Source organism: Panthera tigris, chromosome A3 (genome assembly GCF_018350195.1).
Source record: "Panthera tigris isolate Pti1 chromosome A3, P.tigris_Pti1_mat1.1, whole genome shotgun sequence".
NCBI classification, from domain to species: domain Eukaryota; kingdom Metazoa; phylum Chordata; class Mammalia; order Carnivora; family Felidae; genus Panthera; species Panthera tigris.
In genome coordinates, this window is record NC_056662.1 from 35,755,837 (window position 1) to 35,900,015 (window position 144,179).

The 144,179-nt window shown below is 40.2% G+C and overlaps 1 protein-coding gene and 2 long non-coding RNA genes across 7 annotated transcripts; 2 read left to right on the plus strand and 1 right to left on the minus strand.

Moving 5' to 3' along the window:
* The first annotated feature begins 1,151 nt into the window (after nt 1-1,151).
* On the plus strand, nt 1,152-7,060 carry LOC122236990. Its single transcript, XR_006215181.1, has 4 exons — nt 1,152-1,423; nt 3,112-3,252; nt 4,513-4,663; nt 7,022-7,060. It is a non-coding gene; the product is annotated as an uncharacterized LOC122236990 (long non-coding RNA).
* A 17,172-nt stretch (nt 7,061-24,232) lies between these two features.
* SNAP25 (synaptosome associated protein 25) lies at nt 24,233-109,012 on the plus strand. The gene is made up of 8 exons (XM_007086814.3): nt 24,233-24,360; nt 78,985-79,127; nt 81,019-81,060; nt 88,098-88,146; nt 94,868-94,985; nt 98,928-99,053; nt 101,571-101,715; nt 107,706-109,012. Exons 2-8 carry the CDS (start codon nt 79,056-79,058, stop codon nt 107,772-107,774), a joined length of 621 nt encoding a protein of 206 aa, XP_007086876.1. The 5' UTR covers nt 24,233-24,360; nt 78,985-79,055; the 3' UTR covers nt 107,775-109,012.
* LOC122237256 lies at nt 52,009-97,041 on the minus strand. Of its 5 annotated transcripts, XR_006215578.1 has the most exons (5): nt 96,839-97,041; nt 85,758-85,850; nt 74,208-74,409; nt 53,052-53,142; nt 52,009-52,265 (listed from the first exon to the last, which is right to left on the minus strand). It is a non-coding gene; the product is annotated as an uncharacterized LOC122237256 (long non-coding RNA). The 5 variants fall into 5 exon arrangements; XR_006215576.1 differs by lacking the exon at nt 53,052-53,142; XR_006215577.1 differs by lacking the exon at nt 53,052-53,142 and having other exon boundaries at nt 74,208-74,433.
* Nucleotides 109,013-144,179: the final 35,167 nt, after the last annotated feature.

Genomic DNA, 144,179 nt, shown 5'->3' on the forward strand with positions numbered 1-144,179 from the left:
TTATTCAGATGAAAGTTTTTAAAATCCATTGTGATTGAATTACATATAAGGAGAAAATATTTATTTTCTTTATCCTCAAGCCTCTTTTTCTAAACTTTGGTTCTGAAATATACATGAATGTATCACATATACGTAAATAAATGTAACAAAAGTGAGTTCCTATGAAAAGACATTTAGTATGTTTAGTCAAACTAAATAGCTATCAGGTTCAAGAGGGTTGAGGTAGCTTAAAAAAACTTTTTATTGCAGTATAACTTATACATGGAAGATTACACAAATAATAAGTGTATGATTTGAGGAACTTTTCACAAACTAAAAACATCCATGTAACCAGCCAAAGGATAGACTTTTACCTTGCTAAAGGATTCTCAGTGGTGGGTTCTTGAGAAACTCCTGTATAATTGTCCTACATTGTTATTAACTTTATGTAAGCATGAGGCTATTCCCTCCAACTAAATTATACATTCAACATGGTTTCTACAGTGGGACCATAGTTTATACCTCATTTTTTCTACCACAGAGCTAGCTAAATGCCCTGAACTGAGGACACCTTCAATAAATGAACATGAGCTATATTCAGACTCAGTTTATTAAACATTAATACAAACCAATTTCTTCTTTATATGCTTCTATTTCCTACTTCACCTTCTAGATCACTGACCTTCTGAGTCTTTTTGCTGGCCCCAACCTCATCGGCCAAATGGAATTTCTTGAGACTCTTCTTCATCTATTCTTTCACTCTGAACTCAACTGTTTCCACGTTTTTAACTAATATCTATGTGCTGAAGACTCTCAAATTATAACCTATAATATAGTCAATTAATGGCAGTGATGGCCCAGTTAATAGCCTCTTGGAAGCCCTACGCCTTTGCAATGTGACTTTGCAACTGCTCCCATCATGAGGTAGAGTCTTTTTTTCCACCCACTGAATTGGGCTGGCCTTGTATCTCTCCTTGGTAAATAGAATACTGGGGAAGTGATGGTATACCAATTGTGAGTTTAAGTCTCTTCTTTTTTTTTTTTTTATTCTTTATATATGTTTGAGAGAGAGACAGAGAAACAGAACGTGAGTGATGGAGGAACAGAGAGAGAGGGAGACACAGAATCCAAGTAGGCTCCAGCACAGAGCCCAATGCAGGGCTTGAACCCACGAATGGTGAGATCATGACCTGAACTGAAGTTGGATGCTTAACCGACTGAGCCAGCCAGGTGCCCCTAAGGCTTTTCTTACTCTTGGAACCTTCTCTCTATTATATGAGTAAGCCCAAGGCAGCCCATTAAAGAATGAAAAACCATGGAGATCATTACACCAACTGACAATCAACCAACCCCTAGAAGCAAACCACCTAGCCAACTTGCAGCTGACCACCAATCCATTAGGGAACCCAAGTGAGACCAAATAAGACTCCCAGCTTAACCCAGGGTAAGTTGCCAACCTGAAGAAATAGTTATTGTTTAAGTTGCTGACTTTTGGAGTGGTTTGTTACACAGCATTAGCTGATATACCAGTTTAGACTTATATATAGACATACATTCAACTACCAGCCTGGCATCTCCATATAAATGGTCCACAGCCATCTTAAAAAAAAAATCTACACTATACTGTTGATTTTTACCCCCACATACAAAACCTCCCTTTTTCAATCTTTTCCTCTTGGAAAGTAGCTCCACTATATATCCAGATATTCAAACACAAAATCTGAAAGCTATCTTTAATTCTTCCTTTCCCTTACCTCTCACACTCAATACATCAGCAAATCTTGTTGACTCTCCTTTCTAAATTTGTCTTGAATCTACACTTCTTTCCAGCACCTCTAACATCACTTCTCCCTGTCTAAGCCTCTTCTGTCTCTTGCTTATAGCGATACAGTAAGCTCCTATCTGATCTTCCCCACTCTACTGCTAAACTTCTCCAACCCCTTTTCACACAAAAGTTAATTTTGGCTTTAAAAATTCTACAAGATCATGTCACTAACCTGCTTAAAACTCTTCAAAGACTTCCCATCATGATTAAAATCAAATCCAAATTTCTTATCATGGCCTGTAAAATCCTACCTGACCAAGCCCCTGTCATTCTCTCCAATCTCACCTCCTGCCCCTCTCCCTTTAACTCACCATATCCCAGTCCATTGGCCTTCTTGCTTCTCCCTGAACAACCAAATCCCTCACATCTCAAGACTGCCATTCTTGCTGTTCTGTCTGCTACAAACCTCTTCCCTTGCTTTTTGTTCTTAATCTGGTAGGATCTATTACATCCTTCTCAGGTTAAATCTCACCACCTCTTGGAGGTCTTCTGTGGACACTCTCAAGTGGTATTCCTGCTCCACTCATTTTCCTCCATCAGCCCATCCTGTCCAACTCATTGAAATTGTTACAATTTCTTATTCTTTGTATATTTACTTAACAATTCCTTTCTTTTTTCTTTTTTCTCTTTTCTTTTCTTATTTTTTTGCCTGTCTTTTCTACCAGATCAGAAGTTGCATGAGGGCAGGAGACTGTGGTTACTTTGTTCATTTAATATCATCAATGCTTACCACAATTTCTCTCCCACACTAGGCACTCAGGAAATACTAGTTGAATAAATGAATTTAATACAATCCCTTCAATAACAATGTCAGATAGATTTTTATTACCCCGATTTTGTAAATGAGAAACTTGAGGATAAATATTATCTGTATAATTATTTTTCAGAGCAGATAAAGGGATGGAAACATGATAGCGAGGCTAATTTGTTTAAAAAAAAATACAGTAGGGGACTGGAACAAAATTAACCTACTGGGAACATTTACAAGGCCTAATCCTTAATCCCTCAATCCAGTGACTTGATTACCAAGCAAGTGTGCACTTGTTGGGAGGGAGTGTTGTAAAGAGATATGAAAAGCAACATGCCCCAACTCACAACTGGTTGTTTCCCACCCTTGGACTGTGGTTGCAGCTCCCAGAGTCATGTCCTCATGGAAATAAATCCAGATGTAGGAAGAAAGGGTCATAAAATAATGGTTTTTCCTTAGCACCTCCTTCTTAGCAAAGAGCAAAATATTTCCCAAAAGCCTGAAGCAAATTTTTAGTTATATTTCATTGGCCATAATTTGGTTCTACTCCTACTTCTAGACAAATCATTTGCTAAGGAGACCACAACTGCCACGTCTGGTCTGCATTCATCACCATTCATCACCTGGACTAGGCTTGTTGCCACACAAATGTATCAAGATTTGGTATCTGTGATAGAAGGGGAGAAAAGAAATTGATCATGTAAGCAACAGCATCTGTCACAGCAATTCAATTATCCTGTGTTATTTTGTCCCATTTTATCCTAGAAATTATAGGTGCTATAGATTTAGTCCATGGGCTAGGAAACTCAGAGTTCAATCTCATGACATTGAAGGTCAGCAAGGTTACAGCCTATTTTTCTCAGAAATTGATGAACCCATATGTTGTACTCAAAGAATTTCAACCTCTCACCTCTTGGCAATGGATAAATTCAAATACCAGGCATAGTGAAACAAACAAACAAACAAAAAATGAAATCATAAGGCACTTTTCTGATGATAAACCTAAAATTGTCCTGATAAATAAATCTAGCCATGTTTTTAAATTCAGCACTTTATGCAAATATCAAAATACATCCCTTTTGACAAATCTCTATGTTCCTTTCCTCATAGAGACAACTTTCATTTTCCATAAAATTCCATCTGTTTACGTTTCATGCAGTCATACAAAAATGCTGAACAGTACGTATAGACTAATAGAGGCAAGTTTGGCCTGGTGGAACCAGCTTTTGCCTGAGAATTGGATACTAGTCTTGCTATATCCCAAAACTGGCTGTATGAACTTGGGCAAGTTGCTTCATTTCTTCTTCTGTGAAATAAAGAGATTAAATAGACTGAGAGCTTTCTAGGTTCTAAAATTCTGTGATTATATCTGATATCCAAGTTAAAGCCAAATGGACAATGTATTGGTAAGGACAATTGATATTATAACAAAAAATCCCCGAAATTATAGTGGCTTAACACCATAAAAGCTTATTTCTTACATAATGCTCCAATTAGATTCATGAGGTGCTCCTGGTGTCTCCTCCTAGCAGTGTTTCAAGCACTCAGCTTCATTCATTTTATGGTGCTAGTGTCCCCTGCATTTGGCTTCCATGGTTTCTATAAGAGAGAACATGAATAATAAAACAGGAGGTTTTATAGCAGACATGTCAGTCTTGGAAGATGCATTGTCCAGAATCTTGTGGCCAGAATGCATGGCCCCAGACGAAATAAAAGTGAGGTTGGATAATGTAATCTGTGAGACTATAAAGAAGGAACAGGATTGAATAATACTGAGCCAGTGTCAGCCATAAACATTTTTGGATATATTTCTTTCTTTGAATTCCAAGTAACTAAGGGAAATAATAATCTTACTTTGAATATTCCTATTGTGTCACTGCTTATCCTGTGTTCCCTAGTACCTCATACTACCACTATGTTTTATCATGAATTAACTCTTTACATGTCTATGTCTTACTAGTTGCTGGGAGCTCCCTGAAAGAGGGACCTTGTGTAATTCCCCTCTATACCCTCAGCGCTCAGCACAGTGGATGGCATCTACTAAGGATTGGAGATCCTGAACAAATCAGAAAAGAGGATATATTCCCAACTGCTTTGTCTTGATGTTGGTGGTCAGTGCTCATTCCCAAATATCTATATTGAGGAGGCATGATCTATATGGTTTGATTTTTGTGTCTGTATGGGGGGAGGATAATGGTAAAATTATGTTTGTTTAATGCTTTAGAAAAGTTTTAAGAAACAGCATTTATCATTTCACAGAATGATGGGGAAGGTTTATTAAATGGAGGTGAAGGAGGTAAAACTATCAACTTTGAACCCCACTGGTGTGGCAGAAGGATGGTAGTGAGAGTAGGTAAAGAGATGATTGTGTGTTTGTGAAGCTCAGATCTTTTTCAGCACAAGTGGACTGAGCCCATGGCCTTAACAGGAGAAGATATTAAGGCCACCACAATGACTGGCATTATAGTTCTGCTCTAGAACAATCGCTGACATTCCCTCCACCCATCCCATGGTCCAACACTGACACCCAGGATGGCCTAACCCCGAGTCCACTCCCAAAGAAATGATTCTGCAGGTTGATAGAATCTCGAGATGCCCATATCCCAGAATTAGAAACTATCCCTGTGGCAGTCTCAGGTTTTCAGCATACAGACCAGAGATGCACACACAAGTTTCTTTTGTTTCAAGTTAAGGATGCATTTTCATGTTTTTTTAAAATTCAACAATAATAAACATTTGTTGAAAGCCCAACTTCTAGAAATGTACTACTCAATACAGCAGTCACTAGCCACATGTGGCTATTAACATTCAAATTTAAATTAATTAAAATTAAACAAAATTCAAAATGCAGTTCCTCAGTCACACTAACCACGTATCAAGTGTTAAATAGCTACATGTGGCTAGTGGCTACCCCAACTGAACAATGCAGCTATAGAATATTTTCTGGCATCACAGAAAATTCTACTGGACAGAACTGTTCTAGAAACTGCTTCCATATAGTGTGTCCAGTTTTCTGGATCAAGTTATCTCAAGCCTATATGGTAGAAGATACGATAAACTCTTTTTAGGATATCAAAAGAGGACCTGTGTTTTGCTAAAATTTAGATATATACATGCAGTTTCTTAAAATAAATTTACATATTTGAAGGGTCAGTCCACCTTGGAAAGCTAAATTTCTCATCTCTAATATGAATGAAGTTTTAACTGCCTGGAACTCAGCCATCATTATAGATTAGAGGTTAAATAAAACAACAGATCTAATATCTCCTGACATGTTCCAAAAAGAGAGACAGAGAGAGAGAGAGAACAAGCAATGTGAGACCCTTTTCAGATAACAGTAGAAGCAAGAATGAACTGAAAAGGAACCTTGCCTACCTTTTGGGTATTATCTCCAAACACGTATCATTTGAAAAATAAAATTCTATTTTAAAATATTCAAAGCACCGAAACATTTGTACTCCTCATACATGTTAACCTCTAAGCTGTATAATAAGATATGGCATCATTTTTTTTCCCCAAGAGAAGTTAATTTACCCAAAAGAAAAGTAAATTGGCCAGGAACCTATTTTGTCATTGGTCCAGGAGAGGCAAGAATCCTACCTAATCATCAGAGAGGCCATCTGGGCTAGTTATTAGAGATGTTCATAAAAATTTCAGCTCTATTTCTCCAGGAATATGGGAGATCCACTTCACCACTCCCTAAAGTAAGAGAGGCCAGATAACTTGTTTGCGTGGTTAAACATGAGCAGGAGTGATGTATGTCTCTTCCAGTGTTAGCATTTAAGTTCCTGTGCTTGGCCGATTCCTCCTTTCTCCTCATGATGACAATCATGGAAGCCCACACGGGAGTTTCCATTCATGGAAATCCATTACTGATTATGATGAAGAAAGGCCCTGCTAATTTGTATCAGACAAACAGCAAGTAAAAGAACCAACTTTTATTATATTAAGCCATTATGAATATGAAGGTGTTTGTTACTGAAGTACAATCTAGCCTGTTGTGACCAATATCATCCAAATTCAGGTCATATGGCTCAAAATGGAAACAATGAGTTCTGAGCCCTTTGTTTTTGTGAATAAAAATTAAAAAGCCATATATATGCAGATCAAGAGTTAGACAGAGGCAAGGGATCAAATTTGACAAAGTCAGTACTAGCCTGGATTTCCTATAGGCATTAAACATAGGAAGAAAAAATAGCTTGTTCATGTGAGCATAAATGGTATGTAGAGATTTATTTAAGCTCTGCTGTGAGTCGGGGCCTCTTTTTTTTTTGCATGGTTGAACTAAAAAATGCTATATAGGCTATGTATATCTATGATGCTTTTCCTACAAGAGGCTTAAAATTTTCATTCCCTTCTTTCTAGATATGCTGTTAAGATCTTTTTTTTCCCCTTTAAGAAAAAATAAACCATTAAGATTAACATCCAGCTTGCTGAGTCATTTGTTTTCTACTTGATGTTAACTACAGGGATCTGAAGGCAGCAAGGAGAGAGAAAGAGACACAGAGACAGAGATGAAGACATGGAGAGAGAGAGGAATTTAGGGAGAGAAGGAGAAAGATTGATTCTAGAAAGAAAGAAGAAAAATCTGTTAAGTCAAATGGAAAAGCAAAAATAAAATTTGAAAGATTTGGCTATGACATCAGTTTTCTTACTCTGTAGTGGAAGCCCTTTATACAATATTTTAATGAAAACTGTAATGTGATTAAGGTTTGAATTGGATTTTCAGAGTGGAAAAGGGCAAGGTCATTAGAATGGGAAAAACCTAATGTTTTTAGCACAGTGCCTCCACTATTAGCTGTCTGACTAACAAAAGTCAGCTAACTTTTCTGAGTCATCATTTCTTTGTCTATAAAAAGAGAATAAAAAAACTTAGCATATACGTTGGTCGGAAAGATAGAATGCTATAAAATACAGTAAAGGACATTGGAAAGTGGATGACACCAAGCAGAGATCACTGTTTCTTTCTCTCTTTGGACTCTCACATTATCTCTTCTTTATTCTACAAGAAAGTTTCTTTCTCTATGAGGCTTTTTGAATACCAGCTTTAGAAGGGCAAACGTAGTTCTAATTCTGCCGCTTACTGGAATACTGTGTTAAGTTTTTCACATTCCTGGGGCACCTGGGTAGCTCAGTTAAGCATTCAACTCTTGATTTCAGCTCAGGTAATGATCTCACAGTTCATGGGATGAAGCCCTGTGTGGGGTTCTGTGCTGGGTTCTCTCTCTCTCTCTTTCTCTCTCTCATAATAAATTAAAAAATTGTTTTAAAGTTTTTCACATTCCTTATTTAATATTCACATAATTCTCTGTAAGTTTTTCCCCCTTTTACAAAGGAAGAGGCTTATAGAGAGTTAGAAATTTGCCCAAGTTCACATAGATAGCCTTTTAGTAATCTAATGCCACAATAATGCAGTCTTGCAAAATTCCTCAAATTCAGGGGCTCATAAACAGCCGTTTGGTATGCTTGTCAACCTGTGGATCAACTGGGAAGTTCTGCTCATCTGAATTGCCTCAGCAGGGTCCACTCATGCAACTGCAGTCATTTGGGGTTTGGCAAGTCTCTCTAGTCTATGACCAAAGAACAATAAGTGAGCAGCAGGAAATGGAGTAATCTCTGACTTCTTCATTAAATGAAATGCTGACCATGAGCCAGCAAACTAACCTTCCTTGGACCCTAAGCCAGGGACCTCCTTTGGTCCAATGCCTTAAATCTGTACAGACCTGGAGTAGGGAAATGATGAAGACAATGATTCTGACAGAAAGGATGCCTCAATCTCCATTTAGTCCCTGAGAGAGATGACTGACAGCAGGACAGAGCCTAGTAAGGGCATATAAAAAGCTTCTAACCCCTAGAAGGGACTAGAAGGGAAGGATTTCAAGGGAAGGGCAATCAAGCTTGGGAATACACCACAGCTAGAGATGATTGGAGTTGATGCTTCAACACAGTGCCACACCAAAATGTGGTCCATGAACCAGCAGCATCAGCATCACTTGGGAGTTTGTTAGAAGTGTGGACTCTTGGGACTCCACCCTAGACCTCCTGAGTCAGAATCTCAGAAGCACTTTTTTAGGAAGAATCAAAATAGACTCATATCATTGAAATAGCATCTGTAGCCAGATTTTCACTAGTAGGTGAATTAACCCTTCAAGTCCCAGCACCTTGCTGAGCCTCTGATGTCCCAGCCAAGCTTTTAATACCTTCAGTTGCTCAACTGGCCCCACTCTCTAGAATGAACATCTATTATTTTTGCTTACTTAGCATCCATTCCCCTTCCTGTTGACCTCACTCAGAGACCATTCTCCTCCTCAACTCCCAGTCCATGTCTTTTGGATCGGATTTATCATGGGAATGGACATGTGACCCAGGGTACCGAATTAGAGCACAACACCCTTCCAGTCACAGTGACTGGTTCTGGAAGAAGCACATAACCCAGGACTAGCCAATGAAAAGAATAGTCAGGGATATTTGTTGGAACTATTAGAAAAGCAGCATGCTCTTTTCTGCTATTGAGCACAGCTAGTGGAGTCTATCTGAAAATGAAGTCAACACACAGATGTTAAGAGATTAATTTTTGATGACATTGTTTGAGCACCTGAATCTAGCTTTGCTTGAAGCCAGACCTAATGCTAGAGGTTTTAATTGTGTCAATACGTTGCCTTTTTTGCCTAAGTTATTGAAATTTGGATTTCTATAACTTGCGAGAAACATATTCCTGATATACAAAGCCACCCCATGTTCTAAGCTTGCTGACCCCACACAAGTCCTCACTCAGCTCTCAGCTTCCACTCTCTCTTCTGTTCCTCATCACTCATGACATGGTCATTTTCCAAACTCCAAATTTCAAAATTGTTTGTAATTGTACTTGTTTCCATGGTCACAAGCCAAATGGAGTTTCATAAGATAATATTGGTCATGATCCCCAGAGATTTGGGTGGACATTATTTTTCCCAAGTATAACATAGACCTGAAGTTTTGGGTTCTATCAAAACCTCATTATTCAAAATGTGGACCAGGAGCATCAGCATCATCTAGGAGCTTGTTAGAGATGCAGAATTTCAGGCACCACCATGGATCTGCTGAATCATAATTTTCATCTTAACAAATCCCCAGTAATTCATGTACTCAAGTGGCAAAAGTTACTGTCTGGGAGTTAGAAGACTGGTCCTATCTTCCTCTGTCTCAGTATTTTTTTACCTGTGAAATGAACAGACCGGGCTATTTCAGAGATTTACTCCAACCTGGACTTTCTATGATACTCATGTTTTTCAGTCCTTGACTCAGACTGTGACAGCTTAGCATGCAAATTAATAGAAACGGCAGGGGGTGGGAGTCAGAAAAATAAAAGAATGCTTCTATCAGTCAGAAAGCAACTGGTTGGACCATTTGTGTAAAATGATATCAACCTCCAAGTAGAAACATATTCTATTTTAAAAATGAGAAAACAAGCCCAGAGAGGTAAACCGGTTTTCAAAAACCACATAGCACAGATACAGCAGAGCAGAAATGGGAAGATATAGTATTGCTGAGAAGGTACAAAAGAACAGGGGTTAGTGTTTGCACGTGGTTGTTCTGGTGCTGGGCTGCTTAGGCACTTATTACAGGGTCCTTGGGAAGATACTTAACTGTTCCGTGTCTTGGTGTATTCATTTGTCCAATGGACATTATAGTAGTACAAACTTCATGATATTGTAGGGAATTAAATCTGTAAAGTGTTTAAACTATGCCAGCAATATATAACATTTGATATATGTTTGTTAAAGAAATAAAAATAAATCTTGATCCCAGTCTAGAATGATTTCCATAGTATACTGCAGCTCTCTCATGCCAGAAATATCCTCTCTTTCCCCACAAGATTTCTATAACCACCAGGCAATGTGTCTGAAACCCTACCTTAGTTCTTTTTAAAATTACTTTAGTATTTTTTAGCTTGGTGAACATGAATTAATTTAACACGAATTTAATATTAATCAGTTAATAAATGGTGATCCATTTTTAATAGAAACTACCAAGGCAGCAGGTTAGCTCTGCTAAGGTCTTAAAAGGAAAAAGGGATTTAATTAAAAGATTGAGTGACTAGAATGAAACAAAAAGAAAATAAACAAGGTAACTCCTATTCACCAATTTATCAATGGCTTACCCACAGCAATAGTTTGAAATACTGGATACATTTGGGAGGCTTTAAAAACATTATCAATGTCCAGGGCTACTTCAACCTAATTAAATTAGAATTTCTGGAAATGGTACACAAGCATGAGTGTTTTTAAAAAGCTCCCTCTAGGGGCGCCTGGGTGGCTCAGTCGGTTGGGCGTCTGACTTCGGCTCAGGTCACCATCTCACGGTTCGTGAGTTCAAGTCCTGCGTCAGGCTCTGGGCTGATGGCTCAGAGCCTGGAGCCTGCTTCCGATTCTGTGTCTCCTTCTCTCTCTGCCCCTCCCCCGTTCATGCTCTGTCTCTCTCTGTCTCAAAAATAAACATTAAAAGAAAATTTAAAAAAATAAAATAAAAAAATAAAAATAAAAAGCTCCCTCTAGTAGGCTGAATGATGTCTCCCAATGATACCAGGTTCTAATTTCTGGAACCTATAAACATTATTTCATTTAGAAAAAGTGTCTTGCAGATGTGATTAAGTTAGGGAGCTTGAGATGAGATTATCCTAGGTTTTCTGGGGTAAGGCTTAAATGAAATCAGGCTTCATATATCCTTATGAAAGGGAGAGATTTGGACATATGAGCACAGAAGAGAAGGCGATATGCATTTAAGAAAATTGTGTATTCTGTTGTTGGGTGGAATGTTATATAGATGTCTGTTAGGTCTAGTGTGTTTTAGTGTTGTTCAAGTCTTTGAATGTTATTGATCTTCTATTAAGGTCTTCTATATACATTGAAAACGGAGTGTTGAAGTCTCCAACTATTATTGTTGGAAGTATCTATTTTTCCCTTCAGTATATTTGTGGTTTTGCTGTGGTGTATATATTATTATGTCTTCTTGAGCAATTGACACTTTTATTATTATAAAATATGCTTCTTTGTCTCTAGTAATAATTTGTGTCTGAAGACCTATTTTATCTGTTATTAGTATGGTCAGTCCGGTTCTCTTATATTTGTTTGCATATCTTTTTATGTCTTTTTTACTTTCAATCTATTTGTATCTTTGACTATAAACTGGGTCTCTTATAGCCAGCATATAGTTGGATATTTGAACAATTTAACCAACTTCTGTCTTTTGATTCAAGTGTTTTATCCATTTACATTTAATACAATTGATGAGGTAGGCTTTATTTCTGCCCTATTGTTATTTGTTTTCTACATGCCTTATGTCTTTTTCCTCTACTCCAACTGCCTTCTTTTGTGTTAGATATTTTCTAGTGTACCATTTTAATTTCATTGTCATTTTGTTTCTTTTACTATGTTTTCTAGTTATTTTCTTAATGGTTGCCCAGTGCTTAGTACTTCATGTAAGGCAGTTGTGCTACAACAAATTTCTCAGGTGTTTTTGTTATCTAGGAATGTCTTAATTTCTTTTTTGAGTGATAGTTTTGCTAATACAAAATTCTTGCTTGGAAGTCTTTTTCTTTCAACACTTTGAATATATCATACCATTGTCTTCATGGTTTCTGATGAAAAATCAGCTGTTAATCTTATTCAGGATGGCTTATATGAGATGAATCACTTCTGTATCTGTTTTGAAGATTTTTTCTTTGTATCTCCTTGAGTTTTCCTACTTGAAGTTCAGTAAGTTTCTTAATTATTTAGATTAATGTAATTTTCCAAATTTGGGATGTTTTGGCCATAATTCCTTCAAATATTCTTCCTATCCCTTTCTCTTCTCACTTTCTTATACTCCCTTTATGCATATTTGGTACACTTGGTGGTGTCCCACTTGTCTCCAAGGTTCTATTAATTTTTAAAATTCTTTTTACTTTCTGTTTCTCAGACTGAATAATTTTAATTGACCTACATTTATTTATTTTTAAAAAAATTTTTAAGTTTATTTTTGAGAGAGAGAGACAGAGCTTGAGTGGGGGAGGAGCAGAGAGAGAGGGAGACACAGAACCTGAAGCAGGCTCAAGGCTCTGAGCTATCAGCACAGAGCCCAATGCAGGCTTGAACCCACAAACCATGAGATCATGACCTGAGCCAAAGTCAGATGCTTAATCGACTGAGCCACCCAGGTACCTCAATTGACCTATCTTTAAATTTGCTAGTTCTTTCTTCGGCCAACTCAAATCTACTACTGTCCTTCTCTAATGAATTTTTCATTTTAGTTATTATACTTTTAAGCTTTGGAATATCTATTTGGTTCTTTTTAAAAATAATATCTATCTCTTTATTGATATTCTCTATTTGGTTGAGTTATTTTTCTAATAGTTTCCTTTAGTTCTGTAGACATGAGTTAGTTCTTTTAGTTCTTGACATACTGATAATCACGAACTTAATTTTTTGCCCAGTTAGTCCAGTATCTAAGTGTCCTCATGGGAAGTCTCTATTGATCATTTTCCTCCTGCTTATGGGCCATATTTCTTTACATGCTTCAATACTTAGTTAAAAACTGTACATTTAAAATAGTATAATGTGACAACTCTGGAAATCAGATTGTCACCACCACTACTCCTAGCATTAATTACAGCCACTGTTTGTTAGTTTAGTGATTTTCCTAAACCACTTCAGTAAAATCTGTATTCTTTATTGTGTGTGGCCCAAAGTCTCTGTTCAGCTAACTTAGTGGTCAGCTAATGAATGGACAGATTTCCTTAAATGCCTTGAACCAATAGGTCTCACAGTCTTTGCAGAGAACCTCTGTGTGTTAGGGTAGTGTTTCAACATTCTCGCAGGCAGTTTACAAGACTACCTTAGTCTTTACTTCCTGCTTTTGCAGAATCTCAAGATCATGCAGAGCTTAAGGCCTTCTCAGATCTTTTCAGGGCATGTGCACAGCCCTATACATCTGTATGAATATCTAGATTCCCAGGAATATATTGGAGTTTTTCAAAGCCCCTATGTTCATCTCACTTTTAAACATTTCCTTTTAAGTTTCTTTGTCAGCATCTTGTTTGCCCCAACTATTATTACTGCCTCAGGCAGCTGCTATGTTAAACATTTGCTGCTGACTGTTTTTGACAAATGCCCTGGGGAAAACACTGTTCACACTGAGTTCTGAGTCATTTCAAAGACAAGCACTGAGAGTGGTAGTTTCCAGGAAACTTTCAAACAAGTAAAGTAATGACAATTCTCTTTGGATGGGGCTTCTGGGGAGCTCCGAATCAATTATGTCCCCCACCTTCATTGTCTTCTAGGCTTCTAGGCTTTCAGGGCTACCACAGAACTGAGGAGAGGGGGGTGGGAATAGAGAAAGTTAAATGATAAAAAATTTGCTGTTCTTACTTAGATCTAGCCTTTTTGTCTTTTTTTTGTTTTAATACATGCTCTTCAAATTGTTGCATACCTTTAGTTAATTTCCAGAGTTCTAAAAAGTCTGTTTGGTTTTGACAATTTTTGCCAGTGAGTTTATTGCTTTTATGGAGTAACATATTTTGGAGGTCCTACCTCCACCATTCAAAAGTGGCTCTCCCATAAACACAATTATATTATTGAGATGTTGACTCTCAACCAGACTTCTGCCCAGATATTACCTTTCACATCTCACTTTTCAATTTTAATCCTTTAGCTAAAGGGTTAAAAACACATTTCAATATTCATTTTTATTCTCCACTATAAAAGTGGATAGCATTTTAACAGACTGAGAAAATAAGACTTTAGAATTGCCAAGGCATTATAAGATAGTCATTTAAAGGAGAACACTGCAGCCCACACAAACCAAGTGTGCCTCTTTAAAAGCATTTTGAAATAATTTCATAATTTTGCTATCTCTATTATTTTTTACTTTTTTTTTATTTGAGAGAGCGAGAGAGCATGTGTGTGAGTGGGAAAGAGGAGCAGAGGGAGAGAGAGAATCTGAGGCAGGTTCTACATTGAGCATGTGGAACCCAATAGAGGGCTCACTACCCTGGGATCATGACCTGAGCTGAAATCAAGAGTTGAACGCTCAACCAGCTGAGACACTCAGGCACCTCTATCTCTATTCTTTTTAAGAGTTAATATATTCACATTAAAAAATGAGAAATTAAAAAAATATAAAATCATGAGTCTTTGTCTTTATTCTTTCCCAAAGAAACTATCTTTAAATATTTCAATTTTAAGTTCTTCTTGTTGTTTATAACTTTAATTTTAAATTACATACTTCTATTCTTGATTCATGAAATTTGAATAGTATGTATTAACTCTCCTTTTTAAAGATTAGAACATCATCTAATTGACTCTCTCTTTTAAAAAATTTTTTAAAAAATGTTTATTTATTTTTGAGAGAGACAGAGACAGAGCATGAGTGGGGGAGGGGCAGAGAGAGAGGGAGACACAGAATCCAAAGCAGGCTCCATGCTCTGAGCTGTCAGCACAAGCCTGATGTAGGACCCAAACCCACGAGCCCTGAGATCATGACATCAGCTGAAGTCAGATGCTTAACCAACTGAGCCACCCAGGTGCCATGGCTCTTTCTCTCTTATTCAAACACCCAAACTTTATTACTTTCATTGAATTTTTGTTTTCTGTTGATTGATTTTATATATAGCTTTGTATATAATCATGTAATATGATTAAACCTTATTTCTTTCTTCTATCAACTTTAGAGTAATTATCTTAAACCTTTACCATAGAAAATTAGTAAATTGGGGCTTGTATATTAAATGACACCCCTCCACCTTAACCCCTCCTCAGCTCCCTCCTTTAACTACCACATTCTGACAGTTCTATCACCACTTTTATAGTTTAGGACTCATACCATTTAGATTCTGTTAGGAAAACATAGTGAAGTTTCTTGTGCTTGATCTACCACTTGATTATAAACTTTAAAAATCAATAAATAGCATTTATAGCATTATGATCATATAAATACTATTCACTGCAGAACCAAGCAGTGACTCTTTAAATATTCCTATGACACCAAATCTTCACACAAAGAAAATAATCAAACAAAAAGGACAAACAGAAGCTCTTTCCTTAAGCTCCATCAAAAATTGCTCAAAACTGGGGGCCCCTGAGTGACTCAGTTAGTTAAGCATACGACTTCGGATCAGGTCATGGTCTCACAGTTCATGGGTTTGAGCCCCATGTCAGGCTCTGTGCTGACAGCCCAGAGCCTGGAGCCTACTTCAAATTCTGCGGTTCCCTCTCTCTCTGCCTCTCCCCTGCTCTCACTCCATCTGTCTCTCAAAAATGAATAAACATTTTTTAAAAAATTGCTCAAAATTGTGTCATATTTGGACCAAAAATGTATGGTAAGCTTTCATTTTTCCTGACATTTATAGGACACTTTTATTTTTATTATTGTTCAAAGAGACCTATGTCATTGTCAGACTAATACACCTTTTAAATTACACTATTTGTTAAGTTACCTAATTTTTACTGTTTTATTTCTGTACTTGCTTCCTAGTTTTGATCCTAGGAGAAATAAATCCTACATTAGTTCTAACATTTACTAAATCCCTAGCCTTCTGCATTTTGTGTATTTTTTTGTGTATTGTTGTTTTTCTGGGGTACAATCCTCAGAAAATGTTTTTATTTGCAGACTGAGTGCATAGGAAGTAAGCATCCTGAATCTGTGTATTTCTGGAAATGACTTTATTTTGACCTTAATTCCTTATCAACATTTTAGCTTAATAGAGATTTATAGACTGCAACTTATTTTTCTTCTAACACTTCAAGATTTATTCCATTGCCCTCCTATCATCCAGATTTGCTGATGAGAAGTCTGGTGTTGATGTAATTCGTGTTTCTTTGTAAGCAACCATCTTTATTTCCTCTATAGAAGCTCTTAAAACCTTCTTCAAGTAAAGTGGGATATTATGCAAAAGAAGAAGCATACTCATTGTGTGGGATTAACAATGTTAACCTATTCATATTAATAACTGAGTCATTTAACAAAAAGTCATGGCATTGAGAGGATGGGGAAAGGGTAAAGGGGTAATATAAGAGAGCTTGATTATCATTGGTCATAACAATAAACCCAATGATAGTCTATTTTATGAGTCAAGAATTAGCAATATCTGCACATTATTTAGAAACAAAAAATACTTTACCCAAAGGAAACACTGATGTCATTAAAAACTGTTACCTTTATATAGAGATAGATAGATAGATAGATAGATAGATAGAGATATAGACTTATATATATTATACATAATATATATAAACAAATATATAATGTCAAGAGGAGAAAAGTGTTATGAAGAAAAATAATTCAGGGTAAGAGAATAAAGAATGATAGTGAATTGGAGATTAGCATGATTAGCTAATTTGGGTTGTCAGAGAAGACTCCTTTGGAAAAGTAGCATTTGACGAGGTGAGACATGAGAAGATCTGGGGAAGAATGTTTCAGGTAAAGGTAATAGCAAATACAAAGGTCCTGAGGTGGAAGTTCATTTGATTGTACAATGAACAACAAGAAGGCCAGTGTGATTATAATGGAAATAAGTATAAGGAGAGTGTTGGGAAATGAGTTTCAAGAGGTGGCCAGAAGCCTGATCTTGTAGGTTAGGAGAAGGACTTCTAAAAGTCATAGGAGCCATTAAACGTTTTTTGAGAAAGATTTTTTATTTTTGCCAGTGTCATTGTGATAGCTATATGAAAAAATAAGGGCTAGGAGACAAACTAGGAGGCTACTGTAAGAGCCTAAGTGAAAGATGATGGTGGCTTCAACTGTAGAGGTTGAGAAGTGGGTGAATTTAGAAAAAGTATTGAAAATAGAGCAACATTTTCTCACACATGAGATGTTCACGGGAAAGAGATTAGCGAAATAAGACAAGATTTTATCCTAAAGAAATAGGTGAATGTAGATGCCATTTACTAAATGGGGAAGAGAGCCATATTGGAGTTAAAAATCTCAAATTCTACTTGGTACATGCTAGGTTTTATATCCATATTTGCTTTATATTTATGTTCAGGTATTGAGTAGGAAGTCAGATGGACAAGCTGAAGTTTAAAAGATAAATCAGGGTTGAATACGTAAATATGAGGACATTAACACATAAATGCCACTCAAGATTCTAGAACTGGATAAAATCACCAAGAAGTGAGTGCATAGATAGGAGAAAAGGTATATGACTGAGCCTGTAGAGCTGGGAAGATGAAGAAAAGGCATAAAAGGAGAACGAAACTAAGATCCTTCTGAGTGCTAATTTAGTAAGCAGGACATCTACTGAGATTGTCAATTAAGAATGTAAGAGATGAAGAAGAGTGGAGGAAACCAACTGATGCATATATATGTTCAGTTTGACATACCTTGATCCTACAGATGAGAGTATTCAGTAAGAAGCTAGGAATATGACTCAAGCTCATGAGAGAAGATGGGACTGATAACATAAAATTAGCAGTCCTACATACATAAAGAATGCTTAAACTCAGGGGGCATGAATCAGATTCTTTTAAGATAACATGTGAAGGAAGGAATAGGACATTGGTTCCTATTTTCCTACCATGAAGACTACAGGAGTCCGAAAAACTCAGTCAGAATTCTCATGTATTAATTTAGAATTAAAATAGAATGGCTCAGTCAGTTAAGCAGTTAAGTGTTGGACTCTTGATTTTGGCTCAGGTCATGATCTCACGAACCATGAGATCAAGCTCTGCCTCAGGCTCTGTGCTGACAGTGTAGAGCCTGCTTAGGATTCTCTCTCTCCCTCCCTGACTACCCCTCCCCCGCTTGTGCATGCTCTCTCTAAATAAATAAAATTTTAAAAAATTTAGAATTGAGATAATAATTGCTTGTACATATATCGCAGAGAATTGTGAGAATAAAATGAGACCTTGTGTGTGATAGTGCTTTATAATTTGTACAGGCCTTTGCAAATGTGAGCTGCTAAATTTTCTTCTCTTTGGCTTAGAGTGCAAAAGTTTTCATGGTGGAGAGTCAGGACACATTACATGGACAAATGGAGCTCCCAGAGGGCTTGTGTGGAGCTCAGGAAAATGTACAGCTTAATCTGCTGGGCGCCACAATTCTGCTGCTTCAACTCATTTGCTATGGAAAATGAAGAGTCAACAAACAAGGGAGAGAAACAGAGATGGGGGCACTTCATAGAGCACTTTAAGAAATGGAATGAGCAGTACAGAGTATCAAGTGAAGGCAGAAGTTAAGAAAGATGGGAAGTCCATTGGAAATGACCAGGAGATCATTAACATTACCTGCTGAGATATTAAGCTGAATAAATGCTGTGGTGTTAGGTAGCAGAATTGTGCTGTCTTTCATGGCCAAAACCAATCGAATAGTTCCAGATATCCTTTGTACATTCCCAGACATATCCTGAATTATTCACCTTAACCCATCTCACCCTGATTTTCACTGCCTGAGTTCCTGGCTCCTGGAATAAATTCTTATTTATTTGTTTGTTTGTTTGTTTATTTATTTATTTATTTATTAAATAAATTCTTATTTAAAATCTCCTATCGTTCCCTCAAAACCAGTGGCCAACCTTGCTGTTCTGTTCTGACTTCCTCGACTGACTCTTTCAAGTACATTTTGACTGCATCATCTTGACCCGATTCTTATTTATGCTCCTTATTTGGTATTGATCTCTAAATTCCTTCCTTGATTATACTTGGCACTCTTCTCCTTTAACTCTGTTGTTTCTGTTTACTCCAAGTAATCATCTTGCCAGCCTAGATCCGTTTCTTGGAATTCATCCCAACCAAACCTTGTGGTCAGTGTCCATAGACTCATCCCATTAGCAATGGAACCCTAAAGCTGTTAATGAAAAAAGTCATACACAAGCCACAATATGTTGAGACAGAGAGGTTAGCTGTAAAGGGAGGATCTGATAGTTAATTTTATGGATCAACTTGACTGGGACACAAGGTGCCCAGATATTTGGTCAAACATTATTCTGGGTGTTTCTGTCAGGGTATCTTTGGATAAGATAAACATTTAAATCAGTAGACTGACTAAAGCAGATTACCCTCCCTAATGTGGTCAGCCTCATCCAATCAGCTAAAGGCCTAAATAGAATAAAAAGTCTGAATCTCTGCTCAGCAACAGAAAGTTCCTTCTGCCTAATTGCCTTTAAACTGGGATACTGGCTTTTTTCTGTCTTCATATTCAGACTGAAACAACATCTCTATCTGAGGCTCAAGTTTGCTGGCCTTTGGACTGGTACTACACCATTGGCTCTCTTTGGTCTCCAGCTTCTGACTTACACTCAGATCTTGAGGCTTATCAGCCTCCATAATCATGCAAGCCAATTCCTTATAAGTCTTTTTGCATATATATATATATATATATATATGCACACACACACATATGCACACACATATATATACATACATATACATACACAGAGAGGGGCAGGGTGTGTGTATTTGTGTGTGTATACATTCTATTGGTTCTGTTTCTCTTTCCCTGGAGAACCCTAATACATAGGGAAGGAGTCTGATGGGGCTGGAAGATTTTGTACTAAAGCATAATGATTATGAACTTGAGCCATGGGGTTCAAATTCCAGCTGTACCATTTATTAGCTGTGCCTTTAGTCAGGTTATTTAGTCTTCAGTTCCTTCCTCTGTTTTACCTAAACTCCAATATGTGGCAAGCATATGGAAGGTTTTAGATGTTGAATAAATGAATGAATTCAAACAGATGAAGAAACCAGGGCCCAGATGAGTTAAATGATACATATCTAGTCATTAGCTAATGAAAAAAAATCAACCCTCCATATTAAAGCAGCAGTTATGAGTCATTACTTAGAGAAAGTTAAGAGTCTCATCAAATTGATAGATTTATTTTATTTAACCAATACTTCATAGTGTCAGATACGATGATTCTAAGTACTTCACAATTGCCTTGTGAGTTGATTATAATTATTGTCCCCATTTTACCTATGAGAAAACAGAGAGATGACAGAATATTAAGATTCTTAAAAGATTTACTGAAGAAATACTGTGATCTCTTTCAAATAGCCTTTTTAAGTTTCACTAACTTTGACTATTATGTTCTCCTTCCTTGTATCCCTGGTTGACACAAGGTTCTTCCACCCTCCTTGACCACAGGCACATCTTGGCATTGGAGAGAGTTCTAGGGTGCATTCATGTACAAAAGAGAGCCTACGATGTAGAGGTTTTAAGGAATAGGAGCATGGAAGCACCTACCCTCCTCTGGCTGATGAGGACTCTCCTCCTTTCCTACAATGCTGTTCTTAGTAAAAACCAAAGTATTATTTAAAACTCTGGGTGTGCAATCTTATTTCTTCTCTACATGGCAAGCCAGAAACAGAAACCAATACTCCTGGTTCTTTTTCTACTTCTCACAAAATATGGCCCTACCTCAATGGCTTCAGGTAATAAGGAAAACCTGGGGAGTTTAGAGCTACAGCCCTTAAGCTTTCACCAGGTACTATTTATTCACTTTCTGTGACTGGGGTGGGGGCTGGGGTAAGGGCTGGAAGAACATGTAATGAAAATGCGGTAAACACACCATGTGGAAAGTAAACCAAGGAATCAAAACAGTTGATCTGTCAAATTGTATATTCTTGTGCCCAAGCCTTGTGCCCTCATGGTGTTTTGAAATATAGTCACAGGATGCCAGGCCTATCCCAAAGGTGGACCTTGGAAGGGGGGGGGGGGGTTCTGAGCTAAGCAAGTAACTAAACTATTTGCAAATCGACTTTGGAAAGATCATATGATATAACGTTTTATTAAAACTTTTATTATTATACTCTTTGAAGTAGTAATTTTTTAATCAATCATACATCTTGTACCTTACCTGGGAAATACAAGCTAAATACCTTGGATCTGGACCTATTACAAACTAGAATACTTTGGGGCATGGTGTACCAGAAAAAGCTTTCAGAGACTGAATTAGCATAGTGTAAATATCCATCCAGCAGAGAAGGTAATTTTCTCATTACTCATCAAATGGGATCCTAACCATTAGTTACTCTACATGTTGGTTCTTTGTGTTGGTTCACAGGCAGCTGAATCATTTCAAAGCAAATTTTCCATCACCTTCCTTCTGCGGTTTAGACCTTTAAGACCCTGAATAACTTAAATCTGTTGGTTCCCTACTGGTAAGGATGACTGTTGATATATATTTTTTTTAATCAAGCAATGAGAAAACCCTGGGGGTAGGGGTGGGGTGGGAATCTTATTATCATATTAAAAATATATTTAGGGCTATCTGATCATCCTTAGTAGACTTATATTTATCCAGTGTTTATGTCTCAAATCAGACTCTGCTACCTTTCCCAGAGCAAGATGAAGAACCTCCTAACCTGTATAGTTTTCAGCTTAAGCACAGGAGAGTGGAAAATGTTGCCACCATCACAAGATAATCCTTTGGGCCTGTGGTATTTTCTGTGAACCTTTGAATCAGTCTCACTCTTTCCTCTTATGTGTAATATTTAAAGATGTCAGTGTGGGGCATCAGCAGTTGAAAATTCAGAATACCAAACCGGTCCTCCCTGGTGACTACCACATCACTTTTGCCTGCAGGATGAGCCTTAGTCAGTGACGTACTTCCTTTATTTATTTGTCTTTTTAAACCTGGAATATCCCCCAAGTCCTCCATTCTTTCACAAAACTTTCTGCATGAATGACTTCCAGTCTGAGGGCCTTACACATATTTTGTTTCTCCTCACTGCAGGCTTTTCCCCAGGAAGATTCTATGTGCTAAATAAGTGCCACATTTTGGAAACAAATCCTGACTCTAAAGGATTTTGTAGTGACATTGCATTTGTCACCACTTCCCTGAGCCCATTCCAGCTTGCTTTATAAAGAAAGTGAGAACTGTAACTAGGAATTTTATTGCCAATTAAGTATCTGAGGACCGTGCAGATTTTCTTCTTCTTTATTGTATAAGAATCTTAAATGTTTAATGAATATTTCAGCAACATGCCTTGTTTTAGGAATCCAGCTTTAATAAAAATCCAAACAGTATTTGTTAATTATTATTGAAAACATTAATATTTCAAAATACCCTTTGGGTCAGGGAATCTTTAAGAAACAATGACTTCTACTTATTTCAATTAAAGGCATCCTTTATTTAATTCTTACAGCTCTGCTGGCTCTAAACGCCCCCTTATAACTCTGCTTTCCTTCTTTCTTTTCCTAGGATTCTCTCTACAATAGCTTGCAATTAAAAACTTGAGCTTGGTTCTCAGGCCAGAGAGCCGGGTGTGCTGGGGGTGGGGGTGGGGTGTTTGTGTGTGTATGTGTGGTGGCAGGGGTGGGGGCAGTGCGTTGTTTTTCCGGACTCGAGACCAGGATTTTCCATCGCCTGAAAGAGGCCATCAAGTTTCAACATTGCGAGGCACGACTTCTAATCGCATCCTTCCCGGAAAAGTACAAACAGTTCCTCAGCCGAGGTCCCCCACCTCCCACGCGCTCCCCAGCTCTCCCTCCCTGCGGAAAGCCCCGCGACAGCCTCCCCAACACCTGTGAATCATCCGAGAGGCTGCCACCGCGGAACCATTTGCATACCCCACCACCCGCCCTCCCTCAGTGCCTAATACACAACAAAGGAGGACAGTTAGGATTATTGCTTTATGATTATTATTGTTAATCTCTCATATGACCAGCACAAGTAGCTTTTCTCTCCCACGCCTTTTTGAGCGGCCCCCAACCTAGCCTGGGTTTGCGCACTGAATGAACCACCAGAATTTTGTAGTGTCCCAGAGATCCTTGAATCCGCAGTCCTCCACACTCCCCTTGGAGGTCAGGGCGGTCCTATAAGGCGCGTATGCGACTCCGTGAACTATTCCTAAGAAACCCCAACATAAAACCCCAGGCTCCGGTTGCAAATTCAACCGAAAACAGCGTCATCGATTTTGCCCTTTATAAACAACTCTCAACTCCAAGGCTTGAACTCCAGCAAACCCACGCTGGTTGGGTTAACTACTTTTCCCTCCCCCGTCTCCCAATTCATTTTATATCTCCCAGAGATAATTGCTCTGACGTACTTTAAAATAACGTGTACGAGTCTGTCTCCCCAACTGACCACACTAATGCAAACTCCAAGCACTCGATGCTGCTTTGATAAAATGGAAGAATTCACTCATAAAAATAGCAGCCCACGTAGCCTGGCCATATATGGAGCTGGCAAGGGTTGACAGGGATGCCCCTTCCGAGCCGCTTCTTTAGAAAAAACAAATTGCAACTGAAATCTTCTCGACTCCCTCCCCCGCCCCCTTCTACTCCTCTGCCTTCCCCTCCCCTTCCATGACTCAATCAAAGACAACTCAGCAGGGAGAAAAATTATATATATCACATGTTTATCGCATATATAACACACATATAATATATGCACAAACAGATACGTATGTACAGACACACGCACACACGCAGAATATCAGAAAACCAGTCGCGAGATAAATGTATTTGCCCGAGCCCTGGTGTTAAAATGGAGTCATAAGAATCGTCCCGTTCAGGTGTTTATAAAAGACTACAATACAAAGGTTTGCAGTAAAGCGCCCCGGGAGCTGAGTCAAGCAGTCCGCACATCTCGGCTCCTCCCCTCCCACCACCAGCTTCCATCCTCCCTCCGCCCTCCCCTCAACACACTTCCTCCCCGCCCCTCCTGAAGAGGGCTATTAAAAGCTGCTGACGTCAAAAGGGACGGCCATCTTTGATGAGGGCAGAGCTCACGTTGCATTGAAGACGAAACCTCGGGGAGGTCAGGCGCTGTCTCTCCTTCCCTCCCAGCCCGGCGGCTCCTCCACACTTGCGACCTGCAGGGGCCGGGCGAACACCACCCTCTGAAGAAGCCAAGGTAAGGAGCCTCCACCTCAGGTCGTGGTTCTGGTTTTGGATGGCTGCATACCCAGAGGGGACCACAGCCGCGGAGACCAAGTGAGCTTGAGCAAATACAAGTATTTGTGCACCTAGGGTGCGGTATTCCGTGTGTGCGCGTCGGGATAGCTCCTGTCTGGGGCTTTATAAAGTATTTTCGAGGTGAGCTGCTTAGGGAAGGGAGGAATGGGGACACTGCAGATGGAGCGATGGGGAGGAAGCGCAAGGATACGTACCGAATAATAACTTACTCTTTCGAAACAGTAGTGGGACTCTCTCTCTTCCATCTTGCGATGCAGTTTTCAGAGGTCTTTAGGCTGCTGGGTTTTTTTTTTTTTTTTCTGTAGACCAAAACAAACAAACCCTGCCGTTCTGACCCTGTTAGTTTGACTATTGTCGTTAAGGCGCTATTATCCAGGGAAGAATTAAGGAGAGGGCAGGTTGTGGGAGCTGGGGAGGCGAAAGGAGAAGGGGGAGTTCCCGCCCCGGGCTAGCTGAGCTGCAGCAGCGGCAGCAGCCTCCATGCCCCGCGGACTTGATTTATGCCGCCTGCTCCACGTCAACTGCAGGCTGGCGGGAGGCGGGCGGGTCGTGCTGTGTGGGAGGGCTCTGCGGAGGGCTGGCGGGGGTGGGCTCGCCTCGGGGACTGCGGCGGCCCGCAGTCAGCACCCTGGACAGCAATACCGAGGGACCGCACAGGCGCCCGCGACCTTTCAGCACCGCGGACAGCGGTCGGCAGCAGCGCCGCATCTACCTGCCGCAGAGATGCCTGGCCAGAGCTGGGTATTCAGGGCTGGAGGCCAAATTGCCTCTGTGAGACCCTGGTCTCACAGAGACTCCCTCATAGAGAACGCATAGTAGGTTAAAATTTTTTAAAAGGGGGGAAAAAATCCTTCCCATAGGACTCCTGTGCAGGTAGTTACCTGCTCCCATCCTCAGCTCCTGCATAGCTTCAAAAAAATAAGTCTACTTGTGGAAAATTTCATGTTACCTTTTACCCCTTTTTTAGGTAAGAAATAAACAAATTTAAAAAAAAATCTGCATTCATCCTCCAGTTGGATATCAAGGATTTTGTTTGTTTTTGTTTTTAACACAGAGTATATTTGTCTACAGACCGCGGGTGCACATGAATGAGGTATATATGAAGATGCCAACATGATCTGTTTACAAAAGTGATATATTTCCATATATATTTCTATTTGATAAAAAAATATATATATGGGGGTAGAATCAACTTTAAGAAGAATCAACTTTAAAAATGAAACCCACTACCTCTTCCTTCTCCCCCATCCTTGTAATTAGGCATGAACAGAAGCACACACTCACACAAATACATCTCTGAGAAATATTATTGGTCCTGTAGGGTGTAGATTTAATCTCCTTGGCCATGGTTTCAGAGTGAGTGGAAGTGTTTCCTATGGACATTGGTTATCTCAGGCTGATAGTTTTTGATTTTGACATCATTAAGACTGGTTTTCCTCAGGAAAATGCAACTTTGTCCTTCAGGGTAATGCAGGTGTTAGATTGAAACCGGACTCTGACCTAAAGATCTACTGCAATTTCTATTATGGCACTGCGGGATTTTGCTGAGGCAGTGATAAGTACTTTAACCATTTTCTACTCTGAGGCTTGGGGCCTCTGAGTGAACACAAATTACCACAGGGATGTTTCCTGCTGTTTGATATAAATAAAATAGGCATAAAATGACCAGGAGCAAAACTGTGCTATTTGAATAATTGTTAAGTAAGAGTAACAGCGTCATATGTAAGAATATATGCAACGCATTAAAGAAACGCTGTCATGATCCTTTGAAAAGCCTCACAATAAGATCTTGGATTGTTTTTGTTCGTCATAACTCTGATTATTTCTATACTAGAGCTGCTAAAATGCCTTGTCCATATAGATAAGATATTTTCATTCCCAGCTATTTATTGCCTAGTGTTTTTCAATTTTATAAATAACCATGTGTTTCCACATAAATATATGTTGATCTATTACTATATATGGGTGTAAAATTAATTTTCAGGGGTATGTAACTGCGTGGAGGAATTTTTTAACTCTGCAATCCGCAAACAAAATAAACAACTGTGTTTTAGTGATGGGAGGAGGGGAGAAAAAAAGGGTAGGAGGCTTTTAAAATGCTTTGACTTCATGCTGCATGTCCAGACAGCTCTGCGTAGTTGCGTCAAATGAAAAAGCCTAACGCTGCCAGAATTACGTGCTTGGACATTAGTAATTACTGCTGGGTTTGTTTGCTAGTGGAAGACTGGGGGGATGGGGGGTGGAGGTAGAAGACCGCAGTGAAGCTGGCAAAGGGCACGTATTTGGGAAGAAGTGGCGATGTGCACAATTATGGAGCTAATTCTAGAACAGCTTACTGAGAAATTAAAGAAAAACATAATTTAAGCATGAATTTAACATTTATATTATCGATAAGGTTCAGGGGGGAAATGAAGAGATTTTCTATTTTAAGTTTAAAATTTTAAACATCCAGGGCAATACAGCAAGAAGAGGCAGGAACAGATGGACACAAGGATGTGCCAGGAAACATTCATGCAGACCCTCTGATGCTACCTACTTGTTTGTTCATTGGCATTTTCTGCATTATCACCTTGGCATTCAGAATACGAAACCATTTATAATCTCCTTAACCTCTCCATGGTAAAATCTCCCAAGAATTTACAATTTTTTTCTACTCTGTTAAACATGTACGACCACACATACACAAACACAATAAATTGCCCCTTAATTAGCTTGACTAAAGACATTCCTAAACTCTAAGTGCTAACCCCAGATTGATGGTTATCAACCAGAAAACTGATATTTCTGCCAGTGGCACCTCTTTTCATAGCAGCCAGCCTTCAGCAGAACATGTAGGTTTTGATGATTAGTAGAAATGAGAGGTAACTTGAGAAAGAGGTTGAAAAAGGAGACATGAAGGATAAAAATAGATAAATCTGCTTTTTATATGATGCACTATGAATAAACTATTTTTCCCCCATTATGGAACTGCTTTTCAATTCTATAAAGGTAAGAAAATTGGTGTTGTCAGCCTCAGCGTAGATCCATTTCTGCAGTGTCACCCCTTGTCAGCAAGGACCAACCTAATAGGAAGATATTGACCAATCAGTGAGTACCAGATACATAAATGAACCCCATGGAGGATATAAAGTCTCATGTTTATATGGTCTTTGACCTCAATAAATTTAGCATGTAGTAATCTTAGTAAAAACAATAAACAATAAAATCAATAAATAATACCAGAATGAAAATATAATACAACAGTGGAAGAAAAATCATGAGGGAGTATATAATTATTTGCCGAGTGAATGTGACCAGAAATAAGGAAGGTAAATTCTGAGGAGGACATTGTTGCAGTGGACTCGAATGATCTGAGCAAGGAGGCAGGACTCCAGTTGGCTTTTGGAGGTTGGAGGAGAGATCTTCTCAGTAAAAGTTACAGCGTAGACAGAACTACAGGTAAGGTAAGCCCAAGTTATGGACAGCAAATGCCATCCATTTGAGTAGTGGGGAGCTTACGTTGAGGAATACACTGGAACAGAGACTTGATGCCTTCTATGGAAGGCCTTGAATATACCATGCTGGTAATTTGGTGTTTTATCATCTAAAGTTGATTTCAGAGCAGAAGCCGATATAATTAAGTAATCAGGTCCTTTTTAACATCTGAGAATTGCTATTCACAGATTGGATTATATAGTTCTTCCAGAAATAGAGGGGAGTAAATTGGTATAAAGGATGATTAATTAAAAGAAAAAAGAAGTAAGTCCTTATTGAGGCATCTTTTAAGATCCCTTTCAGGATATGAGTCCTGCCCAGAAGTTAATTGTAAGTTTCAAAATTTTCATTATTGACTAGAACAAATTATACAAGATGAGCACCTACCAGAGAGATTGAAAAGCAGGTCAGGAATCCAGGAATTAGAGGTACCAAGAAAGTACACTTGAATAATAAACCTGCAGAACACCCTCTCACACCTTCTGAGTATTCTGCATTATCAAATACATTGGCTAGCTATATGAAAATAGGTGCCAGTTTTTCTGTGCATGTTTCAGGCAGCATGACGCACAGAACCAGCCCCAAGTGGCTAAAACTGAACAACAACAAAAGAGCTGTAGTAAAAAGGTGGAAAACTGAGGTGAGGTAGACAGAATATAATATTTCTTTCCCTACTATCCTTGCTGACTTTGGCCGAGTACCCTCACTCCAGGGCTGGCTCAGGGTCTGAACTATACCTATTTCGTTTTTAATCTTGTGGTTACTACTTGCACAGCAGAGCTTCAGAATTCCAAATGCTGACAGAACTGCTGAATTGAAATTGTCAATGGCTTCATGTGGAGGAATAAGTGGTGGTTGCAGACATAGATCTTGTCGCTATTTCAATTCTTGCTCTGAAGTGTCAAGGGACTATCCTCATCTGTTCTTCACCAAAACACTGGCAGGAGAGACAGCCTTAGGATAATATGTTGATTTCCAAGCTGATTCCCTGGGGGAAATTTGGAAATAGTGACATTTCAGAGGTCAAACTGGTAGTTCTTAAACTGAATGCAGAGGGCCTTCCAAGTATCTGGTAAGAGGGAGGGAGGAGACACCATGTAGCATTGAGGAAACAGGACATGGTGAGTGGAGAAAGACTTTTGAAAAAAAAATTAGTTGTAAAGGGGGAAAGGGATTTCAGAGAAATTTCCAGAGAGTTCTAGCTGCAGCTTCAGAATTACGATCATTGCTATAACAATAATTGCTACACATTTCTGCATAATTTTCTTCACAAGGATTTCAGTGCACTTCACCCAATGTAAAAGTATAACCAGTTTCTGATTTCTAAATGAATAATGCAAGCCACAGTAGTAATATGAGTTCATATATGATATTAGATAACATTTAGTAAGCCATAGATCTGATTAAGAAGAACAGAGATACCCAAAGCAGTGATTCATCAGAATGGGCCTATCAGGGAGAAGAGTGAGCCACTAATTCTAAAAGCTTTTACCTGTACTAGTTCACTGAATCTTCATAACACCCCCGTAACCAGGGTACCATTATTATTTCTATTTTACAGATGAGGGAACTGAGGCAAAGAAAGGGTCAGAAACTTGCCTAAGATCACAGAGCAGAGCCAGGATTTAAAAGCAATCCCTCCGAGTCCAGAGACTAAGCTATTAACTATCTATTATACGACCTCTTGCATCATCCACATTTTTCATATTGATCAAATCAGGCACAGAGAATGTATATGATTTCTTTTCCAATATCTTTTCCCCCTCAGTTGGGCCGCAGGGCATGATGTCAAGGATGCTTGCTGATCAGGAGCCAGGAGACCTGGTTCTAGCCCTGAAGTCTGCTTGTAATTTCCTGTTTTGGAATCACACTGTCTTTAAAAAAGTCACTCAACCACCATTGAAAGTCAGTTTGTTCATCTGTAGAATGACAGAACTGGAATAATATTTTCCAATATCCCAACCATTCAGAAGTTAATGAAATCAGTGCTGAAAACTCTGGGTAATAGGTCTGGGTCCAGTGACCTGTTGGTCTCAGCTGGCACTGCCTTAATATTGCTTCAGTACCTGATTTGACTCCCTCCCCCATTATAAGATTAATTTACATCCACAGCCTTGCTCCTCCTCAACCTCCCTCTCTCTCTCTCTCTCTCTCCCCCAATAATTTCTTTGACACCATTTTTCTGAAGCCTTTCCGGTCAGATTTCAGTAATCCTGGCCTTTTCCCCAAAGCCCTCATCTGAGCCATTGCTGTTGTGGGGATCTTCTTCCATCTCAATCAGATTTATTGCTGTCTGTCAGACTATTTCCTACAACCTGCTTAAACTTTTCATAATTCTTTTTCCAATCTAATTAGCTGGGTCCCCCCCCCCTTTCTAGACCCCCTTTTGATGCTCTCCTGTGTCTGACTTAAAACAATTAGCTACTATTGTTTCATTTCTCCTCTCTCTTCCTCTGCCACTTAGAAAAAGAGAAATGGACACTTTTATGGGATCTGTGAACTCTTAAGTACTTAAAAAGTAACAATTCCATATGACCTGAATCACATGATGTTAGTAGCTAGCCGAAAAACTAATCAAATTTGAAGGATGGGCTAGGGGTGGGGAGGTAGAGTAACATTTCCAAAAAGCTTTGAGGTCAAGGGACAGGAGAAGGGGAAGCTTTAAAGCCTAGGCGATTTAAAGTTCAGAGGCTAGCAGCTGGCAGTACAACGTTTATTAATTAAACTCATAATCACATGTGAGTTAAAGTCCTGTGTTCCAGAAAAGCCATGTTCTCCTTGTTGCTACAATCCCATTCCTACTGCAATATTTCAGCATCTTTTTACTGAAGTAAAGCATGATATTACAAGAGGAGATCCTAACTGTTTTTCTTACCGCTGCTGACTCACAGAGGTTAGCCTCAGTAGTGATTAACTGATGATAAGAATTAATCTGTATCCCCAAAAGGAGACGGGGGGAAATCCTGTGTAAGGGTTCATGTTTCCTTTTAAATGCTTAACAGTCATTCTAGAGGAAGTCAAAGTGAATTGCAATGCCAGCACCAGATTGATGCTGAATGACAGCTGCACTAGGTTTATGGATTGTTTTCTGTGGTCATGGAAAAATATACATGATCCTCTTAGCTGGTAAAGGAAGCCAAATTCTGTTCCATGTGAAGGGGGAACTAGAACAACTCACTAATCTTTTCTTTTGCTTTTGGGTTTTTTTGTTGTTCTTGTTGTTGAACTGATTTGGTTCCTATTACCCAAACATGGCTAATTCTCCTGTCAGAAATTGAGACTGTTTGCACTTTCTGCTGACTCACCTCATCCATCTTCCAAAATGGTCCCTTTTATGCTTGAAGAGCAAGGTTATATTCCTGCTAAAATGGGAGGTTCTGCAAAATGACCATCTGGTCTCATCGCTTCCGGTATCCAAATAACACCAGTCACAGATTTTGAACTTGGGAGATGACTTTTCATGCCTGCAGGCTTGAGTGAGTGGCTTCTATTCTTTACTGATGGCAGCACATCAGAAAATGAAAGCCTTATAGGTACCCCCCTGGCCTCACCCCTATTTCAGAGAAATACCTCGAAATACCTCGGTATAGCTCTGAGAATTCTGCAAGTTGGACAGAATTCCTTTCCAATGGAGAATCTTAGACAAAATTGCTGATTTCCTTTCTTCATATTCATCTTTTGTACAATTTCAAAAAATAATGACTGAAAAATTGCAAAGCAGTCTATTTCTTAAATTTCTCTGCAGCTAGTCTGAGATTGGTCTGACAGCTAGCTAGAAGTAACTCACACTGAGGCTTCTCCATCAATAAACAGAAAGTAGAGGGAAGTAAATGCCTGTGAGTCTGCTAGGAAGACTATGTAATAGTCCTGTCAAGTGAATTTTTTATTTTAATGGGAAAGCCTATTGTAACTTCACTATAACACTAGAAATAGAGATAGCATTCCTGATTTAGGCCAGAGAAATTGCTGAACATATCCACTTTTTCCTGTTTCAAGATGACTATCCCTGTATTCCTCAAACATAATCAGCTGTCATTATGGCACTCTTAATTAATTAATTAATTCAACAAATATTTATTGAGCATCTGTCATTTACCAGGAAAACACTGTACTGATTACTATAGAGCAGTAAATTAAAAATGCATGTTTCAGCCCTCAGTGCATTTTTCTGGGCATCCCCTTTTGAGGTATTATTATTTTAGAAGACCTGTTTCACATGGTATCCCTTTTTGAATCTAAGATAGTAACCCAACTTAGAAACGAACTTGGTTCTCTATTCAGTGTATGCAATTGATTGAAGGTTTTTACTGAGTGATCAGTATCCAGAGAGAGATTGCTACATCATAAACAGAATATGTATTAAGAACCAGCCTCAGCCATCGAGGAATTTAGTAAATATCTAAGATATTCCCTTATGTAGATTTGTCTCTATTGACATGACAATCAACTAGGATATCACTAAAATTTTCTTTAAATGTGTGTCTGCATTCCTGTATCCCCATCTATTAGAACCTCTTCCTATATAGATCATTCCCACCACTCATGGGGAAAACAGGTCAAGCTTTGAGGAACATGGTACCTCCTAGGCCGGAAAAAAACCTAGCCATGACTATAAAGTTCATGGAGCAGTACAAGAATAAGGTGACAGAGAAACAGCAGCATCTTTTTGATGACAGGACTTCCCAAGCCAATTCACTGCCCTCCTTTGAGAACTCTGTCTTGTTAAACAAGGTTCAATGATTCAGGATTGAGTAGAAGTGTGTGTTAGTCCCCCAACTTTTGCTTTTAGAAAGTTGCCTCTTCTTACCAATGAGCAATGCTCTCATCTCCCTTGTATGATTTATCACAGTGCTTTGTAATTACATATTTATGCATTTCTCTTCCTTAACAGACTATAAAAGTTTTTGAGAGCAAGGGCAATATGTTAACCATCTTTGAACCCTTGGTACCTGTAACAGTGCCTGTCACACACCAGGTATACAGGAAATGAATGGGAATACCAACTGCTCTTTTGCAGAGAAAAGAATTCTACCACTGTAAGTAATTCCTCCTTTTATTGACCAAATGTTACACTTAAAACAACTCGGGAAGGTTGATTCACCCTAAATGTTGGAATGAAGTTATGTCCCAAAGGAAGCATTTTTGTTCACCCCCTACTAGCTGCCAAATTTCAGCAAATAGTTATTTTTCGGACGTGCTTTTTTATCTCCTGTGAATCAGGGGTTAAAATGCTAATGAAGAATCAGGTGATGCTCAAGCAAAGCATTGATAAGAGCAGATTTATATTCAGAGATGAAAAACCATTGCCTGTGAGTGATTTAAGTCAGTTTCACATACAGAGCCAAGCTATTTGACATATGTCAAATACACAGTTAAAAAAGAGAGAGGGGCAGAGAGAGAGGGAAACACAGAATCCAAAGCAGGCTCCATACTCTGAGCTGTCAGTACAGAGCCTGATGTGGGGCTCGAACTCACAAACCGTGAGATTGTGACCTGAGCCGAAGTCGGATGCTTAACCAACTGAGCCACCCAGGTGCCCTGAAAAAAGAGAGTTTTGATGCCGCTGTCCATTCCTACCAGAGTCACCAGGGGGATAGATTGGTGGCTTCAGCTAACTCTTATTTTCAGGGTCACATATTTGCTGCTTCTCTGTTAGAATGATGGCATAGGGTATACAAGAGCTCCATGTTGAGTTGTCTTCCCAGAAAATGTCCTCAGACACATCAGCTTCTAACTTTTCCTTTCACGTATCCAGTGTTCTCTTGCCTAGGGGAGAAAAATAAACTGAGGCATGACATGGTAAATCACTCCCATTTGTCTTTAAGGAAAAGCTGTTATCAACTAAGCATTGAATTTTGCATTTCTTTTTCCTAGTCCTTCTCATGAAACAAGTCTAAAACCTCTGGCCAGTTACCCTGTACCCTACTTCCTCCAACTGGGAACACAGATACCACTTGATAACAATAAGAAAAAAGTAACTGACTTATTGAATGATTGTGGTGTGGTGCACTAGACCTTTGGCATCCATTATCTCATTGAATCTCTATGGCAGCCTAAATTCTAAAAGAGTTTAGAAATCTTATCTCCGACTGCAAAGTCTGTGTTTTTTTACCAACACCTTGTGAATTTTCCTATGAGTTTTCCCATGAGTTGCACGTAATCCATTGAGATCTTGTAACAGAAAGCATGCTCCTGACATGTAGAACATGAGTTAGCAAAATCCAAAGAACTCAGCCCTCTGGACTAAAAAGTCAAGTGAGAAATGTTGGTACGAGTAACCAGGAGAAACTAAGTATCCGGAGAAGCTCACTGAGTGCTGGATTGAGAGAGATGGTTGCGTACCTGGCCCATTTCTGCCACTTCAGTTTTATGACCCTGACCAACTTACGTAACCTGAACTGAGCCTCAGTTTGCACATCTGTAAAAAGCAAGCAATAAACTGCCATGCGTATGTCACGTGGCTGTCATGGCACATAAAGGAGCTAAGGCTTGTGAAGTGCTATTCCCTCCACTAGTCTGGGAGCAAGGGAGGAACTGTTGTTATCATGTCTGTTAGCCGTCATTCAGCATACCAGATTTCCAGGGTTCTTTTTTGCAAGTTATGTGAAGGCCATTCTTTTCCTCTTTATAATGTTGAGTTTGCTTAAAGAAACAGGTCTTGGTATCGCATTATTTTTGAGCAGCATGCGTGATAAATTGGGAAAATGTGTCAACAGTCGGATTTTTCTGTTTGGGGGAGGATTTTTAAAAATGCCTCTGAATAGCATCTCTGCTTTCAAAGTGGCTTTGTGATTCTCAGAATAACGTCTGGAGACCAAAGAGGCTCAGTTATGGTTTAACGAAATGCTAGTCCCCTCTTGCTCAGTGCCTTGGGATTTAAGGCCCTTAAGGAGTTAAAAAGAGATGGTATGCAAAATTTCCTACTATTCTTTAGCTTGAGAAAAAGAAATTTGCTGTAAGCTATTTAGCGAATCATTTTTAAAGCTACATCTGTTGGCTTCATTTTGTATTCAGCTTTGTGTTAGATTGTTTGTTGGGGAGGGTTGGATTCCTTACTGAATACTGTGTGTCTGCATGTGTGTTTTTGTATGTGCACACAGTATACAGGCAGAGAGGTGCAAACACAGACTCTCGCAGCCAGCCTTGTGTACAAGATTCCTACGTGTCTCACCTCATTGTCAAAACCTTTAGTTTTATTCATAAACCAATAAATAGAAAGCCTGCACAAGCAAATTATACGAACTGCAAAATGTATGCTCCTGAGTTGCCTTCAGAGAATGATTTCTTTTCAAAGTTGGAAAAGCCCCCCAAAACAACACTAACTGTGGCCATGACCTCAGATTCTGCTTTTTGGGAGAAGTCCTGTAAATCTAGGTCTATACAGAATAGGAGAGGTCTCTGTGAAAAATTTTTAAAACCATTATTGTGTTTTGAGGATCTACTATGTACTGGTTACTATATTATGGTCTATTGTAGCTAGTATTATATTTAATTTGTACAGGAACTTCCTAAGTGGTGGGTGTTATTTTCTATACTTGACTCAGAGAAGATACTGTTTGATCAAGGTCCTATCAAGGTGCTAAGTGCTGCCCCTTTCCTCTCCATGAACCAGTGGATACATAACCAGGAGTCAGTGTTTTTTGTTTTAGTCTGATTGGGGAAAAAATGGTTGGGACCAACAGCCAGAATCAGACTAGTTCTGCTCCAAGTCTAGGCATTGGGACCCACCAAAGGAGAAAGGGCTGCAGAGATATGTGAAGTCAGACAGAACAGCTAGACTACCTAAGATCCTCCCTCCCTCCTCCACCCATCCACCCCAAAGCACAGAACCTTTCTCAGGAGGTTTGCAGCTTGGAGGAGCAGAAAATGCAATCTTGCTATGAGCAGGCAGATCTGAGAGAAAACAAAAAACAAGTTGGCAAGGAGGAGGCTGGGAGCTAGGATTGCTCACTGCTTATTTCGTTATCTTGCCGAGTACTTAAGCTGGGGTGGGAGGGGCAAATAAAGGAAGGGTTGGAAGGGATGATAGAAGCTATCTTCCCAGTACTGGTCTTCCCAAAGAGTAGAGGCTCCCATTTTAAGGGACAAGGTAGGAATTGATGAATCTTTGAGCATCAGAAAATGATTCCTCCTTCTTCCACACAGCTAATAAGAGAGAGAACTTGGATTTGAATTTAAGATCCTAAGTGCAATATTACTGATCTTCCACAATCAGTGACTCATTACTCTAGGACATTGGTTCTTAGACTATGGACATTAGACCAGCAGCATCAGCATCACCTAAGAGTCTGGCAAAAATTCAGTTCTCAGGCTGTACCCCAAACCTGCAGAATCTGAAACTCCAGTGGAATGGGGAGGGACAGAGTCTGTGTTTTCATCACCTCCAGGTGATTCTGAGATAGGCTTAAGTTTGAGAACCAATGTCCTAGAGATCTTAGTAGCTCCTTCAAATGTTCACATTCATCTTAAACTGGGTCTGATGGGGCTGAGGTGTTTCCACGGTTCTCTACCTCACAAAAGCAGTGACCAGTTACTTAGAGAAGAACTATCCTGGGCCACTGGACCAAAGTCTCTACTCACCCTCTGACTTAGTAATAAAGATGCTGTTATTCATGAGAATGAATTTGAAGGATGAGGAAGGTGAGTGTCCACAGCATGAGGATAGGGGTCTTGGGCAGGGGACAGAGGGCTCCTTCATTATACTTCTCTCCCCCTGTAACAATGGCTCAATCTCTGGCTCCAAGAATCTTCCTCCAAAAACTTAGCAAAATTTAAAATCTCACGAAATGACAGGACAGCCCCTTTCTTCTTTCTGCTGTGTCAGCCTGCAGCCTCTGAAGGATACCAGAGAGGAAAATGTATCCACTCTGCAAAGGATAAAGCAGTTCCCATTGCTCCTCTTTTGGGCCCCACCATGAACTGTCCTGGTACAGGGAGGGGGCCTGTCCCCTTTCCACACAGCCATGCAATTTCTTACTTTCTCCTCTGGATCACAGCACGAACTGCCTTGGAGAAAGGATCCTGATGGCTCATATCACCCCTTCTTTTCTGCCCTCCTCTCATTTGGGGAGAATCACACATTTGGGTTTCTTGGGCAAACCTTACAAATGGCATTGTTGAAAAATGACAAATGACCAGGCCCAGAAATACATTACTTACCAAAGCTGCATGGTGAGAGCTGCATCTAGGACTCCTGACTCACAGTTCAGTGCTGCTGCTCTTGCCCTGGGCTGTCTTGACGCTACTGCCTCCAACTCTTTCAAATTTCCTCTCCAGCACAAGTCCACACTCCAATCTGGAAATCTCTCGGTCTGCTGTTACCCTCAGAGATCTTTGGCCTCAAATAGTGACCCAACAACTGTAAAAGCAAAGTAGGAACATTCCTGTGATTCCGAGCTGCCAACAGAGCTTCTTGAAAAGGTTGACGATATTGCTTATGTCCGTTTGGTTTTGCACATGACAAAACCCAAAGGTAAATGGTTTAGGCTAAAATGCAGATGAATTGGCTCAAAGAATGTGAATAAATGTTGAACAGCCAAGCCATGGGAAGGACAGAGAGGTGTTCAAACACTATCAAGACTCTTGCTTTGCCTTCTGTCACTGCTTCTTTCTGTACATTGACTTTACTTTCTCTTGTTAAAACACCAGTTCCTCCTTCCACATACCAGAAATATCATCACCCGGTTTGTGCTTCCTACACATCCACTATGGAAAGGCACTGCCATTTGTTTTCTGTACCCCCTGTTCAAAAATCTCAGGGAAAGACTCTGGTCTAGCTTGGGCCAGGTGCCCAGCTTATACCAATGCGTTGTGAATGTGGAGTGTTATGGAAGTGTATGACTTATATACTGGGACCACACAATTTGATTGGGGGAAGTACCAGTTTCTTAGCAGACATAATAAGCCATATTATGTGTCCTATATACACAAGCACACTTTATCAGGTCACTTACCAAATAGTTGTATTAATTCAACCTGTTAAGTGTTTAATGACACTTGTTTCTTTTTTTCAAATTGTTCCCCCCACTATGACCTAATTTTTTTAATTTTATTTTTTATCTTTTAAAATTTACATCCAAATTAGTTAGCATATAGTGCAACAATGATTTCAGGAGTAGATTCCTTAGTGCCCCTTACCCATTTAGCCTGTCCCCCCCCTTCCACAACCCCTCCAGTAACCCTCAGTTCACTATGACTTAATTTTTAAAACTTCATGGCAGCTCTGGAAGGAAAGATGGCAAAAGAAAAAAAAAAAAACAACAACCATTTTTCAGATGTAAAAACTGGAGCCTAAGAATTTGACTGCCCTGGAAAAGGCAGTCAAATTAGTCAAAGGCAGAGCTGGCTCAAGGATGAAGGTTGGCCAGATGTCTAGTTCTGCTCTTAATTCGTGGATGGCAAACTAATGGCCCCTAGGCTTACTACTATCCAGAAACTTACTTTATTTGGCCAATGCTGGATTTGCAGATATCTTAAACATGAATGCCTTAAAGCAGGGTATTTCCTCTCCAATTTGCCATAGAGCCTAACACTACATGTCTTCATATACCTAGTTCAATCCACATAGCTTTATTATCTTCCCGACCCCTGTAGATATTTCAGTTTGCGTCTGCTGCATACCAAAGTTATGGCATTCTTGTGGTTCTGTACTGTGCCACAATCAACCACAGGTAGAAGTTTCTTGGGTTATTTTGCCATAGTTTTTCCCTTCAGATGTCTTCATAATTTATGTCAATATTTTGAGAGACGAGATTGGGCAAATAAATTGCACATAAATAAGACCAACCAATTTTTTTTTTTTCATCTGAATAGAATCAGCTTTTTGTTTTTCTCATTGACCCTGCTGACAGTCTGGTGATGCCTATGAATCCCTTCGCAGAGTGACATTTTTTAATGTATAAAATAAAATACATAAAATTTCATATGAAACAAATTGTATTGAAATACAGTTATGAAAATATTTTTAAAATTTGTGATATAGTCCTATATAGTCTTTTAAAAATTGTACCATTAAATAGCAGTATTTGGTGGTGAGTCTAATAATGACCACAATTTAAAAGTGGTGATGAGAATACATATTTTGAGAAAGATGTAACAATTGTGCAGTGATATGAAAACATCTGATATTTCTACTGGTGCTGCATCAGGCTCAGGCCCCCCTTTAGCCCTCCCGGTGTGGGGGTGGGAGGAAGCCAGTGGAGAGAAAGGAAGGGTAGATCTACATGTCATGTGGGCACAAGTGTTATCTGGGGTTCCCTGAAGAAGTTGTTTCTTGTTATGTAACAAATTACCCCAAAACTTAGTGGCCTAAAACAGCAATTTCTTATTGCTCATGGGCCTTTGGGTTAATTAGGTGGTTCTTCAGTCAGCTGATAGATTGGGGTCTTGTTGGTCTGTAATGTCCTCACTTCCATGAATGGTGGTTGGTAATGGCTGCTGATTAGGGTGATGGGTGACTAGACCACATATCTTTCATCATCCAAAAACAGCGAGAAAGGACGAGCACCAATGTATGAGCACTTTTCAAGTCTGTTTAGGCCACATTTGCTATTGTCCCATTGGCCAAAGTAAGTCTCATGGCTAAGTACAGAGTCAGTATGGGTGGGGGCCACCCAAAATTATGGATATTGAGAGAGGAATTATTACAACCATTTTTGCAAAATTGTCTACCACAGCCCCCACCAAACTTGGGAGCCTGAGTCAGAGAAAGCTCTTCCATCTGTCACAGGCTGAGCACTAGGCTCTCCCTGTCCATCCTGGAGCTACATAACTTCCACTACATTCCATAAACCAGGGAACTTAGGCATAGATTATTATTACCCTGCCAAAGTTAGAGCCCTTGGGGTTAAGTTTTGGATATCCTTGGGTCAAGAAGGCACCTGAAACATCTCGCTGCATCTCTCCAAGTTAACTAAACAATCACAGACCCAGATGTCTGGTAAATTCAGGGGGTAGTCAAAAGGAAAATGTTCTCTAAACATTGAGGATCTGAATTCAAACTGGAAAAAACACATCACCTTTTTGTTGTTTTGCGATGACATTTCTTTATCTGAAATTTCTCCTGGGCTTGCCTTGGCGAGGACAGTTGTATTTGAAGTTTTTTTCTTTTTCTTTCCAGAAACCCTCCCCTATTTAAGCAAACTCCACTTTCTCCTCTAATTGCAAGAGCTCCCCATAATGGTAGAAACAATTCTCAGCCAGCCCTCTGCCCAATGAGAGATTTGGAAATGGGAACCCAAGGGAGGAGGCAGTGGAAAAAACCCTGAAGGCTTTTCAACTGTGCTGCTGCGTCATGGAAAAGAAGCCAGGCACCTGCCTTGGTGCCTCACAGCAGGCCCCACCAGAGCCTTGTCTTAGTCATTCCATAGATGAGCAGGGGATGTCTGACTCACCCAGCTGTCTAGTCCGGCACTTCAAAGAGCATTCTGAGTCCTGCTCTCAGTCCTTTTCTCAGCTCACTTTAGGTATTAGATGGCAGACTCCTGAGGATCAGACCTGGAGCAGAAGAACTGTTCACTCTTTCAGATCCTGCACCAGCTTCCTTACTGAGCTCCCTCCCCTGCCAAAAAAAAAATTTAAAGGTTTCTAAATTCTTCAGTCAGAATGCTATCTTAAGTTGGGTCCTCCCAGAAGCAGAAGGTGAAGAAGGATGTGAGTGCACATATTTTACTTGCGAGGTGATCCTAGGGATCACAGGTAGGTGAGCAGGGATGAGGAGGATGAATGAGGAGGAAGCCAATGCAAGGAGCGTTAGTGAGCAGATTACCAGCTGTTGGAGCTCAGGCCTGAATTGCTTTGTTTGAAGGGCAAGGAATCTGGAGTATTTGCGAACCAGCTCCCAGCCTTCAGTGGCTAAGGGCCATTCCCAGGGGTATAAACTTGCATCCAGCCCTATAGAAGACCAAGCCTACTCCAGAGACCAGAGAAATCCCCCTGGCAGTGAGTCATAGCTTGAGTAGAGAACCTTAGGATGTACAGGAAAGGTGGGTGCCAAGGAGATACAGGTGGAGCATTAAGAATGGCTCCTCCAATTTTGCAGACTGTCATCTCCAGACACCCCAAGCTTCACAATACCTGTCTCCAGCTTTGGCGCATTAATGGTTTAGTCCTGTGTTTGTTCAACACCTATTCATTGGGCTCCTGCTGGGTACCATTTATTTGGCATCAATGTGCTATGCAGTAAACTAAGGTTTTTGCATACATCATCTCATTTGATTCCCATGACAACCTGCGAGGAGGTATTATTAGTTTCATTTTACAGATGAGAAATCTGAGTTGCAGTGAGGTTAAATAAATTACCTTAAGTCCCTCAGCTTGAAAACGGCAGAGCTGAGATTCCCATCCTGGTCCACCTTCAGGTCTCAGCTCCATCCAGTATATCCCCCACCCAGTCAGGTCAGGAGACCATTCTGCTGATTTGAGAGAAGGCTCAACCACGCCCAGCCCCTGTACCACCATTTTCCAGAATCCTTCCCCTCTCCCCTCTTTGTCCTGTTCTTTTATATCTTGTTCTCAAGCTGGCTCCAGGGAATTAACCCCTGCCTCTTTGGTGTTCCAAATCCTCTCTCAGGGCAGTGGGCTGTCCCTCCCATCCTCCAGGCCCCCTGACCCTGGGCACGATGACCTCTTTCTCCAACCTCATCACATCTTTGACTCTCTAGGTCCTTAAACACCCAACTCACACCCACTCATGATCTGTCCTCCTCCAACCAGTATCCATCAAGCACTTTGGCAGGTTTTGCTGCTTCTGGTATCCTGCCGAAGGGATCAGAGAACCCTCTCTTCATGACATCTTGTGACTTTAGGGCTAATTTCACCCGTGGGCCCCAAGCAAACAGGCACCAAATGGTTTGTTTTTGAGCAAAAATGCAAGTCCCAATTTACTGTTGTTAATATTTTAAAAATAAAATGGCATGAGGTGAGGACCGGGAGAGGGAATAATTAATTCCAGCTTGCCAGCGGGGGGTGAGAGGAAGGCATCAGCTCTCACAGTCTCTGGAGGACACCCTGCGGTAAACACAGAGCTGCAGCTTCCAGGTGGCAAAGAAATATAAAGGGGGCAGGTGGGGTGCAGAACAACACTGCACAGCACCATTTTCAGGATAATATGTCTGGCTTCATGAACACATCCCATCATTTTGAAAAACAGTGTCAGTAGAGCACCAGTGCCAATACCACGTCTGGTGCTTTCAGAGCCAGTATTGGTGAGTGGCCTGTTCTCTCCACCTCTCCAGACAGTCAAGTTGGAAATGGTGAGACGTGAAACAATAGGGCTGAAGCCTGTGATGGAAAATGGCATGTTGTAGATCAGTGAGTGCAAACGTTATACCAAGGGTCCAACTAGACCATGTAAATGACAAAATCCAAAGTGTTTTAGCAGAGAACGAAGAGTAGGGGCCTTTGGTCACTCAAGACCTAGTTTTGAACCCCATCTTGGATCCTACCTCTCAAGGCACTTTGGAACCCCGCAGTGTGCTGTGCTGTGTGTAGGTTACATCGTAGCATCAGGGGAGCTCAAGATGGAAGAAATGTTGGGAAGCATCCAACCCCAAACTCTCACTCATAAGTAAAGATACTGTTGTGACTTTGTTAAATTAACCCTTGTTAAGTAGAGTCCCCACGCTGCACCACAATACCCATGAGGCTTCCCTAAGTGGAGGAGCAGAGGGAGACTGGAGCGGGTAGAAGCCCTCTGATTTCAGGAGGCAGCACCGGGAATGCACCAAGGCCTTTCTAGAACCCAGATGCATTTCTTATTTATTGCTGTGTTAACACTATTACTGCAAAACCAGAGGCTGCAACAGCACACATTTATTATCTCACAGTTTCCATGGGTCATCAGTCTGGGCATGACGTGGCAGAGCTCTCTGCTCAGGTTCTTACAAGCTACTGGGGCTGCATTCTTTTATTTATTTATTTTTAAGTCTTTATTATTATTATTATTATTAATTTTTTAATTTAATTTTTTAAATTAGTTAGCATATAGTTAGCATATAGTGCCACAATGATTTCAGGAGTAGATTCCTTAGTGCCCCTACCCATTTAGCCCATCCCCCCTCCCACATCCCCTCCAGTAACCCTCTGTTTGTTCTTCATATTTAAGAGTCTCTTCTGTTTTGTCCCCCTCCCTGTTTTTATATTATTTTTCTTTCCCTTCCCTTATGTTCATCTGTTCTGTGTCTTAAAGTCCTCACGTGAGTGAAGTCATATGATATTTGTCTTTCTCTGACTGACTAATTTCGCTTAGCATAATACCCTCTGGCTGCATTCTTATCTGGAGCCTGAGGTCCCCTTCCAAGCTCATTCAGGTTGTTGGCAGAATTCAATTTCTTGCATCCTAGGGCTGAGAGCCCAGTTACCTGAGAGCTCTCAGACAGGAACCATCCTCAGTTCCTTACCGCACTGCCCCTGACAGGCCCTCTCACAACATTGCAGTTTACTTCTTCAAGGCTGGCAGCAGAATGTTTTTGAGAGGGACCAGCACCTTCTTTTCAGGGCTTTCACCTGATCAGGGCAGGCCCATGCCCAGATAATCTCCTTTTCAATAGTCTCAAAATCAACAGTTTGGGGACCTTAATTACACATGTAGAATCCCTTTACCTTTTCCATATAATATAACCTAATTACAGAGTGACATCTTGTCATATTCACAGATGCCACCCATACTCAGTGGGAGGAGATTCCACACAGAGCCTGTGTGCCAGGCATGGGAATTGTGACAGTCATCTCAGAATTCTGCCTCCCACACTAGGGAATACCCAATTCTTCCTTCAACCATCCACATACTTCTACTCTAGAGAGCACCTGGATCCACATCACACGGTCAGGGGCCTCCCAAATGGCCATTTCTCAGCGGCCAGGCCTCATTCTGAACTGGGTAGTTTTGATATTTGCAGACCTGCCCGCTGGCCTGTGTTGGGGCCTGCGTGCGTTTTCCTGACATTGATTGCCTCAATCCACAATCATCGTTCCAGAAGAGATGAGGCTTACGGAGTCCTGGAAGAGCAGGCAGGGGGCCCTAGAGGATTTGACTTTCAGTGTTTGCTGTTAGCATCCTGCAGAGTGATGCCAATGGCTCCGATCACTCTGTGGGGCCAGCAATCACTGCAGGTTTTGGGGAGGGGAGGTTCCTGGCATGAGCTATGAAAATGCCTCTGGGAAGTAGCTGCTGGGGGTAATAGGGACGTCGTGCAGCCTCGCTGAGCTTCCACAGAGCCACTCAAGAGTTCTTCCACCCCGCTCATGGGAGGTCAGTGTGACTGTGGGGCTCTTAGCATACTGAACCCTGCCAAAGCCAGACTGCTTTGAGCCAGAAAGAGCAGTGGGGGCCTTGGCTAGAAAGACAGGGATCGAGATGGACCTCAAGGGGCAGGCTGGCAGAGGAGATACAATCAGGACAAGGGTGGTCTCTTCATTCAGTGACCTACAGGTAGCCTGGAACTGCCTCCTGGGCCTCAGAGGGCTTTGGGTGGGTTGAACCCTGTGGATCCTCATCACTCAGAGTTAGAGTCCATAGCATCAATTCTCCCTGCCTCCTCCTGGCATTCACCACATATTTACTGAGCATCTATTACACACCTCATGCTGCTATAGGTACTGGGAAAACAGGGGTGAACGTCAGGCAAGAACTTCTCTCGTGGAAATACCATTTTAGTGGGAGGAGACAAATAGTGAACAAACAGATAGACACTGCAGTATCAGATGGGGCCAGAGGCTAAGCAGGTGGTTGGAGTGGGTTGTGGGGGTAACATGAGACTGAGGTAGGGGGGACCCCTCTTAGGAGATGGGAGTTAAGCTGCAGATGAGAAGGGACCCATCATGGTGGGGAGAGTATTTCAGAAGGTTGGCACAAAGCCCTGAGACAAGAGCAAAGCTGACGTGTTTGTGCATCTGGGGAACCAGCGCACCTGCCAGGAAAGAGTAACAAGGATCTGGACAGGGCACCTCCAGCATCCATTACCATTACAGTAGCCATGACTTTCTTGGCTGAGGAGGGGACATGACCAGGCTATGAAGCACTCTGCTGCAAGAAAACACTAGTCCCCCAATTTTTAAAATAAATTAAATGAGCTAACATGGGAGGTCTGTTATAAGAGGAAGCTCTCATTGCCCACAGGTTCTTGTCAAAAAATCTTTAAGCAGTCAGCTCCCACTATGCACCTAAAATAGGAATTGATTTACTGGTGTTCCATTCACCCAGCTTCTCAGGAATAAATTCAGTGCATGCTGGAAGGTGTCAAAAAACCAAACTGCATACTAAATAAAACAAAGTAGAGAGATGAGTGTATTGCAAGGCTTTTGATTTGCAAACCAGGAAAACCAAGGCTGTGGGCACAGTGAGTTCCAAGTTGCTCACAGACTAAGGAGTTTTTGTAGGATAAATACAGACGTTATTTAGTTTTTTCAGCTGATTGGTTGCATAGTGGTCTTCTTTCTTGTCTGGATCGGGGTAGCTGAGTCAGGGAAACAATGAGTCCAGAGATGGCATGGATAGACTTGGAGTTTTGGGGATTGGCTGAGTCCTCTGCTGATTTCAGAGAAGAACTGTAAATTCCTATAAGGGTAGGTTATGTTTCCTTAATGCACCTGTTAACCATATCCATTTTGTCCTTGACATAAGTAACTCCATTTTACTGTGGTTCTACAAAGGTTATATCTGAATATCTGTTTTGCTAACCTAAAAGAAGATTAGGATTAGGTCCTAACCAGTACCTTAGAGTCTCCCACCAGAGAGATCTAAATGTGTTTCTGAGAGTAAATATGAGAGTATATGTGGCCTATTCTCAAGGAGTGTGGTTCTGGGAAGAACCACTGCACTGTGATAGCAGAGAAGGAACCAGTAGGTCAGAAGTAGGGCCATCTTAACACAGCTGTCCCTTGTGACTTTACTTAAAAACTGGCTTTACCGCTCAACTGTGTAGCTCTTGAGAATGTAGATCACTGGGGGATACCTGGGTGGCTCAGTCCATTAAGCATCAGACTTCAGCTCAGGTCATGATCTCATGGCTCATGAGTTCGAGCCCCACATTGGTCTCTGTGCTGACAGCTCAGAGCCTGAAGCCTGCTTCAGATTCTGTGTCTCCCTCTCTCTCTGCCATTCCCCTGCTTGTGCTCTGTCTCTCAAAAATAAGTAAACATTAAAAATAAAATAAAATTAAAAAAAAGAATGTAGATCAGTGGTTTCCAAAACCTCTCTGCACATCAGAATTGCCTAGGGTCTTATAAAAATTCCCAAACCCAGGCCATATCTTAAACCAATGTAATGACAATTCCTGGGGGTGTTTTAAATAAACTTTTTATTTTGGAATAATTTTAGATTTGCAGAAAAGTTGTGAAGATAGCATACGTCTCCCCTCACAGAATCTATACCCCTCATCCAATTTCCCCCATGGTTATCATCTTACATTATTGTGGTACATTTGTCACAACTAGGAAATTGACCTTAGTCCATTACTATTAAACTCCAAATTGTATGTGGATCCCACCAGATTTTCTATTAATGTTCTCTTCCTATTCCACGGTCCAATCCAGGGACCACATTGCATTTAGTTGTGTCTCCCCTGTCTCCTTTCTGTGACAGTTTTCCCTCTTTCTTTGTTTTTTGTGACCTTGATAATCTTGAGGAGCATTGGCCAGGTACCCAATCTGGGTTTGTCTGTTGTTCTTATCATTAGACTGGGGTTATGGGTTTTGAGAAAGAACATGGCAAAAGCGAAGTGCCCTACTCATCACCTCATGTCAGGACGTATAGCAAATCCCTATGACCTCACTGGTGATGTTACACTTGACTATTCACCCAAGGTAGTGTTTGCCAGGTGACACCACTGTGAAGTTACTATTTTTCCCTTCTCATCTTTGGATGAGACTCTAATCTTTGGAAACGTGACACTGAGTCTAGCCCACCATCAAGATGTGTGTGTATGTGTATGAAGGGAATTGGTAATCAAGCCCTACCTGCAGGCAAAAATCTGAAGGGCACATTTTCATGGCCACCATACTGTCCTAATTTCTTTGCTTTGTTCCCAGTCACTACAGTGCAAGCTTTCTCAGATGGTCCAGGACTTGCCATGTTCCTCCAGCCCACTGGGAATGAACCAGCACTCCCTGGCTGTATTACCTCGGGCAGGTTATTAGTCCCCTGCCTCAGTTTCCTCATCTGACAAATGGGTGTCAATAGAGTATCTATCTCTAAGAGTTATTGAAAAGATTAGTTACATAATGAATATAAAGTTGTGACTGTCCTGCTAGGCATAGAGCAAACCTGCCATAAGTGTTAACTACCAATAGTGGTAATAATACTAGTAATGCCTTCCCTCCTCCCACCTTGTGTACAGGTATGTAGTATACCTCAGTGACACAAACCAATAAGTTGGAACTTACATATGAGGACATATTAAACAACTCATTCCACAAAGTTTACTTATTAAATGAACACTTATTTAGCATTTACCATATGCCAGGCACTGTTCTGATCATCTTCATGAATATTCACTCATTTAGTCTTCATAAAAAGCCTAGGAGGTGACACCTACTATTATCCCCATTTTACTGATAAGGAAACTGAGGTACAGTGAGGTTAAGGAGCGTGGCTAACTTAGGCACATGGCTAGTGAGTGGCATAGCCATTTGCACTGAGGCAGCCTCACTCTCAAGTCCATGTTGGTAACCGCTACACTACACCAAATGATACAAATAAGTAGCATTGTGTGTTGTGAGACTATTTAAAGGGGGGCTTGGCCTGGTGAGGGAGGGGAGCCCAGTCAGAGAAAATATCCATGAAATCTTAGGTCATCATATACCAGGCAAGTGTGGGGTGGGGTAGAGGAAGGAGAGCAGGGGTGTTTGGAAAGATTAAGGAACATTCTGGTTCCCCCCAAAAGGCAGCTGATGTTAGGTATTCTTTCCCTGAGAAGTCTCCTCTCTCTCATCTTCTCACTTGCTTTCTCAACTCTTTAATGTGCACTTGGGAAAATTTGGCATGTCTTTGATATTAGGGACATAGAGAGCGTAGGACACCTCTTTCAATAACTGGAACTGATGGTTGGCATAAAAGAATCTGGACCATTCAATACACATCCTAATGCTTGTCTTCCACACGTACAAAATTCAATCTGTCCTCCTTCATTTTTATGTCAGGAGTTTGGTAATGCAAAGGAAATTCCTGATTGTGAGAACTTAGATTAGCTATCAAAATGTGTTTTGGGAAAATTATTATTCGTGTGAATCTGTGAGACTATAAAAAAATACTGGTTCCCTGGGTTTCAGAGTATTGCATTTAGGTCTTCACCCTGGGGGTGTCCCCAGATCCATATTCTTGCACCCGAATGCAACTACAAACTTGGTGAAGGGAATGCTATCTTATCTGTCTTTTACACATCCACACACTAAAAATTCCCACACAGTAAATGCTCAATATGTGTTTTGAAGTGGATTTATAATTACATAGACTCATGATAAGATACTGTGACTTGCTTATTATTTCCGTATTTGAAGCTGCATCTAGATTTGAAACCTCAGGAGCATATGCAAATCACAAGCTATGTCACTTCCTTTGTCCCATCATGTCCCCATATAAAATAGACTTTCTGCTTCCAAAATCGGCAAGAAATAAAAGTATGTTCATTTACATCATAATTAAATTTTTAACATACTTTTGCTGACATCTGAGACTTCAAAGTAACATGTCTTTCAGCCCAGGTAAAGAGTGTTCTCAAGCACTGGTGTTATTTAGTGGAGCTCACTGGAATTCACTTTATGCTTGAATATGTTGATTCCACTTCTGTCTGAAGCCTGCTGGAAAAACGCAGAATTCTGGTGGTTTTGCTGGGGACATACTGATTCTGAACCGATTCTGAGTCATTGTATTTCAAAGAACAGTATCACATTGAATTTTTCTGGTTTGGAACAAAAGAAAGAATGGTGGGCGTACATGTTCTGTGCACATCTGTATGGGTATGTGAGGTGGGAGTAGAAGATGGAAGGAAAGAGATAAAAGGGGCTGACCTACTTATTGAGAAGGAGAGCAAATTACACTTGCAAGATTCTTATCAATAAAGACTGAAAGATGCTGAACCTAGGAGTTGATGCTTGGCTAACCCATCTTACAGAGTTGATGCAAGTGTTGATGTTTGGCTAACACCTCTTACAGAGAAGAGAGAAAAGAGGCAAAGCTACCCTGACAGTGATGGGTGTGTGAAGGAGGTACTTCTGTCATCATCCACACATAGAACCTGAGTGCAAACTGCTTGCTTGGTGGGATAAGTCACTTTCCAGACAAATCTACTAACCTTCCTACCCAATTGCCACTGTTTGAGCTCTAAAGAATTTCAATTCTTTGAACTGAATTTCCAGAAAGAATAGATGTGCTGAGAGTGGCCCTTCAAGTGGAAATACACAGGTAGAAGAGGAGAATAAATCAATACTCATCACTAATACTTATTCCCCAAGGGCACTCAGCCACCCCCCCCCCCCCAGGTGCAACGTCCCTATTAGGGCTTATAGGGTAAGTCAGACACGGTTGTTTATCGAGCATCTGCCATGTCCATGCACTGTGCTGGCCTCTGGTCCCGATCTGGTTAATGGCAGGTGCTCTGGCCTAAGACCTAGGGGAAAGCTCTTTATTCTTTCTGTTCCTCATTTCTTTGTGTCTAAAATAGGGGTGATGATAATAAGGTTGTAAGGATTCGCACACACAAAGAGGTTAGACACAGCAAGTTAATGGTGTGTCATCTATGGTGCTTCTAGGCACTCAAGATGGAGTAATTCATCTAATTAAAATCTATATGACCCAAAAGGTAGAAAAGCATAGGCAATGTCTCAACAGCTAAGGCAAGGACTTTCTTACTCCCTAAAGCTGCAGAGAACACCCTGCTTCTGCCCAGATTACTGTGCCTGATGACTCATTAATTGATGGCTATCAGCAGAGCGGTAAAGATGTGCCACCAACAATCACTTGGGCAGATTGACAGTGACATCTGGGTTCAGCCCTGCATCGACTTTTTTTTTAGCCTCCTGAAATGAAATCTGATGAAAACATTTTATTTTACCAACTACATTCTTCCTGTCCTGGCCCACAACTTCAGTATTCCTTTTTAGACCAATATAGACATTAACCTGAAAATAAATTTCAGCATCAATAGAGGAAAAGACTAAGAATAGAATTACTGGTTGTTCCTGATATGCCATATGAAAAATTTATATTAAGTCATGCTTCTTTCTTTTCTCTTGGCCTATTTTCTTTTATTAAAGGATGTGAAGACAGCACCTTCCATTACCGATGTGCCTTCCAAGCATGCTTTATTTCTGCTCTACTTGCTGCCTGCTGCTTACTCATACTGATAGTTCAACTGTCTGTAAAGCTCCTAACATAAAAGAGTGAAAAGTTTGGCTGCCGGGTATGGAAGGCAGAACAGGATGATGACACTATAGCCAACTCTTGAGGTATACCCAGTATATCAGTTAGCTTTCACCGGGTAACAACTTCCCAAATGTAGTAGCTTCAAACAGCATTCATTTATTTAGCTCAGGATTCTACAAGTCAACAATATGAGCTGAGTTCAGTTGAGCAGTTTTTTTCAGTCTTGGTTGAGCTCACTCTGTGGCCTGTTGGTGGGTCAGCTGGGAACCAGTTGGTCTAGAATGGCCTTAGGTAAGATGACTTATCTCATGAAGATCTATCTCATGATCCACTAAGCTAGTCTGGTTCATTCACCTGATGGTTTTATGGATATCTTAAGCCCATGCCAATGGTAATGAGGCCTAAGAAGTTGTTCTTCCTGATTGATTACATGGGAATGATCAGACTCACTCATGTATGTTCAGAAGCCAATACAAGGTATGCTGGGCTATATGGAAGGGCACGGGTATAGGGAGACCCATGAGGACCCATGAACTATTGCATAGCCAAACATAACACCTCATCTACTTCAGTTGTTAACATTTGCCCTCCTTGAACACAAATCATTTTTATAGTGTTTCTTCTGGTTATAAAAGCAATTCATGGTAATTGCAGAAAAAAAAATGTGTAAAGAAAAGTATACAAAAAGAACAAAAATGTTCAACAATGGTCTGATGGTTCAGAGGCAATAATTATAAATAAATTACTATATTATATATGGTATAACATTGGCTTTGTTTTTATCTGTACTTAAATATCCAATGATACTATCTGTTGAGCCCTACATTTCAGGCCTTCTGTTCCTTTACATGTGTTACCTCATTTAATCCATACAGTAGCAATGATTTTTGTCATGAGGAAAATAAGTCTCAGAGAGGCTAAACACCTTGCCTGAGATCACACAGCAAGTTAGTAGTACAGTCAGCATTTGAAAAACTGCAGCCACACTTCTTAAGCCACTTTTTTCTTTTAATGTTTAGTTTTGAGAGAGAGAGAAAGAGAGAGAGAGAGAGAGAGAGAGAGAGAGAGAGACCATGAGCATGGGAGGGGCAGAGAGACAGGGAGACACAGAATCTGAAGCAGGCTCCAGACTCTGAGCTGTAAGCAGAGGGCCCAACGTGGGGCTTGAACCCACAAGTCGTGAGATAATGACCTGAGCCCAAGTCAGACAATTAACTGACTGAGCCACCCAGATGCCCTTCCTTAAGCCATTCTTAACCATTAGAATCTTCTGTCAGTCATCGTATTCAGTGTTACTCAAATTTCAGTGTGCATCAGAATCCCCTAGAGGACTTGTTGAAACAAATTGCTGAGCCCTGCCTCTGGATGTTAAGATTCAGATGGTCTGGAGTGGGGCCTGAGACTCTGCATTTCTTTGTGTTTTTTTTTTAATTTCTTTTTTATTTTAGAGAGAGAGGGAGAGAGAGAATCCCAAACAGGCTCCATGCTCAGCACAGAGCCCAATGAAGGGCTCAATCTCAAGATCGTGAAATCATGATCTGAGCTAAAATCAAGTTGGACGCTTAACGACTGAGCCACCCAGGTGCCCCACTGTGTTTCTAACAGAGTCGTAGGTGATGCTGATGCTACTGGTCCACGAACCACACTGAGTAGCTCTGCTCACAGCAGAATTTAGTTATGTAATGTTAATTCTGCTTCACAGATGGAAAGACAGAAGTTCAGAGAGGTTTAGTAAGTAGGTCATGGACACATAGCTGGTCAACTCTGTTATTTTCTTTGTCCAGTTTACTCTCATGGAAAACAATGAGTGGGCTTTTCTTCTCTTGACGCTGTAGCACTCAAGGAAATGGTTCAGGATTTAGATGCAGCCTCTGTGACAGTCAGGCATTTCTGTGAGATGCAAAGATTGCAGTTATTCCTTCTTTATTCATTCATTTCCTTCATGAGGGGCTCTAGCTGGGAAGCCCTGGGATGGATAATGCTGATATTTAACTGTCCTCATCAAAAAAGATCTAAAAGGAAAAAAAAAAATGCATGAAGATACTGCCTTTTGAAGCTACAGAAAGAAACATGCTCCAAAGACTTCTGTGCTATTTTTAAATAGCAAAGAGCCTGGTAATATTTTGCCAGGTTTCTTATAAGAAAAGGAAAACCCCTCCTTGTAGTCACCAAGCTTTCATGATGTTCCAGCTAGATGGAGTATAGCTTTTGTAGCCACGTAGGATGAGCTGATAGCTTTCTGGGTGTCTGTCCTCACAACTCAAAGTGTGGTCCGGGGACCAGCAGAATCACCATATGACTTGGTAGAAATGCCAGTTCATAAACCCCACTCTAAACCTACTCGATTAGAATCTCTGAGGTTGGAGCCCAAGAATCTGGTTTTTCCAGGCTCTCCCAGTGATTTTATGGAGAACCTGCAGAACTAATTATTTTGCTTCCCAAGGACAGCTGGCCTTCTGGAAACTTCTGATTCTGCAAGTCCCAGACTCATGACCATCAGGATCACATGGAGAGATTGTTAAAACAAATTTGGGGGCAGCACCCTCATACTCCAATTCAGCAGATCTAGAATGGGGCTCATGAACGTGTATTTCTAGCAAGTTTCCTGGGTATGCTGACGGATGCTGCCACTCTTGGACCATATGCTAGCTAGCACTCAGTTAGCCAACATTCTTCATAAAGAAAAAAAAACCTGACTTTAACTTTCAAGACCTTTTTAAGATCTCTGATTCTATACTTATGTTTAAAAATGCTGTTTCTTTAGTTAGGGAACCCATTTTCTTCAGACAACTACTTACCTCTAAAATAGTCTTCAACCAAAATCCACAAACTGTTTTGAAATAGAGCTGATTCTGGTGTCCAGGGCATTTCTAAAGAAGCTGGTCAAGTCTAAATAAGTGGAAGAGTGTAAAGTACAGCTTCACGACTTCAGTGTCGGGAGATATTGATAACCTTCCATTCGCTTAGACCCAGAGCCCACTGATAAACGGTGCATGGGTATACATTTTCTGGGTGTATTAACCAGGCCCCCACAAAAATAACATCCAGCTGGCCAAGAGTAGTCTCTAAATTCTCCAAAAGAGAAACCTTCATGTGTTTCTCTAACATTTGCATCTGCTCATAAGCCTTCAGTACCAGTGAATGAATGTATGTGTGTGTATGTGTGTGTGTGTGTGCATATGTATAATTTCTTAAGTTGCTTATTGGACTCTCTAATAAATATTAACATGTTTACATTAATTAATATTAACATGACAACATACTGCCTCAAAAATGGTCAAAGGAAGATTAGTGCCAGAAAGCTGCAGGAAATAATTAAGCAACGTATATATGAGTGCCTACTCAAGTTTGAGACATAGCATCATGTCAAACACAAATGTTATGAAGAAGTATGAGCTATGATTTTTGTCCTCAAATTATTTACTCCATGATTTCTGTGTACTAGCCCCTGGTACTAAAAGGGTGCTCTTTGAGAACCTGCCTAGGGTGGTGGGGGATGTAGATAACATAAAGAGACCAATGTAGTACAAGGTGAAAACTGCCAGGCCAGGACACCTGAATCCAGAGGAGCCATGGCCCAGGCTACCAGCCTCCTCTGGGAGATGCCATTTGTACTGAATTTTGAAGGCCGGATGGAAGCTGGCCAGATAAGGAGGGGTGATATTCTGGCAAACAAAATGACAGGGGTTTGGAGGGTTACAGTCAAAGTTAAATAGGTAAGCAATTTTCATCAGGTTTGCTCCTGAGGGAGCAAATGATTAATAAGCATGAGATCTGATTCCTTGGAAAATGTTAAACAAACCTACCACTACCTCAGAAAAGCAACACATAAATCTATTTGAAGGGAGTGATGTTTGCACTTGTGATTAAGACAGGCTAACCTTTCCTGGTGGCTTTTGTCTTAACATTTTGTTATTCATGAAATCTTTCATTTTTATCACATCCCCTCGAGGTTCTAGCTGCTTGGACCACAGACCCAGAAAAGCCTGTTTGTCTATGATACCCACCTCCTAGAAAGCAAATTTATGGAAATTTTAGATATTTGTATAGCTATGGAGAAAAAAATCTCAAGTATGTTGGAAGAGAAAGAACAGGAACTCAGGGAGACTCAAGGCACAAATTCTCTGGACACAGTGTTTGCCAGGTCACTCCACCAGTATGTACCAAATAAGAATGAGGGAGAATCACAGACTTGCTTTCTACCATGGCAGCTATGATCTTCTAGAAACATCTAGAGCTTTACCATTGTTAGGTGGATAAAACAATATGTGCCCTGATTTGCTGTCTGGAAGGGCCTATGGACGAGGACACATCAACTCATTCTGAGATGCACATATGCAAACTCAGTAGTGACAAAATACAATTTCCAGAGTTAAACCATGACTCTTCTACCAACATACAGTGAATATATGTCAGGGGTTCACTCATGTCATTAGTGAACCAGGAGGCTGAAAAGCTCATTCACAGAGCATTTGAGGAACAAAGATTTATATAGACAGTCAAGAAAGGAATAATAATATGAATTCCTCAGCTAAGTATGAAACTGATTAATGTCCTACAGGGCAATAAAACTGTAACACTTGGGATTATCTTTTCTACCAAAGAAATCATTTGCATCTCTACTGAATGAAGGTCATTTGCTCAGTTTTCTATAAGGTAACATCTAAATTGATAGTCTGGTCTCTAATTGAGAGTAAATAGTAAAAACTTTTGGGAGTGATGGATTTATTTATGACCTTGATCCTGGTGATGGTTTCATAGCAAAGTACCTCTGACAAAATGTGTCACATTCTATGCTTTAAATATGTACATTTATTGTTCATCAATCATATACCAATAAAGCAGTTGAAAGAGAAAGGAAAAAAATAGTAAGCAAAACAAAAGCATATTCCCTCAGAAAATTAGATGATCCTTGGATGAGTCTATTAGACAATGTTTTTGTATGCTATAGAAGGATGCTATAGTCCTTTTGCTTCATTTCTAAGTTTTTGATAATTTTTCTTGACACTAATTAAAGCAATTGATTCTATAATAAAAGAGATTTAGGTTTTGGTTACTTGCTAATTGTGTAACCTTGGGCAAAATATTTAAGCTTGCCTAAGATTTTTCTATCTGAAAAATTCAAGATAATAATGTGCTCCTATGTCACAGGCATATAACTAGGATGAAATAAAATGGCACATGTGGTGCCTAGTAAAGAACCTGGTGTATATTATATTAAGGACCTAATAGGGGCGCCTGGGTGTCTTGTTCGGTTAAGCATCTGACTTTGCCTCAGGTCATGATCTTGTGGTTCATGAGTTCAGGCCCCTCATCAGGCTCTGTGCTGATGGCAGAGACTGCTTCTGATCCTCTGTCCCCCTCTCTCTACCCCTCCCTGGCTCGCACTCTCTCTCTCAAAAATAAACATTTTTAAAAAATAAAAAATAATAAAATATAAAAAAAGGATCTAGTAAATGTTAGCAGCTCTTAATTATTGTTTTCAAGGAAGAAAGTAGCTGAAGACCCTGAATGAGACACTATGGCAGATAGAAAAACCGTAGACTAAGAATGAGGCTCTGTGGATACTAAGAACTGCGGGATCACCTCCCTTTACCCATATCTCTCATTTCTCACCTATTAAACTATAAGAAGAGTAGACAAGGGTCAAAGTGGGATCTAACTTTTAAAGTAGAATTCACTCACTAGGTCTTAAACTGAATATTGATGGAATTCTGGTTTCATCTCATTCCGAATCTATTCATAAGCACTTAGGGCTGAATGTCCACAGTGATCAGTGGCAAAGACTCTGGATTCAGGCTCTCTAGCTTCAAATCCCAACTCTGCCATTCAGTAGCTGTGGAACTGGAGGCCATCCACTTAACCCCTCTGTGCCTTGGTGTCCTATCCATAAAATGGAGACAATTAAGGCACCTGTCTCACATAGAGTTGCTGGGACTGTTAAACTGTGTTATTACATCCAAGGATCTAAACAGGGCTTGGCAAACACTAAGCATTCAGTGATCATTCCCTATTATTAGGGCCTTTGGATGAGTGGCTGAGTAGCCACAGGTTGTGGACATTTAGCAAGACTGAGGACTTTTTGTCGAACTTCTTAGAGTGATGAAGGTTGAAAATGTAATTTTTACATGCAGGGCAATTCCCCTTTGGAATATCATTCAGTACTAACTAACTATAAAGGTATATTTGGGGTTGTCTGGCAGTGTGTGCAATTTAATGACCCAAAAACGTTCTGTTATCTACGCATCACCCACACCCTGGGACTGGAAAAAAGGTGTTGACACCTACAAAGGGTCTGGCCAGGCAGGTTTCGGGGTGACCTGGCCAGGCCTTCTACCCTGCTGACTGGCAAGGTTCCATAAGCAGGATGTGCCCTCGTGTTCCCACAGAGCCCACAGATGGCTTACCACCTGCTTTGGGCAAGACATCTTCTCTCCAGTCCTGAGAACTAGCTTGGCCCAGAGCTGCAGGAAGATCTATCCCCAGAGAGTTCCTATAGTGGACACTGTAGCCCCCCATGACATCCCCTTGGATCCTTTCTACCAGCCCACTGCTCAGATTCTGTAGGTTTTGCTGCTAAAGGCAACTTATGACTTTCCCCATGCAAAGCATTGCCTGTGTATAACCCCATAGAGGATTGCCTCATCCTTACAGGTTTCCAGAAATGCAGGGAGTTTTTGTCTCCTGGTCCCATTGAGTGGCTTTCACCAATAACTGACTGGTCCAAAAGCCCAACACACTGGCCTTGAGGTGGGATGTCCTCTAGGGTGTATTTTACATATCAGAACTCCCTGCAGAATGAGATTATCTTGCTAGGCTTCTATCCCTTTCTTGGTTGACTTCCTCCACCCCCTCCCTGGTCTCCCAGGGCAGCAGAGTGGGTTGGGATTACTGGAGTTTCCCCAGTAAACCTCTTGCACTCAGATTCTTGGCTCAGGATTGACTCCTGGAAGAAGACAGCCTAGGGCTACCTCTTTGCCTTACTCTCACTGCCAGTGGAGAAGTGCCTTTGGGAGAACTTGTGGAAGTTTCTATAAATCTAGGGCTTGTTTTGAGCAGTTGGCCCCATCCTGAGCTGCTTGCTTTGTAAACACTTTGAGTACTGGAGGGGAAACAGGAAAGGACGTCTTGGGGCTTGCAGCAGTAAGGGAAACAGCCATTCAGAATCCTCTGAAGAAAAAAATCATGTTTTTAAGGCAATGTGTGGGCTAGTTAGGCCTGCCTTCCTTGAGGCTTTTCCCATGCTATGGGAGGTCCCAGAGCCTCAGGAACTTCTGAGATACAATCTGCTCTGTGCCTCCTTGACCTCAGAAAAGTTTCCTCCACCTCCTCCTTCAGCTCAGCCATAATAGGGGGTCTGAAGCTTCTGTTTCTTCATTTTAGGTAAAAGTTTGCTGAAGCACACTAGGACTCTGCAGCACAGTCATCTGCTAGCCAAAGGTCCTTGAAAAGACTTGGAGGGATCCCTTCCCTAGAAGGTGTCGACGCAGCCCATAGCCTGGTTTTGGTAAAAGACCTGAAGGTCTGCTTCTTTGAGTTTGTGAGGTTACAGAGTCCAGGGGAGCCCTTGAGTGAGTATAATGAACACAACTGCCAACGTGCCAGATTTCCAAAAGTCAGGATGGTCTAACATGGACTCTGGTGCCAGAAAGCACTTCAAAGGTTGATCACTAAAAGGGCCCTGGCCATAGGTGACACCCTTAATTCTTGTCCACCATCTGGCAGTGTATCCTTCAAAGGAGCAAATAAGTTCTTGACCAAGACAGAGGCTGGGTAGGTGAGGGTGAATGGATCAGGGTAAGCTCTCCCCAGTTTCTGGAACAGCAACACACACTCACATACACACACCTTCCTCTGTCTTCTCGGGGTTATGGGTGAAAATTTACTGAAGTCAGCTGTTTCTCTTTGTAATATGCAATCACTAGTGGTCTGTGTAATGCCTGGCAGGAGAGGCACCATAAAGGTTTCTCAGACACAACAGAGTTAAAAAAGAGCAATAGCTAATGAAATGCAACTCATTAAAAAACTTAGTAGGCAAGTCTGCCTTTCCTCTGATCTAACAGAGGCATCTTGCGGGTGAGGGGGGAGAAGATTGGTGTCCTATATTCATTGAAAATGTTTCTGTTTTCTTGAGTGTAATCTGGCTTTGATGACTTCGGGCTTCATTTAATGATTTTCAATAGGGCTATTAAGCATTGGTCAATGATATTATGCTGACTGTAGAAATAATATTAAAAATAAATAAATATAAACAAAAATACATAAAAATGGATCTCACTAAATTCAGAATTGTTAATAAGTCAGTCTGGGACATTACATAGAAAAACCTTTCTTCAGAGATAATGCAAGGTATAGCCAATATTACACAGGAAGAATATTTAAAGTAGAACAGATGGATTTAGGCAGGTCTGTTATTGGCAAAGCTACAAGCTGCTTGCAGACAGATTAAAGCCATCTTAGAGAGGATGAGCTTTCAAGTTGTTTTTCAACACCTAAGAGTTCTGTAAGGGAGTGAGTGAGAGTTAAAACCACAACTAGATCACTCCAAGAAATAGCAATGGTTAAAATTGAGACAAGAATATACTCAAAATCGTTTGTTACTAGTCTGTCTTTTTCATGTGCATCTGTGAGTCTATCCACTATTACAAAGTACAGTTAACTAACCTATATATTTTTTAAAAATCAATTCCATTATAGTTATCATACAGTGTTAATATTAGTTTCAGGTGTACAATATAGTGATTCAACAATTCTATACATTACTCAGTGCTCCTCACGATGAATGTACTTTTAATCCCCTTCACCTGTTTCACCATCGCCCCACCAACCTCCCACCCTGGTAACCCTCAGTTTGCTCTCTGCAATTATGAGTAGTAATTTACATATTTTATGTTACATACATTAATGGAGAAAGAATGAATTGTTCCACAAATGACATTGAGAAAAGAAGCTGTTTGGGGGAAATCTCAAATTAGGGATTTAAGTCTTTCCATATACACACTAAAATAACTTTTAGCTGTATTAAACTTAAAAATGCCCTTTGAGGGAGACTTTTAAAAATGATTTTTTAACTGTTCTTGGCATATGCAAATATTTCATAAATAAATAATTGAGGAAATCATCAGTTAAAAAGTATATATTTATAAGACTTTGTAGAAATAAATGTCTTTAAAACATTTATTTTCAGGGGCACCTGGGTGGCACAGTCAGTTAAGCGTCCAACTTCAGCTCAGGTCATGATCTCACAATCTGTGAGTTCGAGCCCCGCATCGGGCTCCATGCTGACAGCTCAGAGCCTGGAGCATGCTTCAGATTCTGTCTCCCTCTCTCTCTCTGCCCCTCCCCTGCTCGTGCTCTCTCTCTCTCTCTCTCTCTATCTCTGTCTCTCCCAAAAATAAATAAACAAAAAAAATTAAAACATTTATTTTCTTTGCCCTATAAATCCAATCCCGGAAGTCCATTGTAAGGAAATAATCCAAGATGTAGATAAAGTTTTTATATAAATATGTTCATGGCAGTCTAGCCTATAATGGGAAAAAAAGAAAGAGAAAGAGAAAAGAAAACATAGCATTAAAAGTCCAGGAATAAGAGATAGCCAGATAAATCATAATACATTTATATGAAACACAATACATTCTTTTAAAATAGCATTTGAGGGGCACCTGGGTGTCCCAGTCACTTAAGTGTCTGACTCTTGATTTTGGCTCAGGTCATGATCTCACAATTGTGAGATCTGTGGGGCTGAGTGGGAAGCCTACTTGGGATTCTCTCTCTCTCTCTCTCTCTCTGTTCTCCTCCCCCACTCATGCTCTCTCTGTCTCTTTAAAAATAAAATAAACATTAAAACAATTTTAATGGAATTTGAAAAAATAAAAAGTAAGAAAATGGCATTTGAGCAATGTTTAATGATTTTAAGTTATTTATTATTTTTGATAGAGAGAGAGAAAGAGAGCAGGGAAGGCGCAGAGAGAGAAGGGAAGAGAGAATCCCAAGCAGGCTCTGTGCTGTCAGCACACAGCCCCATGTGGAGCTTGAACTCATAAACTGTGAGATCATGACCTGAGCTGAAATGAAGAGTTGCATGCTTAACCGACTGAGCCATCCAAGTGCCCCAAGCAATGTTTAATGATTAATGAAAATTTTCAAAGTGTAATTAATAATAAAAGAAGAAACAGGATAAATATACCTTAGTATGATCCTAATTTTAAAATAAATTTATGTATACACATACATATATTGCTTCTAAGTAGTACAGTGGTTTCAGTCTTGATTTATCTTAGAATCACCTGAAGAGTTTTAAAATATACTGCTGCCTGTGACCCGTTCTCGGAGATTCTCATTGAATTGGTCTGGGGTGTTGGCTGGGTATCTGGAGTTTTTGAAGCTCCTTAAGAGATTTTAATGTGCCCCACCATTCTCCCACCAGGTTTGAGAACCATGGGCATAAGATGTTTAAGATGCTTCACTAAGTGCACTAGGAGAACACATGAATATCCACTCAGCCTTCTGGGGCAAAAAGTTCAGCTGGTGGCTGCTACCAAATATAATGGCATAGTGCCCAAAGAAAAACTCACTCGTTTCTATTATTGAGAAAAATTATCCTAAACTAGGAAATAAGGCAAAGGATGGATGCATGTCTAATGGACCCACTCAAATATTATGTAATTCTCTTTGTTTAACTTACTATTAACTTTTGATTAGGCTCCATACTCTGTGAAGTTACATGTTTCTTAACTCGAAGATTTTTGTGTGCTGATTTAAAAGATTATGTGTGGTAAAAAAGACAACTATAAAAGTTACAGTTTTATTGCCCTATAAGATATTAACTAGCTTTGTGTCTATTTGGCAATCTCGTTCCAGCATGATTATATATGAATTAACTTCAAACCAAATTTATCATCTTATTGGTTCCCTCATTAATGAGTGAAATAAACCTTTGACACATATTCACTCTATGTTTTTATGAGAATCATGTTTTTAAGTTGTTGAAATTGTACCTTGAAACTAGCAATGATCAAACACACATTCAATAACAGAAGTGAACATGGACACTCACACTGGGTGGAGACTTATCCAGCATGAACGTCTTACCATTTGACCACAGAAAGCTTCCTTCTCTCTGATATTTTCAGTACATGCAAAATAATAATAATAATAATAATAATAATAAATAAATAAATAAAAATCCCCAGGCCCTCTGCCCACAAAGGCTAGTCCAAAGTGCTTCTTAAATCCACTCCACATTAATGATAGTGAGTGTCAAATAGAGTAACTAAAGAAGCCAAATTTATACACTGCAGTAGTTACTGTCACATTAGTTACTTATCTCAAGCATTGGAGATTTGGGTAAATCTAATTTTATAAATCAGTCTTTGGTTTCCAATGACTTACACAATCACTTCAGAGACACTTTATCATCAGTTGGAACTCTTGTGCCATCAGCCGGGACTCCCGACACTTTGGCCAGACTTTTTAGTTTTTGGTCCCATTCTTTCTGTCAAGTACTTAACAGTCTATGACATGTTATAACGTAAGCTAGGAGCTTTGCTATTTGAAGAAACCCTGCAGCAAATTCATTTTTGGAGCAAATAATTTCCCATGAGTCTCTTAGCTTAACTATTTAAGTAGGTTGGATCATGATAAGTTTGTTTGCAGTAGGATTGTGTTTTTGGGTCCTGGTTGCTTCAAGAAGAGACATAGCAGAACTGTTATCTAAGGCAAAAACATAATAATGATTATCTCCATCGAAGGTAAAAATAATTAAGTCCAGGGTGAATGCCTATATTCTTTGATATGATATTGTCAGATTAATCTGGGAAATAATCATTAATTTGTCATTTTTGATCTTCTCACCTCCATCAAGCAACTTTGCAGGTAAGTTAGCTCCTGCCTGAAACCTGTCCACTTAGGGAATGTCTTCCTTACTTACAACCACAGTGGATCTTTTAATATTGAGAAGCAGATGGTTTTCCTTCCTGCATGGCAAATCTTTCCCAAAAAGGATAAGAGGATAGAATTAGGTCCATCTAAATTTTCATACACCTCAACTTCTTTCATAGAACCAGAGACCTCAGGCTTGGAAGGGAATCCAGTGTCCCTTTTCTTGACTGAATTTTGGCCACCATCGGCCACTAGGCTTTCCTTGATTGTTTTCTAAGAACAGGAATTCACTTCATCCAAGATTTCCAACCCAGACTTTGGGTAGATCTTGTCAATGTTCTTTATTGAGCCCAACTCTGTTATCCTATAACTTCCTAGTGTTTCTGTTTTTTTGTTCCTTAGAGTTTGTAGTAAATTGACTTCTGCCAATTTGCTATTTGCCAGTAGTTATTTAATAGATATCTGCAGCCTTTAGTAGTCAGGTGATGTTTATAGCTCTCTTCTCCTATGACTTTGAGAGTGGGTTTTATGTTCAAGGGAAACAAGCCTCGGGATGAATTCTTTCCTCCATGCAATACTTGATTTTATTTTATTTTATTTTATTTATTTATTTATTTATTTATTTTTTAATATATAAAATTTACTGTCAAATTGGTTTCCATACAACATGCAATACTTTTTAGAAAGAAGCCACCCTCCTAGTTGAACAACCTGTTCTACCAACACGATGTCCCAGCTTTCTTTGGGCACTCCAGCAAGCACCTTCCATAAAAGGCTTATCCAGGGAAGATGCAGCAATATTCTAGTAACAGGATTCAGGTGACCTTGTAATCAGATCAGGTAAGAGCAGTGTATTTTTCTTTCTTTCTTTATTTTAACGTTTATTTATGTTTGAGAGAGAGTGTGAGCAGGGGAATGGCAGTGAGAGAGGGGGACAGAGGATCTTGAGCAGGCTCTGCTTCAACAGCAGCGAGCCCAACATGGGGCTCGAACTCACCAACTGGGAGATCGTGCCCTGAGCCAGTCGGACGCTCAGCTGATTAAGCCACCCTGGCCCCCAGGAGCGGTGGTTCTTAAAGTGTGCTTCCTGCACTGTCTGCAGCGGTTATCACCTGAGAATTTCTTAGAAGTGCAAATTTTCAGACACCATTCCAGTATCACTTACTACATCAGCAATCTCAGCTTTAACAAACTCTCCAGGTGAGAACCAGTGGGCAAGAGAATTGCCTAATCATAACAAAATAAAGGACCAAATTTAAACTTTAAGTCAATAGTGTAGATCCAGACCAACTATACACATACACACACACACCCTATTTATGTTATGGGGGATGTTAGTGCCTGTAAAGTATTTCTAGCCAATTCACATATTTTGAATACTCATTTCACCAGTGAGAAGTCATTCCTAACATATATTTCGTTAGTTAGCAAACCTGCCAGTGCACCACAGAAAAAGGAAGTTGAAGCTCTTATGGTAACTCTCTCAGGGATGCAGGCTTCTTTTATTTTAAAGATTTTTTTTTTTTACCTAAAAAATTTTCCCTAATGTTTATTTATATTAGAGAAAGAGAGGGGGAGGGGCAGAGAGAGAAGGAGACAGAATCTGAGGCAGGCTCCAGGCTCTGAGCTGTCAGCACAGAGTCCAATGTGGGGCCTGAACTCACAAGCCCTGATATCATGACCTGAGCTGAAGTTGGATGCTTAACCAACTGAGCCACCCAGGCACCCCTTAAAGACTTTTTAAAATGTTTGTTTATTTATTTATTTTAAGGAGGAGAGGGGCAGACAGAGAAGGGGAAGAGAGGGAATCCCAAGCAGGCTTCATGCTCATCCAGAGCCTGACTTAGGAATGTGGGCTTCTGATTAAAAATCTTTGAAATGCTAACTGCCCAGCCCAGAACTGTATATTCCTGATTCTGGTGCATACAGTGTTTACCAACCACCTCTGGTGTACAGTTTACAAGTAGCATATACCCGTGCCAAGGAATTTTAAGTTAAATAACAAATAACTTAAGGGTTCATATAGAACAAGTCTAATGTCCCTTCCTTGTAGTTAACTGTTGAGTCTTTCCCTGCCTTTTCTCTCAGCTAAACACCCTCACACCTTCATTCATCTTTAGTACAGTGTGATTTCAAAGACCTTGACCTCCCTGATCCCATCTCAGCTTCAAGTTACCCACAATTAATGAATATGATCATTTGATGGAAATCACTCATTTATTCTGTGGGCTCCCAGATTCTAAGATAAAGGTATTTAAACATACACACACACACACACACACACACACACACACACACACACAAAGTTCCACTTCTATGCCCTGGCCACCACACTCTAGATTTTGCTCAAACTCACAGCCCCTTTTTGTCAATCTTCTCTTGCCTGTCTTTGTCCTCTCTACATGGGTCAGACATGTGGAAATGAAGGCAAGAGTATGGTGGGTGACCCTTCCCCATATTTTTAAGCAACGAACTTCCAAGTATCTCTCTCTCTCTCTCTCTCTCTCTCACACACACACACACACACACAGATGAGTTTAAGAGTATGATAAAACTTGCTTTTAAAAATTTGAATAGTTGTATGTCTATTTCAATATATCCAATATATTGAGAAAACACAATTCACATATAAAACTTCTCGTTGTATAGATATTACTACTTAGAATGAAGTTTGAAACATGAGTCCATTAAAACCAATTTTAAAAAAGATTAAGTTATAATCTGGTGTGCATGTATGCTTTAATTGTGAAGAAAATGCAAGAAGCCCAGGGTTTTGAACAAACTTCATATGCTAACAGGTCTAGGATATGGGGGACCTGGCTTTGGGTGTCTTCATTATGACACCTTTCCTAGGAAAATAGATCATGGTAATCAACATCATTTACCTGTCAAATTGTTTATGTCTCCAGAAGGAAAATGCCAAAAATCAACTAGTTTAGCGTCACAAATACTACAGGTTCTTTGATAAATCCCATATGGCTCATATGCCTTTTTTTTTTTAATTCAGGAGATAGAAACTTGTATACGAAGACCAGTACCCGCCGGAAGAGATCTATGCTAGAAGAAACTACAGTTTGGGTTTTGTTAGCAGAGAGATGATGGATGATGAATAAAAAGAGCAACTGCCTCAGATTAACAGTAGGAAAAGAGCACAGGCCACATTGGCATTAGTCATGGTGTTTTTATACATTCTGAAAACATTCAGTGAGCTCAGACAAGACTAGTCTCTTCCTCCCAAGTTTTCTGATGTTTGCGGTTGCAACACTACTTTAGGATGAGCCCTAGATTGGGAGTTAAAAGATAGATTTGGGCTCTAGATGATGATGTGACCTCCAGAAAACTACTGTGCCTCTCTGAGCCTCCCTTTCTCCTATGAGGATAGTCCTCTGATAACCCTCAAGTTCTAGCCACTCTGTGATGTTTTGGATGTGGATTCTTCCAATTTTGGCTGGACTTACCATTCTTTGGCATGGCTAGGAATACAGGGAATTTTTGTTCTCCCCCCTGCCCCACCCCTTTCCTGATGGAATGATTTGTTCATTCCTTTCAGTACCTGCTTTACAATCATCCGTATTTCATAAAATATAACTCACAAGCCCATGGAAGTTGTCTTCGGCTGGTTTCCTCCGAAGCAGACCCTTGGACAAGGATTTGTATGCAAGTGATTTATTAAGGAAGTGCTGCCAGGAGAAACAAGAATGGGAGAGGAGGAAGCAGGACAGTGAGATAGAGAGGAAGCCAGGCGGTGGAGTGATGGGAGGAGAGGTCTTAGATCTGGCAGGACCCTTTGGTTGGATGGTCCATTATATTTTAGGCTATGTCTTGCCTTAAGGCAAACACAGCAGGGCTTCTGTTCTGCTGTGCTAGTCGGTCACCACCAGCTGCAGGTCTGCCCTGGGGAGACCCAGGCACTTACATCTCTCAGTGGATCAGGTGAAGCAGCCTTAGGGCGGTCTTACAAAAAGGCGTAAAGTCAGGAGTGAAATATGCAAAAACTAGAGGAGTGAGTCAGGCATGAAATATGCAGAAACTGGGGGACCCCCATGTGGAATGAGTGAGGGTGATCCTAGGGGGCTGAACAGAGCACCAGCATCCATTATTTATTGCTGAAGGCAAGACTGTCAGTGAGCATACAGCAGCTTCCAAGTGTTGCCTCAGTCCTGTGGGCATAGAAAGGGTTTGTTTTTTTTGTTTCTTTTTTTTTTATGTTTATTTTTTGAGAGCAAGAGAGCACGAGCAGGAGAGGGACAGAGAGAAAGGGAGACAGAGAATCCAAAACAGGCTCCAGGCTGTCAGCGCAGAGCTGGATGTGGGGCTCGAACTCATGAACCGCGAGACCATGACCTGAGCCAAAATCAAGAGTCAGACGCTTAACCCCACTGAGCCACCCAGGTGCCCCCAGAAAGGGTTCTTTCTGCTTCGTCTTGGATTTTGTCTGTTCATTCACTCCTGAGTGAAACCATTTTATTTAGGGAGTAACAAGACTTGTTTTTCATGTGGCCAAGTGTTAGTCCTGCATGGATATTACCGTTCTCCCAGGAACTAGCCGGATTCCTTGGAATACAAACATTTTCATCAGTTCCCTCCTAGGCAAGATGGAGGAGAAAACCCGAAAGCAAAAGGCTTCTAGCTAGAGCCCCTAGAGCCATCTCTTAGAGGTGGCCATTCCTCTCCAGCTGCATGCCAGTTGTGGCTGCACTAGCATAACACTCGGTAAACATTGGGTAGATGGCTAACCAATTATTGTGGTTTGCTATGACTATGATCAGGGTAAATGAAATGAGGTTTGGTTCTGCCCTTCCTTTTCTTCCTGGTCAGTGAGTCCTCACTGCTTCAGGCTTCAGTTCCCAAGTCAACAATCAGGAACTGTGGCATCATACAAAGCTAAATACCCATTTGGCTGCATTTGCAAAACAAAGGAAACATTGGCACTTTTGAAAGGAGAGATTTAGGCATAATCAGTGTTGGTTGTGGCTGACAGCCCTGTTGCAATTAAGAGATGCCAGAGCTGGCTGCGTGGAGGCCGGCTGCTTTAGGGTCACAGACCAGGACCCTAAATTACAAAGCTGAAGCCACCTATTACCATTGCTGTTATTATGCCCAGAATAGTCCAGGGAAGGGGCTTATCAGGGAAGTCAGAATTTTCTTTTCAAAAGAAACCAGATCAGGACTTTATTTGTTTATATATCTAGATGTACAGTCACAGAGTCCCATTTAGGAATGGGGTGGAGTGCAACGGTTTAGAAAATAAAGAAGCCAAGCTTGAAAGGAAGCTAGCTATAATGTTGGTCAGTGACTTCCATCAGAGAGACTGGGGAAGCAGTGACATATCTGTGAGCTGGTTGAAATATCTGTCACTTGAGATGGTTTCTTAAGGCAAATTTCCCTATAAGAAATGCATTCATAGTGTTTAACCTAGCCCATTCTATACCATCAAATATTGTGAAAACATGGTGGGGGAGAACCAGAGGCTGCCACCTCAGATCAAAATAGCCATGCAAATGCAAAATAGCCATGCAAATGTATTTGCATTTTTAGATGGTTTTATCATAGGATGGTTTTATAAGAGTTTCCCCTTGGATACGTGCAAAGCTTTTCACCCTATGTGAAGTTATACATGAATCCCCCCATTCTAGGGAGCATAAGAAGGACCTATGGTTGTTACTGAAAATGCTAATTCTAGCCCCACCATCATCAGTCTCTTCCCATAGGTGCTATAACTGGCAGTCTGCATTTTTACAAGCAGCTAAAAAGATTTCGATGCAAAGAGACCTTAGACCATGCTACAGAGAAGTGCTATCGTGAGCACTTGTGACTCATCTGTGACCTAGATAATGGGCATAAAATGAAAGTGAGGTGGTAAATCCATTTATTTATGAGCCACTTGTTCTTCATATCTGAAAGATATTTTTTTATTCAGCTAAACAATTTGTTAAAACCAGGAGTCCCACAATGAAGAGAGAAGGAAGTTGAATTTCATGCACAGGAATATTCAAAGTAGAATAACAAGGAGCCAAGTCCAGTCCCCACTTTGAAGAACTTATACCACCATAAACACTGCAGATTTAAGAACTGGCCGTTTTTAACAATAGAAGCATAAACAGAACCTTGCCACCTTGCTAAAAGTTATTCTCTGCTCTGATCCTTAGTTTGTCATTAAGACCTATAATTTAATTATCATCATTTTCGGAGGAAGAGTTTATCAGGACTATCCAGCTCTAATCATGTTAAACAAGTCTTAGCCTTCACAGACTCTGTTACTTGAAGGAGGAAAGTCTCTGTGTTCTTTTTCTGATAAGCGTCTTCCCTTTGTTCTTTGAATGAAAGACTATCTCATGGAAATTAGCCAGTGTGTCCACCCTTCAAGTGCAGGACACTGTTATGAGACATTTGGAACCCATGGCCCGTGGAGCTTTCCATTCATTTGGGAAGCAAATGCTGCTGGAAATCGGCAGGTGGTGTAGAAAGGGGAAAGTGAAATATGGAGCAGACACTGAGTCTGGCTCCCCGTGTTGGGATTCTCATCCTCTCCCGGCTCTGTGATCTTGGTTGGTTATTGAGTCAACTTGTACTTCATCTTTTCTTGCTTAGTATGGAGATAACATGGTTCAGGGCAACACTTCTCAAACTCCTGATGCCAGATGACCTTGTTCAGGAGGTCTGGGGTGGAGCCCATGGTTCTGCATGTCTAACAAGCTCCCTGGTAAGGCTGATGCTGCTGGTCTGGGGACTGCATTTGGAGTAGCAAAGGGTTGGGGGTTCCTATATAACCCCCATAGCTTTGTACAAAATTCCTAGTTTGATTCCTGTCACATAGCACATTCCCAGTAAGTGATGACTATTATGCATAATATTTAGGCAATAAGAGTTATAATGACATAGCATGTTGGAATCGATGCAGCTGATTTTTCTTAATTGAGAATGGCTGCTTTGAACCCGGGACAAATTCTGATTATTCAGAATAAATAATGCTCCTGATGCGGTTGAGGAGTCTTGAGGACTTGTCTCAAATGCAGTAACTGCACTTCACTATTTCCCTAGAATAGGCACTTTGGATCTTATGGTTGCATCACTTTCAAGGAGAAATTTCATCCAGTAAAAATAATGGCATTAGGCCCATTCTTGATCACATTCTCCTATCACTGTAGTTGGGGAAAGAGAACCAAAGATTGTAGTTGGGGAAAGAGATTCTGCCTCCAAACACATCCAAGTACCAACTCCTTGAGGGTAAGGGCAAAAACTCATAGAAAACAGGTGACTGCCTTACTGTTTGATTCTGAGTCATGAGCCACATGAGAGCTCCCACATCTGGTTTGTTGTTACTATTGTTGTTTGGGTTTGTTTTAGAAGATGGAAAGGATAGGGCTAAGATGTATATTCCAGACCCTTGAGTTTAATCAAAGTTGTGCACCATAAATATAGTGAAGGGGAATGGGTGATACAGGCTTCCAGGTATAGAATGAATAAGTCATGGAGATGAAAGGTATGGCATAGGGAGTATAGTCAATGGTATTATAATAGTGCTGTATGGTGTCAAATTATAGCTGTACATGTGATGAGCGTAGTATAACTTACAGACTTGACAAATTACTATGTTGTACAGCTTAAACTAATGTAACATTATATGCCTATACTTCAATAGATAGATAGATAGATAGATAGATAGATAGGTAGATAGGTAATATAGTGAAATGGGGAGTATGGGTGCAATTCTATTATTTAATATTGATAAAAGCTACAATTTACTATGAAAAAGTAGCTATCATCGGCTATTATATGACAGTTCTCCTGCAAAATATTAAAAAGAAAAAAATGGGCTGAAATGTAAGAAGAAATGATGAAGTTACAGTACTGCAGGGGTCTTGAATACATGGAGATCAATAGATCCAATTGACTAAAGATTTCAGGGAGTTTGAAAAACAAATTTTCAGCTTAATTTGATGTAGGTTGGTAGCAAGATAGAGTCAAAGATAGAATAGACTTTCTTTTTAAACACAAATCAAACATTCCCAGAAATTGGCCATGGACATGGATACAAAGGAAATCTCACCTAAATTCAAAAACCACATCATATGGGTCACCTTTGCTGCCTATGGTGGGAAAAAAATTAGAAATGACAAGCAAAATACCTCTATTATTAAGCTTCTTTTCTATTATTTAAATTTTAAAATCATACTTTCAGATAACTCTTGAGTTGTTTGAAATTAAAATTGAAACAGAAGAAATTTGAATAAAGGAAATTAAAACTGAAATTTAATGCTATTTAGAAATAAATAACAAAGGCTATAGTGTACGCCCCAATCTTTAGGATAGGGCGACAATAACACAGGATAATTTACAGTAATAAGTACACTGTACCAAAAACAACAAAAATGTAAAATAAATGAATCTTTTGTCAATTCAAGAAGATATAGAAAGAACAACACAGTAACATTTAGGAAAAAGAGAGAGTTAAAATAAGCATAAAACCGGGGCGAGGGGGTGGGAAGAAGAACTGGAGATTAAATGCATGGGTAGAGGGGTACCTGGGTGGCTCAGTTGGTTAAGCTTCCAACTCTTGATTTCAGCTTAGGTCATGATCTTGGAGTTTGTGGGATCAAGCCCCATATTGAGCTCCCTACTGACAGTGCAGAGCCTGCTTGGGATCCTCTCTCCCTCTCTCTCTGCCCCTTCCCCTGCTCATGCTCTCTCTTTCTCAAAATAAGTAAATAAACATTAAAAATAATAATAAAATAAAAGCATGCGTAGAGATGATAAATGATATCAAAAGCTGGGATATACTGAGATGTACCTGCCAAACCAATCTATGTTATTTTCCAATCTATAAATTAGACTAAAATAAAATAGTTTCCAGTTTTTGATTAAAAGACAAAATTAGCCACACAATGTTCTTTGAGAGTAAATATGCTTTGAAAATACGCTTTTGAAAATGACCCAGATTCCTGATCTGAAATTTATCTGTGTGGTTAATAGAGTTAACTTCTAAACATGTTTCCTAATTTACAAAATGGGGATAGTGAGAATTTGCAGACCGTATGTCATTTAAGGTTCATGTAAGTTATATGAACAGCACTTAAAATAGGGCCCAGCTAAGAGTAAGCCCTCAGTCAGCGTTAGTGTGATTTTATTAATAATTAAGGAGAGTTGTCCAACTTGGTTTATAAAGTCCCTTTATTCTTCTTTGGGCACAGTTGAATATAGTGAATCTTCAATAAACTTTTAATGTTTATTTTATTTTTGAGAGAGAGAGACAGAGCATGAGCGGTGGAGGGCAGAGAGAGAGGGAGACACCGAACCTGAAGCAGGCTCTAGGTTCTGAGCTGTTAGCACAGAGCCTGACGCGGGGCTCGAAGTCACAAACCGTGAGATGACCTGAGCCGAAGTCAGACACTTAACCGACTGAGCCACCCACGCGCCCCTCTTCAATAAACTTTTGCTGAATTTTAAAGTGTATCTCCACCAGAAAGCAGGCAGGTTCTGCAGGAGGAGAGAGAGAATACCCCAAAGAGGCCTTGTTCAAATGGATTAGCAGTGCGAGAAGACACCAAGTTGTAGGGTGCAGCTCTGTGATAATTCAGCCGATAGATGTTGATGTATATGGGTTTGCTGGTTTGTCTTATTAATTAAAAGATAAACCATGAAGAGAAATAGGTGTTAGCTCAGGGCACACTCCCCTTACATCTTTCCCAAGATGTTCCTGCCTGATGGCACTCGAACTAATGGCCAGTGTCCCCAGCATAATAGCTATCCATGTCACTGTTGACCTTGCCTATTAAAAACAGACATCTCATATTTCCATGCTCACCTCTTTTCCTGGGTCCTAACCATGTTTGAATCCAGACTCTGCATCGAGAGTCTGTTAGAGAGTGTTAGCCTAATGCGTGAAAATAAATAAGTCCCTTGACAGGGAAGAAAGGGTTGTCTCTGTATTTTATTTGCCCCATGTCTAATGTGAGTCTCAAATAGACTTGCAGCATTGGAAAATGAAGGGCTTTGCAAATTATACTTGACATCAAGTTAGAGCTTCAGCCTGCCTCCTTTGTACCACATACTGTGACAGCCACGGCCTCTTAGGTGTTTCTGTCCCTAGTGCAGTCCAGTGCTGCTCCTGGGGCTGGAGAACCTTGGCTGGCAGCTGGGCATGGAAATTAGGAATCTTTGTGAGAGCTGTGCAGGCTTCCCAGAACCTTGTGATGAATGACATGGATTAAATCCATAGTTTATAGTCCTAAAACCCTATACAATTGTCAATCAAAAGCGAATTCATGTTCTTTTTTAAATGAAAAAATGACACAGGAAGCTCCATGAAGAGGGACTTTTTCAGACAAATATAGACAGAAGAAAACACCCCACACTGTGTCTGTCTACAGGAAATGTACAGTGCCCTGCGGGTATGGGAGATGGATAAGGAATGCTTTAAGGATTTTGTTGGACTTGATTTAGCCCAAGGATCAGTAATTGCTTTCTGTATAGGACCAGAGGGTAAATATTTTTGGCGTTGAGGGCTGTGGTGTCTCTTGCAACCACACAACTCTGCCATTGTGGCCTGAAAGGACCATTGATGATAAGGAAGCCAGTGGGCGTGGAGTGTGACAGTAATACTTTATTTACACACCCTGAAACTTGAATTTCATATTTTTACATGTGCAAAGTCTGCTTCTTCTTTGAGTCTATTTAACCATTTAAAATATAAAACCATCCTTTGCATCGAGCCAACACAAAAATGGGCAGTGAACTGGATTTGGCTGTAATTCCCTGAAGCCCCTGGCTGAGCCTACTGTTTTCCCCGTCTGGGTAATTGTGGAGCCGCCTCGCTTCCCATGCAGCTGGTGGCTCTTACTAACATTCCAGGAGACGGTTCTGTATATCAGAGCTCAGCAAAAGTGCTGTCTGGGCCTATGGCAGCAGCATTGCCTGAGGCTTATTGGAAATGCAGAACCTGGGACGCCCATCTCAGATCAACTGACTCAGAATCACTGAGAGTGGGACCTAGCACTCTGTTTTAACAAGGTTTCCGGTGATTCTGATGCTCATTGCAGTTTTAGCAGCACTGCCCTAGACCACACCTGGAAAACTGCTGATTTAGGAACATTAAATGCCACCTGGAGAGTATCAGAACAGCTCATTCTGTCTTTCACTCAACAAATCAATTAACATGAATTGAACACCTACTAGGGGCCAGACCCTTTACCAAACACTGGTGATTTGAGATAATTAATAGGATACTGTTAGACCCTTAATAGAATGGGAGATTATCTTACATCAGAGCCCCAGGGAACAGTTTTGAGTGGCTCTGCTTCTAATTTCTTCACTTAACTAAGCGGGCTTTGCTGGCTGGGACCACACTAGTAGCTCCAGCAACACACAGGAGGGAGGTCCAATGTGCTAACATGATGAAATGTTCCATGCCGCCTAGATAACAAATGCCATTTCACTGTTAACATCCTTTCAGCTGGTGAAATTGCTGTTCATCAGTGTCTGTATGCCTCTTCAGGTGTTATCTCCTAGAAGGTTAATATGTTTGGGTTTGTGGTTTGTGGGGAGAATTTATCAAACACTAGCATTAAATACCCCAACAGAGGGTTTGGAGGTGTTCTTCATGCCTACTCTCCTTCTCTTCTTATTAGGAGAGTGGACATTGCTCTTTTAGCTTGGAAATACTGTGCATTTGAGATCTGTCAGATTCATTAGCCCTCCTCCCAAATCACAGGCATCCCCCACATGTTAGGGCAGGACTAAGGTGTGGGAGTTCCTGGGGAGACCGTAGAAATGACAGAAACAAAGGTATCCACCACATGGCTTCTCTGCCTTCACCCCAACTGCCCGTCAGCCAGGTCCTTATCGGCTGCCGTCAGCTTGGTCCCAGGGGACCCTACAGCTGTTTTTCAGGTGTTGAGAATAGCAACTTGAGAGGAGATTGCCAAGGAAACCCACAAGACATTAGTGCGTGTGTGTATGAGAGAGACAGAGACAGGGAGCCTAAGAGAGCATCACCAGCAAATAAACCTGGAAGAGAGAACTAGCAATAGTACTACACGTCAGAAAGCACGGGACCAGCCTTCTAATAAACTAACCTATTAGGAGGAAAAGTCAGTTGCTTGCTTGGACTGAAGCAAGATGTTTCCCCGAGGAGCCCAACAGCAAAGTACAAAGATGAAGAGCTGGGCCCACGTGGCAATCCTGAGAGGTGCTGCTTTGAGACTGGAGGCTCCGGCACTTTGCTGGTTTCCCTGGTTTCAGTGTCTGCAGGTGCTTGGCGCCCCAGCAACATGCCTCCTGCCCAGCCGTTTCAAAGGAAAGCTAATTAACACACATTAGAATTGTTCCACTCTTAGCAAAGGGTATAGGCTTATCCTGAATGAGTGAGGCTTTCTGAATATTAAGCCCCCACGTCCTTACAAACAATGTTGATCAAAACTTTCTATAATATATTCCTCTCAAAAAGCCTATGAAACTGGTATCATGTGCCCTGTTGAAAAAACTGAGGCTCAGAGACAGTGATAGATTTGCCCAGAGTCACCCAGCAACCGAGTATCAGAGCCAACAGTCTATCTAAGCTCTTGGCTACTACACTGGGCTACGGCCCGCAGTCTACTCAACATTTCTACTGATGCACCATTTTACTCTAGAGGGTAGATCCCAGTCACTCAGAAGAACATGGAATCTTGTTTCTGCTTGTTTCAAGGTTCAGAAGTGGTTTAGTGTAAATTCCTTTCCAGTTTGTGTTTGCTAGATGCATAATTTCTAAAGTGGAGACCCGTGTTTAAGTAAAACACAAAGCATTTAAAGCTCTATATCATATCATGAGTACATATTCTGGTGACCAGAATTGGTGTTCAAAAATTAACAGGCTCGGGGCACTTGAGTGGCTCAGTCACTTAAGCCTCCGACTCTTGATTTTGGCTCAGGTCATGATCTCACAGTTCATGGGATCGAGACTCATGTTGGGCTTGCTGCTTGGGATTCTCTCTCCCTCTCTCTCTGCCCTTCCCCTGCTTGCACTTTCTCTCCCTCTCTCAAAATAAATAAACGTTAAAAAAAAAATTAGCAGGGGGCCCCTGGGTGGCTCAGTCTGTTGAGCGTCTGACTTCGGCTCAGGTCATGATCTCACAGTTCGTAGGTTCGAGCCCCGCATCAGGCTCTGTGCTGACCGCTTGCTCAGAGCCTGGAGCCTGCTTCAGATTCTGTGTCTGCTACTCTCTCTGCCCCTGCCCCGCTCACGCTTTGTTTAAATAAATGTAAAAAAAATTTTTTTTTAATTAAAAAAAAAAATTAGCAGTCTTATGGTATGATGCCCTGTTGAAATTTTAAATGGCTGCCCATAGAACCAACCTAATATAAGCTTACTACCTTTTTTAAAATGCTGGTAAGTAAAATGTAGCCCTGAAGCTTTTTTCCTTATGTTTTACTGTGATCCCACATTTGATGCTTTACCCAAGAACCACTGGCTACAAAAGAACAGTGAAATCTATTATTTACAAAGAAGATTCACTTTAAGACTCCTCCTATCAGGAATCTTGAATAGTCTGAGTTACTTCACAAAAGTAATACATGTGGCAGAGTCTAATAATATGTATTAAAATTAAGATCCCAGAGGAATCCACTTTAGCTGTTGAGAAAACAGTATAGCAGTGAGCCTAGGAGATGGGGTCATTGAGGGCCTGCCTCTGTGAACCTGATTATGTTGATGAAGAGTTTTTGTTCTACTTTTGCCAAAAAAAAAAAAAAAAAATGCTTCTCGTACAAATAATAATAACAATAATAATTACTATAATACTTAAACATTGCTTCAAGGCCCTAAATCTAAATTCCTTTCCCATCTTCAGTTTTTAATAGAAGAAAAAAACCCAGATGTGTTTTTCAGTTAGGAAATCATGCTCCTATGCAATATTTTTATTCCATTTAAAGTCTCTTTAGGCCTTCATTAGTTAGTGTAACATCAGCTGCTATAACAAAACAAAATCCTTACATTTTCAATAGTGTAGCACAATCAAAGTACACTGTCATTTCATATGAAGGTTTAGGTCTTGGTGGTTAACTGTCAACTTTCCTCCATGCAGGGATTCTAAGGGTCCAAATTCTTGCCGTCTCATAGCCTGGCCATCCTCTAGGGTCCTGTTTTTTCTTTTCTTTTCTTTTCTTTTCTTTTCTTTTCTTTTCTTTTCTTTTCTTTTCTTTTCTTTTCTTTTCCTTTCTTTTCTTTTCTTCTTTCTTTCTTTCTTTCTTCCTTTTTTTCTTTCTTTCTTTCTTGGCAGAGAGGGAAAGAGAGGGCATAGGAGGAATGCCTGTTTTTTTTTTAAGTTTATTTATTTATTTTTGAGACAGAAAAAGAGAGCAAGCAGGGGGAGGACAGAGAGAGGGAGACAGAGAATCCCAAGCAGGCTTGCCCTGTCAGTGCTGAGCCCAATGAGGGGCTCAAACTCACAAACTGTGAAATCACGACCTGAGCTGAAACCAAGAGTTGGATGCTTAACCAACTGAGCCACTGAGGCACCCCAGGAATGCCTGTTTCTGAATTGCCTTAGCCTGGCAGGGATACACATCATTTCCACTGTAACTCATAAACCACCTCTAGCCACATGGACCACCTCCTTGCAATAGGAACTGGAAATGTAATTCCCAACTGGGCAGCCATTTCCCTAAAACAACACTCTACAATGGAAGAGGGAGGAAAAATTCCAGTGCACACTTAGCCATCTCAGCCACAAAACAAGAGCCCATGCGTTCTATAATTTCACTACTCACAGAGAAGGTTTTATCATATCAAATATTTATCCTCTTGAACCCTTCCTTAGGCTCTTTATCCCATTACCTCTGATGGCCTTTGCTGGGGACATGACTTCCTCAGGGAAACCTGCTATGACCCATGGGCACCCATGGTATATCCCCAAATATAATCAGTTTCACACTAAGTAATTTAATTTCCTTATTTTACTGCCATCTTTCTAATTAGGCTGTTGCTCTGTGATAGCAATGAATTTACCTGTCTCATTCATCAATATCTTTAGTGCCTAACACTGCCCTGGCATATTATAGGTACTCAGTAAGTATTTGAAAAAGAAGGAAAGACAGGATAAAGAAAGACGGGAAAAAGGAAGAGGGAGAGGGTGCTGGTTGGCTCTGGAGGGAGCTCAGTGTGGCTACCTGTAATTTGCATCATATGGGATTTCAAGAGTGTAACCATAAAATGGGCTGGTCACATTTCAGGGATAAGGATCCAACCCTTTTTGGAAAAATAGTTCTGCATAGTCAATAAGCCTTCTTGGCAAACTCTGATAACAACTGCAAGAGACTAAAGATTTTCAGCCTGTAGCTCCTTGCTGGAGGAGGAAAAAATTATCTGTCATTCAGGATTCCTTTAGCTGGCCTAAGAATTAAATGGATTTGAGACCGATTAACAGGAGAAAATAAAATTTAATTATGTATGTATGGGGGATCCATGTAGACATGAGTTCCAAAGACAGTCAGTCAAAATGAGGTATATATGTCACCCTGAACTAAGGAGAAGGGCGTAGGGATCTGGGACTTAAAAGGAAAGGAAGAAATTTGCAGGAAGATAAAAAAAAAAAAAAAGAGTAAATGTTTGCTGGGCCATACAGAAACAAATGGCATAGGGACGAATTTTATCAGACTTCGCTAAATCCTTCTTGGTCTACCACCCCTAGTTCTTGTTATACTGTAGTTATCTATGGTGATAACTCCTTTCCAGGAGGAGGTCCTCTATCTAAATTCTTGTAGGCAGTTAGGGACAGAGTCAAATTTCTTCCTGAGTCTTTTGGGCCTTGATTGTTTTCAGCTGGAAATAATCTGTATGCCAAAGTAACACATCTTCAGGTAGCCTCCCCTTAGCCCTATATTCTAAATGCTTCTAAATGCAATGGAATACTACTCAACATCAAAAAGTAACAAACTGTTAATACATGCTACAACATAATCTCAAAATAATTATGCTAAGTGAAAGAAATGAGGAAAAAAATGACATACGGTATCATTCGTTTATATAAAATTCTAGGAATTGCAAACTGATTTATAGTAACAGAAAGCAAATTAGCAGTGTCTCAGCCCTGGAGTAAGGTGAGATTGAATGTGTGGGTAGGATTACAAAGAGCATGACCAAATTTTGCGGGGTGATGGATATATTTTCTTAATTGTGGTCATGGTTTCCTGGGTGTATACATATGTCAAAACTTTTCAAATTATATACTTCAAATATGTGGGATTTATTATATGTCAGTTATACCTCAATAAAGCTCTTAAAAATAAAATAAAAATAAAAAATAAATATGAGGTTAAAAGCATACTAACCCAGAACAGCATCCCTCCATATTGTCATTCCAAAATCTTGGGTGATTTGTGTCTTTTTTTTTTTTTTTAAATTTTTTTTAACGTTTATTTATTTTTGAGACAGAGAGAGATCGAGCATGAACGGGGGAGGGGCGGAGAGAGAGGGAGACACAAAATCGGAAGCAGTCTCCAGGCTCTGAGCCATCAGCCCAGAGCTCAACGCAGGGCTCAAACTCACAGACCGTGAGATCGTGACCTGAGTTGAAGTCGGACGCTTAACCGACTGAGCCACCCAGGCACCCCTGATTTGTGTCTTAAGAATGCTTCATAGTTATCTGGTATCTTCGTAGATATCTGTCTACATTGTAAAGTTGGCAAGTATACATTCATAACGCACCCTTTGTTGAAACAGCAAAATTCTGTTGATCCTGGTCTGAGTATGGCTTCCACCTTTCAGAAGATGACTGAGTTATGGAGAAAGAGTGTGGGCTATTGAGATCTTCTCCTATTTCCACATACTACATGCGCTCATATAAACCCTTACATGTTCAAATCTGTTTCTTTCAGGTTTTGTGTCCAAACCTATCACTGACCCCCCAGCCCAAGCACCCAGCCACCTCCCCCCCCCCACCACTACCATGGCTGAAGACGCGGACATGCGCAATGAACTGGAGGAGATGCAGCGAAGGGCTGACCAGCTGGCTGATGAGGTGAGGGATGGGACACAGGAAAGGAACAAAAGATGGGGAACTGAGTAGTTTGACTTATTCAGGTTCAGGTGGAAAAGGCCTTCCAACATTTCAATTTAAAAAACAGTGGGGTATGACTTGGATATTCAATATACCTGATACCTCTGCAGACAGGAATGGTTTGATAAACCTACATACAAGTAATGACTTACCCTAAACTCCCAATTTCTAGAAATCTAGAGAAGTCAAGATCTTCTAAAAAAAACAATGTCTTCGGATATCTTATAGCTTACAGTGTGCTAGAGCTGGCCTAATTCTGAGAGGTGACTATTACATTTTCCAGAATTTTGCAAACTGGTACTAAAACTGAATTATATAAACTGACAATTAAATAGATTATATTAAAACCAAAATTAATAAATACTCAAAACTCATCACGTCCTAATTATTTTACTGTATTTTACTTCTATCTATGATTTCAAAGTTCTTGACTTGTGTTGTATCTATAGTGTAGGAATACCATGTAATGGCACGTTACTGTACATCTTCCCAAGTTCACCTTCAGTGACACCATGATATAGTTAAAAATCAGACAGATTAAGAGTATTTATATCCCAGGAATCTGCAGGCACTGCAAGTCAGGGCTGACTTACTGTTTTATTGTTTGTCTAGACTTACGAAAGTAGAGAAAATATATTAATAACCTTAAAAGTCTGCCTGTCTCTAGCCATTATTCTTCAATTAACACAAAAAAATGGAGGAAATCTTCCAGTATTCAAAAATTTTTGTTCTCGTCAGTAAAGAAGTCGCCTGCATCATTGACAAACTAGTGAAGTTCCAACATGTCCTCATTGTTTCACTTTCCTTTTATTCATTAATGTAAATGAAAATATCAACCAACATTCCTGTTAGAGCTACACTTGTTCTTTGCACGCTTAGCATTGGACACAAGAGTTCTGCAAACCTTAACAGAAACTTTCTGGGAGAATCAATTGGCTATATGGAATGATTTGTAAACTTAATGCTCTCCATCCCTTATATCAGAAAAATAGTAAATTTAAATACATATATACATATTCATATATGTTTTCCAGAGAGCTGTTTGTTTAGCATTTACTAGCATACCATTGCTTACAGCCATTTATTTCAAAAAGCAGCCTCCTGACAGCTCTTCCAGGAGAGTTAACATTCTTCACATTTCTGCAGAATCTTGTCCAAAATAAGTTTGTCACTTAAAAGCAAAGCCTTGAGAAATCACCCTGGTTGCTGGAGTCTAGTTGTTAGTTTCAAAAGAACTGAGAAAAAAGCGACAACGCTGTGCCCGAGGGACCAGTGCTGACTTCAGATTTTCCGTCTCACTTTGTCTTATCTCAGGATGAAGATAATTATTATAGCTGTCTCCTATAGGCTAGTTATTTCAAACATGCTTGATTTTTTTTCACCCTAAGGCGACAGCTTAATTTGTATTGATAAGAACTTCCAATTGTGTTTCTAGGAGCTTTATGAGAAACTTGATGTTAGATTCATCTCAATTCATGAAAAATTATGTTTGTGTTTAAAATTCAATATTCCTGGTCCAAGGAGGCCAAATTAGTCGTCTGAGTATTTGAGATAATTTTTCATGCATCCTGCACATGCAAAATTATCTTTTCCAGATTACTTTGTCTTTGATATCAAGATCAGCTTCATATGGTTTTGATTTTAGAAGATCAGCTTTAATGTAATTGCTTTAGGGAATCTTATTATGTAGAAAGACTGATAGGAAAGAGATTGAAAATGTGTTTCAGTTATAAACTTAAAAGAATATGTGATAGTAACTCTTTGTGTTTCTCAAGTAAAGAGAATAGTTCTGGTTTTCCAAGACCTCTGGATTCTGCACTGATAATATTTATGCATTTTTTTTAAATCTCAGTCACTGGAAAGCACCCGTCGTATGCTGCAACTGGTTGAAGAGGTAAGGAGTGGCCATATTTCAAGATAATGAATTCCTTTTGCTGGCATATTCTTTTCCTAGACCCTACTGCCTTTTCCTAGGCCATGATCCCATTGATTCCAGAGCTAATGAAGTCTACCAGGAAGCCACGTTAATGAGGGAGATGTCAGGCAGCCATTAAACTATCCCCGCTCCCTCCCAGCCCTGGCTACCTTTATAGTCTGGGAAGTAGAGATGGATGGTATTTCCAAGTAAATGCTCCCAAGAAATCTTCATATAAGATTGAATCACTTTAAGCAAATATAAGGAATTATCTACATAAAAACTTCCCTTGTAATGACTTTGATGCCTCTAGGTCACATCTCATCTTGACATTCTGTTTTGACTTAACCACATATATATATGACTTTTAAAAATATATATCCCGATAGATACAACATTTTCAGAAATTGTAATATTGAGAGTCAGGCACTAAAATTCATGAAATAATAGGAAAATTCTTTGATAAAAGGAATTTCAAGTCCACAACGCACATATAGAAGCTCTTTTATGTTCCTGACTCTGGATTAAACATCCATTTGCGAGGCATGGTTAATGAATCCCAAACTATTTTTAAATGGGTAAAATAGGACAGATAGCAATAATGGAATCAAAAGGGCACTTACAATAAACCTTGCTCTTTCCAATTTGGTAGAGCAGCAGTCAAACAGGAAGAATAAATGGATTAATTGAACTTGTCTATTGGGAGAGATGAAGTGGAAAAAGAATGGGATGGGCTATATTTATCTGAACTGAATAAAACAAGCCTAATAGTTTTTATTCAGTGAAATGCTGTTTTAGCTATGCTTTGAAACTGCTTATCAATTCATGTGTGGTTATCATTTTTCGAGATCTTCCGTGTTCTCAAGGAGAATGATTAAATGAGCCTATTTGCCTCATGCTACTGTAAATTGCTTATGCAATGACATGAAAGGAAAGAAAGATCAATTTTATAAGGCTAAAAGGAAGTTCAGCTGCCTCTCACACTACAGAAGCCAATGTCTTCCCTTATTTCTGCACTTTCAGCTTCTTACCCAGAAATGAAATACTGGCTACATGTGAATTGCCACAGGAGGAGTGGGGAGAAGGTAGTGCTGTGGGCGCCCTAGGACACTGAGGAAAGGGTGAGAGGTACACGTAATGAAATCGGTTATCACGAGAAATGAGAATTTGAGCCTGTAATGTAGCATAAATTGGCCCCTATAGGAAAGCAGGCCAACAAAGGAGCCCTCGGCATCACATGAAGCAGCTTTCCATCTCTAAAGGAAGAGAAATATTGTCTTTGCTCTACCCTGGGAACACAACTCATGCAGAAATACTTGAGGACCAAGAAGGAGGCAGATATTCTAAATCTAAGAGTGCTGGTGAGGCTTTCTAGAGTTAGCTTATTGTCCCTCAACCCATCATGAGAAGAAATGAATCACATTTTTGTGACATTCCCATGTGAGTTCTCATGTTGAAATGAAGCGAACCCACATGTCAGCTGACATTATTATGTTATATGTCTTTATGACCTTCAACCATAGTCTCCAGGTTCGTTTTTCATTTTTGTTTACGTGTATGCATGTGTCAAGTAAATTTCTAAAGTACCAGAACTGTTACCAATTTGCCCACGTATGCAAGTTGAAACACTGCTTAGAATGTGGGAAAATGGTGGAGCAAATGCATTAAAATGCATCACTTTGAACTGGCCCCTCACCCATTGGAGTCTTTGGGTCAACCAATATTTTTTTGCCTCTTCTTAACTTGCAAGTAGTGTCAGTCAGTCTTGAGAAAGAAGTGTCTGCTCTCATTTATTCTAACAGAGGGAGAGTCTCAAAAGCTCTACGGATTAAAGTAGGATACTTAAATCATACATTTTTGTTTCTCTTAAGGTATTTCTTGATCAAGCATGAAGTTGCATCTTATAGCACCAGGGGTGAAACAGACAGAAGCTAGTCCCACCTCTATAAATGAGAGGAGGCTATTAGACTTTCTATCCTCGGGAAATTACGAGCAAGGCATTATTAGAGTAAACTGATTGCTCTTACTTCCTCCTGGGTTATTTTATATTGATGGTCAAACACCCCTTATGTCTAGGGCAATGGCTATTCAGATGATAGTCTGCTTTTCAATCAAAAAAGAAATTTTCTTTAAAGAGAATCAGCATTAAATATTCATCAAGGGCAGAAATCATTTGGCAAATACGAGCACTGAAATACCAGGATCTTCCCCATGATCCCAAAGTGCATCAGTGCTATCTAATTTGAATTGAGCTGAATTCTTATTGAAATTTAGTCTCAAAGACAGGAAAGGTCACTAAATTTGTAAAGTCTCCCTAAGGCAGACAACCCCACTTTCAGTTCAGTACATGACTTTGTGCCATCCCTCATAGACTTTAGGGTGTAACAGAGTGGCAGGTGTAGAATCTTACTTTTTAGTAGAAGCCATTATTGGCATTTCAAGGATAGTGTAAAGTTACACATAAGTCAATTGGGAAAGTTCAGAAAAGCTAGATACCATATACAGGTAAAAAGATTAGAAATCATATAACACTTGGTTCCCAGCCTAGAGTTGCAAACTGGCTCTTCTGATGGCTGTTCTTCAACAAACATGTATGGAATTCCTAACTTTGGAGGTCTGAGGGAAGATATAAATTTGTATCATGCAGGAAACCAGGTATGAAAATAACTCTCCAAGTTCAAGGCCTTACCTGCCTTTGGAGCACATAAGAGGGAACAATTAATTCTGGTAATAAAGTCATGAATGTCTCTACAGTATTTGGTTCCCGGCGAAAAGGCTAACTCTGCTGACAATAAATGCTGGAAATGAAATCTACACATGAATGCCTTGAGCTATGAAAACTAGCCCCAGGAAAGCCCCACTGCTTTAGGGCAGGCCAATTCAGAAGCACCACACAGAGCTTTCCTGGAGTGATAGTTACTGAGGCTCTGTGTGGTGTTTTTTGCATGGATGTTTTAAGCATCTTTTCTTTTCATCCCAATTTATCTTTCAAGACACTCTGGTAATGAGAAGGGAATAAGCATTCTAAAGCTATGTCTTTGTTATGCCAGACTTTCTACTAAAACTGGAAAATTGAGGCAGGGCAGTTGTTTTCCTATAGGTAGGTATGGGGTCTTTTGGAATTCTAGCAGTTAAGATAGTGCCTAGACAGTCCTGGTTTTAGTTCAGATGTGTTGGGCTTTGGGGAAAGCATCTCAGAATGAGAAAAGAAAGACTTTAAAATGTTCTAGAAACATTGTCTTAGTTCATCTGTGAGAAAGGGAAAATAAAAATAGAGAAAGAAAAAGAAAGAAAAAAAATTCCTGACATCTCCAACTCCCTGGTTTTTAGGTAGACAATTTTCCCAGCACTCTCAAACAGAAACCAAGAATAGAGCTAAGACAAAAATGGAACCATCTTCTCTCATTCCTAGCTATTAAAACACAATACTCCCTAAGAATAAAAGTAATATTCTGCCTTTCCTGAAATATTATCCCCATCCCTGCCCTTCTCCCTTGCATTTCTAGTATCCCCAAAGAATAATCCAGTTATTTTGATAAAAACTGTCAGGAATACAGTGGAGTCAAATGTAAGTTCTAAAATTTATTGAGAACCTACTATGTGCAGAGTACTATACCTAGAGCCATCATCATCAAACATATATAATCTAACTTAACCCTTGTAGGTAGCCACCTTTTACTACTATTCTGATCTCCATCTTACCAAGGAGGAAATTGAAGTACACAGTGGTTAAGTAACTTTCTTGAGATACCCAGCTACAAATGGTACACATGAAATTAAAACCCAGGTCTAGTGAATCCCAGATCCCAGACTGTGAATTCTTACACACAGCACTCCCCTTCCACCAGCAAACCCTACCATATTTACTTTTTCCTTTGAGAATTCTCCAAAAAGCAAAAGGATCTGAAAAAACAAACACAGCAGCCCATTCTAAACTGATTGAGATTCTATACAAATTAAATCCTTTATCTTAATTGCTTTTTGTAAATACAGCCTCCCATAGAGTTGAACTTTTAGAAGCCTTTACTTTCTGAGCTCATTTTAATCTTTATAAGTACTCTGGGCAGTAAGGGAGCTGTTTCTGTCCCTGTCTGACACCTAGGGAAGCTGAGACACAGAACAAGTGACTCTTACAATAGAACTACAAAGATAAGCCTAAAATTCGAAATTATCGACTCGCAGATCCCAACTCTGTCCACCTAACCAAACTGTGTCTAACTCTGTGAAGCAGTTGAGAAGCCATATGCTTGGCCCTTACCTTAGTGCCTGGAACAGAGTGGAGGCTTAATAAATAATCAGTGAATGAATGAATGAATGAATGAATGAATGAATGAACAAACAAATGAGTGAATGAACACCAACCCAGTAACCACCCAGTCTTCTTTGGCATCTTTACCCTTATCTTAAACATGGGGAAACATGCTAAAAATCAAGTGACTCTTCCACAATCTCATGACTAGTTGCTGGTTGAACTAAGAGCGCAGCCCAGTGTTCCTGACTCCCTGATTAGGTACCCGCAGCTTCTATTTACCCAAATGGGAGCAAGCTCTTGCTCCTTCACATTAGTTCTGTGAATCATTCCAGCACTGAAACATTTAGCAGCAAATTGAACAAATGTGAAGTTATACTTGCAGGCTTCCATAGAAAGTACAACAGAGAGTGTGAACAGATGAGACCTGGACTGTCCAAACTGAAGTCACTAGCTGCTTCTCATCCTGTGTCCTCAGTAGAATGGAACAGGGATTTCATGCATGGCCTTGAGTTGTGTCCTATAAAGAGAAAATGCTCTCTGAGGTGATTCTGTCCTCACCAGTACTTACCTTGTCACATCCATATGCTTGAATAAGGCCATCTGCTTTTTACAATTTCTTCTCTTAAGCAAAGGCTAAAATTTGCAGGAAAAAGGGCACAGAAATTGTTAAAGTACCAGCTAGTGTAGACAAACGTGTTTTGGGGTCTGGAATCTTGCTGTTCAGCATGTTTCTGGGCACCAGCAGTATCATTAGATGGTAGAGCTCATTCAGAATGCAAACTCTCAGGCTCTATCCCAGTCCCACTGAATAAGGATCTACATTAAAAAAGTTTTTCTTAACATTTATTTATTATTGAGAGACAGAGCATAAGCATGGGAGGGGCAGAGAGAGGAGGAGACACAGAATCTGAAGCAGGCTCCAGGCTCTGAGCTGTCAGCACAGAGCCTGACACAGGGCTTGAACTCACGAATGCAAGATCATGACCTGAGCCAAAGTTGGATGCTTAACCGACTGAGCCACCCAGGCACCCTAAGGATCTACATTTAAACAAGCTGTTTCCTATGCAGGGGATACATATGCGCTTGAAGGTTTGGGAGGTAGTGGTCAGGAAGCTTCTGATGGTAGTTGGTAATGATGATATTTTTCATTTGCCTAGATATCCTTTTATAGACACATTTGCTGAAGGTATTTATTTTACATACACTTTTGTCATGCTAACTGTAGGCCAATCACCAGTCTAGCATGTGGGATGTACTATTGCACTTAATTCCCATGACAACTCAATGAGGTATTAACTATTATTACTATATTACAAATGAGGAAAATGAGGCACAGAGTAATTAAGACATGTACCCAAGGTCCCACAGCTAGGAAATGAAATCACCAGGATCTCAGGGCGGAGTCTGGCTCCAGAATCTGTGCTATTGAGGACTCCTGAAGTCATCCTGAGCTCTACAGACTACACCCTAACCTCACAACTAAAGCCTATCAAAACATGTTCAAGAGTAACTTGGCTTTTCCTGTCTAGGAGAGTTAACTACACATTCTCTGAAATGGTGAGTTTATAAAATTCACAAAAAAAACATTTTCAGTGTTATATTTTTTAGAAGTCCTATTGGAACTGAGCTGTTAAAATACTATTAAAAATAATAATAATAAAAATAATAAATTAGTAAATAAACTACCTCTGTTGACCTCCACTAACTTGTCTTTCTTTCTTAGTTCTTGGTTTAAAATAAATCCCTGGAAAATAAATGGGGCCATGAGAGATGTCTTACTTTTGAGCTTATTCTAGGGACCACCATGAGCATTCCTCAAAAAACCAATTAATCCCAACTATTAGCAATGCCACTTTATACTTATTAACAATCACCCTATGAAACAAAGGTCTTTCCTTAACTAGTTTGAATTCCCAGGAATGATGATTTTTAAGGTTGAGCTATGCAAATATCTGTGTTCCTTTTCCCTACCCACCAACTCCTACTCCCATCCCTCAAATGGTTCAGGTATTCAATTTGTTTAGATCATAAAGAGTGAAGTGAGGGGTGCCTTTTACAGACTTCTGCACAAAATAACTGCAGTAAAGCTTGTGGCTGAATTATTTTCTCATTCTCTTACTGTGCAGAATTTTAGATTTCAGAATAAAGAGCCCCTATTTCTCATCCATCCATCCATTTTCTAAATCTCACAGAACTTTCCCCTGTAGAGAGAAAATGGGAGAGTGAGTTCTGTTTGGGCCTGTATTTCTCAACCTTTGTGAAGCAATGATCTGTTTTGATCAACCTAAAAATTTTGCCCCAAAGTTTCTTACTTTCCAGTTGGTCATCTCTTCCCTATTCACTTGAGGGAAACTTCCTGATGTATCATGCCAGAGAAGATTTAGTCTAGATTTTGGAAGATTTGCTTTCCATGGATGGTGTTATAGAAACTATAAGGCACTTTTGTTTTCCAAGTATTTCACAGTATAATACTAAGTTGTGTATTCCAGTTCCATGCCAAGCCCCATCCCCAGCCCTACTTCCATGGAGACTGAGCTACATCCCCTCTTCTATCCTAAGAATCACTGAGAGAGCAAGTCCATAGGTGACCCCTTCCTCTGATCCCTCCCCAGCCCTTAATACTCTTGCCCTATTTCCTCCCTCTCTTTCCTTTGGTCCTTCTTCATTTTCCATTTCTTGGGCTAATTGTCCCCTTACTGATTTCTGTTTCTCTCTTTTCTCTCTCTAACTGCTTTTCAACTTTGCTACCATTGTTGGAATGTAGAGTAAAGATGCTGGTATCAGGACTTTGGTTATGTTGGATGAACAAGGAGGTAAGTTGAGATTTCTTCAGTAAGAACAATTCCTCATCTGAATAAAGTGCATTTTCAAAAAATTATTTTTGCATACACAGGTGGTTCTTTTGACACGTGTTACACGCATGTAGGAAGATGAGGGTTCTAGAGTTTTCATCGTCTTGCTTTTCTCCCTTTCTTTGTTGAAAACACTGGTAAATGTATGGGAATATTGAGGCCTTCATGACTGATTGAATGTTACTACTCTCCCTGTTATATATGTTGGAATAACAGAATTTTGAAGGCAAAACTCATGTGTTTGTATTTTCTTTTAATGGTAGTATTTTGGACAGTTTGAGAATTCTCTCATTCCCCCTTATCTCCAGTTTTCCCCATAAATTTAGTTTCTTGTAATAATCCCTAGATAGAATGAGAGAATAGTATATCACATTGTCCATTTCTTCTGACCATCCTAATTCAGTGTCTGGCGGTTTTGATTTCCATGTCATCATGAGGATTCCTTAAATAACTAGAAGCTGTCTTTAACAGGATAGAAGCTGAGGGAGATTATTGGAAAATGGGAAATTGAACCACTTAAAATATTTAAATTGGTTTTTAAATTATTATGGAAATGCTAGAAGCAATGAAAATCAGAGTATCAAGGAAAATCATCTCTGTACTCTAAAGTGGAAGCTAGAAGGGTAATATTTTTTTTTCTCAATACATCTAGTCATATGGCAATTTTTATTTAATGCTAGTCACAAGTTAGTTACCTGATTCTATTCTGAATTCTTATCATAACAAACAAATTTTTGAGAACTTTTTTCTTGTTATTTATATTTTTGAAAACATTAGAAAATTCTTAGGAATCATGAGAAAAATTTTTTAATGTCAAAGATAAAAACGTAAAATGTATTCACAACATGGGACACCACAAGCCAATTTCTGAAATAAATGAACTTCAAAGGAGGGGGGATTGCCATACAGCCATACAGATAGCAGACTTAAGGCATTTCCGTAAAATACAGACAGACCTGCATATCATCAAAGAAAAGGGCAAAACCTACAAGTAAAATGGATTTAAGATATAAATAAATTGTCAATTTATAAATAAACGTATGAAGCCATGCCTGAACCAACAACAATAATGAGATGCCACTCTTTAGAACAGACTGATACAAATTTTTAAAATTGATAATCACCAATGCTGTGAGTGTTTTGATAACACAGAGATTCTCAATGTACAGATAGGCACTGTAGACTGATAAAAATTTTTGAAGAGTAATGTCATGATCCTTTAAATTATGAGGTGCACGCATCTTTGACCAAAACATTCTACTTCTAGAATTATATGCTGTAGATATACATTGACAGCTATAAGAAGAGAAATATACATGCCTAACCTATAATAGTGTAAAACTGGAAACGGCCTAAATGTCTATCAGTGGGGAGAGCAACCAAATTAATTATGATCTGGCCATAAAGAAATATCCTGCAATCATTACACTAAGTGAGATAAATCTTTACCAACTTCTGAAGAGTTAGGGCTGGTACATGGAGGAACTAGTGGAAGGTATCATTTGGGATCCTCTGGGAAGCAAATGCTAAGAATCAGAAGTGTTTGAGATCTATTATGGACACTGTGATGAGTCAAGAGACGAGGAGCAGGAGTAGACAGGGACAGCCAGTCAGATTGACACAGGTCTGACACTTGTAAGAGGAATGGAGGGGAGGAGGTTTGGGGAGGAAGAGTCTCAGACTGCAATACTGCTCTGAGAAAGTGTCAGCCAAGCTGACGGGGAGCCCAGTAGCTAAGATAACCTAATGATAGCCCCATGATGGGCAGGAATACCTCATCTTTAGTGATTCCATTGTGCTCAGCTCTAGGCTAGAAGCGTCCCAGGGATGCTTGAAGCATGGTCTCCATGCAATTGCTTTGGCGGATCCCATAGGTGCATCAGCTAGAGATGTGAACTAACTACAAATTCCCTCTTGAAGAGAGTTCTGAGGGGCACATCTTCATGACTGTCATATAAAGGCTTTTGTTTCTATATTATGTATTTGTATTGAACTTTGTCAATAAATAGATGCCAACCAATTTAAAAAAAAAAAACAAAAGAAAAAGCTTTTAAAAGCAATTTAACATCAAGCCCAACACTTCCCTGCAATTTTTGAAATACGAATTATCAAAAGGTGTATGTAAGTAAGGCAGTCTAGTGAAGTAGTTGTATTTTGAAGGAATTACAGTAGCTGTGGCAATCTTCAGAACTCCCCAAATGAAGTTGCTATAATTGTGAGACTTGCTGGCTTGGTCTGTGTAACAATGTGCCAGATTTTGAAACTCAGGACATAGCAAATCATTTTTTAAAAAAATTAAACAGCAGGTGCCCATGTAGAAGAGCAGTACCTCATTTCCAGAGCTAAATTGATACATATATACCCAAATAATTAGGAGTTCCATCTTATTAACTGTTTTTGTTAGTAATTTGTATGTGAAGGGAGTAAAAAAGGGAGCATGATAATTGGAAGGAAACTTTCAGAAAGGCTCAAGATGATGCTTTTTTCCCCCCAATATTATAATGCATTGACATGAAGACTTGGAAAATAATACATACAAATGTGGAATCAAGAGAAAGTGGGGCGCCTGGATGGCTTAGTAGGTAGAGCGTGAGACTCTTGATCTTGGGGTTGTGAGTTCAAGACCCACATTAGGCATAGAGCCTACTTAACATTAAAAAATTAAATAAATTTTAAAAGAGAGAAAGTGAATAACATGCTTACTTGAGTTGCAGATTTCATTGCACTTTGATGAAGAAAATCTAGAAATAAAATTTGCCAAAATCTCCACACAAAAATATATTATTCATAAGCACAAATGATTCCCAGGAACATCTATGTATTATTCTCTGAGAAAGAAAGCAGAATAACAGATTTCCTCCCAAGATAGTTAATGTTCTCAGCTCAAACATTTCATTTGTGGCCACATCACAGTAAATGCTGAATTCTTTGGTTAAACATATTTTCTAGAATAGTTTTGGTTTTACCAGATGCATGGTAATTACATTGGTACTGAGAAAAAAAACATGCAACTGTAAAACCTCCAAAAGCAAGTGGCTTCTGCCTGGTCTTTAGTGGTACACACGTTCCATTTATACTATAAGGTGATTAGGACCTTTTAAAATGACAGATGAACATATCTTCACAACTATCTTCACTGCCATGGTAAATGCATTTTAATTCTGTGTATGCTGTGTTTAATTGTTTAGATCAGTAACTGCTTTAAAATGTCTCTCCAGTTATGCTCTACTAATTTTATCTATGCCTCAACACCAAAAATGTTGATTGCTTCTACCCTGCAGCTGCACAGGAGTTTCAAGAAACAGACATCCTTCTAAAGAACCATTCCAGGTTGTCCAGCCAAAGGCTTGCACTCGGCAATTCTTTATGGGATTCTTGTTTTATACCCAGGTATCAGGAGACACCAAGGAGCACTGAACATGACAGATGGCCCTGGAAATGAACTGATTCCTGGGACTTTTATTTCTCTAGAAAACTTGTCTCCAAGTGAAATCCCCATGAAACCAACCTCATCACTAATGTGGGCTGATTTAACCTTTCACCTCTGTATCTCTTATTCCTTTTGTTGGCCTTTGCTGGGTTATGTGTTTGTTTCACTGCTGAAGACTCCACTCTTGAGACAATCCCATGGGATCAATTTCAAACTAAACAGGGAAATCTTTGACCTCTGCCTGGCAGAGTAAAAGCAAAGTAGGCCTCTCCCAGAGTGACGGCCGACTTTCTTAAAAGGTTCATGGAGGTACAAAGTAGCATTTGAGAAAACATTCCTCTTGCTAAAGTCTACACACCAATATCTGTTATGAATGACTAAAGCTGCACTATGGTAGCCACTAGCCACACGTGACTAAACTTATTTAATGAATTTCCATATGTTCATCAATGCTAAGGAAAATGAAAATCATGTAGGCAGCATCTGGTAACTGAATATACTCAGGAAGGCTTGCACACTGGGTCAATAGCATTGACATTTGCTATTCTTCTACTGTGTGTTTTTAAACCAGGTCGAGGATTCTAAGGGCCTCATGTTGCCTTACTTAAATAAGATTAGTAGGAAAGGTCTCTAAACTTAGATCCCTGAGCATCCTGCCATTGGTGGATCTATCACAAGTAACCAGTCATCCAAACATGGTGAAAGAAAGTACTATCTCTTGCCCCAACATATAGCATCATCTACTGGAATACTTCTCCTAACCCAAAATGTTACTATCTTCCTAGTCTCCAGGAAGAGACAGAAAACAACCAAAAAGCAAGCTTAGGGAGGTAAGGAACAATCAACAATGGACAGTACATTGCATCAGTCAGTTGGATGCTACTGTCCACCCTGGAATGGAATGAGGATATTGATTACTTTCAAGGATTTGCTGAGAGATTCCTCACAGAAATCCATTGAAATTGTATGAAGTCCCAATATAAACATAACAGTACACTCTAAAAATGAAAAGTTAGAATACCTATGACAAAATGGTTCCACATGTTTTTAATTAAAGGTTTGACTCAATTCGGTAAAATGATCAATTCAACCAATATTGGTAGCTATAACATAGTTTTCTGAATCAACTTTTCCGTAAGAGCTTTGGCATCCCTCTCTTCGCTATGACCTTTGCCTAACAATCTGACAACCCATGATAGAACCCAGCTTTTAGGAATACCGATTGGGACCAGCCTGTTTGTTTTTATATTTTATTTTGAATTCCTGGTTCAGAAATACAACACTTGTGAACCAATTCACATTTTTATTTTATTGCCTTTTATTTTTATTACTGCCTAATCCCTGGGGCTATGGTGGGTGGGGCTCCTGAAATGTTGTATTTTTAGCCAAAATATTAACTCAAGAGAAACTCCTTGGGAAGGACAAATGCCGGAATATGTATGCCCATGCCATAATCTGCGTGTATTTCAGCTGGTATTAGTGGAATGCAGCTTGCTTTCCCTCTGAGTCCAGATGTCTTTCAATCCCATCCTAACCCAGCACTCCAGAAAGCTATTATCAATTATTCCATTGGGATTTCTGTCTGTACTTAACATGGTTCTTCTTTTGACAATGTTGAGCTGTGCCTCTCTCTCCCAATCCCCTCATTCAGTAGTTATTATTTTTTTTAATCTGCAGACTAGTTTATTACATTCTTTAATGGGAACTAGAAAAAGTCTTTAGAAAGGTACAGAATCTTCTAGGATGTCAAGAGTTGTCATCAATTTTTTTTAAAGTCTTTTTAAAGATTTTCTTAAAGACATTACTATACCTATACATACTCAGCAAAAGTTCACCAGCACAACACTGTTATTTCTTCCAGCTATCCAACGCTGGAGAAACACCTAAATTTTGCCTTCATCCATCATTTGAGGTGCATAGCACAGGTAGCAGATTCCAAATAAGCTGGATTCTATCCTTTGTCCCACAAGAGAGAACACAATGGGCTCTTGATTTCCAAATGGGCAGTTTCCCCAGTTTGGGTCAGCAAGGAACTTAATCTTCATTTTTTGGAATGATAATCTTCACTTTACAATTTAATGTGAAATTGTTTTTAAATGATTATTTATGCCCTTAGACTGGAAATGTATTTATCAGTTTTATTCTAATCAAGCTTTTATTCCCAGAAGCATGTGTACATGGAAATGTAGATGAAAAGAGGGATGGAAGTGTAATTAGGTTTTGTAACTAGATAGGCATTGCATTGTTCTTTCCCTTTAACAGTCTTAAAAGCTGTTTTAAAAACCCCTTTACTGAACATGTAATTTACTCAATTTGGTGACAACTGTTGAAAAATTAATCAGATTAGTGAATGTAACCCTGGCAACCCAGAAGCACAAGCCGGTTTTATGGCTATCGATCTATGTCTCAGATACACTTGGGTCGGCTTTGCTGGGAGTGATGACTCTATGTTCCAGCCTGCCACCCCTCCTCCAGAGCCCCAAGCATTTGTTTTCCCTGCTGTCTGCCTGGGTTTGGGATCTAACATGCCCCCCATTGTAGAGACTGGGAAATCAAGTGAAATGCCTTCCAGAATTTGCATAGCAAGTAAGTCAGGATGAGAGAGGAATTTAAATGTTCTGGTACTTGGCATATTATTACTCTGTTGATGTTGACTTTTTTTTTTTAACAGTGTCTATGGATTAAGTATTCAAAACCCAAAACTGCCCATGGCCTACCTTTGGCTAGACAGCCACTACTAGGGGAAAAAAGATCCGATATCCATTGCTAATTATCGCTGTAATTATTTTCCCCAAAGAAGATTGATTCTGTTTTCTACCTGTACCTGATCAAGGATGCTTAAAGCCAAAAGATAGAGATAGTTAAAATTGAAGCAGATACCTTCTCTAGTGGCATGAAATCTGAATGCCTAAAACATAAACTAACACCCTGTTTTTCTTTCTCTCGGGTTTCACTGGTGTCTGAGTAAGTGAATATGCTGTACTGTTTTCCTGGACACTCAGAATCAAACAGGCCTACCTACCCCATCCCATCGTGTCTGAATTACAAACTATTTTGAACATCATTTCTGTTCGTTTCCTTCCACCTATGCCTGTGTAGGGCAGCAGCACCAGTCTACAGCAATGCATCCTCTTGGACCATGCATTGTAATATCTTTCTCTTTCAAATTCCGTTCCACATAGTCATTTCTCATGTTCTGTTGGAAACCCCCAAAAAATTCATTCCACACTGTCATCCCTTTGTCCTAACCAGAACAACTCGATCGTGTCGAAGAAGGCATGAACCATATCAACCAAGACATGAAGGAGGCCGAGAAAAATTTAAAAGATTTAGGGAAATGCTGTGGCCTTTTCATATGTCCTTGTAACAAGTAGGTACTGGGTACCAGCTCTAATCTGTGGCGTCCAGTTTTCTTTCTTTCTTTCTTTTTATTTTTTTCTTTTTTAATGTCAAAGTGAATGTCTGAAGTTTTGTCTTTTTTTTCTTTGTCCTTTTCCATCTGCTTCATTCTGTGGGGATAAAATACTTGTGTTTAATCAGAACAACTGGAACGCATTGAGGAAGGGATGGACCAAATCAATAAGGACATGAAAGAAGCAGAAAAGAATTTGACGGACCTAGGAAAATTCTGCGGGCTTTGTGTGTGTCCCTGTAACAAGTAGGTGCTGCCTGCCTGCCTGAAGCTTTGGTTTCCCAAGGCCCATCTCCAAGCCTTGACAAGCTCATTCCTGCCAAGCACAGAGGCAGGATGAGCATGTGGCATGCAGAACAGATCAATACCGTCTCCAATGTATTCATCTCATAGCATAGATGATATTAGTAGGAGTTACTGTTGATGCATTAAAAATCAGGCATACTACAGTGAAAGCTTCACTGTCAGCAACTTTTATTGATGAACGTTTCAACATTTTCCAGAAAGTGTACCTTGAGCCAGAGACCAGCCTCAAGAAAGAGGCGCCCAGGGAATTTTCTTTTCCCCCAACCCCAAAAGCCAAAATTGCAGAGTTAGAAAAGACTGGGGGGTGAGTTTGGAAGTCAAGAAACACATATGTCATGGTTTGATTTTTTGGAAGAAAAAGAGGCCAGTAATTTGGCCTAAGCAAGCATCCGTAAGATAGAGAGTATGAAAGAGATTCCCCCACCAGTTACCAAATCTGTCCAGCGATTAGACTATAGATGCCATAGCTGCACCCACTGCAGAGGCCATGAGCCCTTCAGCAAGAAGTGCTCAAGCTTTACTCAAATTGGACCCATCCCTCCGAAATTCTTCCTCTTGGAAGATCTACCTGTACACTGCCTAAAATGTTGAAATGTGTAGATTTTGCATGCACGACGTCACAAAACATTCAACTGTCCTCCAGGTTCTGCAACGCTTTTTTGGAATGTAGCAGAAATGTGACATGTGGTTATAAAGGTTTGCAACAGAAGGAACCTGAAAATGAGGGTTCTGGAAGATAGTCTCATTTGACTAGCGGTGAAAAAAAAAAATGCATGAGTGGATTGTCCAACATGCATTTGGAAAATTAAACCCGTACCCAATCTCCCTCACTCCTCCCACCTCCCTTTGAACAGAAGCCTTTTTCCTAAAAGCTCTCCTGATCCTAGCTTTTAGAACAGCAATTGATGTTATTTCTAGCTGATTATATGACCATTCACATCCTTTAAACTTTGAGGCTGATTTTAAAATATCCCACTTCCTATTTAGGAGGGGGAGGGGCTCAATTTACAAATAAATTTAAAACTGTTTTAAATGAATGATCTACGGTAAAGCCTGATTAACTGGAATCTAGCTAACTGGAACCTTCAAATGTATTGATACTTTTTCTTCCGTCCACTTTTAGTAAAAAGAGACAATTGAGCAAAGTGGGGTGGAAATCACATCAGAGACTTAAAATGGTTTTCCTTGAAGGGCAACCTGGGAAGTTTGCATTCTGCCACTCAGTCTACATCCTATAACTTCCATACCTAAGGGAACCAAACAATAAGAGTGGATCTTCAGAAGAAAGGCCATCAGGCACATCAGGAGAAACTATAACCAAGGAAAAAGTCAGTCATGTTCACTACCCTAAAACTCTAAAGCAGGAAAGTGGCTTGAGAATCTAACAGATATTCAACGATCACCCCTGAAACAAAATTTTCCTCCATGGCCCACTGTTAATTAAGAAAGGCATTTAATTCACCAAGATGACTCATTGCTATGCATTCCAGTTAGTCAAGATTTACCTGTATATCCTTTTCAGTGGCCACTTGTCCCCCCAGGTGAGATTTCCACCTGTTTTGCGGTGAATTCCAACAGATACAATTTCCCCATTCTTCAACTGTGTGGAGAAAGTGTGGAGGCAGGCCCAACCCCGGTATGGATTCTAATGTTCAGATGAAACGATGGCCCCTACGAATTCCACATAGTAGTTGGCACTAATTCCTTATTGCACAAGAGACCCTAACTGAGCTTCAAAGCTTGACTGAAGTGTTCCCTATTGTGTGTAAATAATGCTTTAAAAACCATGTGTCACAATGCAGTGGCTGGTGGTGCCCTGGACTCTCTGAGGGCTTCGCCCTGTCTCAGCATGTTTCGAAGGACTATGGTAGATGTACGGCAGTTATGTGAGTCTATGTGCAGCATTGTGGGTGCAGTGATTCGCCTTCTTTCAGAAACGCAAACTTTCCCACCCCCTTGACTTGGCCAAAGATGGTATACCAGATATTTTACATAGCAGAAAACATCACAAGGTCCATATAACTTCTTTTAATGGGAGGAGGGAGGGAGTGGGGAGTTGGAAAAAAACAAAGCCAGACTCTGAGCTCTATTAAATTAGTTTTTGGATGCTGTCCCACTGAGTGGGCCCATGGCTCTTTAGCACAGTAAATTCTGACAGCTCAGGGCTGTGGCGTTATACACTAGATTGTGGGAATTGCTGAAATTCCATTTGTACAATTTTCCAATTTATCTCCAGTGTTGCTTGGTTCTCAATCTGCAAATATTAGTATTAGAGCCAGTTTTAATAGATGGCTGTGATTCTCTAGTGCATGAAAAAAAAAGGGGGGAAGGGCTAAATTCTGTTGTCTTATAATGGAAAATGTGAACATGGGACCAAAGGAAGCTCTCTTGTTTTTTGGATGGAAAAGCATATGGTTTCTACTATGCAAAGAACCTAAAAACATCTTTGATTGCCTTAATCCAACACACCCACCAAAATATGCTGCACATGTTTCTATTGGGCACAACAGGTATGCCTGGATTTTAAGTTTATCTCCAAGGCAGCTCAGTGAAATATGGCCCATGGAGACCACACCAGTTCCAGACCACTCTCCCCTGTCACGCCCCAGGATAGCCTGAAGTAGGAGTTTGTAATCACTCCCACCCTGCCCACCCCCCAGCCTGACAAAGAAGCTACTGAACCTGCGTTTCAAATCCTCATGAAGGCTATTACTGTCCTGCTAGTGCCTTTTTCGAGAATGGTCAACTCCTGGAGTAGTTTGGCTTAAATGAGAATGCTTCACTTTCTACTCATGCCTGTAGCTGGTGCATGAAGAAGATATAGAGGGATTTCCTTTTCTGGTGCTAGATGGCTTGTTCTCTCTTCTATTTTCCTGCATTCATTTCACTATGCCTCTTTTACTTTTTGTCTCTGTGGACAAAGGTTTGTACATCAACTAGATGTATAGTGACTGTTTGGAAGTACCGATATATTATCTAATTCAAATCACACTAGAGGCAACTCAAAGACCACCACCCTTGGCCAACCACCAGTCCATTATGTCCTTCATGCAGAGTTGGAATAGCTAGTTCTGTACATGCATTGGGGGGAAAATTAAAACAGGGAATCTGCATGATGGTGTGTAAAAACTCAGTCAAGTGTGTTTTTCTTGATGACAGTGTGTTGCTGTGGTGTGATGTACACACTCTACTTGGCAGTCTTGTTATGTGTCTGTCTGCCAGTATGTTTTTCTGTGTGTTTTGTGTCTCAAAATATAACCATGCCACTGAAATAGAACTGAATGTCCTCCAGCTACCTTAATCTTTGTCTTAAATCCAACGAAACTGCAAAAAGAAACCAAAACAAGAACAACTTTTGGGGCAAAGGTTGCAGTCTAGACAATTGCAATTGGCTCAATTGGAAATGAAATGCTGAGTAGCTGAGGCATGGTGGTGGCCAACTGTTTCGGTCCAGATTATGATATATCGGTATTCTCTAATGCCTCAAATTAAAACCCATTTGCTTGGTTCGGTTCTTCGCTTGAAGAGGTAACCATTGTTGTGAGCTTGATGCTCCACCCCCTTGCCTTGTCACTCACCCTCTCTTTTGCATAGGCTTAAATCAAGTGATGCTTACAAAAAAGCCTGGGGTAATAATCAGGACGGAGTGGTGGCCAGCCAGCCTGCTCGTGTGGTGGATGAACGGGAGCAGATGGCCATCAGTGGTGGCTTCATTCGGAGGTGAGCCGTGTGCAGCCAGTCCTATAGCAGTTATCTATTATTGAGTAAAAAATCACCCCAAGCTGAGTGGTTCTTAAAGCAACAACCATTTTACTGGTTACTTATAAATATGTATGTTGGCTGGACAGTTCTTCCAAGAGCCCCTCTTGGGCTCCCTCATTACGTGCAGACTGGTGCGGGATCACCCAAGATGGTCTCACTCAGTTGTCTGTTGGTTGGCTGGGCAGGGCACCTCCATTCTCTTCCGTGTAGTCCCTCCAGCAGAAAAGCCCTGGTTTCTGATGTCGTGGTGGCAGCATTCCAAGCATTGTGCTCCAATGCACAAGCACTTACCACAAACCTTGTCAGCTTTGCCAGTTTCATCAGACAAAGCAGGTCATGTGACCACATCCAGTATCAGTGCAGCAGAAAACGGGCATCTATCTCATTCCACAAACTTAATTGAACAGAACTTACTAAAGAGATTGTTTATAGAGGCATGGGCAGGGCTAATAACAAGCAATAGTAAATCACTTGTGGACTAGCAGCAGCGGGAAGAGTCCTAAAGGGACAGGAGCTATTGTTAGAACCTGACAATAGTTACCACTGTGGGTGAGAGACTGTAGAGAAATGCAGCTGTTGCAAAACCAGCAGGAAACGAGAAAGGGAAATAAGTGCCCTCACTCCTGTCTCCTCTTGCCCTCCACTATCTCACTGGTCACCACCAAAGTCTAGCTGGAGGGTAAGAGAAGCTGGGTGATGTAGTTGTAGAGAGGCCAGCATCTCTGGGGAGAGAGCAAAACCAGTCAAACAATGGATCTGGGGGTACAAATAGAGAATAACAAGCATACCTGACTTCTTATTTCCTTTGAGACCTGGAAACAAAAGCCAACTTAAATACCCATTTAAAAATCTCAAATTACACAGATCTGCCTATCCAGAATTCAGCTCTCAGGAGACTAGGAAACAAAATAATAATGACAAATATTCCTGTTGTGAAAAAGAAAAGGGGAAAAAAAAAACGATTCCTTTTTACAGGCTACTATGGAGCTCAGCAGTGACTAGGGTACCATTGACTAGAGTGGTGTACAGATAGTTACACATCTATCTGTTCCTGGACCATTGTAGCTGATATTACCAACCAATAATCCAGATTCAAGTGACAGCTTACTGTCACTTAGGTATAAGGTCTATAAAGCCTCATAGTTGACAATTCTATTCTTGCTTCTATTTGCTCCCAGAGAAACTAGACCAAGCGTTCTCAATCCTGGGTGCACATTAGAGTACCTGAGGCTATTTTTTTTAAAACATCGGGACTTGAGCCAAACCTACACCAACTGAATCAGAATCTCTAGCAGTGAGACCCAGGCATCTGTGGTTTTTAAAGCTCAGGTGATTTGTTGAGAATCACAGAACTAGAAGTATGCCTTAGCTGTTGATGATCATTAAAATAAACTTTTATGTTAAAAAGCTAGGAAGTTCTCCTTTAATTTCCCCTGGTCTAGTCTGCTTTAAAAACGTTAATGAAACAGTCAACTCTGGAGGTTAGCATGGGGAATGGGTTTTTTACCCCTCTGGACATTTTTAGGCTATCACCATCTGCAGTGGTAAAATGTTAATTAGCCAGTACATTCTAGAATGAGTACTTACCACTTGCAATAAAGAGCTACTACCTTTGTAACTTTCAAGCTGAGCTATGAAAAAATGGCAAGATGGTAAGGCACTTTGAGAGCCAACTCCTTCCTCCCCAAAATGGGACAATAATCTTTTATCGCAATTTCTTCCCTTGAAATCACCCATTTGCAATGCCACCAAAACCCCCATTGCATTGAAATCTGAGCAAATGGAAATCATCTTGAACAAGTAGCTCCCTTTGGAGTTCTTGGGAGCAAGCTGGATTAAGGGGCAGACTGTAATTATCATTACCCTTCCCATGGATGTTTGTCCCAAATGGGGAAGAACATGAGCAGAGAAATTCTCTGACTTAACACAGTAAGCCTTTTCTTTCACTCTAAATTTAACTCTTGGAGACATTGGTTGACATCTCAGAAGGAAAATACAGTTTCTAACTAGTTCCATCTTCATTCTCCGACTTATAATGCTCCCAACTAAAATGACTTTATTCCTAAAAAATGAAAATTGAGATAAACATATGAAGAGAGGAAGCGATGAGCTGGTGGAAATGAGAGAAGTAGATAATCTATTTAATATGCCTTCTTTATAAACTCAAGAGTTCAAAAATAAAATTTAAAGATTATTTTCTATTGTAGGGGCACCTGGCTGACTCAGTCAGTGGAACATGTGACTCTTGATCTTGAGGTTGTGGGTTCGAGCCCCACGTTGGGTGTAGAGATTACTTAAATATTAAAAAAAATTATTTTCTAATGTATAGACGCTAAAATGTTCTTATATTGAACAGAGTGAAGGTAGATAGGATTGATACCTAGGCATCTACAGATTTTCCCTAAGCTTTGAGTCCTTGGTATTTGAGATTTTTCTCACATTCTACCTTCTAAAAATTGCCATTTTGACTCCCAGGGTAACAAATGATGCCCGAGAAAATGAAATGGATGAAAATCTGGAGCAGGTGAGCGGTATCATTGGGAACCTCCGTCACATGGCCCTGGATATGGGCAATGAGATTGATACACAGAATCGCCAGATCGACAGGATCATGGAGAAGGTAAGCTTGTGGCAGTTAACAAGTTTCCACTGTTCATTACTTCTTCTGAAATAACCACTGAGGAAGGATGAAGGACATAATAAGACCCTCAAGCTGTGATACTGGGTTCAGGCACACCAATAGGTGGAAGTTTCCCCTTATTTTCCAAGACACAAATTCACCAACATATAAGTAAACAAGAGGGTAGAATCTAGCAGATATTCCTATTTCAAGCATTGTGCTAGGCACCAAAGGACATAAATATGAGAAGGACATCATCCCCATTAGTAAGAAACTCACAGCCTATGGGAAGCATTGAGCCTCCAGATGAATTTATATAATTTGCCAAGAGAGCCACACATAAAATTCAAAGTAGGGTTAGATGAGGGAAGATTGCAAGAGTTAAGTTATAGGACAGTCTCCCAAATAAAAGTCAAATTGAGTCTTGAAGGTTGGTTAGGAGCTTGTCAAGAGATGATGTAGGAATATAATCAGGAAATATGGGAAAGAGTACTTACTTTAGTTTAACCAGAAAATGAATATGAGCTTTGATTTTATAAATGCCAAAGCTTTCATGATAGTTCAAAAAGGCCCACATTCCTTTTCTAGTTCAGCAGTTCACATGTCCAGATCTCAAAATAGAGAGCATAATCTGGTGAAGTTGAATTCACACAAGGATACCAGATGTGGCTCTAAGACTGAACCCCCTGGTGTCAACAAGAGGCATAAGGAAAAGTGGAGAGAATAGAAGGGGAAGGAATGGGTTTGGGGGCTTGAGATTGGAAAAGAACAGAAAGAAACACTGGGTAGCTTTTATAAAAAGATTTGGGGCACCAAAAGCTGATATCCCACACTATACAAATCTGACATACTTTCTATGATCTTGTATTCTGCCCCCTCCCCAATCAGTAGAGTCCTGAATATTGCTTATAATCTCCTAAAATGTCAAAATGACAACAGGAAGAAATAGATACATTATAAGTTTAGTGGCCATCCTGCATCCATAATCAATTCTAGTTGGCTAATCTTATATTGTATGAGTTTATTCCCTGGAGGATGTTGAAGTTCTGAGCCTGAAGCCCTGAGTTTCTTCTAAATAATTCATTCCACTTTGGTGAGCAGAGAAGGATGCTTTGAATCAGAAGGCTAAATACTGAGTTTCTTGGAACCCAAGACTTGAAAAAGGAAGTAGACATAAAGGGAATACTTTGCCTTATTGTGCTCTATGTGCCCCATATTAAAAATATCTGATTGCATAATATTTTGCCCGATCAATACTGAGCTATATAAATGTCAGTGCTGTTAGCAAAAAGCTTGTGCTTTACTGACTTTTACAAGTCATGACATACTTATCCTTGCTAAGAGCCTTTGATATGCTAAAGCTTTTAAAGCTGTGCAAATCAATAGATTTTACAACAATATTGAGAGTTTCAAAAAGCACTGGAGCCAACACAGACTGACCTGCCCATGATGGCCCAGAAAAATGAACTAAGAAATAATTGCTGAACCACCTTCCATCAGGAAATGATTTGAAAAAACAAGAAGTACTCATTTTCTGTCAATGGACCCAATTTACTCACGGATGTAGAGAGATAATGTACCTCTAACTCAATTAGAGTTCCAGAAGAACTTTTACTAAGAGAGAGGGGTCAAACCTTTATTGATGGAGTTGGACTTTAAGCACAAAAAGTGTTCCTGGAAAGGCAAGTGGCATCTTAATTTTGCCACTTTGCATTTCTAGTTCTCTTCTCTAGGGAAAACCTTTCATTTGGGGCCCAATTTACTACAAGGGCAAAGACATATGCAGCCATGAGGTATAATTGGAAGGCAGGCAAGTGGATGGGAAATAGCCGTTATGCTTTGTATCATCCTTTTAGGTGTGGAATTGCTTAAGAAGTGAGAGAGGGGTCTAGTTGCCTTCGAATAACCAGCCTGGGTCTTACTCCCCAAATCATAATCTAAACATGATTAGATAGAGTCCATTTCAACCCAGCGTTGCCCCAAATGATACATGTTATATGAGCTGCACAATTATTAATAGACTTCTCATGTAAATTCTCACTTCTGATAACAGGTAACAGTTTAGAAGGTCTCCTGCATATTTAAGAGTAAATTAAAATCACACTGTAAGAGTGAAGAGAATCCTCTGATGTTTCTCCCATATTCTCTCATGACCCCAACAACAACCTTCACCCTACCCCATCAATCATGATCCTTTCTCATCACTTGGATTGATAGTGAAGTTTGGGAAGTCCAAAACAATGTAATTTTTTTTATGTTTATTTATTTTTGAGGGAGAGCAAGCGAGCATGAGTGGGGGAGGGGCAGAGAGAGAAGGAGTCAGATGAGGCAAAGTGGGCTCTGTACTAACAGCAGAGAACCCAATGTGGGGCTCGAACTCACAAACTGTGAGATCATGACCTGAGCTGAAGTGGAACACTTAACCACCCAGGTGCACCCAAAGCAATGTAATTTTAATACGTCCCCATGGACTGTCAAGAAATTACTTTGTCTATTTAAAAACCTTGCTTTCTGCTTTGAGTTATTTATATATATACAATCTTCTAAGGTTAAAGTGGTACAGTTCTTTCGGAAAACTACTAAAATGAGGCAAGTTTATATTAGTTGTTTTATGTTGCTCAGGAAATAGTGGTATTCAAACTTTGAATTTTTTTTTAATGTTATTTATTTTTGAGAGAGAGAGAGAGAGAAAGAAAGAGAGAAAGCATGAGTGAGGGAGGGACAGAGAGAGAGGCAGAGAAGCAGGCTCCAGGTTCTGAGTTGTCACCAAAGAATCTGACGCGGGGCTTAAACCCACAAACTGTGAGATCATGACCTGAACCGAAGTCAGACACTTAACCAACTGAGCCACCCAGGTGCTCCGGTATTCAAACTTTGATTTAAAGTTGTCAGTGTTGGTGGTAGGGGCAACTGGGTGGCTGGGTTGGTTGAGTGACTCTTGATTTCAGCTCAGGTCATGATCCCAGGGTCATGGGATCAGGCCCCACATGGGGCTCTGTGCTGAGTGTGGAGCCTGCTTGGGATTTTCTCTCTGTCTCTGTCTCCCTCTGCCACTCTTTTCTGCTTGTGCATTCTCTCTCTTTCTCGCTAAAAAAAAAAAATTAAAAAAAAACCAACAAGAAAGAAAAAAAGGAAGAAAGTATCTAAAGTTGTCAGCAGTAGATGCCACACACACAGTGAAATACAGTGAAGCTGAAGCTTTTAGCATTCCTTGAATTCTCCTATCAATGAGGAAACACAGCATTTGAAAACTAAGACCTCAGGTTCCAACAGCACTCACCAGCTTCGTGACCTGATTTTTTCATCTGGAAGATAATAAGGAACCAGTTCAAACCTCAGATGAGAATGGGCTGCCATGTAGGGTAATAAACATCTACTTCTGGCATTCTGAGCAGGGGCCTAAAAGCTACCTGCCATGGTCTGAAGCTGATATTTCTAGAGTGTTCAGAAGGGTGGTGGGCTAATGAGCTCCTTCTAACTCTTACTGGCTCAGTGGGGGGCAGGGGGGGGTCATCCTTGCTTTCTCACAGGGCAAATCATGTAGCATATTGGGTATGCCAGCAAGCTTAAGATTCTCTAAATAGAAATGTGAAAACTGGGGTGGGCTATATTCCATAAACACAGTCCTAAAGCATATAAACAGAATGAACACAGGCATTCTCCAAATACCAGGAAGACATCTAAAAGGAGATTACCTCAGGATTTTTTCCCTAAAAGATCCTATTTCTGTTATACAATAAAGAGGTAGAACCTTTTGCATCAGATATATGGGCTTGCATTTTGATTGCTTCAGAGAAAATTTAGGTGGAAATCACAGATGTTTATTGAACATAGGTCTGTTCCAGAACCTTTGACAATATCCAAAGAATAACCTCATGTTATACTTCAAAATATCCCTTTTCACCACCAGGTGAAGGCTCACCAGTGCATTCTTAATGCAAGAGTTTCTACAATGTTTACCTCCAGAAATGCCACCCATTTTCAAATGAATGATTTTCTTCATTTGAGCTTTCCTCAGTGTATAGTCTGGAAAAAATAGCATAATTCAATCTGCAGGAACATTTCACACTGGTCTGAGCCTTTAATTTTCCTTTGCACCAAAGGGTCATTATTTCTGATAGAATTTATAGCTAAAGAGGGAAGATTTAAGAGCCAAGTAAAATTGGAAAGAATACCTATTTTCCAAATCAGTAAACTAAGGTCCAGAATATGAGTCTATAGATCAAAACAATCAAGGCAAATTAATGTTCTTACCTGTTTTGAAAGTCAACTTTTGGTTATCCAAACAGATGGTAGGAAGCCATTGCCAGATAATTCAGAATTACAGTAACCTAGCAATATTTCTATTTTAACTTGGCAAATGTCTAGTTGAATGTCGGTAACTCTAATTGTGCTGGGAATTCACAATTAAACTGAATAAAAAATATCCAATTTGGTGGAGGCAGGAAAGTACCAAGTACCATAGTAGATGCAAAATCAGTAATCATTGAATAAATACTGGTTGATAGAAAAACAGTTGTTTCCCACACTGCCTCTCGGTTTCCTGCTTCTCTTCTGAGGCTGGGGAGGGGCAGACACCATTACCAATCACGCTGGGACAAAACAACAGCCTAAACAGAATCTTCATATTTGCCTCTGCTTGCTGACTCATACCTTTCTCAGTGGTGTTGGGAATACTTCATTTTCTGGGGTTTAAAAGTTTATTATGGTAGCAACTCTGGGTTTCATGCTATATATACAGCAAAAGGTAACCCAAGCAGTGAGATCAGTCAAGGCACAAAATTATGATAAAAGTCCCCTTGTTAAAACAAGTCAACTAATTATAAGGGGCACCTGGCTGATTTAGCCAGTAGAGCATGTAACCCTTGATCTTGGGGTCATGAGTTCAAGCCCCATATGGGGCGTGGAGCCTACTTTAATGAAAAAAAAAAAAAAGGCAATTATCAGACTTACAGGAGTGAGTCTTCAGAAATGAGGCCTAAAATAATTTTTTTGTATTTATTTTTGAGAGAGAGAAAGACAGGTGAATGGGAGAGGGGCAGAGAGAGAGGGAGACACAGAATCCAAAGCAGGCTCCAGGCTCTAAGCTGTCAGCACAGAGCCCGACGCATGGCTCAAACTCACAAACCATGACATCATGGCCTGAGCTGGAGTCGGACACTTAGCTGACTGAGCCATCCAGGTGCCCTGAGGCCTAAAATTATTAAACATCCCTAAAACAAGTCAAGTTTTCATCCAATAACTATAATTGCAAGATAAGACATGATGAGTACTTAATCTTTGTAAAAAATTATTCTAACATATTATATATATAAACTCATTTCATTTTCACAGCAGACCTAAGTACTATAATGATTAACATAATGATTACCAGTGTGGACTCTGACTCCAGGCTGCCTGGTTTCCTCATTGGGAAAAATGAATTAATAATAATATAAAAGAATTAATAATAATATACATCTCATAGTTGATATTAATCTTGATGTTGTCAAAGTTGAATGAATGGGATATAATAGACACTCATGGTTGTTAGCAATATTCTTTTTTATTCCCAGCTTATGGACAAGAAAGCTGAGGCCCCAAGATGTTATGTAATTGGCCCAAAATGATACTGCTAATAAGGTAGCCATGATTTGAATCCAACTGTATAAGTGGTGGTAATTCAACTCAATCCAACAGATGTGAATACCTAACATAGAAGTCACTGGGTGTCATTCCAGGATAGAAAGATAAATGATGTAACACTGTCCTTAAAAGGATAATCTCTGGTAGTTTTAAACAGTCATGAGAGCTAAGATCAAGCTTCTTTGATCATGTCTAAGTAGAGCCACAGGAAATGGTTCAGGAATCACAAGACAAGAGAGGGTTAATTCTGACTGGGGGAGTTTCAAGATGCCTTCATTCAAGAAGGGGGCACTTCAATAGACCAAGAAGGAAGAATGGAATGTCAAAAGGTAACCTGAATTCTGTTTTCTTTTCCCTTTTTCTAGGCTGATTCCAACAAAACCAGAATTGATGAGGCCAACCAACGTGCAACAAAGATGCTGGGGAGTGGTTAAATGTGCCCACCTGTGTTCTCTTCCAAATGCTGTTGGGCAAAATAGCACCTTCATGCTTTTCTCATCGTATTACCTAGTAGGTCTGCACACATACACACATCAGTCCACTCCCATTGTGAATGTTGTCTTGTGTCATTCATCACCTTCCAAACAATATTATGTGTTTTGTTCTTTCTGGGTCTCTTTCTTTCCAAAGGTTGTATATAGTAGTCATTTGGTGGCTCTAACTCCCTACATAAGATGTCTTGGGTTTCATTTTTCCTTTTCTCTCCTCAGTGGTGTTTGCTGAATGACAACAATTTAGGAATGCTCAATGTGCTGTTGATTCTTTCAATACACAGTATTGTTCTTGTAAAACTGTGACATTCCACAGAGCTACTGCCACTGTCCTTTCCTTGGGTGTCAGGCTCTGAAACTCTCAAAATTTGCTGTCCTTGGTTCCTCATGGCTGTCATCTGTCTTTATGATTTCATGATTAGACAATGTGGAATTACATAACAGGCATTGCACTAAAAGTGATGTGATTTATGCATTTATGCATGAGAACTAAATAGATTTTTAGATTCCTACTTAAACAAAATCTTTCCATGACAGTAGCATACTGATGAGAAAACACACACACACACACACACATACACATACCAACAGAAACAACAAAACAACAAAGCATGCTCAGTATTGAGACACTGTCAAGATTAAGTTATACCAGCAAAACTGAAGTAGTGTCACTTTCTTTCTGTCAATATATAGACTTATTAATCATAATCATCCTTTTTTTAAAAAAAGAATTAAAAAAAAAGATGGATTTGACACACTCACCACTTAATCATTTCCAGCAAAATATACGTTTGGATGAACTATGTCAAATGAATGTAATATAGGATTTGTTTGCTGCTTTTGAAGGCTATGTTTTGGAGAAAGCAATCTTGCTGTGAAACAGTGTGGAGATGTAAATTTTATAAGGCTGACTCTTTTTAATCACCATTTCCCCCTGTGGTTTGTTATCAGTACAATTCTCTGTTGCTTAATCTAGAGCTATGCACACCAAATTGCTGAGATATTTAGTAGCTGATAAAGAAATCTTAAAAAAAATAATATAAATGAATGAAATATAGATAAACTGTGAGATAAATATCATTACAGCATGTAATATTAAATTCCTCCTGTCTCCTCTGTCAGTTTGTGAAGTGATTGACATTTTGTAGCTAGTTTAAAATTATTAAAAATTATAGACCTCAGATGTCTGCTTTAATTTCTTCATGGACTCCGTCTGATTTTGCAATCACATGAGAAGGGGAAGCCTGGCTCCTCCATCCCATTGCTCCGAAAAAGCAGTTCTGCATGCTGAGAACACTGTATGGGGGAAAAAAAAAAACCACTGTATGAAAAAAAAAATGTTCCTTTTAGACACGATTCCAATGGCGGGTGACACTTGGCTTGATTTTTATAATCTGTTTCAGAAATACTTGTGTGTCGATTCAGTGTCAGCTATGTGCGAAAATGTAGTTTTCCAGAAGATAGAAAAAAATGTCTATGGAAAAAATCTGTGGTACTCAGACTTGACCCAACATAGATTTAGGTATATCGGGTATCAACTCTTCCTTCCTCTCCCACACACCAAAAGTGAACCCTCCACAACCACATTGCTGATACCCCCGCTTTTTTTTAACAGCTTTATTGATGTATTATACAATTCACCCATTTGAAGTATATAATTCAATGGTTTTTAGTATATTCACAGAGTTGCACAATCTAGTATTAGAATATTTTTATCACCCCAAAAAGAAACCCCATACCTATTAGCAGTCACTCCCATACCACTCCCACCAGCCATAGGCAACCTCTAGTTTATGTTCTGTCTCTATAGATTTGCCTGTTTGAACATTTCATATAAATGGAATTATACAGTATGTGGTGGCTTTGTGTCCAGCTTCTTTTACTTATAATGTTTTCAAAGTTCATCCATGTTGTAGCATGTAACAGAACCCCATTCCTTTTAAGGCCAAATAATATCCATTGTGTGTGGCTACCACATTTTGTTTGCCTATTCATCCATTGATGGACATTCAAGTCGTTCCCACTTTTTGGCAATTATGAGTTAGGCTGCTATGGACGTTCATGTGCAAGTCTTTGTGCAGACATATTTCCAGTTCTCTTTACATCATCATTGTTACCACCATCATCTCCACCAGCACCTATACCACCCCTCCCCCCACCATTGCCACTACTTGCCACCTTCCCCTTTCTGCCTCCTCTGCAACTTCATCATCTCACATAATACCTTCAGCATCTCCACCATTATCACTGCTATCATCCCAGTCACTACCATCACATCCACCACCTGCCACCACTGTCATCGCCCTCACCTCCACCTTCGGCATCACCTTTGCCATCACCACCATTACCTCCCTCACCTCCACTACCTCTTCTGCCTCTCTCTCCTGCCCCGTAGTATCAATAGAGATGAATTCATCCTGGTTGCCTTGATTGGCCACCAGATAATTTCATCCCTGAAAGCAGTTCTGGATGTTTGCTAAGAGAAGTTAAGGAACGAAAACAGTGATGACAAACTCATTCTCAACAAATCTTTGCAGTTCTTCACCCTCTTGCCAAGCCTCAGAACAAGTTCTAGACATACCCAGATACTCAGGGAAGTTATTCTGAGAAATAACTATAACGACATATTTCTTCTTTAAAGTAGTAGAAAGGATGCTAGAGTATGGAGAAAGTGAATAAATATTCCGTATATATGAAAGCTGCTAAGGGGTCAACGTATGGGTCATATTAGAAAGTTCTGTCCCCGGGGCGCCTGGGTGGCTCATTTGGTTAAGTATCCAACTGTTGGTTTCGACTCAGGTCATGATCTTGCGGTTCGTGAGTTCAAGCCCCACATCAGGGTCTGCACTGGCAGCAGAACCTGGTTGGGATTCTCTCTCTCTCTCTCTCTCTCTCTCTCAGAATCAATAAATAAACTTAAAAGAAAAGAAAATTCTGTCCCAAATTCCATATCCTCTCAATCATCTCCACTCAGGTGAGTGAATGTTTGTGTTATTAAAACCCCATACTGGATACATGAAAAGTGAGATACAAGCATTTTGCTTTAAGCCTATGACATAATTCATTCTGAAACACATTTTCTTGGATAACTGAGTTTGTCCAGCCTCAACTCTTATGCAGTCAGTTTCTTTTGGCTAAAGGAGGACATGTTCCCAGGGGATGAATCAGCTCTGGGTAGGAACCAAGTCAGGAAGTACATTAGAAATATAATTACTGGGGCAAGGCTGAATCTTCTGTATCCCTCATCCATGGCCCTTCTACAAACAACCAGAAAGTGAAAGGTGGTCTCAGGTCCTAGGAGCAGTGTCCTTTCCTCTGGCCTGTCTCTTCATTTGTAGTTTCAGTTTCCCTTTTTTCACATTCTCCCCCAGCACCCCCTTTGACCAACGTTCCTGATCTTTGTGTCACTGATTTGTCGGCAAACTGATAACTGCACCCGAAATTAAGAGAAAAGGGAGAAGATTCATACTTTGTGATCATCTACTACATGCCAGGTGCTATGTTAAATGCCTCATTTATGTTGACTCATTAAACCCTCTTGAAAATGCTACAAAATGGGGGTCATTAGCCCATTTTGCAGAAGAAATTAATAGTTTATTTTAGCAAGACTTCTCAGCTAATAATTGATGATGTAGGCATGATTCAAACCAAATGTGTATGATTCCAAAGCTATAAGGAGGTCTGGAAGATGAATCCAGGATTGTGCCTCTCTCAATTCAACCAGCCAGGAAATTCCAGGAGACATTTGGCTTCACAAAGAGCAGCAAAGACAAATTTACTGGACTTCTTAGCCAAAAGTCTTGGTGAACACCTTTGATTCATTTGTTCATTCATTCATGAAATATTTATTGAACTTCTATGCCAGGCCTTGTTTTGAGTATTGGGGTACACAGGGCAGGGGAAGGGGAGAAGGCAGCAGGGGAAACAGGGAAAATTCTCAGCATTCATTGAGTTTATATTCAATCTGGGGGAGATAGATAAACCAACAATTCAAATATGAAGTATATCAGGAGATATGTGTCTCACAGAAACATAAGCAGTGAAGGGGGAAAAGAGTGCAGACAGTGGAGAAGGTATTATTTTAAGAGAGAATGATTGGGGAAGACCTCACAGATGAGTTTAAGTAAAGAGTTCTTCAAGGTTTGGAGTAACCAAAATGATATGTCCAGGGTGAACCCATTTGAGAAGCAGATTTGGGGAATGATGAAACAAATGTACAAATTATATGTTTTCATTTAGTAATACTGGAACTCCTCCTCTGCAACTCAGTCAGTCCTGGTTTTAACTATTTCCCACATCGTCTGGAAGAAACTTGCAAATATCTTTGGCTCAGAGAGGAAGGAGCAAGCCCAGAGGATGAAACAGTGTGCAAGGAATGAACATCAAGTCAAATTGTCTCAGGAGAGTAGGAAATGTTGACTTCAAGGTCCAAGTGGTCTTCATACAATCATTGACATACTAGTTTATCTTCAAGCAAGTTAGTCACAAATCTCAAATTCTCTACCTAGGATTTGGAAGCCCAAATCCATCTCCTAGAATGTAGGACACTTTGGGAAACAAGGAAACCAAAGAAAAGTAAACCATTAACAAGTCATTTAACCTCAGTACCTACAGCTAATTCCAGGATGAGTTGCCAAAGTATCCAGACATTTAACTATTCCAGTGTTCCAATCCTAAATGGGGTGCCACCATTTTACCTTTCTTAGCTCCTCCAGCCTCTTGCCATAACACAGCTTCAAGGCCATTCTGTTCAGGGGGCTTACTGCCTAAGTTCATGATCCTCTTTCTATAAGCAACTCAGAAAAAAAATGGCCCATAATCCTTCTACTAGACAATGCTAGTGCCCTGCCCATATCCTCTGAGCTCTTACCGCTACTCACAAAACACTGTTTGCAGTGAAGAACACTGCAAATCTCTGCCTTGAGATACAGAACACCAGAACTGCTATTAATGTTCTGGGAAGCAGTCCTTAACCAAGGATGGATGGGGATTGGTGAGTAGATGCCCAGTTTCTTTGGCCCCAGTCTGGGATAACTCTGAGCTGTGTGCTCTACACTGTTTCCCAGAGTTCCTGCAGCAGAATCAATCACCAATCCCTCACACGATATCTTGCCTGGTAATTATCACTATCTTTATTGGCTGTCTTTTCTGCTCTCTTTCCCACCTCGCTATTTTTTTCCTGGAATATCTTCTCAAATAAACTACTTCCCCTGAAATCCTTGTCTCAGGTTCGCTTCTGGGGAAACCCTACCTCAGACAATACATTCTCATGAGATACATGCCAGTGTCTGAACATCTCCTCCAAAACACTGCTATAAAGAAATGTGCTCTAATTTTTTCACCATTGAAAGGTGAAGGGTCAGTCTTTCTGACCTGTATCCAAAGGTCATAAAAGTCAGGAGCATTAATATTGCTTTTTGCTACTGTTCATGTGCAACACAGGAATTATTCCCTGGATGTTATGAGAACCAAATGAGTTGTACACTTTACAGTTCTATCCTAATATTACATGTTGTTATCATTGCTGCAAATACTATCAATAATATTAAGGCAAACTAGAGGAGCACCTGGGTGGCTCCATCAGTTGAGCATCTGACTCTTGATTTCTGCTCAGGTCATGATCCCAGAGTCTGGGACTCTGTGCTGAGAGTGGAGCCTGCTTGGGTTTTCTCTCTCTACCTCTCCCCTGCTTGCATATGCTTTCTCTCTCTCTCTCTCTCTCTCTCTCTCAAATAAAAAATAATTCTTAAAAAAATGAGGCAAACTAGGCTAAGAATCCAAAGAATATGGTGGGGGCTATGAACCTTCTATAACAGTTTTCCACTGCTTTGTAACAAACTTCTCCAAAACATGGTGACTTAAAACAATAAATATTTATTCAGCTCACAGTTCTGTAGTTTGGCATTTTGAGCTAGGCTTGGCCGTCAGTTCTTCTGGTCTTGGCTGGGTTTCTCACATGACTATAGTAGACTGCAGGTCAGCTGGGCAACTTAGCCTCTGAGAATTGGCCAGCTATTGGCTGAAGCTCCTCACTTCTCTATGTGGCCTCCATTCTCCAGCAGGTCAGCCAGGACTTTTTCTCATGGTAGAGTCAGAAAGAGTGCAAAACCTCTTCTAGGCACACTGCTTCTACCATATTCTATTGGCCAAAGCAAGTGACAGAACCAGTTCAAATTCAAGACATAAGGAAATATACTCCACCTCTTTCCTGGTAAAAGCTTCAAAGTCATATTGCAAGGAGAAGGGTGAATAATATGGCTATCTTCACAATCAATCTAACCTCAAAGAGGCCTACAGAATCCTCCTTTCTTCTGTGTCTTTAGAACCTGATGCAAACAAAAGGTTAGGGTGAGCCCTTCATGCATCTTAGAGTGGACTCATGCTAGTATTCTTCCCTTTTAGTAATATTCAAAAGAAAAAGCATAGGGCTCAGCAGGCATTCAGCCCTAGGGAGGATTTGAGAATTGTGAGCAGAATGAGAGCAGAATGATCGTAGGACTGAGGATTGCTGACAGGATGTGGCAGCCTGTCGTTAAGACTGACCTTAATCCTGAAATAGGGAAACTAATCCCTCCTATTCAAAGCAATAGGGTTTCTGCACCATCATTAACCCCTAAACAACAGAACTTGAAAAAACGATTTTAAAATGTTCAAAATAGAACTGGATCCTCAACCAGCACTTGACAAATGCCCTTATTCTAGAAGCTTCTGTAGTTTTTCCTTGCCATCTTTTATTTGTTGCTATTTTGTGGGAAACTTCTTGGGGGGGGGGTGGTGGAGAGGGCTTTCTTTTATTTTCCTTTCCTCCTTATCTTTTCTATACAAAAATATACTGTTCTCTTTGCTAAGAGGATAAAAAAGACTGATTACTCAGGGATGAAAAAGAAATTATGTGTGTCAGAGACAGCTTAAGTATACACAAGATGTATCCTGGGTGTCTGGGGGAGTGGGGGTGTGGGAGGTGACTGCTGTCTTCTGAGGCACTGTCTTACTTCTTTAAAGAAACTGTGACAACCGCCAGTTTAGGAAAGATGAGGCAAGTGCTAATGGTGTGTGTTTTTAAACTTTCAGAGGCTGTGGAGATAGAAAGCCCTAGAGACCTAAACGCATATTCTCATCTGTTATTAAAGGCAAAACTCCAAACTAGGCCAAGTAGATTCTCTAAGGGATTAGAGCTTTTATACCTCTCCACTAAAAATCCACTTTGTTTTCCAGACCTATCCATTTGACCATGACAATGGCCCATTTCAATTTCTGCCCACTGAACTTTCATGTATGCACCTGAAATGCAAACTTCGGCTCCAAGAATAATGAGCAGTTAGTTCTTCAGTCAAGATATCCCCACCAACTATCTCAACATAATTTTATTCCCCAGCATTAATTTCAAACCAAAGAGAATCACCGGAGTGCCTTGGAAGTGCTTTTCCCACCCCCCAGGGGGTTGAGTTAGGGGTGTTACTGGCTGGCTTCTCAGAAAACAAAGCCTGAGACAGTGGCATAAGGCTAAATAGTTAATCTGGGAGTGTGATTCTGGGGAACAGGAATGAGTAGAGGGAGGATAAAATGCTGAAGGAAGGAGAGCTAATGCAAGAATGCAGGACAGAGTTAGCCATTGCTATAGGCACCTGCCTGGGTGTTTAATTCCCATGAGGCAGCTGAGAAACCTTGCAAAATGTACATCAGGACCATCTTCCTGGGGCAAGAAAGGGAGATTTACCCATCTGCTTCCATCTCCCTTTGGTCAAGTATAGTCATGGGACAGGGCATTAACTCCCCTGTACTTCTGGGTTGTGCGCATGTATGTCAAGGGGTTCTTTCTGAGGATGTCCTGCCTTAGAAGAGCAAAGAAGTTCTACAGCAGAAGTGAGAAGTGAGACTGCGATAGACACTGTCAGTTCATACTTATACGAGGCTGGTTGAAATCTGCATAAAATTGGTTGCCACTGCTGTGGCTGGAATATGAGACAGGGAGAAGAGAATCTGAAGGTATATTTAAGAAGTATCTAACATGAACTGCATACAGTTGTGCAGGTTACATACTGTTCAGCCATAGGGGGCATTATTCACATCGTAACAACTCCACATTTTCCCTACTCGATATATAGCGTCAACTGAGATTTTGTTTGAAAGAGCTTCCACTGATAAAAAAGAAAATGCAAAAACAAAATAAAACAAAAAATAAAACCTTCAAAAGCCACTGTTCCAGAATAACTTGGAGGACAAATTTAAAAAGGCAAATTGTAGGATAGATAGCAAAAATGAAGTTCTAAATATTGGTGTTGGAGCATGGGTTTCAGAAGACAGCAGAAAAATAATAAGGGAAACGTTGTTGATGTTGTTGTTGTTGTTGTCTTTTTGAATCCTGAAGATCCAGAGGAAAAGGGTCAGTATTCAGCATAAGGAGGAAGAAAAGAAAAAGGGACCCCAAAGAAGATAAGACTGAACAATGCTGCCAAGGTGATAACAGAAGAAAATGAGGGCAGGAGTGACATAACTAGTTAAAAGGGAACAAGAAAGAAATATAAAAAGGAACCTTTAAATAAAAATAGTGACTGGAAGATTGGAGGACATGGGGCTGGTTAGAGATTTAGTTCCCTGTTGCCACTTCCTGGCTATGTCTCCTTCATATTCTCGAAACAACTCCACCTGTGTTCCTTGGTCCTCCCTTTATTCTCATGGCCATCGTCAAGGTGACCTTGATTACAATTTTCTACAGCTTGAAACTGTTCTCATTCAAGCTGTTCGCATCTTTAGTCTCAACGCATTCAACATTTCTCCAAACTCATCCTCTGACCAAAATATTTCACACCTCTCTTTTCTCGTGGTCTTACATCTCCGCCTATGCCCTTCAGACTTCTAGTTCCTGCTTCTAAGTTATATCTATCAATAAGTCCAGCTTCCGATGTCAGCAAAATCCCCAGTGCACGACGCCTTCTACTCTCATATCGGCATCTTCAATTTTCTGCCCTTCAGCCCTGGAATACAAACCCCAAACTCTGGATCAATGTAGTCCTCTGCCTGATTCCCCCTGTGCTTGGGGTTCTTGGGAACACAGGTGAAAATCATGCAGTGACCTGGACTGATGCCAATAAAAATGTATGGCCCCACTGGAACTCTCACGCCCAGTAGGTGGCGCTGTAAATTGGTACTACTACTTGGAAAACCATTTGGTAGTATCTATGGAAGCTAAATGTGTACATACACTATGATTTGGCAATTCTGTTCCTAAGTATCACCTTTTTGTTCATCAAAAGACACATCCATAATAGGATGTTCAGAGCAGAAATATTCATAACAACCTCAAACTGGAATTTACCTAAATGCCCATTAATAGAATTGGGAAATCTTACTATGGTTGTTTACCCATGTGGTACTTACAGCAACAAGAATGAGCAGAGTACAACTACCTGCTGAAGCAACATGCATAAACTGTGCTAATTCAGTGTGGAATAAAAGATGCCTAATGAAAAGAATATATTGTTTGATCCCATGTATATAAAATGCAAGAATAGGATAAATTAATCCATAGTGTTTGAAATTAAGATAGTGGTTTTCTTGGGTTTTAGAGAGTCAACCAGGACACAAGGGAACTATCTGGAGTATTCACAACATCTTATTTCTTGACGTGGGGGCTGATTACATGGGTGTGTTCAGTTTGCAAAAATTCACTGAACCATGTAATGTGATAAATGTGCACTTTAGGGGATATATGTTATATACCTCAACAAGAAGTTTTTGAAACTGGAGCGCCTGGGTGGCTCAGTCGGCTGAGTGCCCAACTCTTGATTTCAGTTTAGGTCATGATCCCAGTGTTGGGGGATAAAGCCCCGTGTTGAGACCCATACTGAGCATAGAGCCTGCTTGGAATTCTCTCTCTCTGCCCATCTCCCCCTCTCACTCTCTCTCTCTAAAATAAAACAAATAAATCATTAAAAAAAGTTTTTGAAACAGTCATAAAAGCAGCAAAATACAGTCCCCAACTTCATCTGGCTCTCCTTTCCACTGCAGAAGTCTTTCAAATATAAAGAAACTCCTCCTGCCTCACTCGTTTACCTCTCTCTCTCTTAGCATGACTTTATCTTATACTTTAAGGGAAAACTGAAGTTGTCAGCAGGAGCACAGTTCACACAATTCCATCCCAATGCGAAAGATGCTTCCCAGAGTAGTGCAACTTGGCAGTCTGCAATTATCAGACAAGAATTATTTGCATTTCCTGTCCCTTCAGTTTCAAAATTGTCCCTTTCCTCCTGTGTTGTACCGTCTTCCCATATTAGACTCCTAGAGGGACTGAATAATGCAAGGAGAATGTCATAATAGGGACTATTTATGAAGGTGTGGGCAGGTGTAGAGAAACCAGGAGGGAGATACAGTCCCCTGGGACTAGCATCAGTGAGAAACCTTTCTCTTCCTTATTTCGAAAGACGTGAGGGAAGGGACCAGTTCCCTGAACCCGGAAAGGCTGGCTGTATAACATGGAGAGGACTGCCTGGCTAAGCTTTGGCTTTACCTGGACAGATGGAGCTAACTTATAGCAATGTGATAGAAGGAAGCTGGGGATAAACACCATAGTTTCTCTCCCTTCCCACCTTCTGATCTCTGGCCTTTCTAATACTTCCCATGTGCTAAACCCCCCAGGAGCCAGGGGAAGGGAGGAGGTGATGAAGTCCACATAAGTTGGCTTGCCAGATCCAGACAGGGTGGAGAAGGGAAGCACGTTGGTTTAAAGGGGTGAACAATGGCATCAGCACACTTTCCCTCCACAGATCACTCTATGGAGGCTATTGTGGCTACAGGAAATTCTCACTAACGGTACTACAGACCAGGGGCACCTGGGTGGCTCAGTCAGTTAAGCATCGGCCTCTTGATCTCAGCTCGGGTCTTGATCTCAGGGTTATGAGTTCAAGCCCCATATTGGGCTCCACTGGATGCAAAGCCTACTTAAAAATAATAGTAAAAAATAAAGGTACTGTAGACAAAAGGAAGGGAGAAGTTTCTCACAGTGAAGGGTCACATGACTGGAATTAAAAAGTCAAGGAGAATACAGGACTCCTCTGAGCCCCATGGAAACTCCACCTCTGTCTCTTTATGTTCTTTTGTTAGCTCACTGCTTTTGTTCTCTCATGATGTTGCTGCCATGTTTTCTCTACTCCTATCCGTCTCAATCTTTCAGTTTTGGCTCTCATTGCTTATTTCTTTATTCTCTAGATATTTTTTAGTCAAATTCCCAAAAAAGGGAAACCAATTAGCTCCTCCCCTATATTCACAGAACAAGCAACACCATAGGTTGCTGACCAGATCATGTTTGGTTGGTTGAGCTCAGTCACGTGCTCCCCTTGGTCCAATTAGCTATTGTTGGAGGGTAAGGTCATGTGACATGAAACATGGTCGCCTAAGCAGCAGAAGCTTTAAGGAGAGGGAGTGCAGTGGGTGAGTGCCTATTGCTATCCATACATTTATCTTAAATCTTTAGTGTAAAAGATTTCCTTTTTAGTTTAGAGTCTCCCCAAACACAGCCTGAGATACGGACTTGGTTTCAAGTAATTTATCTAGGGAGTGATATCAGGGAGCAGGAATTAGGGATCCGGTGACGAAGAAAGGCCCATATAAGCATGTGTTGTCAATACACCACTCTAGTTAATGGGGCTTAATTCCATGTGACCTCAGAGAAGTTTACAGAATCCTTCTCAGAATTTGTCCACTCTAAAGATGAGAGGCAGGCATTTTTTCCCCAGCTCTATTGAGATATGAATAACATATAACATTATGTTAGTTTAAAGTGTACAAGGGGATGATTTGCTACATGTTTCTATTGCAGAATGATTACCACAATACAGTTAGTTAATACATCTTCCTCTCATATAATTATAATTTTTGTGTGTGTGGTAATGTTACCAAACAGAGAACTGGTTCCGAACTCAGATTCAGCTGTTCACTGCTTAAAAATCAGTACTTGAGAGCCTATTGAGGGTGGGAAAGCAAAGTTTGCTTTATTCAGGAAGGTGGCCACCTGGGAAGATGCAGAGCATTTTAAAGGGGGAGTCAGGGGAAAAGGGAGGGGGCTATGTGTGGGAGAAACACGTGCCCAGGTGGTTAGTCGTATGTTGATAGGACCCTGAACAGACTTGCTGGCATCTGTAGCAGCTGTTTTCGAATGTGGCCAGGCATTATCTTCTGGGAAAGTTTGGTCCTTCACTCCTCAAGGCCAGCTTCAAGGAAAGAAGGGTAGTTCTGCTACAGATTAAGGGATTTAGGTTTTAGGGACTTGATGCAAGGAGTGCAGAGCTTAAAGCAAAATAACCCTTAAGACTGGTTGGAGTGCTGTTACAGTGATAGCATGTAGGATTTACTCCTTTAGCAACTTAGAAGTATAAGATACAGAGTTTGTTAACAATAGTCACCATGCTGGATATTAGACCCCTAGGACTTACTCATTTTAATAACTGGAAATCTGTACCTTTTGACCAACATCTCCCCAATTCCCACACCCCCTAGCAACCATCATTCTATTCCCCATTACTATGAGTTTGTTTTTTTGCAGGTTCCACATATAAATGAGATCATACAGTATTTGTCTTCCTCTGATTTATTTCATTTGACATAATGCTCTCAAGCTCCATGCATGTTGTCACAAATGGCAGAATTTCCTTCTTTTTTATAGCTGAATAATATTTCAGTGTGTATATATACCACACTTTCTTTATCCATTCAAATGTCAGTGGATATTTAGGTTATTTCCATATCTTGACTATTATGAATAATGAATGTCAAGCATTCATTAACTAGCTTGCATCCCCATGGGTGGATGATTATTATTTCTCCCACAGAGACATCAATTCCCCCATACTTCCAAGCTTGCATGTACTGGGCTAAGCAAGCTCTCACCAGTGCTCAGGACACTGGAAAAGCCCTGGGCAGAAAGGAAAATTCAAAGTACATACCAGAAGCCAGATGCTGTCTGCTTGAAGTGAGTCACAGCCTATACAGAACTATCTCCCTATCCATGGCTGAAGTTAGAGCTGCAGCCAAGAGACCACAGATGGTTCTTCTACCAAGCGGTAGTTAATATCCATTGTTGTCTCCATTTCCTTGTCTACTTTTGCAATACACCTCTCATCCCTTTTGACCTTTGATTCAGGTCACCATGAAACTCATCATAGTTTCTGGGTGCAAAACAAACAAACAAAACACTCTTCAATCCTCTATGCTCCTACCTCCCTGAGATATGTGATACTGCTAACCTCCAAAGCCCTCTCTTTGTTTTATGTGCCATCACTTTCCTCTGTGTCTTCTCTTTCTCTCTGGCATCTCTTTCTTAGTCTCCTTTGGTTTCTCTTCCTCTGCCCATCATTTAGGGGTCAGTGTTTCCCTAAAGTACAAAATTTGGGTTGGTTCTCACCTACATAAACCCAACCTTGCCTGTAATAGCTTCAGCCACTGCCTCCAAGTGGATGATGCCCCAAAGTATATGCCTGCTGCAGGCTCCTCTTCTGAGGCCCCAAACTGCTTTTCTGCCTACCTACTAAACACCTCCTTTCAGCTCACCCACAGGCACTTCAAACTCATCGTGACCCACATTGAAATGCTTACCACCTACCCCTTCCAAACTCTTCTGCTTTGGAACTAAAGCCAAGTTCCACCCCCTCGTTATATCAGCTGCCAAGCCTTGTCTGAACCACCTCCTAATATTTCCTTCCTCTGTCCTCTTCTTTCCCATGGCCATATCTGGAGGAGCACAGATTCAAAACTAGCCACCCTGATTCCTGCCTGGTTCCACACCACTTTCAGGGTGCGCTTAACAAACCATCAATCTGATTATTTTATGCCTCTTTAATCTTTTAGTGGTTGCCTTTAAGATAAGGAGTAAGATAAAGTCCTTTAGCAGGACTTATGAAGTGATTCATGATCCAGGGGCGCCAACAATTAGGACCCATCCATTACAACTGCTTTCTAGCTTACCAAGATTTCACATTTACCTGAAAAGGATGTGGTTCCCCACCCCAGTGTCAGTCTTCCAACCCATTCTGGCAAACACCATCTCATTATTAGGACTTCATTCAGGCATCACCTGAAGTCTTCAGCTTCCCTGATCACCCTGAGGTAGATTTAGGCTCTCCCATCTCACTCTTGGCAGAGCCTTAAGCATAGTATGTATCATATCGCACTGCAAAATTTGCCTTTCACTTTGTCTTTTTCACCACACTGTAAACTTGTATCAGTCACTATTGCTGTCTAACAATCACACAAGCCCAGAGGCATACAACAGTAAATATTAATGTCTCACATTTCTGCAGAGTTCAACCTATCTGAGCTGGGTGGTTCTCCTGGTCTCTACTGGGCTCACTCATCTATGGTCAGTTGGGGTTCTGTCTGGGCTGGGTTGGGCTAGGCAGCTTATCTAGAGGAGCTCTCTTCCATCTATCTCTCAGACTTGAAAACAAGGATTTTGTCTCATTTATCATGGTGCCTGATGTTGAATTGTTGAATCAAAGAGACAATGAGATAGCTAGTTAATATTGTATATATTAAACAGAAAGTACTAAATTGAAACCACTGGGATCCTCTACTCTTCCCAAATCCTCCCACCTACCCAGACCTAAGGCAGCACAGTATCCTCTCACCTATCCTCATAAGGATTATTTTTTCACTATTATATACTATTATTTTTCACTATTCTAATGATTATGATATAAGGCTTCTATGTTTCTTGCAACCTCCCGGCAAAACATTCAAAAACCAGGTGGTATTTTATCGACAGGGTAAAAATGATTTGCTGCATTCTCTGGAGCTATTTGAAGGAAAGGCACTCTTCTCTGGTGGTTTAAAATATATCTGCAGATTCTTTGACACTTCCTCAAACAGGTGCAGCTGAATTCTCTTCCCCTTAAGTGTGAGCATAGTGACTGACTTCTAAGGAATAGAATAGTGTGTAACTTCTGAGACTAGGTAATCAAAGGCCTTGTGGCTTCTTCCTTTCTTTCTCTTGGATCACTTGTTCCAGGAGAAGCCAGCCACCATGTCATAAAGGCACTCAAGCAACCCTGTAGAGAGGCCTATATGACAAGGAACTGAGGCCTCCAGCCAACTGGCATATGAATAAGCTTTCTTGGAAGCAGATAACTCCAGGCCCTTCTGAAGATTGTAGTGGCCTCAACCAACATTGGACTGCAACTTCATGAGAGGCCCCATGCCAGAATATGCTGCTGCTTTATCCTAAGTCTCAGAAACTTTGTGAGTTAACAAATGCTTGTTGTTTTAAGCCTCTAAGTTTTGGGAGAGGCCGTTATGCAGCAATAAATAACGAATTCAGCCACTTTGTGAATCAATTATTAAAACCTCTCCCAGAGCCCAGGTTTCATAATTACAACGTTACAAGTGGCTTCCAAACAGCTTACAAAGGGGAGAAAATACAACCACACCCCCACCTTGGAGGCTCCCTACCTGATGTTAAAAAAAAAAAAAAAAGACAAAATAATTATCTACCTTCCTTGGAGGCTAATAGAAAGAAAACTGTCAGGTTTTAGAAGAGACTGTCAAATTTGACTATAAATGTTGTCCAGGAAGTCTGAGTTGGAAAGCAAATTTATAGAGGAAGAATTGAAAAGCCTCTACCATCATCCCCTTGACTGAAGCCCAGTCCTAATTTTCAAATTCCACGTTTAGCAGCCACCTCCTCAGAGCAACTAGATCACTAGAACGCTAACCTGACCCCCAGGTTATTGAACTTGTCACTTGCTTCACACCCCTCATGTTGGCCCTGAGAAATAAAATACTGCAGGCCAACCCCTATTCTAGCCCCTGAAGGTGATAATGAGGGAAATCATGCGACTCCTCAAAATAATGACAAAAGGGAACAGCGTTTGAGGTTGTGAGTCACGGCTGATTGGGAGTCAGGAGAAGGAGAGCAGAGAGAGGAGATGAACATAAGAAGAGCTGAGCAGAAAATAAACACAGGCTCTGCAGACATGAAGCCAAAGGGAACACAACCAGACCTGAGGCCTCAGAAAGCTTCAGAGCAGGCTGGGCTGGAAGGCTGGACTGGTAGGATAACGGGGGAGAAGCCTCTACAAGGCATCTCAGCCAGGGGAGCTACCACATGTCCAGTCAGGTTTAGCCAGTGATGTGAGTCCTCACGAGCCCCTGATTCTCCCCTTTTAGTCACTGAACAGCAGCATCTACTTACTTCCTCTTCGTGTCAAGAAACAAATACCAGGAGGCCACTTTTCACTCAGCCCTGAGCCAGGACCAGGGAATATAGACACGAATAAGACCCTAAGGATTTAGAATTTCACAGGGAGATTGACCTGGGAAGGTCATAGAAAAGAACGGAGCAAAGGCAATGAGAGAATATTGTTCAAGGAACTCTGGGAGACAGACAAGGGGTGTCTACTAGATCAGAGCCTGGAGGTGGTGGGATGAAAGATCTAGGAGGCTGCCTAGAGAGGTAGGCATGTGAGCTGCAGAAACAAGCATCACTGCGATGAAGTATATGTTGTGGGAGAGGGGAAGGCACCCAGGTAACTCCAGAAACAGGTAATATAACAACTGCTCTCAGTTTTCTAGGGCTGCTACAACAAATTACCACAACTGGCTGGCTTTAAACAACAGAGTTTTGTTCTCTCACTGTTCTGGAGGCTGGATGTCTGAAATCATTGGCTGGCAGAGCCAATGTCCCTATGGAGGCTGGAGTGGAGATTCTGTTCTTGCCTCTTCCAGCTGCCGGCGGCATGCTTTGGTGTGCCCACATCACTCCAATCTCTGCCTCTATCTTCATATCAATTCCTCCCCTGTCAAGTTTTCCTCTGCCTTGAAGACACTTGTGATAGCACGTGAGGCCCATTTGCATAGTCTAGAGCAATCTCTGCCTCTCAAGATTCTTAATTATTTTGTCTACAAAGACTCTTTTTCCATATAAAGTAAGATTAATCATTTCCAGAGAGTAGGACCTAATATCTTTGGGATCGCACTACTCAGTGTACTACAACAACATAAGACCTGGATGTGCAAAGATCCTGGTGAGCAGATAGTTCAGCATTCGTTGGGCTTAATAGGAAGTGAGAGATAAAGTAGGCCATTACATTATACACCAGGTGAATTACATGTGTGCAGCCCGGAGAGAGTGGGCCCACGTTCTCTCTGCAGCCATGAGGGTAGATTTCGGTATCAAATGACATCACTATGGGCTTTGAGACAGGGAAGTTCAGCCCCTGACCTTACAAATGCCTAGTGCCTAGAGTATGTGGGCAATATATGCTTGCTAAATAAAATTTTAAAAAGTGAACTTTTACAAAGACTATAGGAACCAGGGTGGAAAATGGGGAAAAGGCATTGGGGTACTAAAGGCCAGCCCCCTATGGTGAGACAGTTGTTAGTGCCTTGGAGTCAGGAGCCCCGTGGAGTCAGGTGCCCCGTGAAGTCAGGTGTCCTGTGGAGTCAGGCAAGGCCACAGATGAGACCACATCCTTGTTATACTCCTGCCCTGCTTAACCCAGTCACAGGTTCCTCCCCAAAACTCCTTCTAAATAAATCACTTGCACAAGAACCCTCATCTCAAGCTCTGCTCTAAGGAATCTACTCTAACAGCTTCCCTTCCTGATGATGTGGCTCTTAGGAGTGTCTGAGCTAAGCAACGGGTTAGCAAGCAGATGTTCAAACCAGTCATCAATGAGTTCTGGGAGGATGCTAATTCGGTACACACCAAAATCAGGGAAGAAGGTTTATCAAAAAAATCGGTATTTAGTAAGTACATGCCAAAAATCCAGTGGTCTGCACCAAGTAGAGTGGTTTTTTTGTTGTTGTTGTTTTACCCAGAACCGTTTGGGTTTTTTTAGTATGTATGTATGTATGTATGTATGTATAATTTCTATACCCAACATGGGACTTGAACTCATGACCCTGAAATGGAGTCGCATGCTCCCCTGACTGAGCCAGCCAGGCGCCCCTAGAACTGGTTTCTAATTAAAGACTATGCCTCTGTCGCTTATCTCACTCTTCACTGCACTAAAAATTTCTGTTTTTGTAACACATATTTTGTTTTCACCAACTAAATTCTTAAATCTTCATGAGTGAGGCCCTGCATGATGGGTTCTTTTTGCCATAATACCTGTCACCATAGCTGGCATTCAGTAGGGGCTTAATGAAAACTGAGAGGTCACATTCTCCTGAATTTGTGTGGGCTTTAATGCTTATGGAGCACTTCGCATACCCAAAGCATGCTCCATGGACTAGAAGCATCAATATTGTCTAAGAATTTGTTAGAAATGCAGAATTTCAGCCCCCAGCCCAGATCTCTGGGGTAGGGCCTAGAAATCTGTCTTTTAACAGGAACTCTGGGTGATTTTATGTGCGCTAACATTTAAAACCACTAACATATGTCAGCTTATTCAACTTGTTGGAAGATGGATCCACTGGAGGGAAGATGGTTGTCAGAAAGCCACAAAGAAGGAATGGAGCCCCCAACAAATTTGCCTCCATCCATGCGTGTACCATGTGAGTGCTAGGTCAGGCCTATACTGCCCCATTCCGCCACTAGGACTCAGGTGCCAGGTCCAATACTGGCTGTCTTGGGCAAATGATTTGTCTCCCTCAGCCTTTGTTTCCTCATCACTAGAATGGGAACAATCTTAGCACTAGCTCATATTGACTAAATAAATTATGGTACATTCGTACAAAGGAATACTCTGAAGACTTAATGAGGTAGGCTTATATCTGCTGTTGCAAAAAGATGTTCAAGTTATATTTTTAGATAATGCAAGATTCTAAAGAGCAAATTGTGTATGTGTCAGGTTAAAAATAAAGGACTCATTACATATATATGTGCATTATACACATACAATAGATTACACACGTGTGTCCCACATATGTGAACTTAAAGAAGACTCATTAACATATACACATAAATACTCATTACATACATATATTGGTAATGTATGAGTTTCCCATAGGAAACTAATATATGTATATATTTTTATGTACATATTATATACATATATAAAATGTGTGTGTGTAAGAGTCCTCCAGTTTTAATGTCTCATACACACATGCACAAAGCACTGACTGTAGGGGAGGTGCTGAAAATACCAGGGAAAATAAGAAAATCAAGATCTTGTCTATGAGAAACTTACATTCTAACCAGGAAGGCAGCCAACAAAACAAGCAAATACATAAACAGGATAATTACAGATTACGATGAATGTTATGAAAGAAATCATCTAGGTGCTCTGATTGCCACTTGGAAGAGGCCTGTTTGATACAGGAAGAGAGGATCTCAGGAGGATGTGATATTGAAGCAGAAACTAATGGAGGACATAGAGCTGGTGGTTAGCATTGCTGGGGAAAAGGCATTCCAGGCAGAGGGAGCAACAAGGACAGAGGCTCTAGGAGGGGAATGGGCCTGGCTTATTTGAGGACACACAAGAGCAGAGCAGTGGAGTAGGAGATGAGTAAGAGTTTTAGAAGTTCCAGTGAGGAAGCATGGTAGGCAAACCTTGATAATTGTGTTAACATATTGGATTTTATTCTAAGAACAAGGAGAACCCATCAAAAGGTTTATCCAGGAAACTAACACCATCTGATTTAGGTTTTTAAAAGGTCCCTTGGCTGCTGAGTAGGAATAGGCTTGCAGGGAAATGTGAGGGAAAGCAGGAACCCCATGTAAAAGGACATTACAAAATCCAGGTGAAATATGGTACAGGTCTATACCGACTGGGTCAGTGATGGTGGAGAGAGATGAGCAAACTCGAGGATTACATTTGAGGTAAAACCAAAACTGAACAATGGATTGAAAGGTACAGGATTAGTACGGGAGTCAGTTGACTGTTGGTTGATCCAGACTGTCTTTACCTAGGACAACTCAGATGGAAGCACTCAACTTTGCCCTATGTCTTTCATTCTCCAGTAGGATGGCCTGGGCTTCCACTCATGGAGACAGCAGAGACACTCAACCGTAATGGAAATGAATAAGCATTTTCTCAAGCCTTTGCTTGAGTCACATCTGCTAATATGCTACTGGCTAAAACAAGTCGCATGGATGAAATCAGAATCAAAAATCAGGGAAATAGGCTCAATCTCTTAATGGGGAGGCTATAAAGCCACATGGCAAAGGGAATGGATACAGGAATGGCTGAAGAAGGGGAAGACTGCTTTTCAAAGCACCCGCAGCTCTACATTAACAGCCAGGGACAGGAGAAAACAGAGGTTAACGCAGTTGTGAAATGTTGAAAATGATATGTGCCTATCACTGTCTGTAAAATCAGTGAGCTTAGGAAGCCAAGAATTAAACTGATAAATAAATGCTAGACTGTGCTATGCCCTAGGGCCTATGTGTATGCCAAAATTAGGGATGCTGTGCTTCCTGGCCAATTCTGTTTTATCACAGTGAAGCAGAAACTGCAGGACAGCATGAGATAGACTGACAGACAATTTCATTCTCTCTTTAGTTGAAGTTCTTCTCAGCAATTAGTGACCCAGTACCTTCCCTGACTGGGATTCTCCTGGAATCTCTGAGCTGGTTTATTGCCCCCAGAAGCCCATAGTAATTTCCCCAGAGAAAACAGAATTTCTGCTACTGTCCCCAGATAAACCATTCCAATAGTCAGGTGGGGATAATGATGGCAGTGGTGATGGTGACGGTGGCGGTGTACTTTCACTCTGTTTTTGTTTTACTTTGTTTTGTTTTTTCACTCAGGACATAAATTGTGAGCCCTTGAACGACATCATCGTAATTTTCAACTGTATTGGGACAAGTAGGGATAAGCATCTCCCTAATTTATAGAAATATAAATAGCAAGGAAACAGGATACTTAAACAAATAAGAGCTTTTAACAGAAGGTCTGCAGATGTTGCCTGCTTCTCCTCATCACTGTAGATCTGTGGTCCGGCTCTGGGAAGAGGCAGGAAGCCTTAGGGCGCCTTATTCGAGAACAGTAGATAAAAGTCACGGTCTGGCAATCCCATCTGCTTCCTTGAAGAAGGAAATATTATAAAATAGTAATGTCAGGGCCCCAGGCAACACAGTTTCCCAAGGGTCTCTGGGTTAACTCAACCAACATGTCCTCTTACGTGTAAACTTGGACTCATGATGGGGGTGGAGCAGACAGCTGAGCACACTATGTTGGCCCGCACTGCAAATGAAAAGGTACCATCTGTGCTGCTGCTGAAAAATGATGATGCAGAGATGTGACGTTTCTAATGTTCCATCTGGGTACAATTGAATTGCTTCTTTAAAATAAAAAAATCCATATTTGATATCCATCCTTTCTTGTAATGGTCTCCATCTATCTTTTGTTGTTTCTGGAGGATTTATTTCATGAGAAGTATGACATGAAATATGAAAAGCTAAGAACAAAGGTCTTTGGGGGATGACTGTGGCATTTGTTGTTTCTTTGGCTGACTTGTTCTTCATTTTCTTGTCATTTCAAAAACACCTTCCATATGCAAAATGTCCTCTCCCCGCCTTGGGAAAAAACACCCTGACTAGATAACTGGATAGACAGGCAGAAGGTGAATTATCAGTCTGCTATCTACACACAGAAGGAAAAAAGGGCGTGAATTTGCCAGAATACCCAGTTGCCCACATTTCCAAACCAAGAAAAGCCGCAATTAATTTTATTTCCTAAAAATCATGTTGGTTCTGAAGAACATTCTGAGAATAATAATAAAGGTAATTAGAAGCACAACTTGAATTCAGAGTGACTTGCTTCTGAAGCATTAAAAGCACAAGAAGGAAACAATAGTATATGGAGGGACTCTAACATGCCTCTCGCCAGGTACAATTATAGATTTGAAATCTGTTGTTATCTTACCAAGGCAACCTTCATACTTAATTTCCCAAATGTTGAACTTTTGTCATCCTTCTCCTCTAGGGGAGCCCTTCAACTACTGCTTTCCCTGAATTCATGTCATGTCCTTGCCTTCAATACCTAGCATTTCTCCAAGCACATGCTGTGGGCTCACTTCCCCAAACCAAGAACAATAGCTAACACCAGGAGAATTGGGTTATGCTCTCGGCAAAAGCACTTAGACGTGTTCTTTCTGTATGATAGAAACCAATAATTGTGCACAGCTTCAAAAGGTCCTTGCCAACTTTGTTTGGCCTCTTGTTCTATCCAGTGCCATTTTAATAAACACTTATAAGTGTCTACTGTGTGCTGGGAGCATTGGGAAATACAAAGATTGGAATAAGCCATATTGTCTGATCTCCAGAAGTTCACAGTGTAGAAAGAGTAAAATCCAGATCACCAGAAAGCAGTTCTCAATGTGTGATCCCCACACCAGCAGCATCAGTATCACCTGGGGCTTTGTTAGAAATGTAGATCTCAGGGGCGCCTGGGTGGCTCAGTCAGCTGGGCATCTGACTTCGGCTCAGGTCATGGTCTTGCGGCTGAGTTTGAACCCTGCATCGGACTCTGTGCTGACAGCTTGGAGCCTGGAGCCTGCTTTGGCATCTCTCTTTGCCCCTGCCCCACTAGTATCTCTCTCTCTCTCTCTCTATCTATCTCTCTCTCTCTCAAAAATAAATAAACATTAAAAAATTTTTTTTCAAAAAAGAGAAATGCAGATCTCAGACCCTTTCCCAGACCTTCTTTTTCTCTCTCTCTCTCTTTTTTTTTTATATTAAGTATAATTTATTGTCAGATTGCTTTCCATCCAACACCCAGTGCTCATCCCAACGGGTGCCCTCCTCAATGCCCATCACCCACTTTTCCCTCTCCCTCATACCCATCAACCCTCAGTTTGTTCTCAGTATTTAAGACTCTCTTATGGTTTTCCTCCCTCCCTCTCTGTAACTCCACCTCCCTTCTCCTCCCCCATTGTTCTCTGTTAAGTTTCTCAGGATCCACATATGAGTGAAAACATGGTAACTGTCTTTCTCTGCCTGACTTATTTCACTTAGCATAATACCCTCCAGTTCCATCCACTTTGCTACAAATGGCCAGATTTCATTCTTTCTCATTGCCAAGTAGTATTCCATTGTATATATAAACCACATCTTCTTTATCCATTCGTCAGTTGATGGATATTTAGGCTCTTTCCATAATTTGGCTATTGTTGAAAGTGCTGCTATAAACATTGGGGTGCAAGTGCCCCTATGAATCAGCACTCCTGTATCCCTTGGGTGAATTCTTAGCAGTGTTATTGCTGGGTCATAGGGTAGATCTATTTTCAATTTTTTGAGGAACCTCCACAGTTTTCCAGAGTGGCTGCACCAGTTTGCATTCCCACCAACAGTGCAAGAGGGTTCCTGTTTCTTCACATCCTCTCCAGCATCTATAGTCTCCTGACTTGTTCATTTTAGCCACTCTGACCCGCATGAGGTAGTATCTCAGTGTGGTTTTGATTTGTATTTCCCCAATAAAGAGTGACGTTGAGTCTTTTCATGTGCCTGTTTGCCATCTGGATTTCTTCTTTGGAAAAGTGTCTATTCATGTCTTCTGCCCATTTCTTCACTGGATTTTTTGGGGGGTGTGGAGTTTGGTGAGTTCTTTATAGATTTTGGATACTAGCCCTTTATCTGATATGTCATTTGCAAATATCTTTTCCCATTCCGTTGGTTGCCTTTTAGTTTTGTTGATTGTTTCCTTTGCAGTGCAGAAGTTTTTATCTTCATGAGGTCCTAATAGTTCATTTTTGCTTTTAATTCCCTTGCCTTTGGAGATGTGTTGAGTAAGAAATTGCTGTAGCTGAGGTCAAAGAGGTTTTTTCCTGCTTTCTCCTCTAGGTTTTGATGGTTTCCTGTCTCACATTCAGGTCCTTCATCCATTTTGAGTTTATTTTTGTGAATGGTGTAAGAAAGTGGTCTAGTTTCATTCTTCTGCCTGTTGCTGTCCAGTTCTCCCAGCACCATTTGTTAAAGAGACTGTCTTTTTTCCATTGGATACTCTTTCCTGCTTTGTCAAAGATTAGTTGGCCATACATTTGTGGGTCCAATTCTGGGGTCTCTATTCTATTCCATTCGTTGTGTGTCTGTTTTTGTGCCAATACCGTACTGTCCTGATAGGGTCTCTGGGAGTGGGCAATCTGTATATTCAAAGTTCTTCCAGATAACTAAGATGCTCCCTAAAATGTGAGAATGACTGGTGTAAAGCATTGGAGCACAAGCACCATAAGAGAGATACAAAGTGTTTTGAGTAAAGGGAAAATCACATCTGTTTTGGAAGGAGGGGATTTTTAGGAGTGATATAATTTCTGTGATGCTTTGAAAGTTAGCTAAGATATTGAAATGTAGGCAGTGGAGTAAGAAGAGGACATTCTGGGTGAGTGAAACATGAGCCAAGCCACAGAATTAAGAAAGCAGAAGGCAAATTGAAGAGTCTAGATTGATTGGCATGGAAGGAGATGGAGGTGAGAATCAGAAGATGTAAGTTAGGGTCTCAAGCCCCAAGCTGAAGAGCATGTGGACTAACTCAGTGGGCAATGACAAGCCACTAAGGTTTTTAGAGGAATAACAAAATTAGAGCAGTGCTTTTGGAAGACTTATGTGATGGTTTCAGTAGGATAACTTGAAGTAGGAAGATACACAGGAAGTGGGGAACCAATTGAGTTGACAACTGTAATATTTTGGGTGGGTAATAATGAAAGTTTCAACTAGCGGGTTTACAGAGAAAATATGAGGGAATTAATTGGAGAAAATGTGAAGGACTAAATCAATAGCACTTAGCAATTGATTCAATATTAGCAAGAAAATGAGAAGACTCAAAACCTTGATTAACAAGAGATTAGTCATGTCATACACCAAAGATTGAGGCAATCAGAGGATGAGTTGGTTTTGGAAGGGATTTGTTTAGATCATAGTTGACATTTTGTGATTTGGTGCATCATGAAGCTGGGAATGCAGGCATGGAGTTTATAATAAAATCTACAATATTTGACCACATAGGCTAGGTCTGGCTAGGCACATGAGTTAGGCACATGACTTATATCATGTAAAGCTTATACTAACTTTATGAGAAGACATTATTATGCCCGTTTTTATTATTTAAATTAGATTCTGTTGCATATAACAGAAAATCCAAAATATACAAAACAGTGGCTTAAACACAAGGTTTATTCTAGCATGCAGAGGAAATCAGGAGGTGGGCAGGCAGGATAGATATGACGGCTTCAGCAAAATCATCAGGGGGCCAAGTTCCTTCTAATGTCCTTCCGCATCCTCCCCTGGGGAATCCTACCCTCCAGGTATTTCATCAGTCAAGATTGCTGCTGAAGCTCCAACTGAAAGTATGGGAATGGATGCTTGTTGAGAGTATGAATATAGAGTAGGAGGTTGGAAGAAAGAACCTTGGAGGATGACCACTAGGAAGGGCAAGGAGGAGGCATAGGGAAGAGAGGAGGACCACATCAACAAAAGGCAAGGAAACACAAGGCTTAGAACGGCAGGGGAGGTGGGGAGGTGATGTTGGATCGTGCAGACCATGAAAAACGCTTAGTGGGTTGGACAAGGTGGGGTCCTCAGTGACATTCAAAAGAACAGCATCATTCAAGAGTTCTGCGGCAGCAGCTCTTAGAGTTAAGGAAATACTAGATGATGAAGTAGTGCAGCAGTAATTTCTCTCCCATGAAGTTTGGTGATACAGGGAAACAAAGAAACAATGGTAGTGACTGAGAAATCCAGCAGCATTGAGGTAATGTTTCCTAGACTAGTAGGCCTGAATACAATTTCCCTTTATGATGTCAGGTCTCCTGGAGACCAGATTTAAATTGCTTGAGCGTGTGGGCTGAGACAGCGAAACACATCTTCCCTGATTGCAGCCCCCGTCCAATTCCTCCCAAGAAAAGTAAAGCGAGTGTTGGCTGATACTGTAGCATAATAAAGGGCTGATACATTTTCTAAAGGCCGTCTGATAAGCTTCATTAATTCATTTTTGGCTTTTCCTCCAAAAGCTGGATAGAAGTTCCTCTAACTCTGGCCTGTGCTCTTGAAGAAAAATTAAATTGCAAAAGTGAGGCTGTTTCATTAGGCTGCACTCCCCCCAGGGTCAGCAAAGCCTCTCTGGGCGCTTTGCAATGGCAGAGCTGCGGCTCCATTTCAGCAAAAATAAATATCAGATTACACACATTGTTTTTGCAGCTGAGGATTTGGTGGAGTGGCTATTGCATTCTGCAGTTGCAAATAAAGAGAGCACAGCATTTTTGCATCCTTTCTTTATGAAGCCATTTTCTCCCCTCAAGAAGTGCATCCCCAGAGGATTTTTTCCAACAAATGCCTGGTGCTTCTGTGATGTTCATCGTGCATGACTTGCTTTAGAGGTTGTTAAAAATAAAGACAGATAGTTGGGTCAGTTCTCTTGGTGCCTTTCACTCCTCTCTTGTTAGATTTCCACCCCACCCTTACCTCCCTCCCTGGAAAAGCCCTTGTGCTACAAAATTATGAAAGAATGGCAGAGACTGAAACCACAGCACGCCTTTGCAATTCTAACTTTCTAACCTGAAACCAGTGAGCCATAAAACTCTAGAAGCTAAAAGCTGCCTGAGGCAAATCCAAATCTTCTGGCTTTAAAATAGCAACACATCTTTTACCATTTTAGCTATTTTGAGGTAGATTTTCATGCGCAGGCATGCTTGTTGAAATTAAATGTGTTTCATTTGTATCTTTTTTTTTCTTTCTGAAGAAATAGCAGGCTGGCGAGGTACTGCTTTCTGCGTCTTAAAGACTAAATTTGAGTGCCTTGAGTAGGTATTAAATTACCAAACTGGGAGTTTTCTATCTAGATTGGATACGCCTGGTACCACTCTGGAACCTGGGTACATTTAGGAAAGTTGCCTTACTTGAGCCTGTCTTATGAGTATTCCTGTACTGTCACAGCTCTTAGTCTGGATGCCCCAGAAACAAACCCTAAGATGAGGTTCTGAGGGAAAGTAGTTTATTTGGGAGATGATTACAGGAAACACTGGTAATGTGACTGAACGAAAGGGAGTTCGCTCCCTGATGTATCACGGAAACTGCATGAGGTGAGTTGTCGCACAAAGAAAACTTTATTTGGAGCAAATAAGATCACAGAGAATGGCTTCCAAAGCCATGACTCCCTGAGAGAGGGTAACTGGGTTCCTTTTGTTTAGGTTACGATGAATATGTAGATAGGGAAGCCATGTCATCATATGCAGAGGTGGTGCACATGCACCTTAAGGAAACCTCCTATACATAAATTGTATGTTATGTAAATGGGGCTCCTCCTTGGGTGGAGATTTCAGCATTATAATGAGGTAAAGATAAGTACCAGTCATTCCAGGGGGTCACACCACGGTCCATCTGCGCAGGTGCAAGTCATTTAGCTCAGATGGTCAAGGTGGACTGGGCTGGTACCTGTCTTGTCAGGCCTGTTGCCATCACCTGAGGGGTGGCTTTGGGTTCATTTGCAAGAGTTAAAAAGTAAGACAGAAAGGAGATCTTAAGGAAAGATGTAGGACAGAGGTTAGTGAGTTTGTACTCACTACTGCAGGTACCCACTACCACAGGTGGGCGGTAAAGGTCAGGTCTTAGGGTCTAGCTGGTGACAGTAAGAGGATGGGGAAGTGAGCAGAGAAGAGAAAATAGCTCATAAAAGGTGCCACTGTGGGCAACTGGTGCTTGATCCCGCTGAGGACTCTGGGAAACACTGCATAACATGCACAGGTATGTCCTACCTAACCCCCATCTGTCATTGGTTCACAGTCCTGACCAGAGACGTCAATTCTTTCCAACATCCTCTATAGATTCAATGAAATCCCAATCAAAATCCCAGCAATTATTTTGTAGATGTCAACATATTGATTTTAATGTGTATATCAAAAAGCAAAAGACCTAGAATGACTAAGACAATACTAAAAAAGAACAGAGTTGAAGGACTTATACTACCCAATGTCAAGATTTAATATAAAGTTGTTATAATCAAGGCAGCATAGAAGTGAGTTGGGGGAAGAGTAGTGGAACAGAATAAAGAGCCTAGAAATAGACCCACACAAATATAGTCAATCTATCCTTGACAAAGACTCAAAGGCAATTCAGTGGAGAAAAGACAGTTTTTTCAATAAATGGTTCTGGACACTAGATACTTATACTTTTCACAAAAATTAACTCAAAATGAACCATAGATCTAAATGTAAAGTGTAAAATTATAAAAGTTGTAGAAGAAAATATAGGGGAAAATCTATATGATCGTGGATTGAGAGATGAATTTTTAGATGCAATACCAAAAGCACAATCTATAAAAGGGAAAATTGATATGTTGCATTTTATTAAAATTTAAAACTTCTTCCCTGTGAAAGACAGTTAAGAAAATGAAAGAATTGGAGGAACTAACTGCAAAACACGTATCTGATAAAGGACTTGTATACAAAATATACAAGGAATTCTTAAAACTCAACAATAAGATAAGAAACTCTTAGAGCGAAAATCTTTTCTTAGAGCTAAAAATCTACAACGATTGTTGATAAAAACAGGTAGAATGTGATTCTGATTTTGTAAACAATAATCACAATACACATGCAAATAAATAATTTCTCAATAGTCAAGTCTTTTATTATCCCTTTTTGGAAAGAGAGTTGTTAACTATAAACATTTCCCTCCCCAGCTCTTAGTCTTTTTAACTGAGCAGAAGGGATTATACAGTGAGAGAAGGAATTGCAGGAGAAACCGACAGGCAGATAGAAGGGGAGCATTCCTTAAAGGGGAGGAGGTGCCTAGGAGCTGGAGGCCCCAGGTGCCATGCCGTACTGTACCTGTCTGTCCCATGCCTCACTGTACCCATAGGTGGTGGTGAGGCCTGAGAGGGAATCTCAAACACACACTAGCCTCCCATCCAGAGGAAGATTCGGTGCTCCTCTGGACCCTGAAGGCAGTCCCTGCCCTCCTGACCCACTGGACATTAGACAGTGATAAAGGCTGCCATGTTGGGTTGAACATCAAAGACATCCCCCAGCTTTCCAAGCAGTACATAAGCCTCCCATTTTTCTCTTTGACCCTCAAGAAAGATCAAAAGCCCCAGTACTTACAAGGATCTTCTGACAACCATGTAGGACATGAAGGTCAGAGGCAGATTTAATCTGATTTGAAGAAAATGGAGAAGTGTGACATTCCTTAGAAAACTGAGTTTATGTGCAGGCAGTCATACACGTTTTTGATACATATAAATGAGAAAACAACTATAAGAGTAAATGCCTAATTAACGATAGGTGTTGAATCCTGAGTAATGGGATTGTAAGTGATTCTTATTTTCTTTTTATTTACTCTGTGCTCTTTGATTTCCATGCAAGGAGAATGTATTACCTATGGAAAAATGGGGAAAGGCTAGGTGGTACAGTGTATAGGGCCTGGGTTTTGAATTACTAGTGCTTCTTATTTGCTGGGTCAGTTTGATAAAGTTATTTACAAGTCTTTTTCTTTTTCTTTTTTTCACTTCAGTTCACATTTTATTGCACTGATCACATGTCATGACTGAGAAGACATTGTATATTGTTGGACTTGCAGTTTTTGAATAAAATGCAAAACACAGTCTTCACTAGAGCATAATGGTCAATTCTTAAGCATTCCCAAGGTAGTCTTAGATGAGATGTTTCCTGAAGATATATGAAAATATGGCTAGGATAAGAATATGTAATGTACATCCTGACACAAGAAGGGAGGCAAGAAAAGGATCGTGCATTGAAATGATTAGCAAGTTAACTATTTTATGTATTTACCAGTAATCTGAGGCAGACGTGAATGAACAGGAATACTTGGAGGATGATCATGATTGAAAAGCATTTCAATGTGGGGCACTTGGGTGGCTCAGTGGGTTAAGCATCTGACTTCTGATTTCAGCTCAGGTCATGATCTTACTGTTCATGAGATGGAGCCCAGTGTTGGGCTGTGTGTTGACAGTGTGGAGCCTGCTTGGAATTCTCTCTGTCCCTCACTCTCTGCCCCTCCCCCCTCACATGCATTCTCTGTCTCTCTCTTTCTCAAAATAAATAAAAAGAAAGAAAGAAAAATATTATATAGTATAAATGACTGCTCAGTGATATTTCTACTTATTTTACTTATTTCTACTTGTATTACTTTTTGTATTACTTTTAGTAATAAAATATTTTTTTTCTATCTCATGCATGATTGAACACATATTTTGCTTTAAAATTAACAGTCATAACTGAAGAAACAATGGTTTGTTTTTCTGATGAAGTTACCAACCTGCTGAATCTTAAGGCATCAACAAATGTTGTGTTTCATTTTCCCTGAACAATAAGACCTTCTATTTTGATTATCCAGTAAATAGCAATTTTGTTTCTCTAGTTGTTTCCATTTGCCAAACAGTCATGACAGTTTAACATGGTGGCTACTGCTTTCAGGGGATTCTATCAAGGGAGTCCTCATTTCCATCACAGCAGCTTCTGGCAATCTTTCATCTAAAGTCCATCCATCAGGACTTTTCAATGGTGGTTGGCCAAGGTGTCATGGCTGCCATGGCTTCATTCTGCTGAATATGATTTTCCTGAAATCTCCTAGATATTCTTAGTGTTATATAAAAATATATCTGTGAGCAATGTTCCGAATGGGTGGTCTCTTCGGGTTTTACTTCTCTTGCTGTGAAGTCTTTAATGCAGTCAGAAAAGCAGGTTTCTGTAAGCTTATTGTAGGTTCCAAGAAATTCTTTAAACTGTTTTATCTGATCAGATTCTGGTATTTATGCAGCCATATTCTTTTGGTGTGTTTATTAATCACCTTTTCTGATGCATGAGTTTCCTTTTTCTTCTGGAAAGTCAGTTGTCCAACCTTTGCTTGAAGGTCTCCAATGAGACCTGATTTCTTAAGCACAGGCTCTCACATCAGACACAAGTGCAAGGCTGAGCTGCCAGTTGGGTCTAGGGGCAGAGGGTCTTGGTCAGGGCAGGCACTGCAGCTGCGGGATGGAAGAGAACATCAAGTTATTTACATTTCTAAGCCTTGTGTCTTTACCTATAAATCCCAATGGTGTCAACTTTGTAGTTATCAAAGAGATTACAAAGAGAGCAGTTTGCCATATAATTGCACACATAGATACTTATGATAAGTGTACACTTTAGACTGGTGAGCGTCACAGTATGTAAATCTCAGCAATGTGAAAAAACACACAAAAAATACTCATGATGCTTTTGTGTGAATATTTAAATCAACTACGGAAATAGCTAACCTAGATACCCTGATGAATATTTATAAGGTTGGCATATGTCCATCATTTATATCTTTAAATTAAATACAAAAATAAAAACATTACTTTTTCAAGCTTGTTCCATAATGCCAACTGAAACTCCCAAGAAGGTCTGCATTCTAACAACTCTTCTAAGAATGACTTAAATCCAAAGTACAGGTTATCAATTAGAGGTGATGGCTATGTTCCTTGATGGATTGTTCAGAGATCACTTAATCCCTGCCCACCTGACATTTTTCTGCTACTAAAATGAAAAGAATGGTCCTTGTCATAAGGTGAATTATATCCCCCCCCCGTTTATATATTAAAATATTAACCCCCAGTACCTCAGAATGTGACTGTATTTAGAGATAGGGTCTTTAAAGAGGTAATTAAGTTAAAATGAGGTCATTAGAGTGGGCCCAAATCTAATATGACTGGTGCCCTTATTTAAAAAAAGGAGATTAGGTCATAAACATACACAAAAGGAAGACCATGTGAGACACAGGGAGAAGATGGCCATCTACAAGCCAAAGAGAATCTTTAGAAGACACTAGCCCTACTGACACCTTGATCTTGGACTTTCAGCCTCCATAATTGTGAGAAAATAAATTTCTGTTGTTTAAGCCATCCAATCTAGGATACTTTGTTATGGCAGCCCCACAAAACTAATATCGTCTTTTTGCTTGTCTGAATTTGGGGTGTTGGAAGGAATCTGAAAGACATTTAGGAAAATCTTAAAACTCCTTTTTTTATAAAAGTCTAATAAAATTATTATCATTTGTGGTGCACCCATACTTACAATTATGATGTGGCAGCTATTCCTATTCCAAAATATATAGCAAAGATATTTTCTCTTTAAGTTTAAAATAAACTGTGGCATGGAGGAAGGTATCAAAATTACATGTTTTTGGGATAGATTTCTCCACTCCCTTCAAAGGATAAAGGACATAGTATTTGCTTGGTTCAATGATCAAGACTTTGTGCTGAGAGGTGGAAGAAGAGAAGACCTGAAGAAGTTAAGATAATGAAATTACTTTTCATAAATACAAAAACCAGAAAAGAGGGGCTGTAGGGAGAAAAGCTAGCACAATGGAAGACTTTGGGAAAATAAGTGAGAAAGAGATTCAGGAGCTTTGGGTGGGAGAAAGAGGTGTGTAAGTAGGGCTCCTAGAAAGGTATGCTGGGCAGAATGAAGTGCAGTGTCTCCTCATTCTTCAAAGAATTGTCATAAGACTTTCACATTATTCTCCAAGGCTTTTGATTCAAGGACCCCAAATTCATGGTGCTTTTCCTGACATTCCAAAATATTGAAGAGATTGTGAGATTAAAACAAGGTAGCTTAAAAGATAGCTCATCCATTTAGTCAGTTTCTCTTAAAATTTTCCATGATGTGAAATGCAAAGTAATGTGCTGTAAAGACAATGATTAAGCAAAGGGTATTTTAAAGTTTACTTTTCTTTCCATTTGATTTCTCTGCTTTCAAGTATCTGCTCCTCAGTCCATCTGTTGTCCTATTTTGATTGTTTTTGGCAAACAGATGCAGGAGAACACTATTGCCTTTTCTGTTTTATAAAATCTCAGAGATAAGAACATAATGTTAGTCAGGTTTTCTTTTGTGGGGAAAAATTGTGAAGTACTGAAATACATCAAAAAAATATTACTGGATGTTTTCAAAGGAAAACTAAGCATTGTCTAGCATCCCCCTCCAGCTTATTGGTTCTACGGTGTCTTTATGACTTTCATTATATTGGTGTTATTTACAATTCTGTAAATTGTACATAACTGAAAGAGATACAAATGATTCTTATCCAAAAATATGCAAATGAATTTGAAGGATGTTCCATTAATTTCCCTCCCTCTCTGTGGAAGAAGCCATTATGGCACAAATTAAGCAAATTCATTGCAACATTCCTAATAGCCTTCATATGTGTTTTCTCTTTGGATTTTCCTTCGAATTGGTTGTAACATCTTACTGGTTCCCTCCTTAATTAGTGAGTTAAATAAAATCTTTGACATGTGCCCATTTTATATATGTATGACATGTGAGTTTATCTTTTCTAAAAAATTATCCTTTAATACTTTCATGAGTTGACTGTCTTTCAGCCTTTAGAAACCCAGCTGAATGTTAGTCTTACCTGTGTTTCAATTGGACACAATATTGAATTAATCTTTTGGAGTGAGAAATAGCAGGGGATGGCTGGGGAACAGTGTAGCTGAACTGACCTCTCTATACCTCAGTCAAAAGTCTCAACTGCGTGCATCTCCAGTGAACCCAGGGGACCTGAGCCATGATCTGCATGACATTTTTATCTCTGACATTCAGTTTGACTTTCAAGTATCACAGAGTAGCAAAAAAAAAAAAAAAAAAAACAACAAAAAAACCCATGAATCCAAAATGAAACAGAATATTTTTCAACTTGCCACTATACCATCCAGTCTAATGTGAAAGAATCCATTTCATTTTGCCACTGCCTGCTGATTGGCATGAACTCAGCTGCCCTTCAAAGGTTCAGCCTGTTGAAAGCAGTTTCAGTCATTGCTGTGAGCCAAAGGGAGAACAGGAGTTAACATTCTCAAATTCCCCTGAGAGTTGTTTTTGGATGGGTGGGGGAGAATGTATTTGGTGAATGGTTTTAGCTTACACCGAAAAGGTACTTTAATTTTGGTCCATTTTTATGTATGAAAGTAAAAGTAATATCAGAGAAATGTGTTGACAACTTCCAGTGAGTAACATATCTGCCATCTTGAGATAAGTGTTGCCAGAAAATAGAAAATGATGCAAGAGGTTTACCCTGTACACATTATCCTATCAGAATTAGAAGCATATGCCATATGTTTTTGTAGGGGAGGAAAGAAATCATTTCCTTCTACTCTTCTAGGTTCTCCACTGGGGGACCCTGTAACAACAGAGTATAACAAGAGAAACAGAAGTTTATTAACATGTATATATCCCATATACATGGGAGAAGCTTAAGGATGCGTAACTCAAAGAGATGGCCAAAACTTGAACCTAAATGCTGTCTTCAACTAAAACAAAGGAAGAAGGATGTAAAGGAGGTAAGTTATGGGCAGGTAAATAGAAAAAGTACAGTAAAGAAGGGAAAGGTTTGTTATGCAAATTTTAGTCTATGCCTTTTCTATTTGTAAGAGTCTCTTGGGATTTAGAGTCACTACAAAGAGGGAGACACTTTTACAAATGAAGATTTCCTTTATAAATGTAGATTTCTCTTACAAAAGAGTAACTTCTACTGTTTTCAGAACTTCTGCTTCTGCTGTTTCTTTTTCTTTTTTAATTTTTTTATGTTTATTTATTTTTGAGAGAGAGACAGAGACAGACTGTGAATGGGGGGTGGGCAGAGAGAGAGGGAGACACAGAATCAGAAGCAGGCTCCAGGCTCTGAGCTGTCAGTACAGAGTCCAATGTGGGGCTTGAACTCACAAACCATGAGATCATGACCTGAGCAGAAGTCGATGCTTAACTGACTGAGCCACCCCAGTGGCCTGCTTCTGCTGTTTCTTAAAACAGCTTATAATCAGCTCTAAATAAAATCATCATTATCAGCAGCAGCAGCAGCAGCAGCAGCAGCAGGAAAACAACTGGCTCTAAATAGTACTTATACCAAAAAGGCATTTTTTGGGGGGGCATACTCTGGTCTCCTACAGTCATATTTTGGGGGGGGTACATTCTGGTCTCCTACACTTTCTGTTGCCAAACTTGAAGCCGCACCCTGGCATTTAGGTTGAGTGGTTGATCTGTCCAAGGCAACCATGGCTTCTTGATCACATTCAGATAGTTTTTACTTGTCTTCAGCTCTTGGTTTGATTGTTTGGAGTCTCAAGTTGGTTTTTGAAGTCAAAAGGAACACTTCTTCCTTTCCTTCCCTGTTTATAGAATTAAAGGACAAGAACAGGTAAATATGTTAACAAAATCTCAACCAAAGTATCATTTTCAAAATGTTTAACATCATGCAATTCTCATGTAAAATCAAAATGAGCAGAAACCAAAGTTTTATTAAACTCATCAATGAGGGAAGCAACGGGATGGTGAAGTTGGTTCAAGAAAGGATACAAGGGATTGATGATTATATCATCAATGAAAGAAAGGAAGAATACAGAAATAAGTCACAAGGTTAGAGGCAAAACTCATCATTGTTCTATCAGTAATAAGACCATGGCCTTTGGAGTTAACTTTTCTACACAAGAAAAATCATTTGTGTTACTATCAGACAAAAATAATTGTCATCGATCCCAGACAAAAATTACTTTCATGATATTGGGCAAAAATAATTTACATCTTTGAGAACACACTGAAGGTAGATGGGGGTGGGGGAGAGGGGAAAGTGGGTGATGGGAATCGAGAAGGACACTTGTTGGGATGAGCACTGGGTCTTGTATGGAAACCAATTTGGCAATAAATTATATTAAAAAATAATTTACATCTTATCAGTTTCCAATAAAGAAATATTTAGCTTTACAGAGTTGAAAATTGTCTGAGCCCTAATCAAGAGCAATGGTAAATCGAACAAATTTGTGTATCATGTGACTCTAGGGTAGGAGTCACTAAACTATAGCAGGCCTAGCTTACCTTAACTTGTTTTTGTAAATAAAGTTTTGTAGGAACATTGCTGCAGCCATTTACTTATGCATTGTAGATGGTTTCTTTTGCTACAGAGTTGAATAGTTGCAACAGAGACTAGATGGTCCTACAATCTAAAATATTTGCCATATAGCCCTTTACAGAAAACAAAACAAAACAAAACAAAACAAACTTGCCAGCCTTTGATCTAGGAACACCAGGAACAGGGCACTGCCTAACAATGGAAACAGAAGTGACATAGTCTTTTTTCCTCCTTACTTTCAAGTTTTAGACAATATTTTTTTCTTTGCAACAGTGTTAATAAAAAATACTTGAGAGTGAAATCAGACAAACTTCTTCAAGGAAAAGGTACATCAGAAGTATGTGCCTTCTGATCAGGTACCTATTACTGAAAATTATGTGCATCGTAGCCACACTGTACAATGAATTCTGCTTGACAGCATTATAGATTCTCAGAAACTCCTTCAGAATCAATTATACACACTGAAAGCAGAGAAATACCAAGTTCTTTATTTCTAAGAAAAAAATCTCATGACCCATTTAAGTTCTCAGCATTTTGAATTACTCACTTCTCTTCGCTTAAAAAAAAAAAAAAAAAATCAAACCAGGGGCACCAGGGTGGTTCAGTCAGTT

Bases quoted from the DNA above. Each gene is read 5' to 3' on its own strand.
- SNAP25 (XM_007086814.3), top strand. From the start codon at position 79,056: ATGGCTGAAGACGCGGACATGCGCAATGAACTGGAGGAGATGCAGCGA. The intron at 88,147-94,867 runs GTAAGTTGAGAT...TGTCCTAACCAG, and splicing joins TATGTTGGATGAACAAGGAG to AACAACTCGATCGTGTCGAA. The intron at 94,986-98,927 runs GTAGGTACTGGG...TCTTTTGCATAG, and splicing joins TTCATATGTCCTTGTAACAA to GCTTAAATCAAGTGATGCTT.